We start from the raw sequence: 144,179 nt of genomic DNA on the forward strand, positions 1-144,179 counted from the left end.
TGGGTTAGGTTCGGTATTACTTGGCAAACTACCTTATGGTCGTTCGAAGATTAGTTTGGAAAGCTGGCCTATCTGAGTTTCGAGGCTTTGGATCGACGCTTGTTGACTTTTAAGTGCTGTCTCGGTGTTCTGAAAATGGGTTTCTGACACTAATATGAACTTTGAGAGCATCTCTTCAAGGTTTGGCTTCTTTTCCTATTAGTAGGGTGGTCATTGATAGCCCGGAGGATGTTGTGGTCTTTGATTTCCTTGACCACCCCACAAGAAATTGGGGTGGTTCCTCCAACTTGCATTATAAGTGTCACTATATGGATTGTTTCGAGGTCGAGGATTATTACCCATGTAGTTTAATTGCTCGTTATCCATGCTGTGGCCATAAGGTTGGTATTCCAAATGGTTTGTTCCACCGCTAATTGCTTCGCACTACATTACTGGGTGAACCTGTGAAGAACTAAGAAAACCATCAATTTTTTTATTCAAGAGTTCTACCTGATTTGACAGTATGGTGACCGAATTGACGTTATAAACACCGGCTATTTTTGTTGGCTTTGTCCTCATGGCTTGCCACTGATAGTTATTCAGTGACATCTCTTCAATAAACTCATAGGCATCTTTAGGTGTTTTATTATTGATGATTCGGCCAGCAGCTACGTCAACCATTTACCGAGTCGAAGGATTCAAACCATTGTGGAATGTTTGAAATTGGAGCGAAAGTGGTAACCCATGGTGGAGGCACCTTCTCAGTAAGTCCTTGTATCTCTCTCATGCATCGTAGAGGGTTTCTAAATCCATCTGCACAAAAGAAGAGATATCATTACGTAATTTAGACGTTTTAGCCGATGGAAAATATTTTAGTAAGAATTTTTCGGTCATTTGTTCCCAAGTAGTAATTAACCCTCGTGGTAGCGAGTTCAACCACTGTTCAGCTTTGTTCCTCAATGAAAAGGGAAACAACCGAAGACGTATAGCATCATCAGAAACACCATTAATTTTAAATGTATCGCATAGTTCTAAGAAGTTGGTTAAATGAGCGTTGGGATCTTCATCCTGCAAACCATCAAACTGAACAAATTATTGTTTCATTTGAATAGTGTTAGGTTTTATTTCTAAAGTATTTGCAGCTATAGCAGGTCTAACTATGCTTGATTCAGTTTCGGTTAAAGAAGGTTTAGTATAATCATACATAGTGCGTGGAGCAGGATTTTGATTAACTGTAATTGCAGGAGGTAGCTGATTGCCTTGGTTTTCAGCCATCTCTTCGGTTGGGGGTTGAGTATCGTTTTCTTGCTCGTTCTCCGTGTATGTTAAGCTTCGCCTTATTTCTCTTTGGTTTCTACGAACTGTAAGATCGATTTCTTCGTCAAAAAGTAATGGTCTTGACGGGTTTCTTCTAGTCATAAACTATAAAAACCTACTAAGAGAAAGAAAAAAATAAGTCAATAAATAATAAAAATTAAATTAAATTAAATTGCAAGAAAAATAAATGGCTAAAGTAATAAAAATTGAGCGTTCCTATATTTCAGTTCCCCGGCAACGACGCCAAAAACTTGATCGTGTGATTTCGTGATAGGTTTTAGATATTTATAATTACTCGTTCTTAAACTAACTATTATTACGATGTAGGCAAGTGTACCTATCGAACAGTAGTATAGTTTTAACAAGACGGGATTGTCGAACCCAAAGGAACTAAAAGTACTAGTAATGGCTGTCTTTTTATTATCTAGCCTAAGAATAAAGAGGTTTTGTTTTAATTAATTAATTATCTAAACTAAGAACGCACACGAATTGCTTTTGGGAAAAATCGATTGACTTAAGACAATACCTAAGGAAAAAATCCACCTAGAATTTACTTGTTATTCTGGCTCCGAATCTGATGATTTATTCATTCAACTTGTTCCGTAGTGATCCCTAAGTTATGTTATTATCCCTATTCAAGACTAATAACGTCTAATCCCTAGATTTAATAACCGAGACTTTTCTTTAATTAATGCTCTAGGGTTGCATTAACTCAATCTATGGATCCCCTTATTAGGTTTCACCCTAATTTGGCAAAATCTTGTCACCCTATGTCTAGGCGCGCAATCAACTCCGCTTAATTATGACAAATGTACTCTTAGACAGGGTCTATTCCTCCTCTGAATAAGAGCATGCCTTGAATCTGTATCCTGGGATATCAAAATAAGAATTAAGAACACATAATTAAGAACAAGTTAAATATTTATCATACGATTCAGAAAATAATAACAAGATTCGTCTTAGGTTTCATTCCCCTTAGGTATTTAAGGGTTTTAGTTCATAACTAAATAAGAAAACATCTCAGAAGAATAAAAAATACAAAACATAAAAAAAACTTAAAACTCTTGAAGGGAAATTGAGGAAAGATCTTCAGTCTTGATGATGAATCCAGTTGCTGAGATGGGTCAATCGGCTTCCTTGGAGTAATTCCTTACTCCCCCTTCTCCGCCCCTTTTTTTTCCTTCTCTAGAGTGTATTTATAGGCTTTGGAATGCCTAGAAGCCCTCAAAATTAGCCTTTTCCGAATTGGACTCAACTTGGGCTCGATAGGGACACGCCTATAGCACACGCCCTTGTTCGATTACTTCAGGCCGTGCTCGAGCCTGCCAAATTGACACGGCCATGTGGTCTGCCTGTGTGAGGAGGTCCAGGCCCTGTCGATTTCGTACTTTGGCCCATTTTCTCTGTTTTTGGCCCGTTTCTCGTTCCTTTCGCTCTCTTATGCTCTCCTAAGTATAAAACATGAAATTAAAGCATTGGGAGCATCAAATTCACCAATTCTAATGAGAAATCATCCATAAAATACATTAAACATGGGATAAAAATATGTATAATTTATGGTTTATCATGAGGCATCTTAAAGGAAGGGGCTGAAAGAGTAGGTACTATAAAGTTACTTTGTAGGCCCAAATTCTTCAAGGAGAAAGGGTATACTAGAAAATGATCATATTTTACAAAGACCGCAGTATCGATAATTATTTTGGAAAAACTCCAAGTGTCGCTAGCCAGAAGTAATGCATACAAGTGTCAAAGATGTGGAACAATGATAAATGGGATGGGACCTATAAGAGAACATGGGTATGACCAGACTAGGGTTTATGTCCACCAACAATGACTTAAAGAGCTTAAGGTGTAGGCCTTGCCAACCAAGTTCATGAATTCTCCTATGAAATTCAGGGAATTTAATTCTGAACCAAAAATCTCACTTTCTTAAAGATTTATGTGGTCGTTCATGAATTTTATGTATAGATCTCACTAAGTTATTTCGAACTTAACAAATTGCTGCTCGAATGCAAGATAGATAAAGACTTGAAGATCTCACTAAGCCAGACTCCATCGGAGTTATGTAGGGCGCGATAGCTATTCATGCATATAGAGGGACACCCTCCGAGGCCATGGCTCAAGGTTGAAGTTGACTAAGTCTACTCGAAGTCAGATTGTAAATTGTTAACAACAATTGAATTATTAAATTTGTCGGGTTGTAAGAAAGTAGAACTAATACGATAAGTGTATAAATGTTAGGAAAAAAAATTGAAGGTTTAAGTTATCTAAGTATATATATCTATTGAATTCGAAATAGGAAAGTGTTAAATTATTCAGATAGTTGTGGCATCCAGTACTCGGACTTGACAATTGGGTCATGTAAATGGTGTTACATCGCCAGGTAAGTTCATACAATATAAACATTATTTAACTTTATTTTCTTTATTCTTTATTTGTATAGTTAAAGGCTCGGTAAGTATGATTTGGTTTGTTGGATATAAAAGGGAAATATTGAACTATCACATCAAGGAAATGAGAATGAGAGTATAAAATAAAAGTGTCTCAATGAACTTAGTAAAAGATTCATACACATAATTACATGTTATTTCCTGATGTTTCCGAAATTCAGCATTTGTTGCAGACTCGAAGATACATATGACACAGATTTAGCCTGGACTGGTAACCTTACATGTATATACAACCGTAGCCAGACTTTCATTTTTTTCCATAAAGGTTTAGCTTGTGTAACAACACAAAGTTTATAGGTATCAGAAAAATTAAATTTTCGGGTCATTATTTCCGCAAAATGAATTCTTAAATATTTAATAGAAATATTTACGAAGTTAGTAATGTGGTTAATTAGAAATGATTAAGGGATTAAATCGTAAAGGAAGCTATAAGTTTTATATTTGAGGGGCTAAATTAAAAGAAATATGAGAGTAGGGTTTTTCTATGAACATTAATGGATGAGGTGAATGTGATAGGAAAATTTAGTAGGTATGGAGTATGAATTGAGTAGTAAAAATCAATGAATTAGTTTGAATCAAATTGAAATTGAGAATTGAATTGAATAGAAATTTAATTAATTATTGTAAATTGTTTATGTATTAATAGTATAAATTATTTAATTTCCGTAGCTAACGTAGTACTGGAGACATCGACAAAGAAAGGAAAAGAGAAGGTTGACGAAGAGTAATTCGAGAAAACTACGGTTTGTATTTCTATAAATTGAGTTTTTAAGTTAAATGTTGTATGTATTGCTTTATTATGTATGGTAAGTAAATTAAAGGTAAGTATTGTTAAATTTGAAATGTATTAACTTTTATACGAAAATTTGAAAGTGAAAACCCTATTAACAGTGTCGGGCTAGTCGGATATAGTTGGCATGCCATAGGATTGGAAGTGTTCAGGGATATTACGACTTTGTGTCGATGAGGCACTATAAGTGTCTACTACTATTACTATTTTAGATTCGTTCCAATGAGGTACTCTATGTACCGCCATATTATCATATCGTTATCATTATTATTACAAAGTGTATTCGGCTCGAATCGATGAAACACTGTATACTATCCCGGTGTGTAGGTTGGATTCGTGTATCCGTCCAGGTCTGAGTTATGTTAATATGGGTAATTTAATGTATTAAACTATTGAATGATTGTACCACTGTACTGAAAATCGACTGTTTCTGACTGATATAATTGAACTGAACATTTCATTGAAAAAGAACTTTAAATATAACTAGTGCCAATAGATTTGAATTAATTAACTTAAATGCATTTTGATGTTAATATTTGTTTAAGTGTTAGTTTATAGAAATACCACTAAGTGCATACTCAGCGTACGATTTATTGTCCGTGCGCAGGACTAGGTACGAAAGAAAGCTAAGGACTCAGCATCCAAGCCAATCCCGGACTCAAAGTGGTGAAATACTTTTCTTTTGGTAAAATGACATGTACCTAAGTTGTTAAGATGTTATTTTGTAAATGATAGTGAATGAACATGAAAGATGTTGAAGCATGGTATGAAATATACATATTTTGGAAGTTAAATTTATATGAATTTGATCAGTATGATAATATAGTATAATTTTGATATGAATTATGGTACCAATGAGGGTAAATTGGTTGGATGATTTAGTGTTTAATTGGACATGTATTAGGTGTATTTAATCGAGTTCTAGTTGAGTTAAGAGTTGAGGAAATTATTAGCTTGAAGCTTAAGTTATGCAGGGTTGGTAAACTTGAGACAAAAGGCTCATTTTGAGTCCACACGGCCTAGCACACTGGCGTGTGATCAGGCCGTGTGTGACACACTGTAAATTTACGGGCGTGTGATATGATCGTGTATCCTACATCCTTAAATGTGAAGTCAGGATAGTACACAGGCAAAAGACACGGTCGTGTGAAGGACACAGGTTTTAGGCATGGTAGTGTGTCAAAATCGTGTGAAAAATTCTTAAAAATGGTGAAAAAGCAGTTTAACACACGGCCTAGCCACATGGGCATGTGCCCAGGCCGTGTGCCCCTTTGATGCTTAAGAAATTGCAAGTCAGAATTGCCCACGAGCTGGCTACACGGCCATGGGAGCCACACAGGTTGGCCACATGGGCATGTGCCCCTAACTACTTTAAAATTTTTTTAAAAATTTTCCAAAGTTACCGGTTTAGTTTCAAATCACTTCTAAAGCATGTATTGGGCCCCGTAGGCCCTATTAGGTCTTTATCGTAAAATTTAAAAGTTTTGATTTGGAAAGCAAATTTATGACTCGGTTTTGTACAAATGCTAGTGTATAAGTCCAGTAATGCCTCGTAACCCTATTTCGGTGTCAGATATGGGTTAGGGGTGTTACAGCTTAGACAGGTAACCTTACACCTCTGTACGCGAGTAGCTCAGAAGAGCCTCTGATGTGAAGCTTACCTGTGTTTTGAGTTCTTTTACAATGTTTATTGGGTAATGTAAAACATGTAAAATATGAAATTTGCAAGTTAAGGAATGAAGAGAAATGAAAGAATTGACCGTTATAATTGGAGTTCGTACTAGTGAAAGGTATTAGAATGAATTTGGTATGATGAGTGTTATTGTATCATATTGTGTACTCAATATATTATATGTGATGAAGTATATACACTTACCTTGTTGGCGAATTGTGTTAGCTAATAGGTAAACTGAGTTTGTGTATTAAATTATCATATAATTATTATGTGAGGTAAGTTAACTATAGAATTTATTTGAGCTTACTAAGTATTCTTAATACTTATGCTTAGATTGCTTTTATCTTGTAGATTTTGAACGTTCAGAGCGTGACAATTGGCAACAAGAAGTTCAAACTATTTGCCGAAGTTGTGGTAGACTCTTGATTTTATTTAAGTTGATCTAAATGGCATGTATATAGTCATTTGGTCATTTGTTAATTTTAAAAGGTGATTACTATAGACTTTTGTGATTTATGTGAATAAATAAATGAATTCAGTTCTGTTATGTTCCACGTTTTAAGTTTTGCGAGACCTACCATAATGTGGGGTATTCGCGGACCAGTCTGCCATTTTAAGTATCTGCAGGAAATTTACCAATTTAGATGTCTGCTTTACTTTCCGCAATAATTATGTCCGCGAAATAATCCACAGTTTAGTCATATGAATTTCAAGGTGTAGATGAAAAATCCGCCACCTATTAGTCTGCGGCATGGTCCTCTATGTATGTTTAAAATATGTGTATGTTATGTGAGCTTCGTATAGTAGCCTTTTGTAGCTCAATTCCGACGACCGGACTGGGCAAGTGGTGTTACAACCCTTATCCTTTTTATAACGAGAATCACTTTTATCCTGGGAGTAAGATTTCTTACTTCTTTGAATGGTGTAAGATTACTTACTTCTTTGAATGGCCTCATTTTTTTTGCAAACTAAGTCTTTGGCAAGATTTACTTGACTTTCAACCCTAGTTGAAGTCTTTTTTTTTTGGGGGAGGGTTTGCTGAAATATTTAAGTCACTGTTCTTGGACCTCTTATCCTCTAATATACTTTTGCTAAGTCAAGTATATCCATGTTACTTTTTAAAGGGTTATCTTTTGATGGGTTGCCTAACAATCCTTTATTAGAAGAGCTTTTTACAAGAATGAAATAGAAACTTACTAGCTAGAAAACAAAGAATTAATGGATAACAAACTTCTAACATACACCGAAACTATTAGTATTAAAACCACAATGTCTTCTAAGTTCCCCAAAATCCAAAATAACTATTCAACAAATGTATTTCTAAAACATTCCCATTATTTGAAATAGTTAAATCTATCATAGAAATGTTTAAATTTTCTTCTATAATTTTGAAAGACCTCACCTTCAATAGCAGTGTGAACTCCAACGATGCATACATAATCAACAACATTAGTATCAATATTATTCTCATTTTTATTTTCATTAGAGCTCACTGAAGGATCTTCACAAGTATCAACATCATCAAGCACTAAATCTTATAACCTATCGCAAGTAGACACGCCACACCCTCATCAATTAAGAAAAATTCAAAAGTTATTCCCCTGTGCCAAAATAAAAAGCGCTACACATACGAGACATGTACACAAAACACAATGTTTCCCCTCCGCACATAATGCTCATGCGTATAAATTATGTAGGTGATCCCCATCTTAGTTGAAGAATGCAAATCGTCAAAATTACGCCTCAAGGAAGGTCACTTAATAACCTTCCCTTCGACTGGGACAATTATTATACATGCCTTGCTACTCGCGCCTAAACCTTCCTTGCCTAATGGCTACCTTACCAAATTATAGACTTTGTTGGTGCATAACATGTCCAACCGATGGAACCTTTCCCTTTAAATATCGTTAGGACAAGTGTCAAGCTCCTTTAAACATGGACAACACGTAGGGCTTTGCCAAGTCATTCAAGTCTAATGGTCGCTTGGTCACCAAACTCATCAATCTAATTGTTGCTTAACTAAGAGGCATACTAAGATTTTACCATGTAGGCATGTGTCATGGCACAAGGCTAAAGACCTTTTTACCTATAAATACCTTCTCTTACACCATAGAGGCAAAACTCTTCTTCTTAGGTTGATACTTTGTTGAAATCATCCAAAGATAGCTCCTTATCACCCTCTCCTCTTGAATAGAGGAATTGTTGTTTCAACAAGTGGCCATTTTATTAATGGTAAAAATGAGACACAGTTTTGTCCTCTATGAAACTTTTGTGTGTATGCCTTTTGACTTTTTGATGGAATGAATGATTTTATATTGAAAGAAATGGTAAATCAATAATAAAAGGGATAGAAATGTTCGTAGGAAATGGGATTAAAATCTCATTCTTTACTTAAAATGGTATTAAAAAATGGTGGACAAGAAAGTAATAAAGATAATTCTTAACCACAAAAACAGAAGTCAACGTGTTCATTAGTTTGGGCATATGAAGAAATGGCGTAAACTGAATAAGATGTTACATCTAACAAAAAGAAAAACATCTGCATAAGGGACCACCAACCCACTACTTAATTGGAATAAGATGTTGAGGTAAATGTGGTTCACAAACACATAATATCTATTAAAAAAGACAGAAAAGAAACATTGTGATGTGGATTTCAATGATATGATGACTGAGTTGATTACCTGTTGTTCATCCAAGGATATCAATTTCTCTCTATCTTAACATTCTTCAACGTAGGAGCGCTTCATCTTCTGTTTGAGTGAAAAAGCAGCATTTCCCATGAATGGTACCCCTACCTTTGCAATTTGTTTTTGTCTTAGCAGGACTTTTGATTTTAATCCAAACTTGCAACAACACTAATTAAAATTTGCATCTCTTTTGGGTCACTTTTTTCGTTTACAAAAATATCTTAAATAATAAATTTTAAAACCATATCCACAAATAAATCACATACATTAATGTGAATTGGGAAGGTTTGAAAATCGAAACAACTGTTTTCTTTCTCCTAAAAAATGAGGCTGTGTAAAGTTTCTAGAATAAAAGTGAAGAAATAAACAAATAGAGATTGGGCTTCAATCTGAATGAAGTTTCTAGAATAAAAGTCAACCCCCCCAAATTACAAATCTAATTGAGATATGCCAATCCATATATAAAATTTTGGGAGGGCCCAAACCTCTCTCCATTTTCTTGATGAGCATTCACAAAACCTAATCAAAAGTTGTTAATTAAAATTTTAGGCGGACGTTGATTATATTTTTAGAATGCAAAAAAAAAAAAAAAAAACTGTGTATGGGATCATCCAAGTCCAAGTAGGAAATTGACTAACTATATTCACCTTTCGTATTAAAAACAAATGAATTTCGGTCAAGGCCAATACATAGAACTCCATGGATTAAATTACAATTATCCCAACAACAAAGCTCCCTATGAAAGAAAGTCCTGGTCATCCACCATCCTCACTCCACGCCATTCTTCCTTCTTCCCAATGATGGAACAAATCACCAATGCTTTCATCAACGCAATCAATGGAAGGATCTTTCATAAGATTTACCTGCATATCTCATTCCTGCCAACCTAATGACCTCTATGTTCCCATCCAACAAAGCAGGAATACTCATCATGGCAGCCATTAGACGAGGCTTAAGATGCTAGGCATCTCTTACCACTTTCTAAGTTTTGCCATTGTGCAACAATAAGTGTCTTGTCCACAATCTGTATCCAAAGGGAATATTATATCACATCTTCTGAGCTACCCATGAAAACATAACTGATTCCTCGTCTCGTGCAACACGTTGTGCTTAGAAGAAGGGCCACCTATTTGCTTCCAACAATTGAAACAAAGCAAATCAAGGGTAAATGTTTCCTCATAATCGCAGTCCTTAAAGCAGCAACCACAATGAATACAACGTGCAATGCAGAGAATGCAAGCCCTACACAACTGAGCAGCATGATATGTTCTGCAACTCTCCGATGGGCAATCATAAACTAGTTTCAATTTCTGACATCTAGGACAAACTTCAATATCGATTGCCCTATCATCATCAGACATGAGATGTGATTGCCCCTGTCCGAAAAACTGTGGTTTTTGCTCTTGCAGTTGCATTGAATTATTTATCCCGAGTAATAACTTCAACTCTTTGAATTGCTCTTCTGTTACGCTAAAACTTCCACCTATTCTTAAATGTTTTATTCCTGGGAACCCAGCAGCCTTGAAAGCTCTTAAATTCAACAAAATGCCCTCGACATTAAGTCTCGTACATTCTGGCACACTTAACTGCATGAAAATTGATCAACTTGGTGACCTCATAGAGAACATAAATTGTGTCAAATCTAACTTCACTAAATTCCAGTACCAAACCTTCAAGTACATTAAAATATGACATTTTCTTAAAACAATCAATGTCAATAAAGGGCCACGGAGCAAGAACCGAAACTAATATAGAAAGTTTCATCACATCAAGAGTAGCAATAACTCAATTCTAAGTTTTAATGGCAATAAGAGACATCAATAAAATAACCGGACTACTATCATCGTTGAAATCCTAGAGCATCCAGAAGACCATTCCAAAAAATACTTATATCATCGATGTCATAAAAAACAAAGGCAACAATCCACGTGTTAGAATACATCAACTGCTTTACATGCTAACAATCTTAACTCGCTATCTAAACACACAACATACTATCCACATGTTAGAAATCATCAACTGCTTTACATGCTAACAACCTTAACGCACTATCTAAACCACAACATACAATCCACATGCTAGAATTCATCGACTGCTTTACATGCTAACAATCTTAACTAGCTATCTAAACCACAACATACAATCCACGTGTTAGAATTCATCAACTGCTTTACATGCTAACAATCTTAACTTGCTATCTAAACACACAACATGCAATCCACATGCTAGAATTCATCAACTTCTTTACATGCTAACAACCTTAACGCGCTATCTAAACACAAAACATAAAATCCACGTGCTAGAATCCATCAACTGCTTTACATGCTAACAATCTTAACTCGCTATCTAAACACATAACATATAATAGAGTAATTTTGCCAACAATTCTAACCAAAGTGAAAATAGACTTTATAACCTTAAATACAAACATCATTAGCGCATACCAAAAGAGTCAAAACAATACTAAATCAATTAAATTAAAAAAAAAAAGTGTCAGTGGCCTTCCTTAAGATGTATGTATACATACGAATTATATAACAAATTGACTAATGTATATAAAAAGTTAAACTATATTGACTTAATAACATCAACTTGCACTGCAATACTAACCTTACTGAGCTTGGAATTGCTTTCAAGCACGCGTTTCAAACCGTCATCAGTGATCATTTTGCACCCCACCAGACTCAAGCATTCAATAGTGCCTTGAGCCCTGCTAGTTAATTTTAAAAGAGCATCATCGGTAATTTTCTTACTCAACGAATCTTCAATATGAATGTTCCTCCAAAGGAGAGGATCATTTCTAACAGCATCCCTTAAAGATATACAGACCCTTTCCATTACAAGGAGATCCTTAACACCAAGATAACCAAGGGTGAAAAACAAAGCATTATTTGGAGCATCTCCTTCACTATCATCACAAGAAACTCCATTGCAGCCCTCCAACCTATTACCTTCATCATTGAATATAAAACCTCCATTGGGAAGTCCATTACCAATCCCAAATCCATCAATAAATTCATTTGGGATTGATATTTCATCAACTTGAAAGGTACCTTCCTCCTGTTGGAAACTCAGGGTTCCATTTCGAACTCGATGATTACCTTTAAAGAAAGATGATTGATCATCATCAATGTTTTTATCATCATCTTCTGAACCAAATCCAGAAAAACTTGAATTGCCTTCTTCCTGTTGGAAACTCATGGTCCCATTCCAAACCCAATTTAGACCCTTCAACAAACGGTGATGATCAGTAATCTTATTTTCATCACCATCTTGCATGCCAAACACACATAAATCTGACCCCAATTCATTCTCAACATCATGAATCCAACCTGTGATTGCTGCAGCAAAAGTAGACCTTATTTCCATCCCAAATGGATCTGCAGGCAGTCTATCAACAATATCATCATTAACAGCCTCAGAAAAGCCTTTTGATTCACTTCCACTAAAATGATCATTTTCCACATCCCAATTGCAACTCCAATAACTCAACGAGTTCCCAATATCATCCCACTTCAATGCCATTTTTTATTGTCTTCAATCACCAACACATCTAAGGAAAAAAAAAAAAAAGAACCCTGAACTCAGCCAACAATTGAAACAAATAACATGATTCTAAACCAAACTATATATATGTATATATATATAAGTTAAACAAGGAAAAACAAGATAACCCATTATTTCAGGTGTCAAACCAGACCTAAAAAAAGTAAAATACACCAGAAATTCTATAGAGTTTCTTGTAAAAAAAAAAAATGAAAGGAGCCAAATTAAGCTCAAAAAAGATTTTTTTTTTTTTACCTTGTTTTGTGAATTTGGAGGCAAAAGTTGAAACTTTGAAAGAATGGCAAAGAAGTAAAGAAGGACAAGGGACCTGAAAGGGAAAAAATATCTTAATGTGAAAGAATCTAACCGAGGAGATAAAAGAATCAAAAGGTTTTTGACCAAACTTTATTTTTTTGGTTCATGCAAAGAGCAATGCAGAAAGAAAGAGAATGGGGAAGAAAAGTTAAAAGGGCAAAGAACAGAGGAAAATAAACAGAGTTGGCCAAAAATAGGGGACAAAGGAGAGCAAGAAGGAATGGGAAACAAGATTCCAGGCCAATTGGAGGAGTTTATTTAGGTGGTGACTTTCAAATTCTTTTTTTTAAAAGTGTATATAATTTTTTTTAGTGAATTGGAGTTTTTTATAATTTTAACAATTCATTTTGCTTTTATTAATTAGTAACACAAACCTTTTTGCAATTAAAAAAAAATAATGATTTATGATTTATTTACGGCTTTGAGTTTGATCCTTAAAATAAAAAATAAAATTATATTTTAATCTCTTAAATAAGAAAAAAATTCTATTTAGTGTCTTAAAAACATTAGAATTATAAATTAATACATAATAAAATTATATTTTAATCTATTAAAATTTTATAATTTAATTTCGACCCTCAAAAAGAAAATTGGGTTTGCATTTGCCCAAAATGGATAAAAAGAGTTAACAGATGTTAACTTTGTTGACATAAATTGTCACATCAAGAATTAATTAATTTTAATATTTTTACAAAAAATAAATAATTTTAATGACTTTCTATATTATTTAAATTCTTTGAATTTTAAAAGGCCCAATTAATTGTTAGTGTGACAATTCACGCAGTATATTTACATCAACAAAGTTGATATTTTAATTTATTTTGGATGATTTGATAAAAAATAAAATTTAAGTTTTAAAAGAAGGAAGAAAATAAACGAATGATTAAAATAATTTTAAAAAAATTGAAGTGTTAAAAAAAGCGTGGTTGGTTTGAAAAGAAAAAAGGGATTGCGATAGTTTTAGTTTTATGAGAATTTATTATTTAAAAATTGTATGAATAGTTAGTGTAAATAAATAATGTTTAACTTTTTAATTATAATTAAAAATACTATTTCAATTATTTGAAAATTTTTAAAAACAAAGGTAAAGGAAAACGAGAAAGGTACACAAAGACATCGACATTTTATCTAATCCACTTTTGATTTTCTGTTCACGAAATTCAAAAATAAAAATAAAAATAAAATTTAAGATTGGTTGAATTTATTTTACAATCTCTAAAGCATTAATTAGTCTTATGTTAGAAACATGGTTTCTTTTTGGTTTTTAATTACTTTCATAATCCCGTTGGGATATAAAATCCATTTTGGTCATCAATCATGATTTATTGAAATGGTATTTTTGATGTTTACATGAGCAAAAAGAGGGGTTAGTGTATAAAGGTTGTTTTGGTATATTGGGTGGCACAAGTAAAGTGAAAAAGGTTCAATTTGAGGGAATTTGGGAGAGATGTGTGGCTAATAAAAGAAAACTTTCATCACACACACTTAAGGCTTCACATCTTGTTTACCTGCCTTTCTAGGTTTTCTTTGCCTTGCCCATCCTACCTTTCTCCCCTATATTTTTCCAAGGTGAAAAACTCTTTTAAGGATAAAAGTTGTTTGAATGTGGAGCTATTGATTTCTTGCAAACGGCAAAGGGTTGCTTAAGTAAACAGGTTTGGAACAGTTGTATATTTCTATGGTCAAGCCAACCTGATGCCATACCCTAAAATGAGACGCACATTACTTCCCCCCATCACAAGGAAACATCCTTCATAAAATGTTCCAAATTGGATTCAAAAAGGGATATAGAATCCTATTCTATACACAAAATATGTAAGGTACACACTTCAAATAGGCAAGGTAAAATGTTCCTAGGCTTGGCTGGGATAGGGTTACATGGCTGCGTTTTTATTGGATGTGTTACAAACCAATACCTCGCTTATAGCAAGTTTCTATGAGGTGGAAGGGCCCAAATGTATCCATGTGTTTGAACATAACCGGCTTTAGCCGAAAGCTCATCTGCTTCTGTAGGACCAGGCTGCCTCGCTGGTATGGAGTCAGCTTCATTTCACCATTGTCAATTCGGTGTAGAAGAGGTGTGAATATCTTCCATGCCGCCTGTCAAATTGAAGCAATATGAATATCGGTTTGAATTTCTGCAAGGAGTGTGCACAAGTTCTTACCTTTAATTCATCTCTGCGAACAAAATGCTGCTGATCGCCTCGGATCCTGTATAACCAAATTTAGATCCATTGTTCATTACATGGGAACCTTAAAACTGTATTCTTAATTCTCAAGTGTATTTAACTGGTTATCATGGTTTCTAATCCTAAACCTACTAGCCTTTAAAGCTCGAATGAAAATTGAAGCACTTAATTTGAAAGCAGAAAGATTAAAGGATCCCGAATAATAATATTTTGAGAATTAGGAGGGGCAAGGACCATACGTGTCAAGAACAAGACGTTCATAAGCCTCTCGGATCATAACACCTTGATAGCGTTGCTTGTATGACAGTGATATGGACACTTTAATTGCAGTAGGAGTCTTTAGTTTTATTTATTTATTATATATCAGGTTTTACTAAGAACTTTAGTTTTACTTATTTTATCTATTATATTAGGTTTTTATTTCCTTCATAAACTCTAAGTTAGGAATTCTACTTTATGTCAATTAGGACTCTTTCTTTTGTCATTAACAGTCTATAAAAGGCTGTTAATATGAAATAAAGAAGTAAGCAATTATTCTATCAAAAGAAATGTTATTTTGAGAGGGAGTTCAGTCAAGGACGAATCTGCCTTTTGAGTAACCATAGGTCGAAGCAAGAATTCTTTCTCGTCTAGACCTGTGACTAGATCCTACGCTAAGGCGCATAACAGACAGGTCTAGTTCACTTTGCACTGCTGACATCTCCAAACCGGGCTGCTTCACCTGCATTATAGACAAAATGCAAATCAGGGGCGCAAAGATGTTGCAACCGGTTTTCAAGCTTAAATTGAAAATAATCCGGAACTATACATGTTGAAGCATGAAGGAAAGTCTACAAACGTGAAAACAGCATTCATAGAAACAATAGCTTTGATCATAGCCTTTCAGATGGACACAATAAGATTAGCAAACTCATTGTTAGCTTCATGTACATCGCTTCAGAAGGTTGCAGCCGTATGACAAACTCATTTCTCCCTTGCTTTTCACCTAAATAAAGAAGTCAATTCCAGCAACAAGCTTGTTAAAATGTCAGGATACTTGAAAAGAGTTAATAAAGAAAAGGGTTGGAGGCCAATGATAAACAAGTAATCCATAAGTGGAATTATAAAGAATCTTATATGCCAATTATCATACATTTGAATATATCACCAGGAACATCCTTAAATTGAACATGTATATCTGCCTTTCTTCAATGCTTTCCCTGCCTTTAGTATAAATGGAATACCTGAAACACATCAATGAGTGAAATTAGCAACTCAATGAAGAAGCACGTAAAACAAACAACAGTAATGAAAAGATGTAATTATGCTACCTTCCCATCTTTCATTGTGTATACGGAGGATAACAGTAGCAAATGTTGGGGTATTTGAGTGGTCAGGGACTGTCACATCATCTCGGTAACCTTCATATTGTCCGAGTACAACCTCTTCATCTTTAATTGGGAGTACGGATTGAAGAACCTGGATTTTATATGATAATAAGCATCTATGATAAAGAAAGCACTGACTTAAGAGTACCTAAACTCGAAGTTTCGAGAATCTCAACCATATATTTTTTAATGGATTCTCAAAACTTCATCGGTCTGTTAAGTATATGCAATCCTAGAGTCCGGAGAGAGGGGAAAAAAAGTGCACCTTCACTTTCTCATCACGAATGTGTTCGGGTTTGAGAGAGACAGGCTTCTCCATAGCCACAAGACAAAACACCTGCAGTCATTATGAACTCGATTAATACGGGAAGTAGGCTAATGGTGCATAGCATGTTCTTGCCAACTTGTTAGGCTTATTTTAACCATATGATATCTAGTTGAGGTTAGCAATGACCTTACCTGCAACAGATGGTTTTGGATAATATCACGGATGATTCTGCACAAAGAGAGCAAAAGGAAAAAGAACTAAGAGTGCAGATACGCCTAGCTGAGGTTCATGGTTCTTCATATATTTTCTAATGCCATAAGGATCCGAAATAAGTGCTATGAAGCATACCCATATTCATCAAAATATCCACCACGACCTTCAGTTCCGAAATCCTCCCTGAACACAATCTGCCAAAAGAAACAAAGAACATAGGGATTAATATCAAAGCAATATTATAACTTGACAATTAGCAAAGCTCTTTCAGCTTAGCAATGGTTTTTAACATTTTTCCCTTTTCAAAGTGAAAATCAGCATATACTGATGAAACTTGTTGCCTAAGAAGCATATCCTAAACCAATCAAACCTTCGCCATAGCATCTTCAGATGTTTAAACATCCACAAAGGAGGATCCTCACCCGTACATTATCAATGTTGTCACAATTCCAAAGAGGCAAGAAAAAGCGATTAGCAAAACGACCAGAGCTGCTAAAGAAATCAAGAAATACAAGCACCTATTTACATGTTTATTACCAGATTCTGGACCAATTCCTTTCCCAAATAGTGATCGATATGGTAAATTTGAGGTTCATCAAACAACTCTCCGATCTGGGAACCCAGTAGCTCGGCAGAGTCCAAATCTTTTCCAAATGGTTTTTCAACAACCACCCGAGTCCATCCACTAAGATCAGCTGGAAAATATCTTATATCTTGTTATCAAATCCATTGAAATATGAAACAAATGTGAAGCAAGTGAGAACTATATTCATAATCCCAAGAAGTAATCTATAATGATACATTCAAGCACTGTTGGTCTTGGAACAGAAGTACGTACATTTGTTCATGCAGTATTTCCTGATCATCCTGTAAACGGGTGGATATACCGATGGTGGAAGTGCGAGATAAAAGAGTCTCCGAGATGACACTTCTTGACTACTTTTTGAGATTTCATGCATTGCAATTTCCTTGTCTAACAGTTGAAAGCCCTCAGCAGAATCATATGACCCACTTACATATTTAACCTACATATAATTGCAATTGCTTGATAAAATTAACATGCAAATATAGGATTGAAGTGTGGTAAACATATGGCTAGAGCGCTGTACTGACGAGCTTCAAGGACTCTGACACATCTTCCGAGGGTGAACTGCTTCTCTCACCGAGAAGATATCTGCGGGTTCAATTAAAATGTCAGTCAAACCTATCATTTGTGATTTTGCATCATTCATCATAAAGTAAAACAACAATGAGCGACATTTATGGGCCAAAGAGTGAGCGACATATAAACCACTACCCAACACACAGTTGAAATGAAATGAAACGACCAATCAAATGAAGTGCTTCAATTTTGATGTTTGAGTTAATGCTTGAAAAACTCACTACCCAACACACAGTTGAAATGAAATGAAACGACCAATCAAAAGAAACTCAATAAAAACACTCTCTTGAAAGCAAGAATCAAGACCCCGGATCATATAAACCAAGTGAAACAAACCTTACTGCACAATTCAGATAAAACTGAAACCTGGGGTTTGAAGATAGAGAGAGTTTGGCTTGATGTAGAGTTAATGTTTCAAATTGTGGGGAAGCAAATTTCTGGTTTTAAAGCAGTATTTGTTCTACCAACTGTCTTATCTGCCTCTGATCTTAGCCGCCGAAGTTTATAAGATATTTTAGGTTCTTTGTCACACTAAGCACATTTATTTCACCGTATTTTTGTTAATTCCAAGCCAATTTTGAGATCTCAGCTCTAAGTCTTATCTTGTGTATCAATTTAAGTTTATTCTATTTTAGGTCTGTTTGTATGTTGTAATGATTGATTTTGGATGTAGTTATAAGAATGTGTTATGCCTTGTATAGCGGACCTTACAGTGTAATATGTAAATCTCATAGACTATTTGCAGAGAGCTTAACACATATATTCCAATAGAATCAACAACACCGAGTGTAACACTCATAACCTGTATCCGTTGCCGGACTAGAGTTAAGAGGTATTAGTGGACATTTCAGAACATTTTACGATCAATTCACAAACATCAATCATATAACATCATTTCATAGCAAGTCATACACAAAGTACTTTTCTTAGGTCAATGAGACCTTAAACATGCTTTAGAAAGGAATCGGAACTAATCCAAATACATACAAAATCTCTCAAATCTATACAATTTTTTCCAAGTTACAAAGGTCGCACACCCGTGTGAACAGGCTGTGTGCGTCACACGGCATTAGACACGCCCGTGTGTTTAAGCCGTGTCAAAACAGGTCATACATACTGACTTATTCACACGACCGAGACATGCCCGTATGCGTTGGTCATGGCCGAAACTGACTTGGGTCACATGGCTAACCACACGCTCGTGTATATAGCTCGTGTACCCTTCGAAATGGCTACACATGCCCATATGCCAAGGCTGTGTGCTTCACACGGCCACCATACACGCCCGTGTGTCTAGGTCGTGCTCGAGACTGACTTTAAATTGTAGGACTACCCTAGGGGACACACGACTGTGTTACATGATCGTGTGCCACACACGGCTGAGACACACGCCTGTGTCTCAACTTGTGTGGACAAAATAGGCTACTTGAAAAGCCATTTTGCCACCCTATATACATAAGCTTTTAAGATCGCATTTCATCAGGAGTGTGCAAAATTCGGGTAAAATCGAAAAAATTCGGTTAACAGACCGAATTCGGTTAATCGGTCGGTTAACCGAATTAATTTGGTTGGGGTCGGTTAAAATTTTTTTGAGTTTTCGGTTAACGGTTAATTCGGTTCGAAACCGGTCAGTTAACCGAAAAAATTCAGTTAACAAAAAAATTAATAAAAAAATTATAATATATAAATAGGCCACTATTCACTCAAACCCAATCCAACATAAACTCAAATACCTAATCTAATATATATTAACTCAAGTACCCAACCCAACCTAATTACCCAACCCAACCATAAAATTACAAATAATTTAACAAATAAAAATAAAAATAAAAATCTAAAAATAAAAATAAAAATAAAAACATATAATTTTATACAAATAATTCGATTAATTCGGTTAATTAGGTTAATTTTATACTTATTTTAACCAAAAATTAAAAAAAAAATATAATTTTTGGTTAATTCGGTTAACTGATCAAATTAACCAAAAAATTTTCAGTTCGGTTAATTTTTTTGAAAAAATTTCGGTTCGATTAACGGTTAAAAATTTTGAAAGGTCGGTTAATTCGGTTAATGTTATTTCGGGTCAGTTAACCGGTCGGTTAACCGATTGAACACCCCTACATTTCATAACCCAATATGCAAACAAAACATTTCCAAAACAAGCATCATTTATACTTCAATATCATTAATCATTTCCATACATAATTCCAACTCAAACATACTAATTCCATGTAACTAATTCATACCATGAACACATGATTCATATCACATTATAACCATTTCAACCACAAACAAACTTACCAAAAAGACCATTTCACTAGGCCATATATATACACCAAAATTACCATTTTTGCATCACACATCATATACCAAAATCAAACCATAAGTTCAACTATAATCAAGCCATATATCATGGCATGATATATCCATCTCAAAACATACCACATTATTCCTAGCCTATACATGCCATACTTTGATATATACATTTTCAAAAGGTATCAAAATAATATTTGATAGTGTGGTGATGATCCTCAATGATCCCCGAGTTTCCAGTAGCTTCGGTAATCTATAAAACAATTGGAAAACACACAAAGTAAGCTTTCAAAAGCTTAATAAGCCATATACAAATAAACTTATCACATAACACAATTATAAGCCAAATTCATTCATATGAATCATGGCATAACACAATAGTAAGTTCATGTTTCTCATTTAGCTCAATCGTTCATAATCACTTACTTATAAGTACATCACATTTCCATGTAACTCATATATCAAAAGATCATATTCATACTCACCTTTCATTGCCAAATTCCAGATACAGTTCATACGTACTTGAATCAGATATACATTCACATAGTTATTCATTTCTCGAAATGTTTGTTGAATCGTACAAAATCAAATAGGAAATGCGGATAGCTCGAAAAGCTCGTACTGTAACACCCCTTACCCGTATCCGAGGCCGGGCTAAGGTACGAGGCGTTACCAGACAAACATACAAACATTAAACTAAAATACGAGCCATAAAATTTTATTCATATTTCAAAGCGTTCATTCTCTTACACATAGTCCCTTATTTGAGTCTACGGAGCCCAAAACATACTTTAGAAAGGGTTTGGGACTAAATCGAGAACTTACAAAAATCTTGGAAATTTCATACTTTAAGGCTCCACACGCCCGTGTCCCAAAGTCGTGTTCCATACACGGCTGAGACACATGGTCGTGTCTCTGCCTGTGTGGAATATACCTAGGCTATTTTCCAAGCTTTGGTCAACCTTGATCTCTTACACACTTAAACAAAATCAAAAGCATATAACATGGTATTCATTTAATGATTAAACATCCTCAATTAAACCACAAACATAGCATTTGTATGTCATCATACATGTGTCTCTCATACTCATTTTACCTTGTTTATTATAGTACCACTTATACATTTATACCAAGATTATCATCTTACCAAATATCTTCACTTAATCATCAAGCATTCATATTTAAAGCTAGATCATATTTTTATAAAATACCACGATTCAGATCATGCAGAATAACATGTTTGTCGAAACATTTCAATTCAATTCCATACCCAACAAGCATTACATTGAGACTAGTAATATATATATATATATATATATACAAGTCATGATACATAACATTCTCTTTTGTTTTCTTATAAACACATATCATTTATTTCATTATATCAATATTTCATATACCATAGTTTCCATGTATTCCACATATATTTATTTTTCTCCTCCTCCTCTCCATTCCACATCCTTAATGTACATAGCATTCTTGTAAGTACGATTTCACAATTTATTAATAAATGTTCACATCAAACTGTCCACACGAATCATAGTCACTTAATTATTTATAATTCGAGCTACAGAGCTCCAAATTAAGATCCGTAAATTTCCCCTGAAACTAGACTCACATATCGTTCCATCATAAAATTTTCATAATTTTTGGTTTAGCCAATTAGTACAGTTTATTCATTAAAATTTCCCCTATTTCACTTTCTGACAGTTCTGACCTCTCTTCACTAAAAAATAATTATCTCACAGTACATAACTCGTATAATGTTCTTGTTGATTTATCTTAAAAAAAGACTCATTATGGATTTTAAAAATATAATTTTGAGCCTCTAATTATTTTTCTCCAAATTTTTGTGATTTTCCAAAGTCAGAACAGGGGATCACGTAATCATTCTGAATCAGTCTCACGAAAACATAAATATCTCAAAATATAGAACTCCTTTGCTTTCTATGTTTCTTTTATATGAAAATAGACTTATTAAGCTTTAATTTTATATCTCATTCAGTCTCTGATTCAATTTATACTATTTTTGGTGATTTTTCAAAATCACGTCACTGCTACTGTCCAAAACAGTTTTATTGCTAATTCACTCTTTCACACTTTCTTTGTATTAATCTCATTTTAACATACATATCACAAATCATTTTCACCACATTTCATACATCACAAGTATAGGCCCATGATCACAAGGTCACCATAAAATCATCCTCATGTATAACTTACTTGTTTATAACCTTACCACATCCGGTCACTTAATGAACACATCATTCACATAACCAAGTTCTGCACATATTCATCACAAAACTCACAAAGCAATACATAGAGAGTCTCCCGTTGAACACTTCGGATCAATCCTCGATACTTGGTGGTTTCAGCACATAGCTCCACCCATCATATAGTTCGGCTCTCTTGTACACATGGTGAACACTTAATACCACCCATGTGACCTAGCCAGTTTATCTCGTAGCTCTCTTGTCTACATGGTGTCCTTCACTTGGAACCAAGCATGCGACCTAGCTACATATATCCCGTAGCTCTCTTGTCTACATGGTGTACACATAGTATCACCCATGCGACCTAGCTACATCATAATGTCTTGTAGCTCTCTTGTACACATGATGTGCACTCAAGACTATACATGTGACCTAGCTACATACCATCTCAGATCATCCAATCTTTCCGAAGGTTCAACCGAGATTTCTTTCTTTTTCCAACAATTTCACCAATCAAGTAATTATCCACAAACATATTTCCAATATTTTTATAAAATATCATAATACAAGTAATAGTGATGTATTACTTACATATAAACTTACATCTCATTTAATATCAACGCAATAACATTAAATTACACATTGTCTTATTAAAAATCATATGAACTTACAATTTCCCATAATATCCATAATCATAGAAATCACATTTATGTATGATAATTCAATGCACTTCATGTACCATAGACATATTTTTAAATTAATTCATAAACTTGGCACCATAATCATTTAATTTAACATAATTCAATTAATTCACTAAATTTAACTTTCAAATATAAATTACAAAGATTATTGTTGTATTATTATCATACCAACTTACATACTTTTAACACCTCGGAGATCACAGTAAATATATCAATTTTACATTGAAACATGCATAAATTAATGCTTATTATACATATGAACTTACCTTGATATTAAAACGGCCATTTTACCAACTTTCCCAATTGTCGATTTTTCTCTCATTCTAGGTTCAAATCTAGTTTTCGGGATCTAAAACATCATATTTTACTTATTTAATTAATGTACTATTCAAAACAGTCCTTAACTCAAACTTTGGAAAAATTACAATTTTGCCCTAAACTTTTGCATATTTACACTTTTGCCCCTAGGCTCAGGAATTAAACTTCATCCCTTATTATTATGTTTTATGACATGATGATCACTTTTCCCTTCTATGGCAACATCAAATTCTCACTCTAACATATACTTATGACTATTAGGTATTTTTACCCTTTTGCTCGTTTTCACTTAAAACCGAGTAGCACAAGTTGTCTAAAATAATTTAAAACCTCATGTTGTATTATAAAACACCAGAATACACAAATTTTACCTATGGGTATTTTTCCAAATATGAACCCTAGGTTGAATTATTGCTAGCATAAGCTAAATCAAGTTACCGGGACTCCAAAAACGTAAAGAACTTGAAAAACTGGGTTAGAACGGACTTACAATTGAGCTTGGGAAGCTTGAAAACCCTAGCCATGGAGTCTCCCTTGGTATACACGTCCATGGTGAAGAATATGAGCAAAATTGGCTTTTAATTTTGTATTTTAATTCATTTTACCCTAAATGACCAAAATACCCTTACTACTAAACTTTCCAAAATTCCATCCATGTCCAATTTTTGTCCATAACTTAGAAATTGGTCAAATTGCTATTTAAGACCTCCTAATTAATATTTCAACTCAATTTCATACTAAAAACTTCTAGAATGCAAGTTTTGCAACTTATTCAATTTAGTCCCTAACTTCGAATTAAGCACTTTATGCATAGAATTTCTTCACGAAATTTTCACACAATCATGCAATCATATCATAGACCTCAAAATAATCATAAAATAATTATTTATATCTCAGATTTTGTGGTCCCGAAACCTCTGTTCCAACTAGACCCAATTTTGGGCTATTACACGTACAATGCCAACGTCCTAGACGTGGTCTTACATGTAATCAAATATTGATGTCTTTGTCCCAGACAGGGTCTTACACGAAATCAAATATGATGCCGATGTCCCAGACATGGTCTTACACGTAAATCTCAAATCGATGCCAATGTTCCAGACGTGGTCTTACACGAAATCACATATCGGAATCCTATGTCATGACATATGTATCCTAACTATTCCTATGGTTCGTACGAGCTTTTGGACATCGTAACATTATTGAGACTTTCTCAATTTCACATATTCAGATTCTATAACCATTTATCACAATTCAATATCATATAAGCATGAATAATCAATTCAAACACATTTATTTGTATATAGACTTACCTCGTACAAGAATGAATTGAAACGAACGGTTATTCAACTACTTTTGACTTTCCTCGATCTAATTCTGTTTTCTTTGGTTCTTTATCTAAACACATTCAAATTTGACTTATTCAATCTCACATTCATTGAAATTAATCCATAATCACATATTTAGGGCATTTTACAAATTAACCTTCACATTTTTATATTTTAACACGTTAGTCCCTAATTCATAAAATCACAAAATACACATAATTTCATATTACACATGCTTGGGCGAATATTCCTTTAGCTCATATAAAGCCACATATTTCATTTATTTTCACATTTTAGTCCCTCAAAATCTCATTTTCACAATTTATCCCAAATTACTCAAATTCATCAAAAATTCAAATACAAAACATATTAATCTAACACATGTCTTTCATTTTTCATCAATTAACATCACAAAGCTCACAAAATCAACAATGGCATCTCATGAAATAATCAATAATTTTAGAAATTTAGGCATAACCTTAATAGAACATAAAATAACGATCACAAAAACGTAAAAATTATCTAAAACAGATAAAAGAACATACCTTAATCACAATCAAAAGGAGTCGAACCCTAAAAGCTTTTATTCATTTCTTATTTTTTTTGTATTTTTGGCAAAATGATGAAAATATGAAGCAAAAATCATGTTTTTTTAATTAATAAACATTAATTCATCATTTACCAAAATAACCTTATTATATACATTTAAAATCCACTAACTCTTGACATATATGTCCATTCATAAATTCAATGGTCTAATATCAACATAAGGACCTCAAAATTAATAAGCCATGTCAATTCGACACTTATTCATGTAGCACACAACTTTTGTATTTTCTGCTATTTAGTCATTTTATCAAATTGAGTACACAAATGATCAAATTTTCATACGAAACTTTCACACATGCTTAACAACATGCTTTAAACATGGAAAATAATATTAAAATACTATTCTAACTTAGATTTGTGGTCCCAAAACCACTATTCTGACTAGGGTTTAAACCGAGCTGTCACACCGCGAACCTATAGTTAGTTCGCAAACCTCAACCTGACAAACTATGCACCTTTACTAAGGTTATATGAAAATCAAGTAAAGGTTTAAGGTAATTGATTGTTAATCGCTCTAACATGTCTCATCATAGGACGTCACATTACCGTCATTTCCATCATGTAACTAAGTTTATTCCTACTATAAAAGGGTCATATAAATAACCCACACAGTCTCATATAGACACTCTATCCTAATTTCCTAATCTCCTAAACTGAAACCACTTCTCAATCTTCACTCCTTTCCCCGTTTAACCATCAATTTTTTTTCCTTTATTTACTTAATGTATTGATTGTAATTGTAATTTTATTTTACATTGTACTAGTTGATTTTAATTTATAATTATAATAAAAGATAAACATTTTGAAATGTTAATAAAAGATATTGACTTTTGTATGTTAGATAATTTTTGAAGTATGTCTATTATTTGGGTTTTATATTTTTAACGAAATAATTTTTTTCTGAGTGAACAAAATAATTATTTAAGAATGGAAGCATATAATTTTATATTTTCTAAATGAATCTATTTAGTTGGAATGTCCGTGGTTTGGAGAATCCATGGAATGTTCGGCATGTGCAGTATACGTTGTGTAAATATAATCCTCGGATGCTTTTTCTTATAGAGACAAAAATTGACGCTCAGGGGATGGATCAAGTGTGTCGCCAGTTTGGCTTCCTTTGTGGTATAGATATTTCAGCTTTTGGTAGTAGGGTGGCATTTTGTTGGGTTGGAAACTAGATATCAGGTTCATTTGCATCTGATTTATTTGGGTTACCATATCGATGTGGTTGTTGATGATGTTACTGGGATAAGTTGGAGATTCATAGGGTTTTATGGGTTTCTGGTAGAATAGGCAAGCACTGACTTATGGCGTTTGCTTTGAGATTTAGGGAGTAATTCTACTTTTTCGTGGATGGTGGTTGGTGATTTCAACGAGATAGCATATGCTTTTGAGAAGCTAGGGGGTCGTCTTCGCTCTGATCGATAGATGGAGGCCTTCCGTTTAGTTTTGGTCGATTGTGAGCTTCATGTTCTGGGTTTTGAGGGGCATTGGTTCACTTGGGAATGGGTTCAGTTTTTGGACACTAACATTCGAGAACGTTTGAATCGTTGTGTTGTTATTCTTTTGTTGGGGTTGCTTTGTCTACTTGGGGTCTAACACTTCATAGATATAGGCGCCGATTAGTTCAATAGGCTACGGCTCGATTAGAATGATTGCATCAGGCCAAACCTTCCGATGACATCTTGGCTGATATCACTGAGGTAAAATTAACTTTCAATCGGGAGGCTAATAAAGAGGAATTGTTTTGAGGCCAACGGGCACGAGTGAATTGGATGCGCTATGGTGGTCGCAACATATAGTTCTACCACAAGTTTACCACTTCTCAGAAACATATGAATATGACAACTTCCTTAGTGGATGCTAATGGTCGTAATTGTACAGACATAGATACTATGTTTGGGGTTGCCACTAAATATTTTAAAAGCTTGTTTACTTCTTTTAGGCTGGAGAATTTTGATAATTTGCTGGCAGGCATAAATGTGTGTGTTACTCCCTCAATAAATGGGGTTTTGTTCTCTGATTTTTTATCTCAAGAGATTCAATCAGCTATTGACAGTATGTCTCCTTTAAAGGCCTCGGGCAGGATGGGTTCTTAGCTTTGTTTTATCAGAAATACTGGCATATTATTGGCGCTAATGTCACGGATTACTGTTTACGGGTGCTTCAAAGGGAGCTCTCTCTTTCTGATATAAATGTCACGAATCTTATTCTCCTTTTTAAGGTACGTAACCCTAGGTAAATGTCACAATTCTGTTCAATTAGTCTCTATTCTATTTTCTACAAGATTATCTCTACAGTTCTGGTGAACATGTTTAAGAGGATTTTGCATGTCTATATTGACAAGGTGCAGAGTGCGTTTGTCCCTGGCCGTTTTATCACTGACAATTTCCTTGCCACTTATGAGGTGCTTTATTCCTTTAAACATAAGAGAAATGGGAGATTCGATTTTTTTGCTCTCACTTGACATAAGTAAGGCTTACGACCAGGTTGAGTGGGCTTTTCTGGAGGCTATCATATTCGTATGGGATTCTGTTTGGATTGGGTTTATTTGATTATGAATTGTATTAGTACGGTTTCTTATTCAATTATTCTTAATGGACATTGGGGAGAACTTTTTCAGCTGACTCGAGGACTCCATGATGGTCGCTAAACTAACTAAAAATTCGACTAAGGCAAGCGCACCTATCGAACAACAACTGACTCTAGGTTGATTAATTGAAATCTCTTTCTAATTAAAACCCCTATTGTCGCATTAATTTGATTTATGGATCCCCTTATTAGATTTGACTCTAATTTGGCAGATTATGCCGTCCTATCTCTAGGATTGCATGCAACTCCGCTTAATTATAGATGATCTACTCTTAAACAGGGACTTTTGCTCTATTGAATAAGCACATCAAAACCTGAATTAATATCCTGAAATATTAAAACAAGAATTAAAACTCACAATTAAGAATAAGAACAACTATTTATCATATAATTCAAATAGTACTAAGATCTGTCTTTGGTTTCATCTCCCTTAGGTATTTAGGGAGTTTAGTTCATAATAATGGAAAACATTTCAAAATTGGGAAAATAACAAAACATAAAGAAACCCAAAGAACTTCTAAGAAAATTGAATATAGATCTTCAGTCTTGAAGTAGATCCTGCTTCTGAGCTGATTCCGATGGTTGTCCTTGAGTATTTTCCCTTCTACTCTGCGTCCCCCTTTGGTCCTCTTTTAGGGTGTTCATATAGACTTTAGAATGCTTCAAAACCATCAAAATTAGCCTTTTCCGAGTAGAATTAGACTTGGGCTCGACAGGGACACGGCTGTGTGATTGTGCTCAATCCATGTGTAATTTTGAGTTGGTTTTTAGTAGACACGGCCATGACACACGGGCGTGTGGCCTGCCCGTATGTCCCACACAGGCGTATAGTTTGCCCGTGTGAAAGTGCCTAGGCCGTGTGAGATACTGAGATAAGCCCATTTTGTCCGTTTTTGGCCCGTTTCTTGCTCTTTTCACCTTCTTACGCTCAACTAAGTATAAAACATGAATTTAAAGAATTAGGAGCATCAAATTCACTAAATCTTGTGATAAATCATCCAAAAATATGCCAAGCATGGGATAAAAATATCTATATATTATGGTTTATCAAAATATCCCTACACTTAAACATTTGCTTGTCCTCAAGCAAAATCCCCAACTTACAATTAAAATAAATTCTTCTCAACTTATAATTCTCATCAATAATGTTTCAAAGTAATTCACAAGTAATCATATATTGAATGTTTAACTAAAAGAACATTAAAGTTTCACACAATCCAAGTTGAGCATTTTAATCATAAAATCATAGGTATCCTCTTTTATCAAAGTAATTATCTTTAATTCCAAATCGACAAGGGTCGACATCCTCAATAAAGATTCACTAAAATCACTCAAAGTGTTTAAGGTTCAATAATTAAGCACTCAATAGTCAAACATGAAAATTTATTATCATCGGCTTGTATGAAAATCAAATCTCCACCACTATAAATGAGATGATACACAAATCAAAAGGTCTTTAACAAGGTTGTAATGGGGCTTGGGTTAAATGTGTGGATAAAGGCTGAAAAAGAGGGTTAGAATCGAGATTAATTTAATAAATTATCAAACTTAAAAAAATAAAGTTAATTACTGGATTACAAACAAATGCCAAAATTAAAACCATCTGGAACTAGTCAAGTGAGCTTTTTCTTACTATAATAACTTTAACTTATCCAAGCTCTTTATAATATAAATATGAATATGAATATAAATATAGATTATTATTATTTTTTTAAGAATAAGAACAGTACAATAATGGAAAGTGCATAATAAGGACTAATTCAGCAACTGAAATGAATGAACATAGTTAGGTAACTAATCAAATCAAATCTTGATAAAAAGGGAGTAAAAAAGGGAGAAATTCTTAACGAATCAAAAAGGGTTAAGATGTGGGTTAACATTAAGGAGGAAATCAAGAAACAATGGTTAAGGCTCAAAGGGGTTCACTAAGGGTCAATTATGTGGGTAGGCTTTTTACAGGGTAAGTGGGTTAAAACCTAAGTGCCTTTATCATCTTAGTATATCAAATCAAAGGTGTGGTCTTGACATGCATAATCGAAGCAAGTTCTAGAATAACAATTCAATGTTGACACACTCATAACCAATAAAATCAGTGAGCAAGAAAGATATATGCTCTAAAAGGCTCAAAATCTCACGAAAATTATAGGTATTTGATGTCAATCCTGTAAATTCAAAACTTCAAGATAATACCTCAATTCAGGGAAACAACTTAGCAATTTTAATTCTCAAAAGTCAAATTATCACGTATGTGTGACAGCCCAAAATTGACCCTAGTCGGGAGGTGGTTTCGGGACCACAAAACCGAGGCATAAAAATAATTTATAATTTATTTTGATGCCTATAATATGTGTTAATTCATGTGTGACATTTTGATGTTTCGATTTAGAGTTATAAATGTGAATTTCATTAGAAAGGACCTAGTAGTAAACTTTGAAAGTATGATGGGGAAAGGTGTGATGACTAGTTGAACATGCATGCAAAAATAAGGGATTTGCATGTCAATTTCCCCCCCAACATGAAGTGGCCGGCCATGGCAAGAGTGGATGGGCAAAACATGTCATGAAACATGTTTTGTTGGTGCATTAGGGTGAAATAATAAAATAAAGAGCATGGGCAAAGAAAGAAAAAAATGGTCTCATCCATGCTTCCCCCCTTGGCCGTGAGTTGAGAGAAAGGAAAAGAAAAAATTTGGTTCATCCATTCTCATTTTCTTTGGGCTGAAAATTCTAAGAAGGAAGGAAATTTTGCTCCATTTTTAGTTTAGAAGAGATCTAGAAGGAGATTTGGCTATACTTGCATCAAGATTAAGGTATGTTGAGGTTGTGTCATGAGATTCATGCTTGTTTTGGTTGCTAACTTGATGTGCATGTTAGCCATGGTTCAAATCCTTGCTATGCCATGAAAAATGGTATTTGGCCAAGGTTGATATTGTGTTAAAGCCATTGCATGCTAAATGTGAAGCTTGTTGATGATGCATGTAATGATGGATTGACTACTCTTGAAATTTCTTTTTAGTATTCTTGAGTAGGACATTGAATTCTTTGTTTAACCATGACCGAAGTTGAAAGAGTATGGTTGTGATGTATTCGCCATGGTGCATTCATGAGCATGATTTATGCTTGTTACTTGATTGGTAAAATTTGTGTTTGGATGGGTATGAACCCCTTGAGATTGACCTTGCACCTATATGTGTATACATGTTTGCACATGATGTATTGGCATGACATATATACTATTTCAAGGTATATATTTGCTTGTGATGATGTTTCGGTTATGAAGTACATAAGAGATGTGTATTGAGCTACAATATGTAATGCGTTAGTTAGTAAAATGCACGCTGTTTTTGTGTGGTATTAGTGCATAATTGGCCTCAACATGGACATGCATATTCGCCACATGAGGGAAATTGGTGTGCATGCATTCGGTTAGAGGCAAGCATATTGATGGCTATTCTTGGCTTAGAAAATTCAGCTAAGAGGAATATTAACTAATGTGTTGAGTTCGATTCGTGATTTCGTACATATGCGACTTTGATGCCTAATGAGCATATATATTGGCTAGGTATCTTGAATTCCTCTTCGATGCTCAAATGATAAAACCAATTTATTTGTTAAATTAAGCTCAAGAGCAAAGGGAGCTAAATCCGATAAGGGAAGGAAAAGTCGTCGAATAGCCGTCGAAATCGTTCGACCACGTCCGAGGTAAGTTTTCGAGTATCGAAACTTAGATTTTGATTCGATTGAATGAAGTAATAAGCAATCGAAATTGTGCCTTTGTATGTGGCCATTGAGCCGAAATGATATTTTGCTAAGTGAATTGTGAATAAAAGTTGTGTTATGAAATTGAAACAAAGATGTGTATGAATGTTCGAGTGATATCGGGCTAAGCCAAGGCAATTGTGCGAGTTATGATATCCGGGCTAAGCCCAAGGCAATTGGGCGAAGTTATGATATCCGGCTAAGCCCAAGGCAATTGTGCAAATTGTGATATTCGGGTTAAGTCCCGAAGGCCTTTAAAGGGTTACCATAACCGGCTATGTCCCAAGGCGTTTGAACGAGTAGCTATATCCGGATAAACTCAAGGTATGTGATTCGAGAACTTTGAAATTGCTGGAAAATTTTCAGTTAATGCACTTGTGAAATTCCCAACAACAAGGTATGTTTGTGTGTGCTTCAGCACACTATGAGTAAGTGCGTATGAATATTCGCTCTAATGATAAATGAGCTATCGGCATTAACTAGGACGTTATTTGTGTATGAATATAAGAGTTGGGATTGTGAAGTAAGCATGTCTTTGAGAAATTGTGCATATGAATTATTGTTTAGCTACTTGAATGCTATGCTTTGGTTATGTGTATATTATGGCTCGAAACTTACTAAGCATAAATTGCTTACTCCGTTTCTTTGTTTCTCTGCTTATAGATTTTGCTCGTTAGCGATCGGATTCGGGATCATAGAAGTTGAAGTCAACCACACTATCAAAGCCCTTTTGGTACTCCTTTAGTTGAGTTTTGGATATGGCATGTATAGGACCACCATCGGTTGTTTTAAGTACTTTGTGATGTATATGTGTGTGGCCATGCGAAAATGGTTCGTAAAAGTGGAGTATGGAATTTGACCATATGTGGTTTGTAATTATATTTGGTTTCATGATGTGATTATGGTTTGAATGAGAGTGTTGGTCACATGATCAGCCATTGGAATGGCTAAATATGATCATATGTGGACCTAAGTATGACTAGACTATAGTTGGTCCATGGGAACTACAATATAGGTAAAGCCTACCTTAAAACAGAGGCTGCCAGCTGCAGTGACGTGGATGTGAAAAATCACCAAAATTTGTAGGAATGGTTTTAAATAGTGAATAAATTATGTGATCGAACCTTGACGAGTCTATTTTCATATGAAAGTAACGAAACGATCATATGAACAGTATACTGAGAGATATTAAAGTTCTCGTGAGACAGGGCCAGAACGGTTTCTGGGTCCCCTGTCGCGACTTTGAAAATTTACCATAAATTATCCAGAATGAATTAGAAGTCATGCCTTATATGTACAGATTCCTTTTTCAGTCTAGTTTCATTAGAAACAAACGGCATCAGTATTGAAACCCTGTACAGAGAGATATTTAAGTTGTAACGCGCGAAGGTCAGTGTAGTCGACCCCTGTAACATGGGTGACTTTAAATAATAAACTGTACCAATTGGCCCGACCAAAAATTCTATAAAAAAATACAGGGATGGATATATGAGTCTAAATTCAGAGAAAATTTACGGAATCAGTTTCCGAGTTCTGTAACTCGAGATATGCTTTTTAAGGCAACAGTGATGCAGTTTTCCAGCCCTGGGAATGTCAAGTTGGTCGGTGCTATAAATGGTTTTGGCTTGTTAACCCCTCGTGTCCGACACCGGTAACTGTCTCGGGTTCGGGGTGTTACAATTTTATTGGTATCAGAGCTACGGTTTAGTCGATCCTAGGACTACCGTGATATGTTTGGGGTCTAGCTATACATGCCATTAAGTGATAATTGATAGTGTGGTGATTTCTGACATTTTGAAATTTGTGTTTGTTTATAGCCATGGATCCCGATCCCAACCGAGCAATAGCTGATGATGTGGAGAGTGTGGCGCTGCTCGCGCAAGGGACAGCGCCGGCGGACTCTCAACCTATTGCTAGCAATCCGAATGATGAGGCTAAGCAAGCCTTCTATAGCGTGATGAATGATTGGTTCAACCAATACATTCGAACTAACACGGCTATTCCACAACCTCCATTCCCGACTAATGCAACCCCAAGACCTACAATACCTCCAGAATCGACCAAATAAGGTCAAGTAAGCCCCAAGAGATGTAATTCAAAACATGGGGCTACTGAATTTAAAGCTACGGATAGCGACGATGCCGAGCAAGCTGAATTTTGGTTGGACAACACTATCCGGTGCTCGATGAGCTATCATGTACACCGATGAATGCTTAAAGTGTACTATCTCCTTGCTACGCTATTCCGCCTACTATTGGTGGAGTACTCGACTTCTGTTGTGCCTAGGAGCACGTAACTTGGGAGTTCTTTCTAACCGAGTTCAAAGAAGTATATCGGTCGAGATTTATGGATCAAAACGGAAGAAATTTCTTGAACTTAAACAAGGTTCCATGTCGGTTACCGACTACGAACGAAAATTTGTGAGGCTTAGCCAGACGCTGCTGAATGCATTTCTTCGAAGTCGTGATGTAAACGCTCAAGATGGACCTGAATGATGATATAAAGTGTATGTTGGCATTTTGAAATCCAGAGTTTGTGGCTCTTGTCGAGCGAGCGTGCAAAGCCGAGGAGCTCAAGATGGAGAAAAGAAAAGTCAAGTGGGAGCAAAGGAGTTTCAGAAGAGGTCTTGGGAAGCCCTTCCCACATCATCAAAGAAATTTAGAGATGGCTTAGGCCGGTCTAGAGACACTTCGGGCTTTTCTAGACGAGACCGCGATCGACCCCTATGGGCACGCAGATCACTTCGATCGCCGGTGTTGGCAATGATCGTCGAGATGTAACGGAGTGCCAATATTGTGGCAAATGGCATTCGGGAGTTGTAGACTCGTGACCGCCTCTGTTATAAGTGCGGATCATCGATCATTTCATTAAAGATTGCCCGAGTTTATCTAAACAAAACGTAAATCAAAGTGGGAACCCGGTGCTACCACAACTCGAGGTAGGCCACCTAGAAATATGGGCAATGCTAGTGGTTTGTGAATACCAGATGTTTTCCTCAAGAATTGCCGGATTACCACCTGCTCGGAAATAGAGTTTGGCATCGAATTGGTACCGGTACCACCCCAATTTCGATAGCTCCGCATCGTATGGCACCAATGTAATTAAAGGAGTTGAAAGCTCGGTTGCAAGAATTGGTGGATAAAGGTTTTGCTCACCGAATTTTTCACCTTGGGATGCACCGGTGTTGTTTGTGAAAAGAAGGATGGAACCATGAGGTCGTGCATCGACTATCATCGACTTAATAAAGCGACGATAAAGAACAAATATCCGCTATCACAGACGACGATTTGTTCGATCAACTCAAGGAGCTTCGGTGTTCTCGAAAATAGATTTGAGATCGGGCTATTATCGATTCATGAATTCGAGATTCGACGCACTCCAAGATTGCCTTGAATCGAGATATGGTCACTACGAGTTCCTAGTGATGCCGTTTGGGCTTACTAATGCCCTCGCGGTATTTATGGATTTAATGAATCGGATCTTCGCACCATATTTGGATCGGTTCGTAGTCGTGTTCATTGATGACATCTTGGTCTATTCAAGAAATGAGACCGAACATCTTTGAACACCGAGGTTAGTGCTGCAAATTTTACGGAATAAGCAATTATATGCTAAGTTCAACAAGTGTGAGTTCTGGTTAAGAGAGGTTAGCTTCTTGGGGCATGTGATATCTGCATCGGGTATTCGAGTCGACCCGAACAAAATTTCAGCCATACTTAACTGGAAGCCTCCGAGAAATATTACCGAGGTTCGGAGCTTTTGGGGGCTTGCCGGTTATTACCGACGATTTGTAAGAGGTTTCTCGACGATAGCCACGCCAATGACGAAGCTACTCCAAAAGGATGTTAAGTTCGAATGGACGGAGAAATGTCAAAAAAAAGTTTCGATCAACTGAAAACTTATTTGATCAAGCGCCAATTCTAGTGCAACCTTAATCGGGCAAAGAGTTTGTTATTTATAGTGACGCATCCCTACTCGGGTTAGGTTGCGTATTGATGCAAGAAGGTCGAGTTGTGGCCTATGCGTCGAGGCAATTAAAGCCACACGAGAAAAATTATCCAACCCATGATCTCGAATTGGTCGCCATCGATTCGCTTTAAAGATATGGCGACATTACTTATTTGGTAAGAAGTGCCATGTGTATCCGGATCACAAAAGTCTCAAATATTTGATGACTCAAAGAGACTTAAATCTGCGACAAAGACGTTGGCTCGAAATGTTAAAGGATTATGAGCTGGTCATTGACTATCACCCGAAAGGCGAATGTGGTTGCGGATGCCTTAAGTCGTAAATCATTATTCGCTTTAGTGATGAATGTACACTTGTCCGTTTCTACCCGACAATGTGTTAGTAGCTGAATTGAAAGCCAAACCATTATTGATACGCCAAATTCGTGAAGCTCGTAAAGTCGACGATGAGTTGGTTGCAAAACGGGTGAGTGTGTTCAACAAGGACTAGGAATTTCAAATCGATGATGACGATTGTTTGAGGTTCAAAAGTCGTCTCTGTGTTCCAAAGAATTGAACTTATTTCGATAATTCGAACGAAGCCCATTGTAGCCGAATGGCAATCCACCCGGGGAGTACGAAGATGTACAACGATTTGAAACGTCGGTTTTGGTGACATGGTATGAAACGAGACATCTCCGACTTTGTTTTGAGATGTTTAATATGTCAACAAGTGAAAGCGGAACATCAAATGCCTTCAGATTACTTCACCGACCACGATACCCGAGTGGAAATGGGATCGAGTCACAATAGACTTTGTATCCGGACCGCCATTGTCGCAAGTAAGAAGGATGCGATTTGGGTCGTGGTAGATAGATTGACTAAGTTGGCTCACTTTATCCCCGTGACGCACGGATTTTTCAATGGACAAACTAGCCAATTGTACGTTTCTCGATTGTGAGATTACACGGGTGCCTATTTCCATCATATCGGATAGAGATCCGAGATTTACCTCGCGATTTTGGAAGAAGTTGTAAGAAGCTTTGGGTACCAAGTTACATTTCAAAGACCGCCTTTCACCCCAAACCGATGGTCAATCCGAGCGGATAATTCAGATACTTGAGGATATGTTAAGATGTTGCATCCTCGAGTTCGTGGTTCATGGAATGATATTTGCCTTTGATTGAATTCGCCACAACAATAGTTTTCAATCAAGTATTAAGATGGCACCTACGAGGCTTTGTACGGTCGTAAATGCCGTACACCATTGTTTTGGACCGAGCTCGGTGAAAGCAAAATTTTCGGTGGATTTAATTAGAGATGCTGAATGAAAGTGAAAGTAATCCGTGAAAGTCTGAAGATAGCCTCCGATCGTCAGAAGTCGTACGCGGGTCTGAAACGAAAAGACATCGAGTATCAGGTGGGAGATAAAGTGTTTCTCAAGGTTTCGCCTTGGAAAAAGATACTCAGATTCGGCCATAAGGGCAAGTTGAGCCCGAGGTTCATTGGGCCATATGAGATATCCGAGCGAGTCGGTCCAGTGGCATATCATTTGATTTTGCCCCCTGAACTCGAAAAGATTCACGATGTCTTTCATGTTTCGATGCTTCGACGCTATAGATCTGATCCATCATACGTGATTAGTCCATCAGAGGTTGAAATTCAAACCAATATGAGTTATGAGGAAGAACCGATTCGTATCCTATCACGTGAAGTGAAAGAGTTGCGAAACAAGCGGGTTCCGCTAGTGAAAGTGTTATGGCTCAAACACGGGATAGAAGAAGCTACTTGGGAAACCGAGAACTCTATGAAAGAGCGATACCCAACCCTATTTACCGGTAAGATTTTTGGGGACGAAAATTTCTTAAGTGGGGAGAGTTGTGATGACCTAAAATTGACCCTAGTCGGGAGGTGGTTTCGGGACCACAAAACCGAGGCATAAAAATAATTTATAATTTATTTTGATGCCTATAATATGTGTTAATTCATGTGTGACATTTTGATGTTTCGATTTAGAGTTATAAATGTGAATTTCATTAGAAAGGACCTAGTAGTAAACTTTGAAAGTATGATGGGGAAAGGTGTGATGACTAGTTGAACATGCATGCAAAATAAGGATTTGCATGTCAATTTCCCCCAACATGAAGTGGCCGCCATGGCAAGAGTGGATGGGCAAAACATGTCATGAAACATGTTTTGTTGGTGCATTAGGGTGAAATAATAAAATAAAGAGCATGGGCAAAGAAAGAAAAAAATGGTCTCATCCATGCTCCCCCTTGGCCGTGAGTTGAGAGAAAGGAAAAGAAAAAATTTGGTTCATCCATTCTCATTTTCTTTGGGCTGAAAATTCTAAGAAGGAAGGAAATTTTGCTCCATTTTTAGTTTAGAAGAGATCTAGAAGGAGATTTGGCTATACTTGCATCAAGATTAAGGTATGTTGAGGTTGTGTCATGAGATTCATGCTTGTTTTGGTTGCTAACTTGATGTGCATGTTAGCCATGGTTCAAATCCTTGCTATGCCATGAAAAATGGTATTTGGCCAAGGTTGATATTGTGTTAAAGCCATTGCATGCTAAATGTGAAGCTTGTTGATGATGCATGTAATGATGGATTGACTACTCTTGAAATTTCTTTTTAGTATTCTTGAGTAGGACATTGAATTCTTTGTTTAACCATGACCGAAGTTGAAAGAGTATGGTTGTGATGTATTCGCCATGGTGCATTCATGAGCATGATTTATGCTTGTTACTTGATTGGTAAAATTTGTGTTTGGATGGGTATGAACCCCATGAGATTGACCTTGCACCTATATGTGTATACATGTTTGCACATGATGTATTGGCATGACATATATACTATTTCAAGGTATATATTTGCTTGTGATGATGTTTTGGTTATGAAGTACATGAGAGATGTGTATTGAGCTACAATATGTAATGCGTTAGTTAGTAAAATGCACGCTGTTTTTGTGTGGTATTAAGTGCATAATTGGCCTCAACATGGACATGCATATTCGGCCACATGAGGGAAATTGGTGTGCATGCATTCGGTTAGAGGCAAGCATATTGATGCCTATTCTTGGCTTAGAAAATTCGCTAAGAGGAATATTAACTAATGTGTTGAGTTCGATTCGTGATTTCGTACATATGCGACTTTGATGCCTAATGAGCATATATATTGGCTAGGTATCTTGAATTCCTCTTTCGATGCTCAAATGATAAAACCAATTTATTTGTTAAATTAAGCTCAAGAGCAAAGGGGAGCTAAATCCGATAAGGGGAAGGAAAAAGTCGTCGAATAGCCGTCGAAATTGTTCGACCACGTCCGAGGTAAGTTTTCGAGTATCGAAACTTAGATTTTGATTCGATTGAATGAAGTAATAAGCAATCGAAATTGTGCCTTTGTATGTGGCCATTGAGCGAAATGATATTTTTGCTAAGTGAATTGTGCATAAAAGTTGTGTTATGAAATTGAAACAAAGATGTGTATGAATGTTCGAGTGATATCCGGGCTAAGCCCAAGGCAATTGTGCAAGTTATGACATCGGGCTAAGCCCAAGGCAATTGGGCGAAGTTATGATATCCGGCTAAGCCCAAGGCAATTGTGCAAATTGTGATATCCGGTTAAGTCCCAAGGCCTTTGTGCGGGTTACCATAACCGGCTATGTCCCAAGGCGTTTGAACGAGTAGCTATATCCGGATAAACTCCAAGGTATGTGATTCGAGAACTTTGAACTTGCTGGAAAATTTTCAGTTAATGCACTTGTGAAATTCCCAACAACAAGGTATGTTTTGTGTGTGCTTCGCACACTATGAGTAAGTGCGTATGAATATTCGCCTAATGATAAATGAGCTATCGGCATTAACTAGGCCGTTATTTGTGTATGAATATAAGAGTTGGGATTGTGAAGTAAGCATGTCTTTGAGAAATTGTGCATATGAATTATTGTTTAGCTACTTGAATGCTATGCTTTGGTTGTGTGTATATTATGGCTCAAACTTACTAAGCATAAATTGCTTACTCCGTTTCTTTGTTTCTCTTTATAGATTTTGCTCGTTAGCGATCGGATTCGGGATCATAGAAGTTGAAGTCAACCACACTATCAAAGCCCTTTTGGTACTCCTTTAGTTGAGTTTTGGATATGGCATGTATAGGACCACCATCGGTTGTTTTAAGTACTTTGTGATGTATATGTGTGCCATGCGAAAATGGTTCGTAAAAGTGGAGTATGGAATTTGACCATATGTGGTTTGTAATTATATTTGGTTTCATGTTGTGATTATGGTTTGGAATGAGAGTGTTGGTCACATGATCAGCCATTGGAATGGCTAAATATGATCATATGTGGACCTAAGTATGACTAGACTATAGTTGGTCCATGGGAACTACAATATAGGTAAAGCCTACCTTAAAAATAGAGGCTGCCAGCTGCAGTGACGTGGATGTGAAAAATCACCAAAATTTGTAGGAATGGTTTTAAATAGTGAATAAATTATGTGATCGAACCTTGACGAGTCTATTTTCATATGAAAGTAACGAAACGATCATATGAACAGTATACTGAGAGATATTAAAGTTCTCGTGAGACAGGGCCAGAACGGTTTCTGGGTCCCCTGTCGCGACTTTTAAAATTTACCATAAATTATCCAGAATGAATTAGAAGTCATGCCTTATATGTCCAGATTCCTTTTTCAGTCTAGTTTCATTAGAAACAAACGGCATCAGTATTGAAACCCTGTACAGAGAGATATTTAAGTTGTAACGCGCGAAGGTCAGTGTAGTCGACCCCTGTAACATGGGTGACTTTAAATAATAAACTGTACCAATTGGCCCGACCAAAAATTCTATAAAAAAATACAGGGATGGATATATGAGTCTAAATTCAGAGAAAATTTACAGAATCAGTTTCCGAGTTCTGTAACTCGAGTTATGCTTTTTAAGGCAACAGTGACGCATTTTTCCAGCTTGCCTGGGAATGTCAAGTTGGTCGGTGCTATAAGTGGTTTTGGCTTGTTAACCCCTCGTGTCCGACACCGGCAACGGTCTCGGGTTCGGGGTGTTACAGTATGATTCTCTAATGCCTTTAAAGTTTAAACAATCAATGCACAATTCCCTATGATTAAATTCAAAACATATCAATAAAAATCATAAATCAATCAGAATTCTCTCTAATAGTAATATGAGAACATTATTTGAGAACGAGATAAAAATTCAGGGATAATAAAAATAACCTCCCCACACTTAAGATGTACATTGTCCTCAATGCACAAAGATAGATAATAACAATAGAAGCATAATATCATAAGAAAGGGAGAGAAGCGAAACTGCCCTGAATTTTTGGTTGGAATCCTTGGAATAATGAAAGCGAAAATTGTAGATATGGCTAATGATATGCATGAGTCTGAGCTACTATGAAGAAAATAAACACAATTGTGTAGAGAATTAAAGGGTTACTCGATAATAGCCATAAAGATAAAAATAGTTTAAAAGTATAAATGACAAGTCTGCAAAATAAACATAAAACAAAAATAAAAGAGAAGATTAAAGAAAAGCGAAAAAGATAAAAAGAAAAATAAAAATAAAAGGACTCAAAAGTCCTCATCGATGGATGGATCTTGAGGTGGTGGTGGTGGAGGCGAGATGTTGAAGTGCTGGCAGATCTGCTACAGAGTCGCCTCGATGTTGTCGAACCTCGCAAAACACTATTGCTTGAAGCGAGTAAGTCGCTCGAATATATCGGTCACGGTGGCAGCAGAAGGTCGATGACTCGATGGTGGCAGTGGGTGTGGGTCCTCGTGAGGGGAAGGGACATCGTCGGTAATGTCCTCTGGCTCATCCTAGTTATTAGAGTGAACAGGTCTATACTGAGGGGGGTCGAATCCACGGCATCGTTCTATCATTCTCATGTGGATCATACTAGAAATTCCTTGAGAAGCTGTCTGGCCTACTAATGTGAGTGTCGATGACATCTTTGGAGTGTCGAAGAGGCCGAAGTGTCGAGCTAGGCGAGTCACGTAGGGACTAAGGCAGATGGGGCCCCTCCTATGGCGGTCTATCTAGTGGCGAAAAGCAAGGGCAATAAAGTATTCCAAATCGAATACATGACTAGTAGTCATGCTCTATAAAAAGTAAGCATCGATGGTGCTAACGGCTCTGGTGCTCTCTCTCCTCTCAGTCAAGGTGTGAGCCAAGATGACATGGATGTAGTGTAGTGCTGGAGGAAGAGAAGTCGCCTTTGAGCAGCTTATGTCATAGGGAACAGTACTCGTCGTAAGGTCAGTCTAACAGCAGGAAGGCGAGTGGTGTATGTGTCGGTAAAGATGTAGAAAAGCCTCAGAAGCCATAAACTCCCCCTGTAGAGGCCCAAAGCAGCTCCAAACTCTGGTACACTCATGTGTCTTACGAGTCCACCAAGTCTGAAAATGATAGTATCGGCCTCGTCGTGGGTATTCATCACGTGCTGAAGATGGAAAGTAGTGCAAAATTCCAAGGTAAGCTCCGAATAGGTGGGCTCGATAATCACAAAATATCAATCCCACGGGAAAGTGACGAGATGGAATCGAACAATGTGGGAAAGTTGGACCTGTTCCAAGGCGGTCCAATCTATGCAACGGCCTACTCCTAATGGTCGTACTCGAAGAAGCTGAAATAAGTCGTCCTGTGGGCCTGACGAGAATCGAAGAAGAGGGTGACGAGCTTCGGTTGAGGCGCTCGAGGAGGTTGCACCAGGACCCTTCCACTTTTTTGAAGCGGAGACGGTAGTTTTCTTGCTCGTGTGTTTGTCATAGTATTCCTGAAAATGACAGAACTCAGAAGCAGTACCAAATATTCAACCACAAGTCAAAGGAAAAAAATAAGAATCTAAATAGTAAAATAAAACTATAGTCCTAAAAAGAATATGCCCTAACAATAATCCTAGCAAAGACCAGAATAATAGAAAAACATATAGGAACATAACAATAGCACTAAGGAATAAAAATTAAGAAAAGATCACGGAGAAAACAATATAAAGTAAAATAAAGGATGATATAAATACTAAAAATAATAAAATAGGAGAAAACAAAGATAAAAAATGAAAGAATCGAAAACTAAAATAAAATAAAACAAAGTAATAAAAATAATAATCATAATAAATAACAAATATAATGAAGAATAACAAGAATAATAATGAAGACTAATAAAAATAAATAAATAAATAAAATTGACTAAAAGTAAAATGGAATAACAATTAAGAAATAAAGAAAAAATAAGTAAAACTGGAATAAAATAATTGTGAAGGTAAAAGAGGAAACCACGGGAAGTGATCGAAGGTGCGGACGGTGGCGACTGGTTAGGGTGGTGTGGGCCGAACGGAGGTTGGCGTTTTGTGTAGGATAAGAGGGGGTTGACGAGATGGTGGGTGGTTGGTTGAAGAGGAAGAATGGGGAAAAGGGAAAGGAAATGGGAAGAAAGAAAGAAGAAGGGAGAGAAAGGATGGGGTAGGGAGGAAAGGAAGAAAAATAAAAGGAAAGGGGAGTGAGGTGGCCGGCGGTTGGTCGGAGATGAAAGGGGAGGGACTTGCGGCGGCGGCTGGTTGGGAAAATTTGGAGAAAAAGACAAAAAAATAAAATTTTAGGGTTTTGGGGTGGTTAAATGGGACACGGTCGTGTAAGGCCCGTGTTGGGCCACACGGCCGTGTCACACGCCTGTGTGGCAGAGTTAGCCCGTATTTATCGTGAAAATTAAATGCTCATTCGTCACACCGCCTATGACACGCCCGTGTTGTCCTGTCGTATGGTTCACACGGCCGTGTTACATAGCCGTGTGCTATATCCTTCGCTTCTCCCACGCCCGTGTGGTATCCCACACGCCCGTGTGTCTGAACACACGGTTGTGTGCCTTACCTGTGTAACTCTCTGACTTGTTTAAAATTCGAAAATGTAAGCTCCAGGTTTCACACGGCCGTGTCGCATGCCCGTGTTGCTTTATTGCAAGCCGTGTGCATATTGATTTTTGGGAAATTTCAGCCCTATTTCCACACGGCCAAGGACACGCTCGTGTGTCCAGGCCATGTGGGTCATTGTACCTGTAAAAAAAACATAGAAAATAGATAAAATAAATAGGTTAGTGGTGTTAGTGCTCGGGTTGCCTTTCTAGAAGTGCTTTTTTATAGTCTAAGCTCGACTTAGCTCATATTTGTACGGTCATGGTGGTTCGAGGAGTTGAAACTCCTCATCCCTGCTATTAATCTTATCAAAATAAGGTTTTAGATGAGTACTATTTACCTTAAAAATGCCGAATTTAGGATGAGTTACCTCGACTGTACCGTATGGGACAACGTTGAGTACCGAAAAAGAGTTGCTCTATTGGGTTCAGAAGTGGCAACACGAGGGTCTGTTTGATCTAACAGTACTTTGTCTCCAACCTTAAGTTGATTTGATTCATCTTTAGGTTTGTCATGGCACTGCCTTGATTTATCGTGTATCCCCGATTTCTTCTTAACTGTTGTTCGCCATTCATCTAGTTCCTTGATTTGTAATCTTCATCCCTCAAGAGTTGTTCATGGCTCCATCACTTTATCCTTAGGGATTTCTTACACAACAATCTGAGCTAACATGTTGTTCTCATGGGAAGAACTCGTAATATCATCTTGATCACTAGATAGTCTAACAGAGTCACAAGCTTGAAGTTTAATCGTGTCACCACCTACACGAAACGTTAATTATCTTGTACCAATATCAATAATAGTTCTAGCAGTTGCTAAAAAGGGTCGTCCTAAGATCAAATGAGCGTCATCATCCTTTTCCATGTCTAATACAACAAAGTTTACTCGGAATATGAATTTATCAATCTTAACGAGTACGTCCTCAACAATACCCCTTGGAAATCTAATAGTTTTATCTGCCAGTTGTATATTCATCCTAGTTTGTTTAGGTTTCCCAATACCTATTTGTTTAAACATTTTATAGGGCATGACATTTATACTTGCCCCTAAATCGGCTAAAGCATTATCGACATTTAAACTACCGATTAAATAAGGAATAGTAAAACTCCCTGGATCCTTTAACTTATTGGGTAGTTTATTCTGTAGAATTGTTGAGCAAACTACATTTAATTCCACATGCGACGAATCATCTAAATTCGTTTGTTTGCTAGAAGCTCCTTTAAAAATTTTAATGAATTGGGCATCTACGAAGGAGCTTCAATAAACGGTAAGTTAATATGTAATTTTTTTAAGATGTTAAGAAATTTACTGAATTGTTCGTCTATGCGGTCTTTCTTTATCTCTTTAGGGTATGGCACACGAGGTGTGTATTCTCTGTTTACCAGTTTCTATTTATCATTTGTTACATCAACCTTACCTTTATCTACCTTATTGTCTTGTCTCAGTTTCGGCTCATCTTCAACTAACTCTTCATCATTGTGCACAGTAATGGCATGAAGTTGCTCCTTTGGGTTAGTTTCTGTGTTACTGGGCATGCTACCTTGTGGTCATTCCTATTTGAGTTTCAAGCCCTTGAATTGACACTTGCTGATTCTTAAGCACTGTTTCGGTATTCTGAAAACGAGTTTCTAACACCGAGATGAATTTTGTGAGCATCTCTTCTAGGTTCGATTTTTTCTTTTGTTGGTAAGGTGGTTGTTGGAAACTTAGAGGATGTTGTGGTTTTTGATTCCCTTGACCACCCCACGAGAAATTGGGATGGTTCCTCCAACCTGCAGTATAAGTGTTACTATACGGGTTTTTTTGAGGTCTAGAATTATTACCCATAAAGTGGACTTGTTCCTCCTCGGTGCTAAGGTTGAAGGACGGATAATCTATGTTGTGCACTCCTCCTCCATTTGAATCACACCTCATCACTAGATGTACCTAAGTAGAACCACACAAACCATCAATCTTTTTATTTAAAAGTTCTACCTGGTTAGATAGCATAGTGACCGCGTCGAGGCTGAAAATACCAGCTGCTTTTGTCGACTTCGTTCTAATGACTTGCCACTGATAATTATTCAGTGACATTTCTTCAATAAACTCGTAAGCCTCTTCAGGTGTTTTTTTATTTAAAGTTCCACCGGTGGCTGCATCGATCAGTTGCCTTGTTGAGGGGTTCACACTGTTTGTAAAAAGTCTAAACCTACAGCCATAGAGGTAACCCATGGTGAGGGCACCGTCTCAATAAGTCCTTGTATCTCTCCCATACGTCATAAAGAGTTTCTAAATCTATCTGTACAAAAGAAGAGATATCATTCCTCAATTTAGCCATTTTAGCAGGCGGAAAATATTTAAGTAAAATTTTTCGATCATTTGTTCCCAAGTGGTGATTGACCCTCGTGGTAACGAGTTCAACCACTGTTTAGCCTTATTCCTCAATGAAAAGGGAAACAACCGAAGGCGAATGGCATCGTTAGAAATGCCATTGATCTTAAAGGTGTCGCAGAATTCTAAAAAAATTGCTAAATGAGTGTTTGGATCCTCGTCTTGCAAACCATCAAACTGAACAAACTATTGTATCATTTGAATCGTGCTAGGTTTCAGTTTAAAATTATTTCCAGCAACAGCAACTCTAACTATACTTGATTCAGTTCCTGTTAAAGTAGGTTTAGCATAATCATACATAGTATGAGGAGCAGTATCCTGATTTACTGGATTTGCAGCAACCACAAGAGGTAGCGGATTATTTTGATTATCAGCCATCTTCTCGATTGTAGTATGGATATCGTCCTCTCGCTCTTCCTCTATGTATTGTAGACTTCACCTTATTTCTCTTCGGTTTTTGCGAGCCGTGCTCTCGATCTGACTATCAAAAAGCAAAGGTCCTGACGGGTTCCTCCTAGTCATAAACTAGAGACACTTGCTAGAAGCAATTAAAAAGAAAATTTTAGAAAAGAAAAATTAAACTTAAAAACAAAAAGTAAATTGTAATAAAAGTAAAAATGGCTAAAGTAATAAAAATCAAGCGTTCCTAATATCTTAGTCCCCGGCAACGGCGCCAAAAACTTGATGGTCACTAAACTAACTAAAAATTTGACTAAGGCAAGCGCACCTATTGAACAGTAGTATAGTTGAGGTGAGACCGAAAATATCGTATCCACGAGGACTAAAAGTACTACTAATTACTATCTTTTTATTATTTAGCCTAAGAATTGAAGGGATATTTTCTAAACTAAACTTAATTAACTAATTAACTAAGAACGCGACAGAGATAAAAGTTGGAAAAATATTCTTTGGAAAACCGATTGAGAAGACAATACCCAAGGAAGAATCCACCTAGACTTCACTTATCACTTCTGAATTAGACGATTTATTCACTTGACTTAATCCGTAGAAATCTCTGATTTATGTTAATATCTCTCTTGAGACTAAGAACAACTGACTCTAGGTTGATTAATTGAAATATCTTTCTAATTAAAACCCCTATTGTCGTATTAACTTGATCTATGAATTCCCTTATTAGATTTGACTCTAATCCGACAGATTTATGTCGTCCTATTTCTAGGATTGCATACAACTCCGCTTAATTATGGAGGATCTACTCTTAAACAGGGACTTTTGCTTCACTGAATAAGCACATCAAAACTTGAATTAATATCCTGAAATATTAAAACAAGAATTAAAACTCACAATTAAGAATAAGAACAACTATTTATCATATAAGTCAAATAGTATAAGATCTGTCTTAGATTTCATCTCCCTTAGGTATTTAGGGAGTTTAGTTCATAATAATGGAAAACATCTCAAAACTGAGAAAACAACAAAACATAAAGAAACCTAAAGAACTTCTAAGGAAATTGAATGGAGATCTTCAGTCTTGAAGTAGATTCTACTTCCAAGCTAATTCCGATGGCTGTCCTTGAGTATTTTCTGCCTTCTACTCTGCGTCCCCCCTTTAGTCCTCTTTTAGGGTGTTTATATAGACTTTAGAATGCTTCAAAACCCTCAAAATTAGCATTTTTTGAGTAGAATTAGACTTGGGCTCAACAAGGACACGACCATTTAGCACGCCCGTGTGATGGTGCTCAATCCGTGTGTAATTCTGAGTTGGTTTTTAGTCGACACGACCATGACACCCGGGGGTGTGGCCTGCCTGTGTGTCCCACACGGGCATGTGGTTTGCCCGTGTGAAAGTGCCTAGGCCGTGTGAGATACTGAGATAAGCCCGTTTTGTCCGTTTTTGGCCCGTTTCTTGCTCTTTTCACCTTCTTATGCTCACCTAAGTATAAAACATGAATTTAAAGGATTAGGAGCATCAAATTCACTAAATCTTGTGATAAATCATCCAAAAATATGCCAAGCATGGTATAAAAATATGTATATATTATGGTTTATCACTCCGCTAGGGGGACCTCGTAAGTCCTTTCCTCTTTCTTTTGTGCGGAGAAGGACTTTCTGCTTTGTTTCGATTGGCCATAAGGGAAGGCACTTTTAAGGGTATGCATGTTAGACGTACAAGCCCTCGTCTGACACATCTTCTTTTTTTAGGCGACTGTGTAACACCCTTCACCCGTATTCAGTGCCGGAATAGGGTTACAGAGCATCACCTAACTTATAAAAATAATTAAGTAATCATTTAGCAAACATTTTCTCAATTCAACCATTCATTATTCAATCTCAATCAATTTGTCCCTAATATAAGCCTACGAGGCCCTAAACATGCTTTGGGAGTGATTCGGGACTAAACCGCTAACTTATAAAACTTTTACGAAACTTATAAATGTTTTATCAAAACAGGGGACACACGCCCGTGTGGCCAGGCCGTGTGAGAAGACACATTCGTGTCACAGGCTGTGTAGACATTCAAAATGGGAGCACATGGCCGTGTCCCAGCCTGTGCCTAACCTCGTGTAACTTTCTGGCTTGAGTCACATGGCCAACTCACACGCCCTTGTGGCTAACCCATATGTTTAAAAAAAATGGCCACACACGACTGTGTGCTAGGCCATGTGCTAGGCCGTGCCAAACCTGTAGGGTATACTGACTTATGCCAAACCTGCTAGGCCATGTGCTAGGCCGTGACAAACCTGTAGGCCGTGCCAAACCAACATTCTTATAACCCCAAATCTTACTCAATTAAAGCATACCAAAACACATATACAAACCAACTAACTTAACATTTACCTAACATATACATTTTGCACCAATTCACAAATATAATTCATATGTAATATCAACCATTTAAAATATATAATATTAATAACCACAAGCCTCATAATATAATCCATTCCCATATCCATCCATGAACTCAAACATCAACATATATGCACAAATATGCACATAACCAAATTCACCAAATTAAGTTAACTCTCATGGCTATATTTACAAATCAAAACATAAACATTTACAAGCCAATTCAAATGGCCAATATCACTACCAAAACATAGCCAAAATGACTCAAAATCCCTATACATCCATATACTTAATATACCAAAGTTCAAAGGTACCAAGTGATAGGTAGATAGTGTGATGCGATCTCCGATGATCCCCGAATCCAACCTAGCTTGATAACACTGTAAAACACGGGAAAAATAAACAAAGTAAGGTATAAAGCTTAGTAAGCTCGTATGAAATAAACTTAATACAGTCTCACAAATATAATTCAATAGATTGAATAAAACAACATAAAGCTTACTAACGAACAAACCTTTCATATGCTCATTCACAAACTATATAATTTCATCATCATATCTTTGATTCAATGCTAAAATATTTTATACACATACCTGTACCATCCCTTACAAATCTCATACACATTCTCGTCTTACATTTACCTATTGAACCATTCAGAATAGAATTCGGATACTCAAGGATCTCGCATGATAAGTACCTATACCATGGCCCAAAGCCAAACCGGTATCTCGCATCCAAAGTGCTATATCATGGCCCGAAGCCAACTCAACATATCCCCTAATGACATGTCACTAGCATCATAAAATATTCCTAAGGTTCAACCGGGATTTTGAATGTCTAATCATCATCGAATTACTATCGTTCATATCCACTGTCTCATATTTGCAATTTATGCAATATTAAAGCATATTAAATACATTTGCATAGAAATTTATCACATACGAACTTACCTTGGATGTGTAAACGACGAAATGAGTTGATTAGTCGATAACTTTATCTTTTCCCCGATCCAAGTCTCTATTTCTCCTATCTTGATCTAAATATATTCAAAATTGACTTATTCAATCATCTATTCATTCAATTTAGTCCAAAACACACTTTAAAACACATTTACACTTTTGCCCCACTATTTCATATTTTTCACAATTTAGTCATTATTTCATAAAATCATAAATTAATGAAATTCACAATAAGCCCATGCTAGCTGAATTACCATAATGCCCCTAGAAGCCCATATTTTTTCATTTATTTCACATTTCAACCACAAAATTTCAACATATCTCGATTAAATCCCTATTTTGCATTTTCTTTAAAAATTACTTAACAAAACTTGTATATCTATCAACAAGCATTCATAATCTATCATCAACATCAAAACTCATACATATTCATCAATGGAAACTTTCAAAATCTTTAGCAGTTTTGCAAAATAGTCCCTAGCCTAGCTAAACTAAGCTGCAATGATCTCAAAAACATAAAAATCATTAAAAATCGAGCAAAAACGAACTTACAATTGAGCACAACAATGCCGAACCCTAATAACTTCCATGACTTCTTCTTAATTTGTATTTTTGGTGATAACAAGCTAAAATGGAAGCTTTTTCTTTTGTTTAACATATTTTATCTTAATTATTAACCAATTTACTATATTAACCTTTTAATTAATAAACAAAAATCACTTAAATATTGCCTATAGTTCTCCACCCACTATTTTAATGGTCTAATTACAACATAAGGACCTTAAATTTAAGGTTCTATAGCTATTTGAAACCTTTAACTAATAGAACAACACTTTTTCATTTTACGCGATTTAGTCCTTTTTATCGAATTAACCAACCAAACTATAAAATTTCTTAACGAAATTTTTACACAATCATATACTCATGCTGTAAACATTAAAATAATAATAAAATAAATATTTTTATCTCAAATTTGTGGTTCTGAAATCACAGTTTTGATTTTACTAAAAACAGGTTGTTACAGACTGTATGATTTTCGGTCCGACATCTACTGAGAGTGTTGCCACGATCCATTCTATTTTACAAGAAAATGGGTGATGCACTGGACAAGACATAAATTTGATAAATCAATTATTTCTTTTAGTTCAAATGTGGAGCATCCTACCGGATTTAGTATCAGGTTAGTCTTGGGTGTGCGCATTGTCCATCATATGGATAAGTATTTGATACTTCCCCCAAAGGTTGGAAGGAGTAAGCGAGAGACTTTCCAAAATTAAAATAATCACTTTCGTCACTGTGTTGATAGTTGGAACTTACGTTGCTTACCTCAAGGAGGTAAGGGTGTTTTTATATGTTATGTTTTGCAAGCAATCCCAACATTTGCAATGCAATGTTTTTTTATTTCCTTCTTCCCTTTACCGAGCACTTGAATGTATTATGAATTGGTTTTGGTTGTAGAAATCAGGGAGTCTTCACAGAATTATTGGTGTTCTTGGTATTCGTTATGCACATCTAAGTGTGTTGGGGGTGTGGGATTTCATGATTTGGCTCAGTTTAATGTTACATTACTAGCTAAGCAGGATTAACGTTTATTAATAGATCCGGATTGTCTTATGAGTCGGGTATTTAAAGCGCATTGCTTTATTACTGTTGATTTTTATTAAATCGGGTTTAAGATCTCGCCCTTCTTATACCTAGCGTAGTATCTGGTGCTCTTAGGGTTTGATGGAAATGGGCCTTGGTTGGTGGGTGGGCAATGGAAAATCCATCTCCATTTGGAATGACAATTGGCTCTTAGGCAATGTTCCCTATCGTATCGTACACATCTGTTGCTACTAATGTTACTTGGGTGAGCAATTTGTTACCACTAAATGTAACACCCCTTACCTATATTCGACACCAGAATAGGGTACGAGGCATTAGCAGGCTTAAACACATGCATTCATACAAGACCGAGACATGAATTTCTGTCCAAATTTAAAAATTTTCATTTATATTCATATCGTCTCTATTATGGGCCTACGAGGCCCAAAATATACATCGGACGTGATTCGGGACTAAACCGAGAACTTTCGAAACTTTTACCATACTTAGAAAACTTTCATGTTTTAGAGAGTCACACGCCCGTGTAACTCTCTATTTATGACGTCATCAGCAAAATGAGGTCACATGGCCACAGCACATGCTCGTGTGCTTAGGCCGTGTGGCGAATTAAATTCTCGAAATTAAATGTAGACTTCACACAGCTAGGGCGCACGCCCGTGTTCCAAGGCCATGTCCTCCACACGGCTGAGACATACAGCCATGTCTCTACCTGTGTGTTTACTACTCGACATTCTGTTTTTCATTAATTAGGGTGCAGGGGACACACGGACGGACCACACGCCCATAGGGCAAACCGTGTGTCACACACGGCCTAGACACATGCCCGTGTGTCTATTTGTGTGGATAATTTTTTAGGCTATTTGCCAAGCCAATTGCCACCCTTAATTGTACATACACAAATATGTCTTCAATGGCACCTCACATGACATAATTTCATGTACTTAAACTTTCATAAACATAGCTCATGCATGACAACTTCTCATCACATTGTACTTAATTAAGACTCCATATCATGGAGAAACCAATTTTACCAACACATATGTATACAAATAAACAATATCTCCTAGATTGCATGCATGCATTATCATATTAACGTATTCACACACCAAGCTACCATCATCATTCAAACATCAATAACTATGAGCCATATCATAATGGCATTGGCACATACATGCATGAATGAATTGGTTTACAACCCATTATTCATTATGAGCCACATCACATGGCTTTATACAAAATGAATCAAATATCATCATAAGCCAACACATTTGGCTAAATCAATATGACATATAACAAAAAGACCAAGTCCCTATACATGCCATACTCAAAATACTAAAATTCACTATACCCAAAAGGTTAGTTTGATAGTGTGAATTGAGCTCCAACGTCATTCGATCCCAGAGCTAGCTTGGTGATACTATAAGAAAAATGGAAAAAGAAAGGGGAGTAAGCATAAACCTCAGTAAGTTGCATGTAAATAATTAACAACATTAACCAAGCATTATTATACACATAAACATAATATAACTTATCACAATGTCATCAAGTATCATAAATACATTTTAAAACATGTCATTTACATAGTGTACAATAAAACCCATTATCATAATTCATTTATCCACTTCTTACCGAGGTCTCATCGTTTATTATAATCTCAATGTTTATGAGCTTGGTGTACATTCCTGTACCCTTTCAACATGATCATACCTTGTCATCTTGTTGGCTAAATCTTGGGATTACCCATTGAACCACTTGGAATACTAAAGGATACTCGGGAAATCACATTCACATAGTAGGATGCTAATGCCATATCCTAAATATGGTCTTACATTGGATCAAATGTCAATGCCAATGCTATGTCCCAGACATGGTCTTACATGAGATCATGCATACCGAAGCCGATAGCCCAGCTATGGTCTTACACGATGTCTCACATTGATGCCAATGCCATGTCCCAGACACGGTCTTACATGGGATCACATTTCGATACCAATGCCATGTCCCAGACATGGTCTTACATGGGATCACATTTCGATGCCAATGCAATGACCTGGACATGATCTTACATGGGATCACTCATATCCCTAATGTTATGACATTTGTATCCCAACTATTCCTAAAGTTTAACCGGGATATCATAGTACCAATTCTTCGTCGAATCGTCATCGAATCATCATTAATCAATCCACAAAAACAATCATAGAATTCATGCAATATTAAAGCATTTAAATACATAATAACATAATGTTGAATTATTTACACACAAACTTACCTCGGTACAAAATATGGACAATTAATTCGATTTAGTCCAAGATCTTACTCTTTCCCCGGTCTAGGCCCGAACTCTATTTTTCTTGATCTATAATAGCAAATTTAACTTATTTAATTTTTGCATTGTTCAAAATGGTCCATAAATCATACTTTGGAAAAATTATAATTTTACCCCTAAACTTTTACATAATTACAAATTAGTCCCTAGGCTCGTAAAATGAAATGTACTCATTTTCTTTGTTACCCAAGCCTAACCGAACCTAAAACATGCTCATAACAACCCATATTTTCCTTTAATTCTAATTTTTACTACTTATTTTTACAACTTTTACAAAAAGGTCCTTTTAGGGGTTTCCATGAAAAATCACTTAGTAAAAGATGTTTATCATGGATGAAACTTTCCTATTCCTCCATTAAACATAAAAACACGTGCATGTCACACATGGGTAAGTTTTTGAACTTGAACCCTAGCTCAAAATAATGGTAGAAATAGCCAAATCATGCTTCAAGGATCTCAAAAACATAAAGAACATAAAAATGGGGCTAGGATGTACTTACAATCAAGCTTGAAAGTTGAAGAAAAACCCTAGCTATGGTCCTTAGAAATTTTGGCACACCCTTGAAGAAGATGGACAAGATTTTCGCTTCATTTCCCCTTTTAATTCTTTTATTAACCAAATGACAAAAATGCCCGTAAAGCCTTTCTTTCAAATTTTATCCATGCATGCCCATTTTTTTCCATAAAAATAGAAATTAGGAAAATTTATATTTAAGGACCTCTAATTAATAATCCAAAGCTATTTCATACTTAAAGCTTCTTGAAATCACATTTTGCAATTTTTTGCAATTTAGTCCCAAGTGTCAAATTAGACACTTTATCCACAAAATTTCTCCATGAAATTTTCACATAAGCATGCAATCATGTCATAGACCTCATAATTATCATAAAATAATTATTTCTATTTCGGATTTGTGATCTTGATACTACTGTTCTAACTAGACCCTAATTCGGGATGTTACAACAGGATTCAGCCTAGTGGAATCATACATTGGTCGACAAGTTGTTTTTGGCCGCTGAGGCTGATCGCATTCTTAACATTCCTCTCTCTTGTTCAGCCGGTGACGATGTGGTTTTCTAGAAAGGTGACTCGATAGGTTGTTATTCTATTTGGAGTGGCTATAGATTATTTTATTGGCCTATGCAACAGTCCCCTATACCCTCTAATCCCTCCCACTCATTGAGTTTACATAAGTTGTTTACAAAGTTATGGAAATGTTGAGTCCCTCCTAAAGTTCACATTATAGTTTGGAGATTCCTTTGCAACTATGTACCCACATTACATAACCTCTTCAACTATTCCATCTCTTTTACTCAATTCTGCCTTAGATGTCTAAATTTACCTGAGACGTTTATTCGTACTTCGAGATTGTCCATTTGTCATTTCGGTTTGGAAGCAATTGCTCATCTCCTAGGCTGGTACCTACAATGATTTAGATCTGGTAAGTTGGTTGGGTTATCTATGTCAAGCACATACTTGGGACAATTTAACACTCATCCTTACCATAGTTTGGGCACTATGGTGGTCACATAATAGATTTTATCATGGAGGCCTTGGTTCAACATCTTATGAGTTGGTTTCTTTCATTCGTTCCTACCTGGGTGGACTATCGGTATTGGACTTGCTAAAAAAGGCCCTTGTGGACCTATGTATTGCATGGCAGCAACTTGCAACTAAACCTCTAGTTAAGGCCAACTTCGATGCTACATACAGAGGGAGAACACACTCTTTTTGCTCAGGGGTGGTGGTGCGGGACCCATGGTCAGGTCTTTTCAGCTTTTGCAGTAGAAATGTTGGCTTTCTTATCGGTAATAGATTTTGCTCAGGACTTGGGATTATCTTGGGTAGTGTTCGAAGGGTACTCTCTACATGCGATAAATAAACTCAATAGCACACAAGAAGATAGGTCAAAGATCCAGAAACTGATTACAGAGGGAAGAATGTAATTACTTACATTTTTTGAAGCAGTTACAGTCTACCATTGCTACAGATAGCAGAATCAGGTTTCCCAAAAGCTAGCAACATTGGGATTTCATTGGACATCGTATCATTTTTGGGTCGAGGATGTAACACCCCTAACCCTTATCCGTCATCGAAACAGGGTTACAGAGCATTACCAGACTTTACGAACTAAATATGAACATTTTTCCACCTTTATTATTCATATCAAGAATCAATTATATATTACTTATATTGTCCCTTAAATGGGCCCTCGAGACCCAAAATACACCTTAGAAGTGATTCGGGACTAAACTGGATACATAGGAAATTTTTCCCAAAATTTCAAAAATTTTCTTAGAAGTAGGGGACACACGCCCGTGTGGTCAGCGGTGTGGCTCACACGGCTAGGAGACATGCCTGTGTCTTAGGCCATGTGGGCATTTGATGTGAGGCACACGGTCGTGTCCCAGCTCGTGTCCGTACCCGTGTAACTCTTTGAATTGGGTCACACGATCATCCACACGCCAGTGTGCTAGGCCGTGTGCAAGGTACAGGGGTCACACGGCCAAGTCACACACCCGTGTGCTAGGCCGTCTGCAAAAACCTCTTTATTCTATTTTGAAATTTTAAGAGGCAGTAATGTGCCACACACAGCTGAGACACACGCCCGTGTCTCTACCCGTGTGGACGAAAATAGGTCATTTTAAGGCCACTTTTCTCACAAATTTTGACATCAATCTACACACAACATTCACATACACCAATATATCACAACCAAGCAATCAATACAAGCTAAAACATGCTCTCAACATTATATAACATCAAAAATATTTCAATTATTTATACTTACCTATTTAACTCATTTCACTGATTTATCAAATTCTAATATTAATTACATACATACAAACATTTAAGATTCACAACCACAATTCAAACTATTTCATTTCTAAACCAACCCTATACATGGCACATAAACCAAAATTTACATTGCAAAAACTACCAGATTAAACTAAATAGTGTAGCTTGATGTGTTGATCCGATCTCTGACTACACGTTAATCTACAAGAACATTAGACAGCATGAGTAAACTTAATGAAGCTTAGTAAGTTCAATAGGTTAAACATTGATCTTACCGAACTTAAAATAATAAATTAAATTGTAAATAAATCATACATTTTTCCCTGTCAAATACAATATAAATCAATAAACACACTTCCTTCAGATCAATATAAATAATAATCTATAAATCTTTCAATTCAATCACATAAGTCTTTTACCATTTCTTACTGAACCGAAGAATGACTTACGGATATGAGTACATCGTTCTCTTTGTGCCATAGTCCAACTATGGTCTTACACATGCATTGCCATGGCCCTGCCATTGTCTTACATTTGTAGTGTTACAACCCAATTATGGTCTTATCATCAAAATGCCATAGCCTAGCTATGGTCTTTTACATGTATATATACTACCATGGTCCAATCATGGTCTTACGTTCAAGGTGCCATAACCTAGTTACGGTCTTTTCATTAAAATGCCATAGCCCAGCTATGGTCTTCCATTTAAACCTGCCATAGTCCAACCATGGTCTTATCTGTCAATTCATTCTTTGCCACAGAACGATCGTACTAAATCCTGCGTTTTACTCATTTAAAACATTCAATTCAATTTTCATACCTTTATAATAATCTTATTTTCAACAACAAAGTATGAATAAATACATTATACCATTCCTAAATTAACAAATAATCATGAAAGTTTAACTATATGAACTTACCTAAGTTAAATTTGTAGAATTTGTAGTAGTTCAGATATTTTTCTGTTAATTTCTTTTTTTCTCATTGATCTACGGGCTCTTAATCTAAAATATATATAAAATTACTCATTCATTAGCACATATTTCAATTCTAATTCACTTCACACTTTATACCCTTAATTTTTAAAATTACACAATTACCCTAACTTTTACAATTTTTACAATTTAGTCCATCATCAATTAACCCATCAAATGAGCTAAATATTCTCAATTAACACTTTAGCTAAATATTCTAAGCTATTACACAACCTTTGATAAATAGAATTTAATACCAAACCCTAAGATTTAATCTTTTCTCAATTTAGTCCTAAAATCAATTTCTATTGAAATTACTTGATAAAATCATCATATAACAAAATTAAAGCTTCAAATAAATTTTAATTCATCATGAAAATTTAACACTCATCAATGCTAACTTTCAAAATTACCCATAAAATAAAAAATTAATGAAATAGACAATTGGACCTAGTTGTAAAAATATTAAAAACATAAAAATTTCAAGAAAAGAGCAAGAATTGCACTCACTTATAGAAAAATATGAAAACCAGCTTCTTAAGGGTCCTTAAATGGTGTTCTTGGCTGAGAATTATGAAGAAATTCTCTAGAATTCTATTTTTATTTCAATTTGTAAGCTAAATTTTTTTCAATCTTTCAATTTTTCCCTTATTTCACTTGATTCTTTGATTTTTCTCTGCCTATGTCACCCAAGCCATCATCTTTGGGCTAATTTGCCTTTTAAGTCCTCATTTATTTAAGACTTGAACTATTTAGTCATTTTAGCAAAGTTTACACCTTTTTCAATTCAGTCCTTTTTAATTAATTAACTATCAAAACGTTAAAATTTTATAACGAAACTTCAATACTAACTCAATGACACTCCGTAAATATTTATAAAAATATTTACGGCTCAGTTTATGAAATTGAGGTCTCGATTCCTCATTTTCAAAACCATTTTACATAATAAATTCTTCTAAATCACAAATTACTAATTCAAAAGTCTTCTAAAATCATACTTGACTCATAAATAATAATTAAATAATAAAAAATTTTAAACTCACTCGTCGGATTTAGTGATCTCGAATCACTATTTTCAACACCATTAAAATTAGGATGTTACAGAGGAGGTTCCATTTCAGGTGGAACAAGCGAAGGCCGAGGAGAATGGGTCGACTCCTCTTTCACCTTAAATTTGTCGTGTGCCATGGGCTGAAGCAGTTGCTTTTGTAACATCCCAATTTTAGACTTAGTCAGAACAGTGGTTTCGAAACAACCAACCCGAGATCAAAGAAATTATTTTTAATATTATTTTATGTGTTATAGTATATTTATATGAGTGCATGAAAATTTTGGTGAAATAATTTTAGCGATTGCATGCTTAATATTGAAAAATAAACTAAATCACACAAAGTGCGAAAGTTTTGTTCTACTAGTTGAAGGTGTCAAATAGCTATAGAACATTAAATTAGGGGTCTTTATTGAGTAAATAGACCATAAATATGTTAGTGGCTAATCAAGGAGACAAAAATATTGTAGGGTCAAAGTTAGGTAAAATGTTGGTGACTAGTTTGATTAGAAATAAAATAAAATAAGGAGAAAAAGATATCAACTCTCATCTTCCTCCTCTCCACCAAAAAATACCAGAAAAATAAGGGTTTTGGAAGCTTGAAATTACAACAACTCTTTACCATTGCAAGTAAGTGGTTTTGATGGTCTTTTTTGATAATTTTTGTATTTTTGGGACCCTTGTAGCATAATCTAGCTAATGAGGGGACTATTTTGTAAATTTTTTGAAATTCTAGGGTTTTCCATGAGAGTATTCATGTTGTTTGCTAAATTTTTATGGAAGAAAATGAATTTTTGTTGTTAAATAAACAACTTTTGTGAAGTAGTTTTCATGAAAACCCTAGCTAGGGACCATTTTGCATAAGTTATAAATTATGTGGTAAATGTATGAAATAATAGAAATTTTCAGATTCTATAGGCTTAAAATAGTTTTGGATAAGCTTGGTTAATGAGAAATTTGATAAAAATCGATTCACGAGCCTAGGGATAAAATCATAATTTTGTGAAAGTCTAGGGGCAAAATGGTCATTTTGCCAAAATATGAATTATGAAATGCATTGATTAATATGATGATTAAATTAGAAAATTTTTATCATTTTAGATTAAGAAATACAAAATCCGGGCCTAGACCGGAGGAAGGCCAAGCAAGTAGATTAAATCTAACTAGTCGCCCACTTTTTGTATACCGAGGTAAGTTGTACGTAAGTAAGACAACTTTATCACTATTATTTGTTGAATGATCGATTTTTCATAATATGGTTGAATATGATTATGAATAATTCGTGATGAAATTAATATAGTAAATTCCCGATTGAGCCTAGGAATAGATTGGATATCCAAGCCATAGCATTTGGGTGATATGTGTGCTAGTGTAAGACCATGTTTGGGACATGACATTGGCCACGATATGAGAGCCAGTGTAAGACCATGTTGGAACATGGCATTGGCAATATAATAAAAGCTAGTGTGAGACCATATTTGAGATATGGCATCGGTATTGATATGTGCGCTAGTGTAAGACCATGTCTGACACACAGCACCAGCTACATTATGAGAGCCAGTGTAAGACCATGTCTGGGACATGGCATCGGCATTGAAACTAGAGTTAGTGTAAAACCATGTTTGGGATATGGCATCGGACTCGACGTGTGAGCCAATATAAGACCATGTTTAGAATATGGCATTGGCAATTCACCCTCTTGTGTAAAGCTTGTCAGATATCCTTTAGTATTCCAAATGGTTTCACGGGTTATTTTAAAGCTTATGACAATGATATGGAATGATATAATTATGTTGTGAGTGGAAAAGTTCTTATTCGAAACTCATGAGATATGAGTCTAGTTATGATGTCTTAATGGTAAGAATAACATGAGTAAGTTCTATCTATGAAAATTATTTTGAAATCTTTGGCTTATATTTGTGATGTATAAGTACATGTTGATATCTACCTTTGTGCACTCAAGAATGTTGTGTTAATTTATTATATATGCTATGTGTTTTAAATATGCGTGGTTGACGTTGTTATTTATTTACATACAACTTACCAAGCTTTATGCTTACTCCCTCTCCTTTCCATTTTCTTATAGTGCCGCCAAGCTAGTATCAGGGATCAAGGGATGTCGGAGGCATCGACCACACTATCACCTAAAGCTTTGGTATAACTAGTTTAATATTTTGATTTTATCATGTATAGGGACTTGAATCTTTTGTTTAGTGTCCTGTTAGTTTACCCACAAGAGTTGGCTCATATGATGGATGTGATATTTATTTTATATAGGCCATTAATTTTGGCTAATATTGATTATTATTAAATGAATTTGATGTAAATTTCTCATGGTTGTGGTTGTTTTGGTTAGATGTGTTATGCTTGGATTGGTTTTGGTTGATTTTGTGTAGGTTGGTGTAAGTAAGGGGGCAAAAAGGCTTGGTAAATAGCCTTGTTTTTGTCTAGAGGAACAGACACACGAGTGCGTAGTCCGGTCATGTGTCCCCTGCACCTCAATTTTACAAATCAGTATGTATGGTAGTAAACACACGGGCAGAGACACGACCGTCTGTCTCAGCCGTGTGGAGGACATTGCATAAGTCACAGGCTTGTGCCTTGGCCGTGTACCTTTAATTGGTTGATGACGTCAGAAACAGAATGCCAAGGTTTTTGTACATGGGCTAAGACGCAGGTGTGTCATGGCCGTGTGAGGGACACGAGCCATGGACACGGGCGTGTCCCAGGCCGCGTGAAAACTCCTATAAGTTCAAATCAAAAAATAAATACACACGGATTAGGGACACGGGCTTGTCCAAATATGCGCAGGCCATGTGAGCTGCACGGGCTTTCAGCAGGATCATGTTAAGATGACACACGGGCGTGTGCCCTGTTTACCTTGAAATTTTTAAAAGTTTTCTAAAGTACTCAGTTAAGTCCTGAATCTTTTTCGAAGCATGTTTTGGGCCTCGTGGGCTCATATTAGGGACTTTATGTTCGGTTTTCAAAGAATTTTACTTTAGATGAAGATTTTTGGCACGAAAATATTTGTAAGCATGTGTTTTAGTACGGTAACACCTCGTATCCTGTTCCGGCATTGAACTCGGGTAAGGGGTGTTATATTTAGTGGTATCAGAGCTATGATTTAGTCAATTCTCAGACTAACCTAGCATGAGTACGAGTCTAGCTATACATGCCATAAATATATTGTGATAGTGTGACGACTTCTGAAAAATTTAAATTGTGTTTTCATATAGTAAATGGATCCTGACGGAGCTATAGTGGATGATGTAGAAAGTAATGTGGCGGCTCCCGCTGAAGGAACCGTGCCAGTCGAATATGGGCCTGTGACATTGAGTCAGGGTAGAGAGGCTAGAGGAGCTTACCTCTATATGATGGATGCTTGGTACTCGGAGTCCGTTCGTGCAAATCTGAACACTCCGCCTCCCCCACCTTTTCTGATTCCTCTGCCTGCCCATATGGCTCCCTAAGGATTAGAAATGGTTAGCAGAGAAAAACCTCCTGTAGATAGAATTAGTAAGCATGGGGCTGAGGAATTTTTGGCTAAAATTGATGATGACCCAGAGAGAGTAGAGTTCTAGTTGGAAAATACCATTAGGGTATTCGATAAATTGTCTTGCAACCTTGAGGAGTGCATGAAATGTGTTGTGTCGCTCCTGCGAGACTCGACCTACCAATGGTGGAACACCCTTGTGTCGGTTGTACCAAGGGAAAGGATTACATGGGAGTTTTTCCAAGAGGAATTCCGAAAGAAGTATATTAGTCAGAGGTTTATAAACCAGAAGAGGAAAGAATTTTTAGAATTGAAGCAAGGCCGAATAACGGTAATAGAGTATGAGCGTGAGTTCGTGAGACTTAGCAAATACACTAGGGAGTGCATATCTACCGAAACCACTATGTGTAAGAGGTTTGAAGATGGTTTGAACGAAGATATCAGATTGTTGGTTGGCATTTTGGAGTTAAGAAAACTTGTAGTACTTGTTTAGAGAACATGTAAAACCGACAGAATTGGCCAAAGAGAAGAAGAGAACTGACATTGAGCACGTGACTCAAAGAAAAGACAAATGGGAAGATCATTTCAGACCTCATCCAAGAAATCGAGGGTGTTTCCTACTCGAACAAATGTGTCAACAGGATTCTCGAGAAAAAATAAGAATAAGTAGTATGTGGCGTCTAAAGCTTAGACCACTTCCATTGCAAGCATTGGTAGTGCTGACCGAATAGACCGGAATGTTCGCAGCGTGGTAGACGACACTTCGGTGAGTGCTGAGGTAATGATAGAGGTTTCTTCACTTATGGTTCATTAGACCAATTTATTCGAAACTAACCTGAGATGAAGGAGAAAGACAAAAAGGAATATGTGAGAGCGAGTAATGCTCCCTCGAGGGGTATACCACAGAAGAACCCTGGGAGTGAGGCTGGCAGCAGAGGTACACCTAGAGATTCTACTGTGAGGTCCGAGGGTAGTGCACTTGCAAGGACATACGCCATTCGCGCCCGCAAAGATGTTGCGTCTCCCGATGTGATTATGGGTACCTTTTCTATCTATGATATATCTGTGGTTACTTTGATCGACCCGGGGTCTACCCACTCTTATATTTGCATGAAATTGGTACCTTGTACGAATATACTAGTGGACTCTATTGAATTTGTGGTAAAAGTATCCAACCTGTTAGGCAAACATGTATTAGTTAACAAAATGTGTAGAAACTGTCCTTTAATAATTAGAGGCCACTATTTTTCGGCTAACTCATGCTACTACCGTTTGATGAATTTAACCTAATTCTTGGCATGGATTGGCTGACTGTTCAAAACGTGTTAGTAAACTGTGTAGTAAGTTTATTGAATTAAGATGTGAAAATAGGGATATTATTCGGGTTGAATCAGGTGAATCGAACAACTTACCAGTACTGATTTCTTTTATGACTGCTAAGAAATACATGAGAAAAGGGTATGAGTCCTATCTTGCATTTGTGTTGAATACCCAAGAGTCGGGAGTAAAGATTGAGTTAGTGCCAGTGGTATGTGAGTACTCGGATGTGTTTCCGGAAGAATTTCCCCGATTACCTCCAACTAGGGAAGTTGAGTTTGGTATCGAGTTAGTCCCTAGTACGGTACATATCTCAATTGCTTTGTAGAAGATGGCTCCGATGGAGTTAAAAGGAGTTAAAAGTACAGTTACAAGAATTAATTGATAAGGGTTTTGCGAGACCAAGCTATTCCCTGTGGGGTGCTCCGGTACTTTTTGTGAAAAAGAAAGACGGGTCGATGTGGTTATGTATAGACTACAGATAACTCAACAAGGTGATAGTGGAGAACAAGTATCCCTTTCCAAGGATCGATGATTTGTTTGATCAATTAAAGTGATCCACGGTGTTTTCTAAGATAGACTTGAGATCTGGCTATTACCAGCTAAGAGTTAAGAAGCAAGATGTGTCGAAAATCGTGTTTCGGACGAGATACAGGCACTATGAGTTCTTTGTCATGCCCTTTGGCTTAACAAATGCTCCCATCGTGTTTATGGACTTAATGAATCGTATTTTCCGGCCATACTTGGATAAATTTGTTGTGGTTTTTATTGATGATATATTAATTTATTCTCGTGATGAGAGTGATCATGCGGAGCATTTGAGAACTGTTTTGCAGACTTTAAGAGATAAACAGTTGTATACCAAATTTAGTAAAAACGACTTTTGGCTCCAAGAGGTCAGATTCTTAGAACAGATTGTGTTGAGTGATGGGATTAGAGTTGACCCGAGTAAGATCTCGACTATTGTTGAGTGGAAATCGTCAAGGAATATATCAGAGATTAGAAGCTTCCTAGGCTTAGCGGGTTACTATAAAAGACTCGTTAAAGGATTTCCATGATTGCTACTCCGATGACAAGGTTACTACAGAAGGATGTCAAGTTCGAGTGGACAGAAAAATGCCAACAGAGCTTTGAAAAACTTAAGACGTTGTTGATTGAAGCCCTGATTTTAGTGCAACTAGAACCGGGAAAAGAATTCGTAGTGTATAGCGATGCATCCTTGATTGAATTAGGGTGCGTGCTCATGCAAGAAGGCAAAGTGATAGCATATACCTCGAGACAACTGAAACCGCATGAGAAAAATTATCCGACTCACGAATTAGAGTTAGCAGCCATAGTGTTCGCCCTGAAGATTTGGAGACACCACTTGTATGACAAGAAATGTCGGGTATTCACTGACCATAAAGGCCTAAAATACTTGATTACTCAAAAATATTTGAATTTACGACAAAGAAGGTGGCTGGAATTGATTAAAGATTATGAATTAGTAATTGACTATCACCCTGGAACGGCGAACGTGGTCGCTGATGCATTAAGTAAGAAGTCATTGTTTGCCTTGAGAGCTATTAATACTCAGTTGTCTGTAATCGAGGATGGTTGGATTCTAGCAGAGTTGAGAGATAGACCTATGTTTCTTCAAGAAATTTGTGAAGCTCAAAAGAGTGATAAAGATTTGCAAGCTAAGATGACTTAATGTGAGACAGTTGACGAATCAGATTTTTGGATTAGTACCGACAGTTATTTGATGTTCTGAGATAAGGTCTCTATACCTAGAGATGATGAGCTTATTAGGAAAATTCTTCACGAGGCACATAGTAATTGTATGTCAATCCATCCAGGTAGTACTAAGATGTATAATAACTTGAAGAGATTGTATTGATGGCCGGGCATGACAAAAGACATCTCAGAGTTTGTGTCGAAATGTTTAATTTGTCAGCAAGTGAAAACTGAGTACCAAGTACCTTCGGGTTTACTTCTGCCTATGATGGTTCCCGAATGGAAATGGGATCGAATTACTATGGACTTTGTGACGGGATTACCGTTCTCACCCAGAAAGAAAGATATTGTTTGGGTCATAGTTGATCAACTAATGAAATCAACTCACTTTGTTCCGGTACATACCGACTACTCACTCGATAAGCTAGCCAAGTTATATATTTTTGAGATTGTGAGACTTCATGGAATACTTTTTTTGATTATTTTAGATAGAGATCCGAGGTTTACTTCGAGGTTTTGGAAAAAGTTACAAGAAACTTTGGGGACAAAGTTGAATTTTAGCACAGTTTTCCATCCGCAAACTGATGGTCAGTCGTAGAGAGTAATTTAGATTCTTGAAGACATGTTACAGTGTTGCGTCCTAGAATTCATAGGCAGTTGGGAAAAATATACCACTGGTAGAGTTTGCCTACAACAATTGATATCAGTCGAGTTTGAAAATGGCACCTTATGAGGTTTTGTACTGGCGTAAGTGCCGAACGCCCTTGTATTGGACTGAACTCAGTAAGAATCAGATTCACGGGGTTGACTTGGTTAAAGAGACTGAAGAGAAAGTGAAGGTGATTCGTGACTGTTTAAAGGCTGCTTCAGATAGATAGAAATCCTACGCGGATTTGAAACGAAAAGAAATTAAGTTTCAAGTCGGTGATAAGGTGTTTTTGAAAGTATCTCTATGGAAAAAAGTCCTCAGATTCGGTAAGAAAGGAAAATTAAGTCCAAGTTTTATTGGACCTTATGAGGTGACTGAGAAAATCAGACCGGTAGCTTATCGAATAGCCTTGCCATCCGAATTAGAGAAGATCTACAACATTTTTCATGTGTTGATGTTGTGCCGTTACCGTTCTGACCCTTCGCATGTTCTTTCGCCAACAGAGATTGAGATTTAGTCTGACATGACTTATGGTGAAGAGCCGATTAAGATCTTAGCTCGGGAGTTTAAACAATTGAGAAATAAGAGTATACACTTGTGAAAGTATTATGGCATAAACACTGGGTAGAAGAGGCCACATGAGAGCCCGAGGAATTATAAGAGGCCAATACCCAAACATTTTTAACGGTAAGATTTTCGGGAACGAAAATCCCTAAGGGGGAGAATTGTAACAGCCCGATTTTGGGCCTAGTCAGAACAGTGGTTTCAAAATGACTAACCCGAGATTAGAGAATTTATTTTTAATATTATTTTATGTGTTATATTATATTTATATGAGTGCATGAAAATTTTGGTGAAATAATTTTAGCGATTGTATGCTTAATTTTGAAAAATGAACTAAATTGAATAAAGTGCGAAAGTTTTGTTCTACTAGTTAAAGGTTTCAAATAGCTATAGAACATTAAATTAGGGGTCTTTATTGAGAAAATAGACCATAAATATGTTAGTGGCTAATCAAGAAGACAAAAATATTATAGAGTCAAAGTTAGGTAAAATGTTGGTGACTAATTTGACTAGAAATAAAATAAAATAAGGAGAAAAATTTATCAACTCTCATCTTTCTCCTCTCCACCGAAAAATACCAGTAAAATAAGGGTTTTGGAAGCTTAAAATTACAGCAACTCTTTACCTTTGCAAGTAAGTGATTTTGATGGTCTTTCTTGATAATTTTTGTACTTTTGGGACCCTTGTAGCATAATCTAACTAATGAGGGGACTATTTTGCAAAATGGTTGAAATTATAAGGTTTTGCCATGAGAGTATTCATGTTGTTTGCTGAATTTTTATGGAAGAAAATGAATCTTGGTTGTTAAATAAACAACATTTGTGAAGTAGTTTTTATGAAAACTCTAACTAGGGACCATTTTGCATAAGTTATAATTATATGGTAAATGTGTGAAATAATTGAAATTGTAAGATGCTATAGGCTTAAATTAGTTTTGGCTAAGCTTGGTTAATGAGGAAATTCAATAAAAATTGATTTACGAGCTGAAGGGTAAAATCGTAATTTTGTGAAAGTCTAGGGGAAAAATGGTTATTTTTCCAAAATATGAATTACAAAATGCATTGATTAATATGACGATTAAATTAGCAAATTTTTATCATTTTAGATCAAGAAATACAAAATCCGGGCCTAGACTGGGGGAGGCTAAGCAAGTAGATTAAATCCAACTAGTCGCCTACTTTTTGTATACCGAGGTAAGTTGTATGTAAGTAAGACAACTTTATCGCTATTATATGTTGAATGACCGATTTTACATAATATGGTTGAATATGATTATGAATAATGAGTGATGAAATTAATGTGGTAAATTCCTGGTTGAGCATAGGAATAGATTAGATATCCATGCCATGACATTTGGGTCATATGTGTGCTAGTGTAAGACCATGTCTGGGACATGGCATCGGCCACGATATGAGAGCCAGTGTAAGACCATGTTTGGAACATGGTATCAGCAATGTAATGAGAGCTAGTGTAAGACCATGTCTGGGACATGGTATAGACATTGATATGTGCACTAGTGTAAGACCATGTCTGGGACATAGCATCAACCACATTATGATAGCCAGTGTAAGACCATGTCTGGGACATGGCATCGGCATTGAGACAAGAGTTAGTGTAAGACCATGTCTAGGACATGGCATCGGCCTCGACATGTGAGCCAGTATAAGACCATGTTTGGAACATGGCATCGACAATTCACCCTCTTGTGTAAAGCTTGTCAGATATCCTTTAGTATTCCAAATAGTTTCACAAGTTATTTTAAAGCTTATGACAATGATATGGAATGATATAATTATGTTGTGAGTGGTACAGGTTCTTATTTGAAACTCATGAGATATGAGTCTAGTTATGATGTCTTAATGGTAAGAATAACATGAGTAAGTTCTATCTATGAAAATGATTTTGAAATCTTTGGCTTATATTTGTGATGTATAAGTATGTGGTGATATCTACTTTTGTGCACTCAAGAATGTTATGTTGATTTATTATATACTATGTGTTTTAAATATATGTGGTTGACATTGTTATTTATTTACATGCAACTTACTAAGCTCTATGTTTACTCCCTCTCCTTTCCATTTTCTTATAGTGCTCCTAAGCTAGTATCGGGGATCAAGGGACGTCGGAGGCACCGATCACACTATCACTTGAAGCTTTGGTATAGCTAGTTTAATATTTTGATTTTGGCATGTATAGGGACTTGAATCTTTTGTTTAGTGTCTTGTTAGTTTAGCCACAAGAGTTGGCTCATATGATGGATGTGATATTCATTTTGTATAGGCCATTAATGTTGGCTAATATTGATTATTATTAAATGCATTTGATGCAAATTTCTCATGGTTGTGGTTGTTTTGGTTATATGTGTTATGCTTGGGTTGGTTTTGGTTGATGTTGTGTAGGTTGGTGCAAGTAAGGGTGGCAAAAAGGCTTGGTAAATAGCCTTATTTTTGTCCACACGAACAAACACACGGGCGTTTTCCTAGACCGTGTGTGACACACGGTCTACGCCACGGGCGTGTAGTTTGGTCGTGTGTCCCCAGCACCTCAATTTTACAAGTTAGTATGCATGGTAGTAAACACACGGGCAGAGACACGGCCATGTGTTTAGTCGTGTAGAGGACTCGGCCTAACACACAGGCGTGTGCCTTGGCCGTGTGCCCTTAATGGGTTGATGGCATCAGAAGCAGAATGCTAAAGTTTTTGTACACAGGCTGAGACACGGGCGTGTCATGGCCGTGTGAGGGACACGGGCCATAAACATGAGCGTGTGTCAGGCCGTGTAAAAACCCCTGTAGGTTTGAATTGAAAAATAAATATACACGGGTTAGGGTCATAGGCGTGTGCAGATATGCCCAGGCCTTGTGAGCTACACGGGCCTTCAGCACAATCATGTTAAGACGACACATGGGCGTGTGCCCTATTTACCTTGAAATTTTTCAAAGTTTTTTAAAGTACTCAGTTAAGTCCCGAATCTTTTTTGAAGTGTGTTTTGGGCCCCGTGGGCTCATATTAGGGACTTTATGTTCGATTTTCAAAAAAAAATTACTTTAGATGAAGATTTATGGCACAGAAATGTTTGTAAGCATGTGTTTTAGTACGGTAACACCTCGTATCCTGTTCTGGCGTTGAACTCGAGTAAGGAGTGTTACAGCTTTACTTTGTTTGACCTTGCTTTGTTTTCTTTTTTCACTACTGTCATGTTTGCAGGTTCAACAATTTTAGCTTTGGGGATTTTGGCTTCCTTCTACTGATTTTGAGGCAGCTTTTAGGGTTTTTTTTCTATATGTCTTTTGTTTTTCCCTTTTGTGTTTTTCGAGTTGCTTTGGGGCCCTGTTGTATTCTGTTGCCTTTATCTTTGAACTTGGGTCTTGCCCCTGTGGTTTTTTTTTTTTCTCTTTTTCAATGAAAGCCATTTAAAAAAAAAGGTTGTTACATTTTGAATTATGAAAATAGTTTGCTTCCTTTTCGTTTGATGGAGCTTTAGTTAGCCAAACTCATACTTAAAATGCAAGAATAAAAAAATATTGAAATTGTGTATAATTTTCATATGGCAATTAAAAACAAAAACTAAATAGCATGAGCTTGAAATCCAAAGAGAGTAGATAAGGATAAGCTTAAACATTAAAATAGAAGAGTCAAAGGGTGTATATTGCAAATACAATAATATACGAATGAGAGGACCGTAAAAAAACACAATGGCGCTAACAAATTTGCGAATCATGAAAACGATTCTCTCACTTTTTAACCTTCGCTGGGAATAAAATAAAAATGACATCAGGTGTTTCAAGATCCAAATAATATCAATTATAATCAACAGACGTGATGAAAAAGAGCAATGGACGGCTCTGATTAGGAGAGTCCAGTTAAGATTTCAAAACAATTATTTTTTTTTCAGTTTAAAATGTATAAAAAAACTTAAAAGAATCTTGTAACTTTAGATTTAGAATAAAAAATCCTGCAATTCTATACTTACCATTTATTTTTGACTTTTCAGTGTGTGCTTTTTTATGATTTTAAAAAAAATCATATAATTCAATTTAATCAAATTCCTTTAAAAATATTAAATCAAAATAATGAAAGTCACTAAAATCTAATGGTGTTCATAAATCGGGTCGAGACAGATTTAAGCATAATATTAATATATTTTATAATTTTCTAAGCCTGACCCAACCAAAAATCTAAACTTAAAAGATTTGTCTAAACCCGTCTATATTTGTAAAAAACAAACTCAAACTCATTTTAAGTCGTCCATATTATTTTTTAATTATTTTTTAAAAATTTATATTATATTATTTTAATATTTAATAATTTAATAGATTTTTTATATAATCATCTTTAACATTATTTTAATATTTACATTAAAGAAATATTATATATATAGAGTATAAGCTTATTTTTTTAATGTGTTCTAAATTACATAATATATAAAAATAACATAAACTTAAAACTGGTCAGGGAGTCAAGCTTGAGCCTTAAATGTTCAAGCCCAAGTCCAACTCATATTTTAAATGAGTCTAAGTTCTTTTCCAAACCTATTTTTCTGGCCTAATATTTTTACCCAAACCCTTTTAAATTTTGAGCAGACCTTTTAGCCTGAAAAAATAACCCAGCCCATGAATAGATCTACTAAAATCATTAAATATGAATAAAAATATTTTATTGTTGGTTTATGAGCATAAAAAAGAAGGGGATAATGCATGCGTTTTGAGAAAATAATTGCTATCAAACAAAACAAACTCTTGAACATTCAAAATTTCACTCTAAGGCCAACTGAGACTCCAAAAGCAAAATGATGAAGCAGCATCCTGTTGTTCAAGAAACTTACCAACACTTGGAAGTTGGAAGGAATAAGAATGAAACAGAGGGAAGGGATCAGATTATGAATGAAGTTGTAACAAGTATTCACATTTGATGTTCTTTTGCAAATTTTAACACCCTTGACTTGAAAAGAATCACCTGCTCAACACCATTTAACAACTTTCTCCTTTTCTTATATAGTCATCTGGCATTTTGATCGACTCAGTGTGGCCAAGAATCAGTATCACTATGGAGATATATGAAATTGTAATAATAAGCTTGATTCACATTTTAAACCATTTTGGCCTCCCAGGTTTTTTCTCTTGCTGGTTTGGGCAATAGGGAAGGGTACTGTACTGGCACCAACACCAGGTTCTGGGGCAGATTGAACTGCCTCTGCCTGCTCAGCACCAGCTATGACCTCCAAGCCTTTCAAAGACATGACTTCGTCTAGAAGGAAGGCTGCTGAATTGGCAGCTGTGGCATCGGCACCTAAACATTTCAAAGTGTCATTAACCGGAGTGAATCATATTTTGAGGAATCAGATAACTTCCAACCTAAGGAACTAAGAGGGGGATCATACGAAAAAGTCAGATAACTAACCTTTTGGGAGATCATATGAAAAATACACAATTGCACCCGGAATGAAACCAGTAGAGAAAATATCTTGCGTCATGTCCTTTATTTGCTTCTTGGGAGGAGTAGTATCTGAAACATGATTGGACGATAGGCATTTAATGCATTGGCTTCACAACCAACACCACAGTTAGTATTTTACAACTTAAATAAGCTTACATAAATAGAACGGTAGATCCGGTCGAGAAATCACTCTCATGATAAGGTCATACAAGCACTGAATTGTTTCTGATGGATGAAATGTGACCTCTAATGTGTGGTTATCAGGAAAGCGGACCCTTATCACAGCCTGCACATGAACATTGAAACTTATCAAAGGCAAGACAACTAAAAGACCCACAAAAAGTGTGGCAAGTAGCAATTAGCAAGTACCTTTGTTACTCTTGATCTGCGGGCTGCCTCCTCTGCTTCTCGAATTTTTCGTGTCTTTAAGTAGTTATCTGTTTCAAAATTTTATCCACTTAAAATAGTGTAAATATATCTCTAACAAAAAAGTGTGCCATAGCATGCCAGAGTCATTTTAACGTAAATGAATCCCAAAATCAGCTGGTAAAAATATCTAAATGAAGCTAGAGGATAAAATTGATAAATGAGTTGTGTTCATTGCCAAAAGTACCTTCCTTTTTAGTTGCCATTACTCGATGATAATCTTCTGCTGTGAACTCATAGACGTCATCCGACTCCTCTGCCCAAAAATAAATAAGTGCATTTTATCAGTTTACGAAATGAACTGTCACTTCTAGTCAATAGGCAAGTTAAAAGTCTGAAAATATGTTTTGCAGGGTCGCTCGCACCAGTGCTGGGCACTTCATTTTGTATTGGCGATGGTCCTTCAGTTTCGAAGACATGAATTTCTCGTCCAAATTTCTCTTTTGCAGCAGCAAGTTTAGCCTATAATCATAGAAATGAAATAATTAAAAAAAAGCATAAATAAATTGCGTAACAGCAACCTGCATACAACATATCATGCGAGTTAAGGAGTCGTGAATTAGAGGTCCTAATGTATAGTTCCATCAAATATAATTACATAAAGGAAAGCAAAATCTGTCTTGACACTTATGACAACCATATGAATAATGTAAAAAGCTGTCGGTGTTCCTTCGAGACGGTTATGTCCAAATCCAACCGGGTTTCAACAACTTCATATGCATGACATTCCTTATAGACGATTACTACAAAAAAGCTACTCAAAGAAGTAAACAAAGAGGGGAAAGAATTACCCCCGGAATTTACCTTTGTATAAACTTTTTAACAGCAATTTCACCTAAAAACCAAAAGAGAAGCTACTGACCAACTTTCATGAATGAACCACCATTCTTGATAAAGATAGCAAAAGGAAACCAAGATGAAGTTTAATTCCATCAAAGTTAAGCTAATTTCAGTTATCATCCATGTTAAAAGATTTGAGCTCAACTAGATATATAATGATTCACCGACTTAAATCTTTCTTTCACTATCTAAAAATAAAGAAACAGAAACAAACTCAGTTGCATAAACAAGAGGATGCAGACCCATCATAGGAATCGATAATCAAAGTAAAAACCCGGATCAACCCAATACTTAAAAACAACATATAGAACAGCAAGAACAAAAATTAAATCAAGGACCGACTTTAGCTGATGCAGCCTCCATGGAATCAATATTAGTTAATCTCCTCCTATTTAAAGGTAGTGGTGAAGAACCATCTACAATCATCAGCTGCAGATGAAATTTCCACCTTTTTTTCTGGGAAGGGTACGGGGTTGCCTTGCTTCTGTAAAAGCTCCTGCTTGCTTGATTTGCCTCTTTGGAATTTCTTGCTAGTATATTCCTTATTAGTTTATTCCTTTCTTCTTTTAGAAAACAAAGATAGTTTGGGCTCGACCAATTCAACTTTTGGGCTAACAATGTTCTAATTTAATCCACCTACTTACAAATAAAAACTTCATTTTATCATATATCTTACTTCAAATGGAAATTTTTTAATTAATTTTATTATAATTTTTTTGATTATATCTTTTACTTTTAGAATAATGCTTAGAACTATTCATATGATCTTCAACACACTTAAACTCACGCCTTCTTACATTAAAAATAATATATTATTCTATACTAATTGAATTAAAACTTAATCTATAAGTATTTTTTTTTACATTTAGAAAACCAAAAAATAATGTTGGAGGATGTTCATCAATTTGACTTAAGGCTTGTGGAATAAACAAATTGAATTCAATTCCTGATGATTATGACATTTACAACAAATTTTTTCATCTACTTATTAAACACATTCAATTTTAAAAAGTTGAATTTGATTATTAATCTTTTAAAAAATCGAATTTGATCATTAACCTTTTAAAAGAGTAGAATTATTTTTTAACGAAAATACTAACTAAAACATTATAATTTTAATTATGGTAGCCTGCTTAACAATTCACATGTACTCAATTTATTATTATTATTTTTGTAAAATTTAAATTATTTGTTGACGTAGCGTATAAGACAAATAGGGTCGTGTCAGCATGAAGTTTATGTGAATTGTCATGCTAATACTGTTAAAAAATAATGCTATAGTTAGTATTTTCGTTAAAAAACAATGTCTCTTTTTGAAAGGCTGAGGTCAAATTTAATGAAAAAAAATAATGGTAAAATTGATAGAAGATGTAAACATTGAAAATTAAATTTAATATTAATCCTTTAATTTATAATAAATGTTGATTAATTTTAAAAATAATTAAAAATAAAATACAATATTTAAAAATGAAAAAAAGCAACCAATAGTAAAATATTAAATACTAAATATTTTTAAAAAAATTATATTTGACATTAATAATCAAACCAGTAACATCTTACAAAAGAAAAAAATACTTCAAAATTTTGAGATACTTCAACTTATTAGACATAATATTTTGAAACACCGTGATAAAGAAAATCACAATGGTGCAACTGAGCATATTAAAATAGAATAATAATAAAAGTATCAAATATCAAATAATAAAAACAAAACAAAATAAATCTAATATTAAATAAAAATCATATATATATTTGAATAAAAGATCTGACTGGATTTATTAATAAAAAGAAATAATACATAGAACAGAACTGGACTGAAGTCCATTAACAAGATACTAATCAAAAGAATAACTAAAAAAAACAAAAGCCTACTAAATAAAATTGGGCCTAAAACTTACGGAACTAGCCCAACTCGTCCAATTTCAACTAAATCAAATCAGAAAATCAAATCTTATCCTATACCAGTCAAATCGACAGCTGGATACTAATAGACCCTGTCTTTTCACATCACCGACCCAACCATTAATGATAGCAGGTTTTCAATAATGACTTTTAATTTTTTCTACTACCTCTTCTCAAAAGCTTTCATTTTCCCTTTCATTCAATCCGGATACCTTGGCCGAAAATTCTCCAGTGCTTGACGAACACATTCTGGAATTCCTCCCACCAAGTAATAACTTTCTCTCTTCTTTAGGGCCTCATTTGCAATAACATGGGCGTATATATTCCCTATTTTTGAGACAAAATGAAACTCAATCTCCTGAAATCTGTCTTTTTTGCTTTGTATATCTTTGGTAATTGCTCCAATGGCCGATTTACCTATATCAGTACTTTGGCATTTCTTTATAACAGTTTTTGAATCTCCCACTACTTCCATTTTGTTAAAGCCCATAAAAATTCCTAATTTCATTGCCTGTAACCCTACATGTGCCTCTGCCGTGAACGGAGTTGCTATCTCGGAGTGAAAAACAGTCTTTGATGCTAGGATCTCCCCCACTTCATTTCGTACAAGCAGGCCTGTAGTTGATCTGGAAGATTGATGGTCAAAGGCTGCGTCAAAAAGAACTGTGACCCTTGTTCTTTGATAATCCTGTTGAATATTTCCATCAGACTGAAGGGTGAGTTTTTTTTCTCTTTTGTTGCATCCAACTCTATGATATAACTTTGAACTTGCTTCGATATTTCTCTTCTTTTCACATTTTTTCTTTCATATAACAAATGATTTCTGTTGGACCAGATTAACCAGAGTCCACAGCAGAATAATCGGATCTGTTCATTAGTCTCCTTACATAAGCCCCAGGTAAGCCATTCCCACATATTTTGAGTATTTTTATTTAGTACCCATGATAGATTGAAATGATTCCAAACCTCAACCATTGTAGGGCACTATTGAAAAATATGGCTATTGTCTTCCTCATTTTGACGACATTGAGGGCACTGATCTTCCACCACGACTCTTTTATGTCTGAGGTTAACAAGGGACAGAATAAAGTTCCAAGAGATTCTCCATACTGTAATTATAATTTTTGAGGGGATGTATAATTTCCACAGTTTCCTATAGAAATTTTTAGTTCGGCGTGTAAACTATAACTACTAGGATCGAAGTTAGTCTCTTGTAATAGTTTATAGGTGCTCCTGACTTAGAAATCCCTGGACAGTTCCCTTCTCCATACTTGAAAATCTTCATGTGTTGTCTCCGCCAGTGGAATCTGCAAGATTTTTTTTGCTACATCCAATCGAAAGGTATTCATAACTACCTTTATTTTTCAGCTCCTATTGGTGGCCTCTATTAAATCCGAAATAAACTTAATATTTTCATTGTTGTCTGGATTTTGTAATATGTCTGCTTTATTTCCTAAAATCCACAAATCATTCCAAACAGAAATTTGATCACCTCTCTCAACCCTCTAGCATAAACCTTTCTCCAGAAGCCCTCTTGCTGCCCAGACACTCTTCCAGGTAAGCGAAGGTAAATTTCCTAACCGAGCATTATAGAAATCCAAATTAGGATAAGGTAAATTTCCTAACCGAGCATTATAGAAATCCAAATTAGGATAATATTTTACCTTTAGAACACGGGCTAATAATGAATTTGGATAGTTTATAAGACGCCATCCCTACTTTGCTCATAACGCTATATTAAATTTTGCAAGATTTTAAAAACCAAGACTACCATCTTTTAATAAGCATAATTCCTTCCAAGCACACCAATGAATGCCCTTCCTATCGCGACTTCTTTGCCACAAAAAATAAGCTATTATACACTCCAAATCAGTACATAGAGACTTAGGAAGTAGAAAGCAAGCCATCGTATAAGTTGGGATGGATTGGAGTATAGCATTTACGAAAACTTCTTTACCTTATTGAGAGAGATGCCTTATGCTCCAGTTATTAATTCGTTGTTTATATCTGTCCTTCAAAGCTTGAAATGTTGATCTCTTCCTTCTTCCCACCATATTAGGGAGCCCTAGATATCGTTCTGGATTAGTTGATCTTCTTACTCTGAGTATACTTGAAACTCCTGCCATTTCTCCATCTTATATGTTTGTGCTGAAAAGTACTGTCGATTTATCATAATTAACACATTGGCTTGAACAAATCTCATATTCTTTCAAAATCTATTTTAATGAATGTGTTCTCCTTTCAATAGCTTCTGCAAATAAAATCCAAATGTCTGCAAAGAGTAAATGTGAGATAGCTGGGCCACTTCGACTTGTTTTTACTCCTTTAAGTATATCTCCTTCTATTGCAGGCTTCATAAAACTAGAGAGACCTTCCCCACAAAATAAGAACAAAAACAGACTTAAAGGATCTCATTGTCTAAAACCTCTAGTTGGATGAAAAGTTTCCCCTATGTTTCCATTGAAAACCACTGAATATGATACCGTAGACACACATTTCATTATCGAGTCAACCCATGCTGGATTAAATCCCATTTTCTTCATTATCCCTTCCACAAAATTCCATTCGACTCTATCGTATGCCTTACTTATATCTAGTTTCACCGTCATAAGCCCGTTTTTCCCCATCTTCTTATGTTTTAAAGTGTGTAAGATTTCATAAGCCAGTAACATATTATCAAAAATCAGCCTTCTTGGTACAAAAGCACTTTGTGCTACATCTATACATTTATTAATCACTACCCGAAGCTGAATATCTATGACCTTAGCTATCAATTTATAAAGCACATTGCATAAGCTAATTGGTCTAAATTGAGTAATATTAGAAGGATTAAGAATTTTTGGGATTAGCATGATATTTGTTTTGTTGATCGAGCGTATTTCTATACCTTCATTCAGTCCTTGAAGGCAAAAAGTTGAAACATCCTCTCCAATGATCGACCAACATTTTTGACAAAATAAAGTTGGAAAATCATCATTTCCTGGTGCTTTTGTGGGGCTTAGTTTTGATAAAGCTTCTCGTATCTCCTCTTAAGTGTAGCTTGCTTTTAATCTATAATTATCATCCTCAGAAATACAACAATCAACTCCTAACAATATTTGATCATAATTTCCTTGTCTTTCTGCTGAAAATAACTTCTAAAAATACGATCTTACGATTTCTTCCATCTCCTCGACCTCTTTCGTCTTCCTGCCATCTTCGAATTGCATTTTATGGATAAAATTCCTCTTCTTTCTTTGCGTTGCTTGCTTATGGAAAAACGCGGTATTTTTTTCTCCAAACTTTAGCCAATTTATTCGAGCCTTCTTTTCCTAATAACATTCGTCCTTCTCTATCTCAAAATTCAATTGGATCTTTGTATCTAAAAGCTCTGCCAAATTTTCTTCACTTCTATCATATTCCAGTAATGTTGTTAGTTTTGAAGTTAGTATCTCTTTTTTCATTTTTCTACTTCGTTGAATTTGGCTTGCCTATCTCTCTAAGCCCCTCTTCATATTTTCCAGCTTGCTCAAAAGATCTCCTATGGAATTTACCCAAATACACCTAAACTCCTCAATAAGCATTACCTTCAAAACCCACCAAGCTTCAAACTTAAAATTTTTATTAATCTGCTCTAGCTTTGCACTCTGTATTAATGAGTAATGGACAATGATCTGAGAAGGAGTGAGGTAGGTTGTAACAGCCTGATTTTGGGCCTAAAATAGTGGTTTTGAAACCACTAATCCAAGGCCAGAGAAATTATTTTTAATAGTATTTTATGTGTTATAGCACGTTTACATGGATGCATGAAAATTTTGATGAATTAATTTAAGCGATTGTGAGCTTAATTGCGAAAAAGGACTAAATCGCATAAAGGACAAAAGTTTTGTTTTTCTAACAAATGGTGTTAAATAACTAGAGAATCATAATTAGGGGTCTTTAAAGGGAAAATAGACCCATTTCAATAGTGGTGGCCGGCCATAGGGACAAAGAAGAATAGAAAATTCAAAATTAGGTGAAGTTGGTAACCTATTTTGACTAGAAATAAGATAAAATAAAATAAAAGGGCTTCATCTTTTTACCATTCATCCTCTCCACCAAAAATATCAGTAAGAAAGGGTTTTTTGAAGCTTGAAACTTTCAGCCATTAAGTTCTCTCATAAGTAAGTCATTTTGACGACTTTTTTTGATAATTTTTGTATTTTTGGGACCCTTATAGATTAATCTAGCTAATGGGGGGGATTATTTTGCAATATGGTTGAGAGTTTAGGGTTTTTCCATGAAAGAATTTATGTTATGAGCTGAAACTTTATGGAAGGAAATGAGTTATAGTTATGAAATAAATAACTCTTGTGAAGTGGTGTTCATGAAAAACATCTAAAGTGAACTTTTTTGTAAAGGTTATAAAATAGGTAGTAATTGTGTGAAATAATCGAAATTGGGAGATGCCATAAGTTTAATAAAGGTTCGGCTAGGCTTGGTTAAATAGGAAATTTGATAAAAAATAATTTACGAGCCTAAGGGTAAAATCATAATTTTGTGAAAGTCTAGGGGCAGAGTGGTTAATTTGCCAAAATATGAATTATGAAATGCATTGATTAATATGATGATTAAATCAGTGAATTTTTATCATTTTAGATCAAAAAATACAAAATCCGGGGCTAGACCGGGGGAAGGCTAAGCTAGTAGACTAAATCCAACTAGTCACCCACTTTTTGTATACTGAGGTAAGTTGCATGCAAATATTACAATTCTATTGTTATTATGCATTAAATTATCAATATTACATGAAATGCTCGATTTTGTTACGAATATACATGACGAAATTTGATGTGGTGAGACTCCCTGTTGAACCGTAAGAATAGATCGGATATCCATGCCATGATACTAGGGTTATGTGAGCCAGTGTAAGACCATGTTTGGAATATGACATCGGCATTGATATGAGAGCTAGTGTAAGACCATGTATGAGACATGGCATCAGCCTCGATATGTGAGCCAGTGTAAAACCATGTTTGGAACATGGCATCGACAATGATATGAGAGCTAGTGTAAGACCATGTCTGGGACATGGCATCGGCCTCAATATGTGAGCCAGTGTAAGATCATGTTTGGAACATGGCATCGACATTGATATGAGAGCTAGTGTAAGATAATGTCTGGGACATGGCATTGGCCTCGACATGTGGGTTAGTGTAAGACCATGTTTGGAACATGGCATGACATTGATATATGAGAGCCAGTGTAAGACCATGTCTGGGACATGACATCGACATCTTACCCTTTTGTATGAGGCTTATCGGGTATCTATTTACTATTCCAACCAGTTCAACGAGTAATTTAAAGATTATATCATGATTGAGAAAAGTTATGATTACGTTGCAAGTGATACAGATACTTATATGAAACTCATGAGAATGAGCTTGAGTTATGTATATGAATAGTAAGGATGAAATGAGTAATTTATGTCTATGGTCATTCAAGAAACTTGTGCAAGTGTATGATGTGTTATGAGTATGATGTTACTTGGTAAAGCAATGTTAATTATTTACTTGTAACTTACTAAGCGTTATGCTTATTCCCTCTCTTTTCTATTTTCTTATAGTGCCCCCAAGCTAGCATCGGGAATCAAGGGACGTCAGAGGCATTAGTCACATTATCACCTGAAGCTTTTGGTATAGTTAGTTTAAATGTTTTGAGTGTGGCAAGTAAAGGGACTTATTTTTTTTGTTTAGTGTCATTTAGTTTAGCCACAAGTGTTGGCTTATATGGATGTAATATTCATTTTGTATAGGCCATTGATATTGGCTAATATTGATTACTATTAAATCTATTTGATGAAAATTCTCATGGATGTGGATGTTTGGTTGTGGCTGTTTTGGTTATGTGTGTTTATGCTTGGATTGGAGATGTTTGATGTTTTGTAGGTTGGTGCAAGTAAGGGTGGCAAAAAGGCTAGGTAGATAGCCTTGTTTTTGTCCACGTGGGTAGACACTAAACTGTATGTAACACACGGTTTGCCCCATAGGCGTGTAGTCAGGCCGTTTGTCCCCTGCACCTAAATTTTGCAAAACAAAATGCCCAGTAATAACCACACGGGTAAAGACATGGCCATATGTCCCAATCGTGTGGAGGACATAGCCTAGTACATGGGCGTGTACCATGGCCGTGTGCCCCTAAATGGTTGCTGCCATCAGAAACAAAATGTCAAGGGTTTTGTACACGGGCTGAGACACGGGTGTGTCACGGTAGTGTGAGGGACACGGGCCATGGACACCGGTGTGTGCCAAGCTGTGTAAAAAGCCCTGTAGGTTTTTAATCGAGAAATAAATTCACACAGGCTAGGGACACGGGCACGTCTCGATATGTTTAGGCCGTGTGAGCCACACGGGCCTTCAACATGGCCATGTTAAGATGACACATGGGCGTGTCACCTTTCCACACGGGCGTATGCCCCTGTCTGCTTTGAAATTTTACAAAGTTTTCTAATGTGTTTAGTTTATTCCCGAACCATTTCCAAAGCGCGTTTTGGGCCCCGTATGTCTATATTAGGGTTGTTAAGAGGAAGTTTGAAAGTTTTAAAGTCGAGCCAAATTTTATGACTCGAAAATGTTTGTATGTATGTGTTCAAGTCTAGTAACACCTCGTATCCTATTCCGGCATCGAACTCGGGTAAGGGGTGTTACATAGGTGTTGAATTAAGAAATCTGGGAATAAAGATATCCATGTTTCTGTAGCTACTCCCTACTTAATCTTTCTTGTATATTTGTTTCTGGAAAATTTCCCCTCTCCCAAGTGAACCAATTCCTTGAATGGCCCATATCAACCAAATTACAATCTTCTAACACCTTTCAAAAAGCTTTCATCCTTCTCTCCTCTCGAGGTAAGGCTCCTTTCTTCTCAAAACCATATAAGATTTCATTAAAGTTCCCACAAACCAGCCATGGATACTCTCCATTATTACGTAAGCTCCGCAATAGATTCCATGATTCATCCCTATCATGTGTGTAAGGAGAACCATAGAAACTTGTAAATCTCCACTTCTTCCTATCTCCTGAGTCCTCAATAATCACATCGATATGACGGTTTGAGAAGTTTTGGAGCATTATATTAACATCCCCTCGCCATGCTAAACATAATCCTCCTCTAGAGCCAATCAAATCCACATCAATACCATAATGGAAACCACAACTCCGTCTTACTTTTTCCATCTGACTCCTATTGATTTTTGTTTCCATAAATAAGACCACTTGGGGATATTGTAACTTCAGCGAATGCTGAAGTCTTTGAACTATCCATGGATTCCCCAAACCATGAATGTTTCAGCTCAAGATTTTCATTGCGCCTGGTCGGGTTGCCTTTTGGCAGCCGCAGATGATAAATGAGTAATTTTCGACAACCTCCTATTTCTAATCACCACATTATTGCTTTCTTCAATCTCCCCTCTAGCTCTCTTTTTCCCCTCCTTACCTATTACTACCCCATCCTCCAGATCATGATCCATTGCAGTTTGGATTTGACTAAATAATAAAATTTCTTTCCCTTATTGCTAAGAAGACATTTTTCCTTCTAGGTTGAATCCTAAAATAGGATCAATATCCTTAGCGCATCTGATTCTTTTATTTATTCCCCACCCACTATTTCCTTGGGAATTACCATCTATGTTGATACCACCCAATACTCCTCCTTCCTCCCGTAACCAGACACTATTCATTGCTTGGGCTCTCCTTGATTGTGCTGCAAATATAAATCCTAACCCATCTCAACGATTTCTACCCTTAGCGCCATCTTAGCTTCACAAAAGGAATCATTATAACCTAAACGACCACAATAGAAGCAAAAAAGAGACAATATTTCATACTTGAATCTGACATAAGAGCATTTTCCACAAAACATGACTTTTTTCTTCCTTTTAAGAGGGCGTCATATATCAATTTGAACTCGTATTCGCATAAAATTTCTATTTTCTTTCCCTAAACTTGAGCCATCATATTCTAGAAAGTTTCCCATAAAATTTCCCAGTTGACATAGCCAGATTTTCGGAATAATAGCCTATGGGAACATCATGAGCTTGTACCTAAAAAGGCATTGAAATTAAAGGAATTTTTAGTGGATATTTCCCTATTGTAACTTATACAATATCAATAGATGATTATTAAATGTCCATGGTGACCCCTTTAAAACCCTTTCCATATCCATAATATGAAAAAATTGAAATAAATACTTTTCCCCCCTAGATCTCTAATTTGAACACCCCTAACAGGATGCCATAAATTAGCCATAGTGCTTTTTATTGCTGGAAAGTGAATAATACTGGCTGTTAAAAAACACCCCACCGATTTGAGAGCTACTTCTTCCCTTTCAGTATTCGGATCCACTTGAACTTGCAAAACTACTTCTTCTTCTTCATCGAAAGTTAATCCTGCACAATCTGTTTCCATGGGTGCAGAAAGATAACCAATAGCATGGAGAAACTATTCCTAATAATTTAAGAATATTGTAGAGATGATTGCTGCCAACAAAAAAGACACAATAAAACCCTAAAAAAAATGCCAGAGAGAGCATAAGTAACGCGCTAGGGTAGCAGACTACTATTAATTATTATTGTTTTCCTCTTTAACATTTTTAAAATAAAAAAAATCATATATTTTAGTGATAAAACAAAACTATAAAACAATACTAAAATGTGATATTTTAAAAAAATTTGATATGCTATTCGAATGAAAATGTTTTGCTAGTACATCTATTTATGGGCTAAACCTCAGTTTTAATTGATATATAATTCTTTATTAATCAGGTAATAATTAATCTAAAAATATGTAATTTAATATAAATTCAAAGTTTAAGTAAGTGATAATAACAATAATACTAAGAATAAAATATTATTAATAAAATAATTATAATTATTTTATATTTTATACTAATATCATATATATTATAAGGTCTCATATCCAAAATAAATAAATTTAAAATACAAAAAAACCCTTAAATAAGTGTATATCCAACTTAACATACACAAAATAAAATAAAACTTGACTTTGTTTAATAGGAATGTGCCGGGTTAACTTTTTTTAAATACACAAGATAAATAAAATTAAAATGTATGTAATAGATTTAAAATTTAAAATATATTTTAAGTTGGAGACAAATTTAAATTAACATTATTTGACGTAAAATTGGTAGGGTCTAGAAGAAACCTAGACGGGTCAACTTTGATCTGAGAAACATGTGACCTACTTTAAGCAGCTCAACTAATAATCAACTTGCGATCTGAGGAACCCTAAACTCTTAATTATTTTAATTAAAATATAAATTATTATCTAAGCTATTAATTTAAATTATTAATTATTTTAAATAAACTAAAACTCTATGATAATACTCTAAAATGACGTGTTTTATATATTAATCATGTGTTTATTTTGAGCTTGAGCCTACTAATTTGAGCTATTTATGTCTTTTTATCTTTTAGGGACTAAATTGGAGGCGAAAAGTAAATTCAAGGAAAAACGTCAATTCGAGATTAAATGGGCCAATATGCAACGTGGGACAAATATGGTGCCAAAAGTGCGAACATGGAAGGCACAAGGACTTAAAAGCAAATAGAAGAGATTTTATTTTGGAAGGCTCTATTTTATTTTATTCTATTAGGATAATTAATATTAAGATAATTATTAGGATTATTCAAATTTAGGATTTTATTTTAATTATCTTTGTTTATCTTTAATTAAATGTATTTATCTTTTTAAAATTTAAGTTCAATTAGACTATCTCCCTAGCACTATAAATAGGGGGTGAAGTGACTCTATTTGGGAGGATCTTTTTCTGTAAACACTCTCCCCCAAAAGTCTTTTGTTCTTTCATATTTCTTTTCAATAAATTTTTTTTTTCCATATTTTTATTTATTTTCTTTCCCACAATTATCATGAGCCACAAAAACCCTTCTAGCCAAAAGTTGTCAATATTTCCTCAAAAAGGGTTCTTGAGGCTTAGAATCCGTACTTAGCCTTCTCGCCAAGTATTCATCGTTTCTCTGCACTACGGGCTGACGCTTCCGTCCATGGCCCTTAAGAAGTAAGCTTTTTAGCATAATCAAAGGCGGCCGCTTTGTATGTTTTGGAAGGACTGCATAGTCGGTTCGTTAATCAGAGATTGGCGAGCCAAAAAGACAAAATGGCGTGGGATTTGCCATTGAGAAGCGTTGATCTAGCATAAATTACTGGCTAGAGTCAGGTTCCCTAAAAATCGTAAATCTAATCTTTGGAGCTGGTGGTCGTAGGCGTCCTCTTCCACTATAACTGGCTTACTTGAGTCGAGAAGGATCATCCAAAAGCCAAGGATTGAGCCCAAGGCGGAATGAGACAACCGGAGGCTGGAACTTTCCCATAAGAATTTCTTTTCTCTTAAAACTCTCTTTATTATTTTTATTATTTTCGTAATCATAATTTCAGTAAACTTTAAATTCTGTTTTTATTTTATTTTCGCTTTCAAAATCAATTCTTAAATTCTGTTTTTTATTTTTTTTTCAGGAACGCAGGTTTTCTTGGGCACGATTCTTCCCAAGATTTTGAGAGACAAGCATTCGTATAATCCGGTCCCTGAGGATTCGACCCTACTTCCCCTTTACTATTTCTTTTTCATTATTTTACAGGGAATAGGTTATTTTTGGTGCTCTCAACGACCGCATCACTCTAACTATCCTAATATAATTTAAAATTCTAATTATTTTAATTAAAATCTAAATTATTATCTAACCTATTAATTAAACTTTAATTATCTTATCTAAATTAAAACTCTAATTATCCTAATTTAAATTTAACTCCTAATTATCTTAATTAAAATCTAAAATTATTATCTAACCTATTAATTTAAATTATTAATGATCTTAAATAGATTAGAACTTTAATTATCCTAATTTAATTTAAACTTCTAATTATCTTAACTAAAATCTAAATTATTATCGGGAAGAAATAGTCTTCTTAAATTTTAATACCATTGGAAAAAAATGGAAGAATTCTCTCTGAGCTCTGGCAACAATTCTTCTCATCTGGTTATAGATGATGGTGATAGGTCTAGGGTGGATACGGATCGCACTACAAAGAAAGTTCGTTTCAAAGAAGGAAATGGTGAGGAAGATACTGTTATGATGGTTGAATCTGGATCGAGTCCAAAGATATCCTAGAAGGACAAACTTCTGGGGATCAATCCTGGAGCGATTGATAAAGAAGAGTTGGGTTCTCCTAGTGCCGATGATGATGTAGATCTTGAGTTTATGAAAGGAGACATCCACAGATCTATCGTCAATGGAATTCCTGCCATTGATTTATCAGAAATGATTCAAAAATCTTGTTCAAAGCAATGGAACTCACAGTTGTCTTAAAATTACTTGGAAGAAACATTGGGTATAGGGCCCTTAATAACTGAATTAGTAGCTTTTAGAATCCTATCAAGCCTTTCCATCTCATGGGCATTGAGAATGGATATTATCTGGTTAAATTTCAATCTTCTGATGATTATACTAAAGTATTGTCATAGGGACCTTGGTTGATTTATGGTCAGCCCTGGACAAAAGATTTTAGTCCCTCAAAACCTTACTCAAGCACAGTGTTGGCATGGATAAGGTTACTAGGTCTTTCAGGTTTTTTATACAAGAAGAAGATTATTGAAGAAATTGGAGGTATTATTGGGAAAGTAGTACGGTTGGATCTCAATACAGATAGTAGGATTAGATGCCGGTTCACCGGGATGACTATTTACATTAACTTGGACAAGCTTTTGATTGCTCAAGTCCTTGTGAATGGTAGAAACCAGAGAGTCGAATATGAAGCGTTGCCGACCATTTGCTTCTCCTGTGGAAAGTACCACCATACCAATAAATTATGTACTTCGATGCAATCAGTTTTTGGCTCGGAGAAGGATCAGGTGAATGTTACTCCGACGGAGATGGGGAAAAGAGAAGAAATCGTGGCTTACGGGTCCTTTGGTGTTGGTCGAAAGGAAAAATCGATGAAATTTTAGGAATAATATTCTAATCAGAACGGATATGACGGAAAACGGTAAATGGGGTTCCTGTTTTGGTGCTTTAGATAATACGGAAGGTTTGGTGAATTCAGAAAAAGAGCAAAATAAGGGAGTTGAGGGAACGTTGGCCTATTTTCAGGGGAGAGTGAAGGCTAGAGATTTTGTTGAAAAACAGAGACATAATCCTCAGGGTAGCCCTAATTTGAATAAGAGTATGCGGCTGGGGGGAGATAATTTGGCCGTTGGGTTTTTAAATTTAACTATGACTGACCCAGTAGTTAATGGGTCAGTGGGCTAGTCTTTTGACGCGGGGGTTTCGGATATTGGATCTGAAGATCCATCTTTTGGCAAGCGGACAATTGACCCTACCAGCACTAATTTGTTCCAGGCCATTACTGTGGTGAGCCCAAACTGAACAGATGCAAGCCTTATTCCAACCGATCTAGGGAGTTCTTCTAGGCCCACATTTGTTTCTATTCTTAAGATAACGGATGACAATGATTTAAATAAAATTCATTTTTCTAATTTTAATTCAACACCTGTTAATATTTCGCGTCTTAATTCTATTTTGGTTGACTAGGGGGTGAATATAAATGTGAATTATGCTTTGACATCCAAACCTGCTTCTTCAGTGTCAGAACCGATGGTGTCATTTTGGAAAGGCCCTCTTTGCAAAACTCAGGTGCTAGCAAGACTCAGAATGCGGGGAAAATAATGAGAGGTAAAGAAAGGGGTGTTTGGGCCACTAGGAAAATTAATAAAATCCCTCGTGGGAAAGGGAATACTATTAAAATTAAAAATTTATCTAAATTTCTTTTGAGTGATTCTATGTCCAGGTTGGATTAGTTTGTTTCCATCCTTCAAAATGCTGACCCAGGTACAGGTGATTCTAGTGATGGTAAAAGAATTTGATTTTGACTTGTAATGTTCTAGTTTGTTAGATTTTTTGAGGTTTTCTTATTTTTTTCTATTTTCTTGTCTATTTTTTTATGAATTCTAATCTTTCAATATTTTCTTAGAATTGCCAATGTGTGAGTAGTAAGTTTTTCCGTGCCTTTCGTGAGTATAATTTAGAGCATAAACCGGATATTGTGTGTCTTTTGGAGTCGAGAGTTAGTGGTAAAAAAGCTAATTCTATCATTCAAAATTTGGGTTTTGATTTTTCTCATCGCATTGAGTCTGTTGGTTTTTCAGATGGCATATGGGTTGGTTAGAAGAACTATATTTCCATTAATATTATTCATAATCATCCCTAGTTCATGCTTTTATGTATTCAGGGCAATATTTTTTATAATTCTTTTTTTATCTTTGTTGTGTATGGTAATCCTGACAGAGTTAAGAGGAAAACCCTCTGGTCTGATTTGTTGGATGTTTTGCCTGAAGACCCTTTGCCATGGTTGATTTTGGGTGATTTTAATGCCATTCTCTCTGATGAGGACAAAAAAAGTGATCGCTCCAGTGGAAAGAGATTTAAATTTTTTGGTAATTTTGTTGACTCATGTAATTTGCAGGATCTTGGATTTATAGGTCCATACTTTACCTGGTAAAGAGGTAATACACAAGAGTGATTAGATCGAGCCCTAGCTAATGATGCGTGGATTTCTGCTTTTCCATAGACTCTTATTTATCATTTTTCACGCATTAAATCAGATCATAGACCCATTCTTTTAAAAACTAATCCTAAGCTTAATGTCCCGAGAGGGAGACTGTTTCATTTTCTTACAGGATGGACGAAGCACGTGAATTTTAAAGAATTGATTGTTAAAAAGTAGAGATTTTTAGGTAATGTGGTTGATTCTTTATTTGAATTTACCTTACATGTCAAAGATTGGAACAGGTCCATCTATGGCTTTATAGGAACGAGAAAAAGACAGCTTTTGAGATCGTTTGGGTGTATCCAAAAGGCTATGGATCAGCCAACTTCTAGGAGATTAGTTAATTTGGAGATGGAGGTTCGTGATGAATTGGAAAGTGTACTTAATCATGAGGAGCTTTTATAGAGGCAGAAGGAGAGGTGTGATTGGCTCCAGTTTGGGGATCATAATACCAAGTTCTTCCGTAGTCGTACTTTGCAAAGGAGGAAATTTAATCTCATTATGGCCTTACGTATCAGTAATAGGGAGTGGTGTTCAGATCAGACCATTTTTAGTGATGAGGCCGCCAGGTTTTTTGAAAAGTTGTATAGTGAAATTCCTTCTCCCATGTCTGAACTCCTTTTGAATATCTTCCTACGCTTTAAAGACTTTCTTAAAAAGCTAGTTTTGAATGTTGAAATTAAGAAGGCCCTGTTCGACATGGCTCCACTAAAGCTTTGATAAGTGATTGTTTCCATGCGCATTTCTTCCAAAGTCAGTGGGATTTAGTGGGGGGTTTGTGAGTGGGTTCAGGGAATTTTTGCAGGTAATAGAATTGAGGAGGATCTTAATAACGCCCTTATCATGCTTATTTCAAAGAAGGGCCGCCCGGTGGATTTCATCCAATTTCGGCCTATTAGTCTCTGCTCAGTTATGTATAAGTTAGTGATGAAGGTGATCGATAATAGTTAAAAGTGGTGTTTCCGAACTTCATATCTCATGAGCAAGAGAAGTTTATTGATGGTCGGAACATCTCAGATAATGTCATCATTGCGCAGGAAGGCATTCATTTAATGCGTAGTAGGAAAGTAGGTAGGAACTGGATGGCCATTAAGTTGGACCTGGAGAAAGCTTATGATAAGATTAATTGGGAGTTCATCGATGCTTCCCTTGTTGCTGCTGGGATCCCAAAGTTACTCAGGAAAGTAATTATGGATGCTATTTCTTCCTCTACTATATAGATCCTTTGGAATGGAATTCCGTCTAAGTCTTTTAAGTTGATAAGAGGGATTAGACAGAGGTGTCCTTTATTGCCCTATTTGTTCGTTATTTGTATGTAATGGTTAGGACATCTTATTAGCTCAGAGATTACAACTGGAAGATGGCATCCTATTCGGTTATCCAGATCGAGTCCGTCTTTATCTCATCTCTTTTTGGCTGATGATCTTGTCATTTTTGGTAAGACGGAGATGAATCAAGCCCTTGTTCTAAAGGAAATCCTTAAATGTTTTTATGCTTTTTCTGGTTATAAGATTAGTGCAAGGAAGAGCAACATGTTTTTCTCTACAGGGGTGGATCCTAGTTTATTTGATCAAATTAGTCAGCTCTTTGGGTTTCAGAAAGTCACTAATTTAGGAAGTTACTTGGGGGTACCTCTTCTTCATGATCGGGTCATTAAGAGCACTCTAAATTTTGTGGTTGAGAAAGTTCGGAGCAAACTTCAAAATTGGGAAGCTAGAAAACTTTCTTTTACAGGACGGGTCACTTACGCTCAATCGGTTCTTCTTGCTATTCCTAACTATTTCATGCAGTCCTTGTTAGTTCCGAAAGGAGTCTGTGATGAGATTAAAAGGATTGGTAGACAGTTTATTTGGGGAGGTTCAGTTGGACATCCAAAAATAGCCTTGGTAGGATGGGACTCTGTAACACCCCTAACCCGAGACCGTCGCCGGAGTCGAACACGAGGTGTTAACAAACTTCAAACCACTTATTGATAATTTCCCAGACAAGCTGCCAATCTGTGTACTAGTCGCTTCAAAAATCATAACTTGAGTTCTACAACTCGAAAATCAGTTTCATAATTTTTTCCTGAAACTAGACTCATATGTACATCTACAGATTTTTTTCTAGAATTTTTGGTCGAGCCAATTAGTACAGTTTATTAGTTAAAGTCTCCCATGTTACAGGGGTCGACTATGCTGACCTTCGTGCGTTGCAACTCGAATAACTCCCTGTGCAGGGCTTCAATACTGATGCTGTTTATTTCTATAGAAACTAGACTCAAAAAGGAATCTATAAATATATGGCATGATTTCTAAATGTCTCGGGTTAATTTATAATGAATTTTCAAAGTAGGAACAGGGAATCCAGAAACCGTTCTGGCCCTGTTTCACGAAAACCCAAATATCTCTTAACATACAACTCATATGACCGTTTCGTTTCTTCCATAGAATATAGATTCATCAAGGTTCATTTACATAATTTATTCACTATTTAATTCCATTCCTACTATTTTTAGTGATTTTTCACATCCACATCACTGTTGCTGCCAGCATCTATTTCTAGGGTAGACTTTCTCTAACACATAGTTTCTATGATTCAACCACCCCTTTTTCATATATAGTCCAAAATATAATCATGATGACCCATTCTAATGGCTGGTCATTGCCAAACATTTCCGTGCCTCTTAATGAGCATATACATACCAAATGATTATAACATTATGCTCAAAACATTTATAAGCCATTTTCGCATGGCTATTCAAAATTTTACATACCAAGTTCAAACAAAACATAATAGCCTATACATGCCGAAATAATCTCTTAGACCATCTAAGAAGAAGATACCAAAAAGTCGCTAGTCGGTGTGATGACTTCGATGACGGTCCCGAATACGCAAAAAGTCGAGTCCAAGAAACCTAAAATAGGTGACAAGCAAACACCGAATGAGTATATAACTCAGTAAGTCATAAGCAATGCACTACCAACCATTAATAACATTATCGCAAAAGGAAACAAAATGGAACGAGGCTAATTACTCCATTCAAACCGAACTATACCATAGTTCCTTAGACCATTCGATTCAACCACATACCAAGTTACACATTCACATTCCATATACTAATCAATAGGATATTTGAAGCATTTCTATACACCATTTTGTTTTCGTCACAATCATACATCTACATGACCTTTCACTCATTCCACGATAATTCTTATGTACGTGACTTCAATTTACATTGTCACATAGGTTCAAACTTACCAAGCTCAACCCCAAATATAAACATAGCGCCTATTAGCCATGAACTCAAGGTACTTACCCGATCCGCTGTCCGTGATCAACTCAATAGTGTCGCACACTCAGTGTCAATAGTGATTCAAAAGCATATAGTGAGTCCGCACACTTAGTGCTATATAATCTTAGTGCTATATGATCAAACTCGCACACTTAGTGCTGTACAAGTTTTAAACCCGCACACTTAGTGCCATTCTCATGATCACAAATGTTTATACCCGCACACTTAGTGCCGAAATCAACAAGTCAATACATCTCACCTCTTCTCCTTTCATTCAATACTTCCATCACCACATACATACATGTATATAAATTCATCATTCCTTTCGGCATAATTATATAGACATTATGTCTATTCAAATCAATACAAAATATATGCTTAGTGACTTACCTTGTGTTGGGTAAAATAGTCCAAGTCGGCTACTCGATGACCTTCGTCTTTCCCTTGCTTGATTCTCCTTCTTTAACTCCTTGAGCTTAATCAATAAATCAACTAGTTTAACCATCTTGCTAAACATTCATAATTCAATTACACATGCATATGTATGTTTGTATATTATGTTTGTATATTCGGCAACCATCCTCACTTATTACCCATTTAGTCAATAATCTAAGCCAAGATAAGGCTTCAATATGGTTGCCTCTAACAGAATACATGCACACCAATCTACTTCATTTGGCCGAATATGCATGTCTATGTTGAGGCCAATTTTACACTTAATACTACACAAAAAAAAAAAAACAGCATACATTTTACTAACTAACGCAGTACATATTGTAGCTCAATACACATCTCTCGTTTACTTCATAACCGAAACAACATCACAAGCAAATATACACCTTAAAATAGTATATATGTCATACCAATACATCATGTGCAAACATATATTCATGTAGGTGCAAAGGCCGAATCTCAAGTTGTTTATATCCAAATATAAACACATATCCAAAGCTCAAATCTTACCTACCATGCAACATGCATGAATCATACTTATGGATATACCATGACCGAATACATCACAACACCATAATTTTGGTCATGATTAAGCAAAGAACTTAATGTCTTACTCAAAAATACTAAAAAGAAAGTCCAAGAGCCATCAATCCACCATCACATATACCATTAGCAAGCTTCATATTTAACATGCAATGGCATTAACACAAAATCCACCTTGGCCAAATACCATCCCCATGATATAACAAAGATTTGAACCATGGGCTAATAAGAACATCAAGCTAGCAACTAAAAACATGCATGAATCTCATGGCACAACCTCAAACATACCTTAATCTTGATGCAAGTATAGCCAAATCTCTTCCTAATCCCTTCCAAACCAAACATGAAGCAAAAATTCCTTCCTTCCTCTTTGGTATTTTCGGTCAAGAGAGAATGAAATGGATGAGCAAAATTTTTTCTTTTCTTTTCTTCAATGCACGGCAATGGGGGGTTCACTCACACACATTTTTTTTCTTTCTTTATTACCCATACTTATTTGTTTATTGTTTCTCCTAATGCACCAACAAAACATGTTTCATGACATGTTTAGCCCATACTCCCTTGTCATGGCCGCCACCTCCTATAAAAAGAGGGATATTTGACATGCAAGGCCATTGTTTTGCATGCATGCTTTAATTAGTCATCTCACATTTCCCCATCATACTTTCAAAGTTTTCTACTAGGTCCTTTCTAGTGAAATTCACATTTATAACTCTAAATCAAACATCAAAAATGTCACACACGAATTAACACATATCATAAGCATCAAAATGAGCATTAAATTATTTTTATGCCTCGGTTTTGCGGTTCCGAAACCACATTCCGACTAGGGTCAATTTTGGGCTGTCACAGACTCCATTTATCAGCCTAGGTCTTGTGGAGGAATCGGTTTTAGCCTTCTTCACAATCAAAATAACGCTTTCTTTAAGAAAATTGGGTTTAATCTTGTCTCTCGTAAGGATGCTTTATGGGTTCGTGTTCTTCGCTCAAAATATGGTTAGAAAAGTTAGCTTCCTGATTCTATCCATAAGAGTAATTACTCGCACCTTTGGTGATCTCTCTCTAAGGTGTGGCCTCTCTTTTGTGAGAATCTTATGTGGTCAGTTGGGGATGGCTCTACAATCCGTGGCTGGAAAGATATTTGGGTACCTGATGTTGGGCCTCTTTTCTCATATGTTTCTGCACATGATAGACTTAATTTGGATAGTACATTGAAAGATTGAGTGCTTTAAGACTGCTGTTGGAATGTTGTCATGCTTCGTATTTGGCTGCCTGAGAACATGATAAGACAAATTGTAAGTATTACTCCTCCCCATTCGGCTGGTGGTGAAGATAGAATCATTTGGGCTCGTTCTGGATCAGGATCCTTTTCTGTTCGAAGTGCTTATTGGGCCTTAAATGAAAATTTTTGGTGCCCTAAAGATGATATTTGGAAGCTCATTTGGAAATATCAAGGTCCTCAGAGGGTTCGTATTTTCCTTTGCATTGTGGCCAAATAGAGACTTTTTACTAATTCTGAACGAGCCAGGAGAGGTATTGGGCAAAGTAGCGCTTGTCCACAGTGTGGTCACAATACTGAAGACATCATGCACATAGTTCGAGATTGCTCGATGCCCAAGGAAGTTTGAAAGCTTGTAGTTCCTCTAGAGAAGCAAGCCAAGTTTTTTTTCTGTTCCATTTCAAATTTGGTTTTCAACTAATCTTTGTTGTCATCTTAAGTTGCAGGATAGGGGAATTACTTGGTCGAGCCTATTTGGACTAACCTCTTGGAGAATTTGGAAGAACATAAAATTTTCACTTTCCAAAACATTAATTGGACGGCTTATGATGTTCTTAAGTCCTCTCTCAGTTAGGCCCAACACTTTGAGAATTTCTTGCTTGGGACCAAGGCTAGATCAATTCCTTCGAAGATCCATCATCACCATTCAGATGATTTATGAATTTATTTATTGATGGAGTAGTGGTTAGAGTCTCCGGAAATGCTGCAGCCGGTGGAGTGGTTCGAGATTGGGATGGAAATTGGATCTTAGGATTCACTCATTATCTAGGCAAATGTTCACCTTTGGAAGTAGAACTTTGGGGTATTCTTTATAGCATTCTCATTTATTAGATAAAGGGTATAAGAGAATCAGGATCCAGACGGATAATCTAGAAGTGGTCAGGGCCCTGAATATGGAAGAAAATGTGGATTCTGGCATTACCTTGCTTAGAAGAGTCAAGCAAGTTTTGCATTTTGAATATCAGTGGGAAATCAAGTATATTTCTAGAGAGTGTAATTTAATTGCTGACCAATTGGCTAAGATCAGTCTTTCTTGGTAGTCTTCCCTCCAGATATTTGAAGTTCCTCCGGATGTGGTGGTTACGACTAGAGGTGTGCATGGTCGGGCAATGGCTTACCAAGGCCCGCTTAGAAAAATGGGAGGGTTTGGGTAAAATATAGGCCAAAAACGGGCTTGGATAAAAACGAGGCCCGTTTAGAAAACGGGCCGAGCCTCGGGTAAGATTTTTTTGGCTCGGGCTCGGCCCGATTTTAATATTAAATTATTTTAAAATTTTTTTATTTTTAATTTTAAATAACTTTAGTACTTTTACTTTACTTTTTTTGTTGTTTTGATGTTATTTTGATATTGTAAAACTTTTGTTATTAATATAATTTAATTCTTAATTTAGTTTTAATTTGTTTCAATTTTTCAATTTTAATATAATTACTTTTTATTATATTTTTAATTTATGTATTATTTTAATAATTATTTTAGTCCCATTATTTATTTATTTTTGTTTTAATATTTGTTTTATGTTTTAAATATATTTGATTTATTATATTTTAAAGTTTTTATTTAATAAAAAAGCAAAAAAATTTAATATGACTGGCCGGGCCAGGTAGACTCAGCCTACCATTTTTTCTCGGGCGGGCTTGGACAAATTTTCAGGCCCATATTTCGGGCAGGCCTTGAAAGCGGGCCAAAAATTTTTATGGGCTGCCCTACCATGCACACCTCTAATTACGACTATCCAAAGATGATAAAGCTTTTAATGTTTCTTAGAATCTTTTAAGTTGTATTTACATTCATGTTTTTCACCAAAAATCTAAATTATTATCTAATCTATTAATGAAATTCCTAATTATCTTATCTAAATTAAAATATAATTATCCTAATTTATTTAAACTCCTAATTATCTTAATTAAAATCTAAATTATTATCTAACTTATTAATTTAAAATCTTAATTATTTTAACTAAATTAAACCTCTAATTGTCATAATATAATATTCACTCCTAACTATCTTAATCTACACAAAATCCAATTCTTAGCCAATTCGTTCTCTAATAAATTTTTAAAAGAGTTAATTCCAAAATTATTCTTGCATTTCCTAGTGAACCTTTAATTTAATCTACATATTTAAACCAAAGTTTAATTTATTCTCAAGATTATACACATATTTAATAAAGGCTTTATTCATGTTTTAGCCCCAAATTATACATCTTTTCTCATATAGTAACATATATTTTTTGTCACATATAGGTACCTAACTTTAAAATTTTTAACTATTTGGTCTAATTGAATGATGTTTTTATTTTAAAAAAAAGAAGCCAATCTAAATTTGATTGATACATTCACAGATAGAATGAACTAAAGCTGCCAATTTTCAAGTTTGGAAAATCAGCCGACTTGTGACAACTTTTTGGATTAGATCTAGGCATTTTTGGTTAATATGTCTTTAGAGTGTTCGAAGAGCTATCTCTTAGCTTTGAAATGCTCTTTGAATCACTCGATTTTGAGTTCAGGAGCTCAAGTTATGATTGTTTTAGTGAAGATTACGCAAGTAGAATTTTTGGACGAGATTATTACGAAAATTATGAGTTTCAGAATTTTAATTCGAGTTAAATCATATTCAAGCTTTTTTTTTTCCAATTTTTCTTTCTTGAAAGGGAAACTAGAGCCGTTTGAAAGGGGTTGTGGATTCATTTAGTTTCTAATGCTCCTTAGGACTTATACACGCCACTTTCCACCTTTTCCATCTATTTTGTTTCATTTCTTTATTATTATGTTTTGTTCTTGTTTCATTGTTTTTTTTTCTAAGTTGGACATAATTGAAAAATTTTCTTTTCTAGCGGTCCTTTTTGTAATAAGCATTTTTGGCGGGCTAGTTGGGAAAAAGTTGAATTTCAAATTTAGTCTGGTTACTTAAAAACTAAATAGTTCTTAGTGGGGGACATAATGATTAGTATTATTCTATGTGGTTGTTGAATTGGTGTTGATGAAGGACATGTAATAGGATTATATATATAGCAGAGGTGTTATTTGTCCGGGATGGTTCTCTTATTTTTCTGTTCTTCTTCTTTCCTCTAGTTTGCCTTGGAAGAGAGAAAGATTAAGGAACATTTATGCATGAAGGGGAGAGACTGAGGTTTAAGTTTTAGAAATTGGAAATCTTGCTTGTTGGTAAGTTTTCTAATCCTTCTGCATTAGAGGATTTAAGAAAAAGAAAAAAGTTGAGGATTTCAATTGACTATAAATTTTGTTCTATTTTGGGTGAAGAGACGCACGATCATTTAAATGTTCTCTACATGCAAAAGAATAAGGTTTTTTTTTTTTACGATGATGAATGGTTTCAATTGGATTTTGAAATGGTTGTTGTGTTGTATTGATTAAGGAGTCTCGTGTAGTAAGGGGAAAAGGCTCAGAAGATGGATTTGGGGACAACTCCCAAGTGAGTTATTAGACTCAAATTTCAAATGGATGTATTTTGTGTCATTCATATACTAAATATGATGAACTAGTGCTTTACCATGTTGAATCAACTTGTGTCGAAGTGTTGGTGTCTTAGGTGTGCATGTAATGTTGACATGCAAATACTGCTGGTTATGAGTCTGATCATTGTGAAGAAGAAATATTGGTGTGGTATCTGTTGCGTGACGGGATGCAATTATATGGTTGTGAGTTATTTATGTTAAGTAAATGAAAGGCTTGGCATGATGTGTTATTACGTTTTGAATTGATAGGAATAACTAGTAGTAAATATGATTATGTTACATAGTGGTATGATTGATGTATTATATGTTGCGTGAGTGATGGTATATGTTGGCAGAATGTTTGTATTTGTATGCATTATATATATGTGGCTTTGACGAGGTTCGGATGGTCATACATGGGATTGCATATGCATTATATTTACGTGGCTTTAAGGGAGGTTCAGTTGGATTGAAATAGAAAAAAAAGATTAAATGATACAGTGACTCTGTGCGCACCTGTATATGAGAGCCCCTTATGTGGGACATATAAGATCCCTTTACGAAATGTTTGGGAGCCTTTTGGGGGACGTATGTGAGCCTTTTTCGGGATGAATGGAAGTCTATGGCCATGGCATTACCATAAATGTGGAAGTCCGTTAAGATAATCTTAAATGTGGAAAGTCCACAAGGACTATCTCATATGGGTAAATTCCGCCAGGACTATCGTTGTGAGGAAAATCCGCTAGAACTATCTTGTAAATATGAAACCACAATACGTCTGGTTGTCTAAGACCATAATAAGGTGATCTATTACTATGAGAGGGCCCTTGTTCCCGTGCTAGTAGATAAAGTGATATGGATACAAGTTATGATGATCAACCGACTTATCTTACAGCTTGCATTCATAGTGGATATGAAAACTCACTCTGGTGAGAGCTTACGAGCTTGTTTGAGGATTCATATATGACTTTATAATACAGCCAAGTATGGGTGCATTTCTTTGAAATCCATTACTATGTGTGAGCTATCTGTTTACGTGAGACTGTATGAAAAGATGTAATAATCCACAAAGACTGTTTTATGTACATGATTCTGTTGAAAGGAGATTCGCTGTTAAGAATCCGCCTACAAGTTATTTGTTTCAAAGAGATAACCACCAAGAAAAGATCCTCTAATCGTGGAACAGAGGAGGGATGAGATGTACCATTTGAACTATCTACTTGATTGAGATGAATATAAGTTCTATATTAAGCCATAATTGTGTTTTCCTTATGGATCCTGGGGGATCATAATACGAATCTAAGTTCGGAAGACAAACTATTAATGTAACACCCCTTACTCATGTCCTACGCCGAGACGAGGTACAAGGCATTACCGATCTTTAATATACACTTTAACGCAAATCAAACCATAAAAATTTCATCCGATCTTAAAAATATTCAAACATAAACACAATGTCCCTTCTACGGCCTACATGGCCTTTAACATGCTTCAAGGGTGGTTCAGGACTAAACTGAGAGCTTATAAAAATTTTACAACACTTAGGAAAAATTTTCCAAGTTGGGAGAGTCACATGCCCTTGTGGGTAGGCTGTGTGGATTTCACATGCCTGTGTGGCTAGGACACGCTAGTGTCCTCAACCCGTGTAACTCTCTGTTTATGACACCAGCATTAATTGAAGGTCACATGGCCAAGTCACACGCCCGTGTGCTAGGCTGTGTGGCGAATTAAATTTTCACATTTAAGGTGCAGACCTCACATGGCCTGGGTACACGCCCGTGTCCTGAGGCCGTGTCTTCCACACGGTTGAGACACACAGCCGTGTCTCTGCCCATGTGTTTACTACCATGCATACTGACTTGCAAAACTAGGGTGCAGGAGACACACGGTCGAACAACACGCCCATGGGGCTGATCGTGTGCCACACACGGCCTAGACACATGACCCTGTGTCTACCTATGTGGACAACTCCGAGGCTATTTTCCAAGCCCTTTCGTCACCCTCACTAACACATGCACACTCACATATGTCAATGGTGATTATCATGGCATAAATGGGTTACTTAAACATCCATAACTTTAACTCGTGCGTGGCAATTACATGCCAAAGTATACATATTTGGGACTGTATAACTTATTAAGTTCATTCAAAACATTACCTCACTATAAACCATGATATAACTCAACCGAGTGGCATCAATCATCCATCAAACATAGATTCCATATTTTATCATTCATTATCAACAACCAACTCATCATAAACATTAAGGGTAATACCACATCTTATGCATGCATAAGTATTTAGGGTTACAACCCAATAATCCATATGAGCCATACTTCATGGCCATATACAAAATGAATTAGTATACCAACATGAGCTATCACCTTGGCTAACCAATATGACACATATAACAAAATACTAAGTCCCCTATACATGCCATACTTAAATGTATTAAACCAAATATACCCCAAAATACTTGTTGATAGTGTGACCGATGTCCACGATCCCCGAGCTAGCTTGGCGATGCTAAGAAAAAAGGAAAAGAGAGAGGGGGTAAGCATAAAGCTTAGTAAGTTTTATGTAACTAATAAACAACATAAATCATAAAATTTCATGAATTAAACATACTACTAATTACCACCACATTAGTAATTTACACACAATGGACATGGTGAGTATTGACAATAAATGTCATTGAACTTCATAACTTATCTTACTCTTTCTTACTCATGCTAAATTTTTCCATCATGAGTCAAATTTCATACTCATGAGGTTTACGTACATACCTGTACTACTCATAGCTTATTCATATATATCCATATCTTAACCTTGATCTTGAATGGCCTGTTGAACCACTTGGAATACGGAAGGACATTCAGGATTATCATACACCAAAGAGGGTGCCAAAGCTATGTCTCAGACATGGTCTTACATGGAACTACACATCGATGCCATATCCCATATATGGTCTTATATGAAGTCTTGAATCGGTGCCGACACCATGTCCCGGACATGGTTTATACGGGACCTCATATCGATGCCATGTCCCAGACATGGTCTTACACGGGAGCTCATAAATCATGGTGCCATGATATCCAAATCCTAAGTATTCCTTAGGGTCACCCGGGATTTTCGAGATACAACGCTATCATCAAATTGTTGTTGAATCATCTCAAGTCAAATTCCATAAACACATATACACACATTTCATACAACATCAAGCATTAAATATGTGATAATGAAATTGTTGAATTACTTATACACAACTTACCTCGATCCCAAAATATTGCTAACTTTATGTTTTAGTCCAAAACCTTGCTTTTCCCTCGGTTTAGGTCCGAACTCCGTTTTTCTTGATCTATAATACCAAATTTAACTTGTTTAATAACCACATTTTTCAAATCGACCCATAATTCATAATTTAGTGAAATTACCTTTTTATCCCTAATTTTTCACTTATTTGCAATTTAGCCCTTAGGCAATAAAAAAAGATTTTTTTATCACTCAATTTACACATTTTTCAATTTAGTCCTTTTTAGGTGTTTTCATACAAAATTACTTAGTAAAAGATGTTAAACACACATCAAGTTCACACATTCCTTCATTAAACATCAAAGAACATGCATGTCACACATGGATAAATTTTTAAATATAAACCCTACTTCAAAATAAGGGTGGAAATAGGTAAATCAAGCTACGAGATCTTCAAAAGTGTAAAGAACATTAAAAACGGGCTAGGGAACACTTACTATTGAGCTTGAAAATGTCAAAAACCCTAGCTATGCAGAGCTTAGAAATTTCGGCAACCACATGAAGAAGATGAGCCAATTTTTGCTTTAATTTTCCCTTTTTATTCTTTTAATTACTAATTGACCAAAATGCCCTTAAGGCCTTTCTTTCAAATTTTTCCTATGCATGTCCATTTTTGTCCAAAATTTTAAAAATTGGTCAAATTGCTAATTAAGACCTTATGATTTATAATATAAAGCAATTTCATGCTTGAAGCTTCTAGAAAACAAGTTTTGCATCTTATTCAATTTGATCCTTAAGGTTCAATTGGACATTTTATGCATAGAATTTTTCCATGAAGTTTTCACACAAGCATGCATACCTATCATGGACCTCATAAAAATTATAAAACAATTATTTCTATCTCAGATTTGTGGTCTCAAAACCACTATTCCGTCTAGGCCATAATTTGGGATGTTACAGTTAATAATAGTACGCAATAGGGACTAATCGCCAAGAACGGTCTTATGTGAATATCTGTGGTCATTGATGCGAGATGTGTTATGGAAATTGTTTATGGATTATTTTTCAGTTTGCATGAATGAATAAGTGATGGTATCACTGAGGAAAAATGTGCCAAACTTGAGTAGATCCAGTCTATATAGTGTAACCACTATGACAAAGAGACTGGTGTACTGCCCTAATACGGGTGAGGCAATCGTGAAGTCCCAGCTAGGATGAGCATCTGTGTAGCGTTGTGATAGTAAGATTTGAAAACTCATTAAGTTTATTAGAACTTATTTGTGTTATTATGTATTTCAGGTAAGTAGGGGATTCTGAGAGTTCGAGAAGGGACCAGGTTAGAGTTCGCCATGTAGCGGCAAGTTTATTTCTTAGTAGTAACTTGCATACAGTGGGGCGACCCTGAGGCGGAGTCTCAGGGTCTTTGTAGTAAATGAAACTAGGCAGTCAAAATATTAACTGATCATTTAAATAAGTAAGATTTACTTAGTGAAATTGTTGTAAATTCATTTAAAGGTTTATTTACAACGTAGATTCATTTAAATCTTGAATTTACTTAGCAGCAACATCACTTGTGTTCTTGTCTTCACTTTGTTATTATTGCGGATAATAATATTGAAAGCATCCTATAGTCTAGACCTAGTGACCGGGCCGGGTATGGGGTGTTACAGTAAGTTTGTCAAAGTCGTAAATTTGGCCTAAGGCTTTAGACAGATTAAGGAGAATTTAAAGTTTAATACAACTTGAAACAAAAATAAAACCAAGTCAGATCTAAGAATTAAAAAATGCAACAATTAAAATAAGTAATAAAAGATAGAAAAAGAACAAGGAATCAAAATTAAATATTAGAAACAACTAAGCAAGAACATAACAAAACAACAAAGAAATGAAAAAATATAGATGGAAAAGATGGAAAGTGACATCTAGAAGTCCTAAGGAGCCTTAGAAACCAGATGAATCCACAATCCCCTTCAAGCGATACTAATTTTCCCTCCAAAAAAGGAAACTTGGCAAGAAAAAGCTTAGAGATGATCTCCATAATCTAAAAAGGTTATTAAAACTCTTCTAAAAGAAAACTCAAGAGAAATTCTTGAAAAGAAAACTCGAGAGAAATTCTTGAAAAGAAAAACTCAAAAAGACTTTTATTAACTCAGAGAGAGAAGTTGATGAATGAATTGATGAATTGTGTAAAATGAAGAGGCCTTTACATAGGTTAACTAAGTATATTCAAATAAGACTATCAAGAATGTTAAAATTATAATTAACCTAAGTAAGAAATAGTTTTCAACTAAACTTTCTTGTTGATATAAAACTCCTAAATAACTTAAATTACTTAAAAGAAATCCAAAATTAAGAATAAGTAAATAATGGAATAATAAGATCTAATAAATAAAATATTGGGCTCATATATAATAATAATTAAGCCTAAAAATTGAACCCAATATGATTTAAACTTGAATTAAAAGCCTGAAACTCGTAATTTTCGTAATAATCTCATCCAAAAAGTTTGCCCACACAGTCTTCTAATAAATAAAATATTGGGCTCATATATAATTAAGCCTAAAAATCGATCCTAATATGATTTAAACTTGAATTAAAAGCCCGAAACTTGTAATTTCCGTAATAATCCCGTCCAGAAATTCTATTCACACAATCTTCACTAAAATGATTATAACTAAAGTTCTCGAACTCGGAATCAAGTGATTCAAAGTGTGTTTCAAAACTAATAGATAAATCTTCGAACACTTTGAAGACAACAACCCAAAAATGCCTGGATCTTATCTAAAATCTCGTTGCAAGTCGATTGATTTTTCAAACTTCAAAATTGACAGCTTCAGTGAATGAAATTTAATAAATTTTACCACATCCGTGCATGTATCATCAATGCGTGAACCGTACACTTGGAATTAGAATATAAAAGTATTTTGTAAAACTAACAGAATTAAATGCGAATTAATAAAATATTAACAAAAAGTAAATAAATTTTAAACTAAATTTATATATTTAATATATTAAAAAAAAAGTTACCCATTGTAAAAAGTTCTTCTCCAAAAGGCTAGGGTTTACAAAGCCATTCCTTAAAGCTCTTCTCTTTTTAGTCTTCATCTTCTCAAGCTAGGTTAGGTTTCATCTTGTCCACAATTTGTTGCATCCATTTTTTCCTAGAGGGTAAACCCCCAATTTTTGTTTTGAAATCCACGTGCCCAAGCTCATAACAGTACATAAAGACTTATTTGCCCTTTTGTAGAAAGGGTTGACACATAATAATCTCTTGATAAAGAGCTTTCGCAAAAGCTACTCCCACTTGATTTTCATTGAAGACTGATCGATGAAGCAAAAGTATTCCCTCCCCATCCCTCGTCGCTTTGTTCTTATTGTTGGATCTTTTCTTGAGAATTTTCATTGATACTTTAAAGGAATAGTCTATCACAAAACCTAAAAAATCCTAGGAACAACTATATTTGAATACTTCAAGCTTTTTAGCTATTACTTTTTTTTTCCTACCATTTTTACTAATGTCCATTTTTATATTTGTTCTTTAAAATAATGATTTATCATGTGTCAAAATTTGATTAGGTTTCTTTTTATTTTATTTTATTTTATACAATACTTAAAATTATTCGTAACTCCTCCCTAACCCTTAAAGAGGAGGATAATGTGCTTTAGAGCACTAGATCCCACATCCTCCTACAGTGACAACAATGTCGATACCAATTGAACTAAAACTTAATCGGCATGTTTGTTTTTTTTAAAATGTTATATTTGGACAAAAATATTAACAAAAGTAATGGAACAAAACATTTTTATATATGTATGAGAAAACAAGTATAATTCTATTAATATAAATTCATTAAAAATACAATTAGTAAATTATTTATCCAATCATACATTTATAATATATTTTAATTTCTTTTATATATATATATATATATATATATATATATATATGATATCTTTCTATCTATTTAGACATCATTAATATTATAGATGTTACATCTTTTAATATATTGTGGTCAAAGATGAAATATGTAAAAATTAATGCCATAAATTTTGGAAAAACTAGTATGCTTCCTCGCGTGCATTGCACGTGGATACATATATTTACGGTTTTCAAATAGAAGACAACGAAGGAAAAAATATTATACCATTGTAAAGTGAGGCTTTCACATTAAACGATATAATGCTATGTTTTCATTAAAATTATTCTCAAGAATCTCCACGCTAAAAGAAAGAGATAAAGAGAGAAAACCTATGAACTGAAGAAGTTGTGATAAAGATGCTATGAAGGTTTCTGCATTAGGAAGTGGATTGTATATATAAATAAATATATAGATTATTTTTATATTCAAGATTAATAATAAACATATTTTTAATAAAATTATTTATAATTATTTTAGTTTTATATCATATTCATTGGTTTTATAGTTTTACAAAATAGAAACATACTAACATAAATACTAATTTTAATTGATCAATTTTCTTTATTTTAATTTTTCAAATAGATCTGAGCCAAATTATTTCCGAGCTTGGAATCTTATTGAATTAAACTGATTATTTAGTATTTATCAATAAAATATTAACTTTTGATTTAATTACAAAATAAATTTATTTTTTATAGATACTATCAAAATATTAATTATATCTACTTTTATTACGGTGTTATTCTTAGCATGATCATATTTAAAATAAAATAAAATAAAAATTTATTCTAACTAAAATATATTCTTAGTATTATCATATTTAAAATACAATAAAATAAAATAAATATTTATTTAATTAAAATGTATAATTTTTAAAAAGTCTAGATTGTATTATTTGAATTATATTAATAATATCTATTTATATGAGGTCAATTTTTTGATAAAACTTTTGAAAGATATAGATAAGTTAATTAATTTCACGTTAATATATTATCATGTTAATTAATAGTTAAATAATATGACTTTTATTATTATTGCATAATAATTACTAATAAATATTTTTAGGATGTGTTTAATTTGTTAAGTTTTTGATTACATTTCATAATAGAATTAAAAGAATGTAAGATTACATTATTTGATTCATTTAACTGTAATGTAAAATTCATGTATTTAATTTATAGAATGTAATATTACTTAAAATCAAATTTTATTAAATTGTCATTATTATAAAATTTTACATTATACAAGTTCATTTTCTTAAACTTTTTTCTATAACTTACTTAATTTTATCATAAGAATTTAATCAAACAATCATTGAACATTAAATTATGACAACTGGCAAGTCTCTTTGCTTGACATGTAATCCCAATTAATAAACACCTTACTATTTGATAAAAATAAATAAACATACTAGATAGTGTTGTAAAATTATCAAATAAAAGAACACTAAAAGTAAACAATAAATAAAATATCAACAGAGAATTTTCTTATATTTTATTTTCACTCACACAAGGGTTCTATTTGTAAGTCCTTATCATTCAATGCAATAGAAATAAATGAAGCTTACTTAAGTGCTTCATTAACATATACATTAGCCAACTTGCACATTTACTTTCATAATAAATATGAAGGAGTTAGAATATGGACAACGACATTTATATATTTGTAACACTCCTCATTGAATGTCCATTAGAGAAAAATGTGTCTCATAAAAACCTTTATTAAGAAAAATCCTGTGGGATAAAAACCTAATTAAGGAAAAAGAGTGCACAATTTCCTATTTTAAGTTGCCTCATTACTAGGAAGACCCAGTGTGACAAAACCTTAATTAAAGGAAAAGAGTACAACATGTCTGGGACTCCTCTTGATATCAATGTCACTTGACATTTTTAAGTCGACGTATTCCACTTTTGTATACCAAACTTTCAAATGTCGTAGCTGGTAATGGCTTGGTAAATAAATATGTTAAATTATCACTAGAATGAAAGTGTTGAACTTCAGTATCACATTTCTTCTCAAGATCATGAGTGAAGAATGATTTTGGTGAAATATGTTTCGTTCTGTCCTTTGATGTATCCCCCCTTTTAATTGAGCTATTCATATTGCATTATCTTCGTATAAGATAGTTGGCACCTTTTCTTATAGAGGCAAAATATATATCTTCATGATATGTTGGGTCATTAGTCTTAGTCAAACACGTTCACGACTAGTCTCATTCATTGCAATTATTTTTACATGATTTGAAGAGGCGGCAACTAATTTTTGTCTTGTCAAACGACATGATATTGTTGTACCTCCACCAATAAATAAATAATTTTTTGAGACCATCCTTTATGAGGATATGATAAGAACCCAACATTAGCATAGCCAACTAATTGAAGCTTTAAATGATTTGAATAAAATGATCCCAAATCAATTGATCCTTTAAGATATCTAAATAAATGCTTAATTCCATTCCAATATCTATGCATTAGATAATAACTAAATCTTGCTAACAAACTTACAACAAATGTTATATCAAGTTGTCTATTGTTTGCTAGATACAATAATGCTCCAATGGCATTAAGATATGGTATTTCAAGATCAAGTAGCTTTTCATCATCATCATAAGGACAAAAGGGATCTTTATTCACGCCCAATGATTTTTCAACCATTGGGGTACTTAATGGATGAGCTTTATCCATGAAAATTTTTCTAAAGATATATTTTTTTTATAATATTACTAAAGGACATGGATTTCATCATTTAAATGCTGGATTCGTAGGCCAAGATAAAGCTTTTTTTCCAAGATCTTTCATTTCAAATTTTCTTTAAATAATTGACTGCATTTTGAAGCTATGCAAGAGTTCCAATAATATTTAAATCATCAGCAAAAACATCAATTATCACAAATTTTGATCTAAATCTTTTTATAAAAACACATAGGCAAATTGAATCATTTTTATAACATTCTTTCAGTAAATATTTACTAAGACGATTGTACCACATTTGTCCAAATTGTTTTAATCTATATAAGGATTTTATTAATCTGATTGAGTAATATTCATGTAAAACTTTGTATCATTCTTGAATACTAATCCGCCAGAGATTTTTATATAAATTTCATGTAACAACCCAGTATTTAGTGGAGTCAGAAAATACAGTTTTGAAAACCCTATTTTCGTAAACTGAGTCTATAAATATAAAATAGGAATATTTACGAAGTTGATATAAAAATATATTAAAATTTGGTTTAGTGTCAGATCGGAAGGATTAACTTGAGATCGTCGATAGGGAGGTTGAATTGGCCTTTGAGAAATTGTGGTGGTCTCAATTGTGGTGGAAGAAATGAAAAATATGCAACAAAGAACACAAGGATTTATAATGATTTGACCCCAATTGTCTACTCCACTACCTTAGCATACCACAACTAAGCATTTACCCAAATTCACTAATTTGGCAAATTTTGAGGCCAAGGTTTAACCTTACAATCTCTTTTAAGATTTATGTCCCAAACTCTTAAGATACAACTCCTTTAAGGTTTCTACCCAAACCTTAAGGATTAACCCTCTTTCAAAGAGAAACAAATAAGCAAGCAAAAAAATAATCCTTACAAGATTAGGATGTTTGCCAATGAAGCACAAATACAAAGAAGAACACTTGTGCTAAATGAATACAATGAAAGCTCACAAGTGTTTACAAGAAAAGGTATGATAGAATTAATCTCTAGGTTGTTTTGATTGATCTTTAAGCTTTTCACATTACTATTGTTCTTGCTAAACCTTCAGAAGATGGTATTTATACCTTCTAATTGATTTCCAACCATTGTGGTTGTTGTAGAAGTGAATGTAGTAGTTGAGGATGAAATACAATGTCATTAACTTCACCTGCAACAATGAGTGTCGATACCTACTAAAAGGGTATCGATATTGTTTGTAATTAATGTTGATTTCAGTGATCATTGGAGGAGGAATACCGATAGCTTAGGAAATATATCGATACCTTAAGAAAAGTATTGATACTGGATCAATACCTACCAGGGTTTGAAAATGGTAGAATGTTAATTTGGTATCGATTATCAAAGGGGTACCGATATCTCATAAAATATCGATACTTAGACAAAAAGTATTGATAGTTTTAATCCTGGAGCAATTCTAACTAGTTAGAAAATAGTTAAAACATATTTGAAAATGTTTAACTCAATTGAAACCATTTCAACTTGATTTTATGAAATTGCTCAACTTTACTTTTATTCAAAAACACTTTAATTTGTTATATCAAAACATATTAACCAATAAGGCTTAGTTTAACATTAAGTAATTTAGTTGAAAAAATAGTTAATTAAATCTTAATGGCTAAAATGTAAAAATCCAATTGGTATTAAGTTTTAGTTAAGAAAAGGCTTGGGGATCCATATAGTATCAAAGGGCCTAAGTGGTTAATAAACCATTGTTTTTAATGTTAGTGGATGATAATGATTATGTCCACCTAGTTTGAATTAATAATTAAAATAATATAGTAAAACCTTAATTAATCTAATTAATTAAGATTAACTAAAGGATTAATTAAAATAAATAGTATTATAGTGGAAAGAAAGATGATTTTTCATCATCTTTTTCCACTGTTTAAGAGAAAATGAGAAGAGAAAATGCCATTGATAGCTTGTATTTGACCAACCAAAATATATAAGGTGATTTAAGCATTTTCATGTAATTTTTATAGTTTTATTATCATGAAAGTTTTATTTAGCTAGCCCATATATCAATTTGTTCAATTGCTAAATTTTTAACAAGTTGTCATTATTGAGAAATTGATGAAATAGGCTTGAATTTAATAGAAATTAAGTTTAGATTATGATAAGGACTAAATCGTAAAGCTGAATAAACTTGGTTATTAAATTTGTAACATTAGGGACCAAATTTAATAAAGTGAAAACCTATCGTAAATCATGCTACGATTAGAAAGTATAGAATCACAAATGAGTGTGAAATTAGATTTTGATCTGATGCTAAATATCGAAAGATATGTTTATCATGAGTTTAGGGATTAAATTGAATAAAATGTAAAATATGCTTGATCTTATGTTTGAATATGAATTGGATGAATTATGATAGTTTTCCTTTAGTAGTTACTGATCGTAGCTAAAGAAGATGTCGAGTTGTCGAGAGGGAAAGGAAAAGTGAGTGTTGTCGACTAGTGACGCGAGATTTCGGTTTGTACTTTTATGATTTGAAATAAATCTATTTATTTGCATATTCATGTCATATTGCATGATAGAGCATTGAGGTGAGTTAATGATGGTCATATGAATTGATTTGCTATGATTGATGTTGACTATCAAGATAGTGGATTGAATTGAATAGAATGAAAAATAGTATGATTTATGATGTGTATGATGAGAAAGGATTGAAACATGCTATATGATATGAGATATTTGTGTTTTTATGATGAATTGAAATGAGATTATGAAATTGAATGTGAAATTGCATATGAATTGAATTGAATTGAATTGAATTGAATTGAGATTTATGATTGATATGTGATAATACTGAGTATGAATATGAAAATATGAATGATTACAGGTATGGATATAAAAGTATGAATGATTACAAGATATGAATATGACAGTATGAATGATTACAGGGCATGACTATAAAGGTATGAATGATTACAAGGTATGAATATGTAAATATGAATGGTTGATGCTCATGTGAACTTAGTAAAATGTTAGGATACAATTTGCATGACAATAAGGTTATACATACACTTATGTATAAGATAGTTGTTGATATAAAGATTATGATAGATAATTTTAGGATCCATCATATATTGCAGATCATCGAGTATTCTTTGTCTTTATGGAGACTTTGGTGTGGTGGAGGGATGTAATTGAAAATATTCAAACATTGATGCCAATGGGCTTTGCACTTAGGTACCTTGGTGTGGTATAGTTTAATGTCATTCGAGCTATATTGGTGTGGTGTAATTCACTCATGTATCTAAGTTTGTTTTAATAGGGTACTATTGAGCAAAACATTGAAATTAAATCTTGAAATCGAAAAGTGGAATAAATCAAGTTTTGGTAAGTTATTATAATGTATGATTTGAATTGAATTGGTATGAACTTGTGAATTTATAATAGCATGTAAAATGATTTGACAATATGGAACTATATGTATGCAAATATGTAATTCACAATAGAGAAAATATATAAAAGATTATATGAACTGGTTAGAATCAAGCCTTAGATGTTGATTTGAATATGAACGAGCCACTAAGCTCGAAAGTGACTGAAATGGTATAATGAAATTGAGCATTCAATATGATGAATCATGATATTGAACATGTATATATAATTCTAATTTCATGTAAGTCTTGGGATGATGCATATTTTTGGTAAATGGCAGGTTGAAACTAGAAAGGATTGAAATTATTGAATTTTGCCTACAAAGTTGCGACACCAGCTTACATCATCATGACGTCTCCCATTTGATGTCTCAATGCCAACTTGGTGAAGTTTATAAACTTTACATTTTATTCCTCAAGTTGTGAAGCTAACATTCTGTTTTGGAGGTCGCGACATCACACCCCTTGCAATTTAGTCCTCCAATGGTCTCGGGTTATCGAAAGAACTTTCGTAAGCTTGAATAAGCCTTAAACCAAATTATATATTAAAATATGATGATGAAATGATCATGTTAGTGACTATAGAAATCGTGTCTATTGCTGTTCTGATAATGAATGTGGCATCTTGTAGCTCGAACCTAATAATGGGGTCAGGTATGGGGTGTTACATTTCACTATCTAGGGAACCATATAGATAGGCTGTAACAACATCTATTAGACACATATAAAGTTTTTCATGTATTGTCATACCTATAATATATTTAAACATGATTACATCCACCACAAGATAATATGTCTCTTTATAATCAATACCGGACCTTTGTGAAAATCCTTGTGCCACAAATCACACTTTATATCTAACTACTTCATTTTTATCATTTACTTTTCATACAAATACTCATTTGTACCCCACTGAGTTTACATTTTTAGGTCTTTGGACTGTAGGTTCAAAAACTTTAAAATAACAGCTCGTATGCAGTGGTACTAGAAATGGTGGTTTCGAAACCCTATTCTCTAATGATGGAGTCCATAGATATTAATATTAATATTAATAATAATTGGTTTAATATAGTGTTATATGAAATTTTAGTTCTGAAAATTTGATTGATTAGAAAATTTATCATAGTATAAGGATGGAATCGTAAATGTGGTTAAAGTTGACTATTACGGATTTCTATTTACTAATTATAATACATTAATCGATTAGGGCCTAAAATGACAATTTGGCCATTTTTTTATAAAGTGGCTGGATAAGTGTTAGTATTATCTACAATAAGGTTAATTTTAATTAATAATTATATTATATATATACCGTAACATAATGGATGGAAAGACAGAGTTCATGTCTTTCTTTTATCCTATCCATCATCGTCTTTCTTCTTTGCTGAGCTAGGAAAGTTTGGCCGAGTTTTTTCTCTTGATTGGTAAGCTAATTCGAGCCCGTTTTGCATGGATTTTGTGTTTTTGAGATTGTTGTGCTTCAATCTAGATAACCGTGGTGTTCGTTTCTAAAGCTGTTAAAGATTTCATGAGATTTCCATTGTTGAATGCTTGAATTTGAGTGATTGAATTGAATTGAATTATATGCTTCATAAGCTGATGATTGATATTGGTTGATAAAAATTGAATTAAATTATGTTATAGATCAAGATTTAAATCCAACGAGAGAAGATTGGGGGAAAAGGAAAGTTGTTGAATAGATTCTACCGTGGTGTGTTATCATTTTGATAGGTAAGTTCAGACAATATACACATTGTTTAACTTTTCTTTCTTTTGTTCTTTAATTGTATAATAAAAATTTAGGAAGTCAGATTTAGTTTGATGAGTATAGAAGGGATATATTGAATTATGATACAAAGGAATGTAAATGAGTTTATCAAATGAAAGTGTCCCAATGAACTTAGTAAATGACTCATACACACGGTTACATGATATTTCATGATGATTTTGAGATCTAACATTTGTTGCGGACTCGAAGATACATGTGACACATATTTTGCATGAATTGGTAACCTGATGTCATTTTAAAGGTTTAGCCTAGACTAGTAACATTACATGAATATATAGCCCTAGCCAGACTTTTCTTATGTCAATAAAATTTTAGCCTGAATGGGTAACCTGACACCTCTGTACATGACTAGTTCGGACGAGCCTCTGATGTGAAGCGTACATGTGTTTTGAGTTTGTAACGGCCCGATTTTGGGCTTAGTCAGAACAGTGGTTTTGGAACCATAAATCTGAGGGCGAGAAATTATTTTTGTTATTATTTTGTTGTCATAGTATGATTATGTGAGTGTATGAAAATTTTGGTGGATTAATTTTAGAGTTTGTGAGCCTAATTGCGAAAAAGGACTAAATCTCATAAAGGGCAAAAGTTTTTTTTACTAGCCAAAGGTGTTAAATAGCTAGAGAACAAAAATTGGGGGTCTTTAAAGTGCAATTAAGCCGTTTAGAAGGTGACGATCGGCCATAGGGGACAAGAAAATCAAATGGTCAAAGGGTAGGTGACTTAATGTGTAATAAAATATTCCCTAGTGACTAGCCATCATCTTTTTCATTTTTCCTTTCTCCTCCACCAAAGTTTTTAGCAAGAATGGGGTTTTTGGCAGCTTGAAACTTTCAGCCACTTATACCTCTCTAAAGTAAGTGATTTAGATGGTTATTTTTTTATGATTTTGGTACCTTTGGAACCCTTGTAGCATGAGCTATCTATTGAGGGGACTATTTTGTAAAATGGTTGATAGTTTAGGGATTTTCCATGAAACAATTTATGATGTTTGTTGAGTTTTTATGGAAGAAAATGAACCTTGGTTGTTAAATAAACAATTTTTGTGAAAGGACTTATCATGAAAACCCTATTAGGATTATTTTGTAAAGTTTGTAAAATAGATGGTACTTTTGTGAAATAATGGAAATTTTGGGTTGCTATAAGAGTAAAAAGGGTTCGGCTAGGCTTAAGACATGAAGAAATTCGATAAAAATCGATTTTCAAACCTAGGGGTAAAATGGTCATTTTGTGAAAGTCTAGGGCAAAATGGTTATTTTGCCCCAAAATGTGAATTTTTGATTGTCTAAATTTATTTAATGATTAAATAAGTGAATTTTTATTATGTTATATCAAGAAATACGAAAACCAGACTTGGACCGGGGAAAGGCCAAGCTTGTGGATTAGGTCGGTTAGTTGCTCACCTTTTGTAAGCCAAGGTAAGTTGTACGTAAATAATGCTAATTCAATATTATCATGTATTGTATGATTAGTATGGTATGAATTGTTGATTTATGTTGTGAATGAGAATTTGTATAATGAAGACTTCCGGTTGAACATTAGGAATAGATTTGTATATTCACGCCATGACATTGGGTGATATGTGTGCTAGTGTAAGACATGTCTGGGACATGCATCGGCCTCGAGATATACCAGCCAGTGTAAGACATGTTTGGGACATGCATCAGCATTAAGATGAGAGCTAGTGTAAGATATGTCTAGGATATGCATCGGCCTCGAGATATACAAGCTAGTGTATGACCTGTCTGGGACATGGCGTCAACTTGTTGCGTGTTAGTGTAAGACTTGTCTAGGACATGGCATCGACACCGATAGATGAGAGCTAGTGTAAGACTTATTTGGGACACGGCATCGGCCTCTATATATGAAAGTCAATGTAAAACCTGTCTGGGACATGGCATTGACTTTGATGTGCTAGCCAGTGTAAAGCCATGTCTGGGACATGGCGTCGGCATCTCATCCCATGTTTGGGGATAATTAATATCCTGTATTATTCTAAATGGTTCAATGGAAGATTTATGATTTATATCGAAAGGAGAGAACTTATGACCATGTGGTGAGTGGTACAGGTACCTAAATAAGAATTTTGAAATAAGAGCTTCATTTAAGTTGTATGTTTAGTAAGGAAGGAAAGTGAGTAAGTTATGCTTATGACTATCTATGTATTTTACATGAAGTATGAAATGTGAATTCAATCAACATTGTATGCTTGGTGAGAGATGATTATGAACAATTAATATTTATGAATCCTCACTTTCGTGCGCAAATTGAGTTATGTTAGGAGTATGATCCTTTATGGTAACTTGTAGCTATTTCATTATTTACATGCTACTTACTAAGCTTTATGCTTACCCATTTTACTTTCCATTTCCTTATAGTGCCGCCAAATTAGCCCGTGGATCAGATACCATCAGAGGCCTCGTTCACACTATCATTTGAAGCACTTGGTATAGTTAGTTCTTTTATTTTGATTATGGAATGTATAGGACTTTGTCTTTTGAGTTTTCTATCTTTATGATTTGGCCAAACGGGTTGGCTCGGGGTGAAACCCTTTATTTTGTATAAGGCCACAAATAATGGCTAACATTTATCAATGATATGCAATTGATGGTGTTTCATGGATGCGTAAATTGCATGAATGAACAAGTACTTGTTGGATTGGTAAAGTGTAATAGGGTTGTCTCTAGATATCTTGTTGTGGTTGAATTGGCTTTGTATTGCTCTATGGATTGGTGGTATGGGTTACTTTGTAGGTTGGTATAAGTAAGGGTGGCAACAAGGCTTGGTAGATAGCCTTATTTTTGTCCACACAGGTAGACACACGGGCATGTGTCTAGGCTGTGTGCAACACACGATCTGCCCCATGGGCGTGTTGTCCGGTCGTGTGTCCCTTGCACCTTGAATTTGCAAGTCAGTATGCATGGTAGTAAAAACACGAGCGAAGACACGACCCCTGGCTGCGAGCGTGTGTCTTAGCCGGTGCCCCTAATTGGTTGCTGACGTAAAAAACAGAATGTCAAGGTTTTTACACATGGGCTGCAGTACGGGCGTGTCATGGCTGTATGAGAGACACGGACTATAGACACGGGCATGTATCTGGCCGTGTGAAAAACCCTGTAGGTTCGAATTAGAAAATAATTCCACACGGCTAAGGGACACGGACCTGTACCTATTTTACTTAGGCCGTGTGAGTCACACGGGCCTTTAGCACGGTCATGTCGAACTGACCACATGGGCGTGTGCTGCTGTTTCAAGTGGTTTTTTTTCAAAGTTCTAAAAAATGTTCAGACTATCCTCGTAGGCCCATATCATGGTCTTTTAGACAATTATTGAAAAGTTTTAAGTTTGATCTAGTTTTTATAACTCAAAAATGATTGTATGCTTGCATTTAAGTCAGGTAATGCCTCGTGCCCGGTCCCAGCCTCGGACTTGAGTAAGGAGTGTTATGTTTAGTGGTATCAGAGCTATAGTTTAGTCGATTTTAGGACTAACCTAGCGTAGGAGTCTAGCTATACATACCGTAGTTGAATATTGATAGTGTGATGACTCCTGACGAAATGAATTGTCTTTTTATATATAGTAAATGGATCCTGATGTGGCTATGGCGGATGATGTGGAAAGTGATACGCTGGTTCCCACTGAAGGGACCGCACCAGTAGATAGTGGGCCTGTGACAATGAGTCAGGATAGAGTAGCTAGAGAAGCCTACCTCCACATGATGGATACATGGTACTCGGAGCTCGATCGTACGAATCCCAACACTCCACCTCCCCCACCTCCTTCTATCCCTTAGCCTGCCCCTATAGCTCCCCATGGAGCAGACATGATTAGGAGAGGAAAGCCTCCAGTAGACAGAATTCGTAAGCATGGGGCTGAGGAATTCCGGGCGAACATTGATGATGACCCAGAGAGAGCAGAGTTTTGGTTGAAAAATACCATTAGGGTATTTGATGAGCTATCATGCACACCCGAGGAGTGCATGAAGTGTGTCGTTCACTCTTGCGAGATTCAGCCTATCAGTGGTGGAATACTCTCGTGTCCGTTGTGCCGAGAGACAGGGTAACTTGGGGATTCTTCCCGGAAGAATTCTAGAAGGAGTACATTAGCCAACAATTTATTGATCAAAAGAAGAGGGAATTTCTCGAATTGAAGCAAGGCTATATGACTGCGAAGGAGTATGAGCACGAATTTGTGAGGCTCAGCAAATTGTGCAGGAGTGCATATCCACCGAAGCCACGATGTGTAAGAGGTTCGAAGATGGATTGAACGAAGACATCCAACTATTGGTTGGCATCTTAGAGTTAAGAGAATTCGTGGTACGTGTTAGAGGGCTTGCAAGGCTGAAGAATTGGCCAAGGAAAAGAGAAGAGCGGACATTGAGTCGCGTAACTCAAAGAAGAGGTAGATGAGGAAGTCACATTAGAACTCATCCAAGAGATTGAGAGAGTTTCCTACTTAATGAAATGTGTCAGTGGGGTTCTCGAGCAAAAGTAAGAATAAGCAGTATGCATTGACAAAAGCCCAAACCACTTCAATCACGAGTGTTGTAGTGGTTGCCCGGATCGACTAGAGTGTCCTTAGTGCTATAGACGCCATGTTGGTGAATGCCGAGGAAATGAAAGGGGCTATTTCAAATGTGGGTCACTTAACCATTTTATCCGTATTTGTTCCCAGATGGACGAGAACAATAGAGAACGAGCTGTGAGATCGGGTAATGCTCCTTCGAGGGGTAGACCGCAGAAGAACCCGAGAAGTAGGGCTGGCAATCGAAGTACACCTAAAGATTCCATTGTGAGGTCTGAAGGCAGAGCGCCTGTAAGGACTTATGCTATACGTGCCCGTGAAGAGGCAGAGTCTCCTGATGTGATTACGGGCACCTTTTCTGTCCATAATATATCTATCGTTGCTTTGATTGACCTGGGGTCTACCGATTCTTATATTTTTATGGAATTGATACCCCGTATGAACATGCTAGTCGAGTCCACTGAGTTTGTGGTAAAAGTCTCCAACCTTTTAAGCAAACATGTGTTAGTTGACCAAGTGTGTAGAAATTATCCTTTAACAATTAGAGGTCATTATTTTCTGACGAACTTGATGTTATTTTCGTTTAATGAATTTGATGTAATCCTTGGGATGGATTGATTAACTTCTCATGGTGTTATAGTGGATTGTGGATGAAAAGTTATCGAGTTGAAATGTGGGAGCGAGGATGTTTTTCAGGTTGAAACTGGTGAATTAGAGAATTCGCCCGTACTGATATCGTCCATGTTGGCAGTGAGATGTTTGAGAAAAGGGTATGAAGCTTACATGAATGCTCAAGCATCTGAATTGAAGATCAAGTCAGTACCAGTGGTATGTGAGTTCACAGATGTGTTTCTGGAAGAATTACTCGGATCGCCTCTAGTGAGGGAAGTTGAATTTGGAATTAAGTTAGTCCCTGGTACGGCACCCATCTCGATTGCTCTATATCAGATGGCTTCGACAGAGTTAAAGGAGTTGAAAGTTCAGCTACAAAATTTAACGGATAAAGGTTTTGTAAGACCGAACTAATCTCCGTGGGGTGCTCTGGTACTTTTTGTGAAAAAGAAAGACGGGTCGATGAGGCTATGTATAGACTACAGACAGTTTAATAAGATGACTGTAAAGAACAAGTACCCCTTGCCGAGGATAGACAATTTGTTTGACCAATTGAAATGAGCCACCGTGTTTTCCAAGATAGACTTAAGGTCCGGTTATTACCAGCTCAGAGTTAAGGAGCAAGATGTAACGAAAACATCATTTAGGACAAGGTATGGGCACTATGAGTTCCTTGTTATGCCCTTTGGTTTAATGAATGCCCCTGCAGTGTTTATGAACTTGATGAACCGTATTTTTCAGCCGTATTTGGATAAGTTCGTAGTGGTCTTTATCGATGATATATTAATTTATTCTCGAGATGCGAGTGATCATGCGGAGCATTTCAGAACTGTTTTGCGGACCTTGAGGGATAAGTAAATGTATGCCAAGTTTAGTAAAAGTGAGTTTTCGCTCCAAGAGGTCGGATTCTTAGGACATATAGTGTTGGGTGACAGAATTAGAGTTGACCCGAGTTATATCTCCGCTATTACTAAGTAGAAATCATCGAGGAATGTGTTGGAGATTAGAAGCTTTCTAGGCTTGGTAGGGTACTATAGACGGTTTGTTAAAGGGTTCTCGATGATAGCTACTCTGATGACTAGACTGCTACAAAAAGAGGTCAAGTTCGAGTGGAATGATAAGTGCCAATAGAGTTTTAAGACATTAAAGGCTTTATTGACCGAAGCCCCAGTTTTAGTGCAATCGGAACTGAGAAAAGAGTTTTTTGTATATAGAGACGCCTCCTTGAATGGATTGGGGTGCGTACTCATGCAAGAAGGTAAGGCCATAGCCTATGCATCGAGACAGTTAAAGTCGCACGAGAAAAACTACCCGACGCATGATTTAGAGTTGGCCGCCATTTGAAGCACTTGGTATAGTTAGTTCTTTTATTTTGATTATGACATGTATAGGACTTTGTCTTATTGAGTTTTGTGTCTTTATGGTTTGGCCAAATGGGTTGGCTTGGGGTGAAACCCTTTATTTTGTATAAGGCCACAAATAATGGATAACATTTATCTATGATATGCAATTGATGATGTTTTATGGATGCGCAAATTGCATGAATGAACAAGTACTTGTTTGATTGTTAAAGTGTAATGAGGTTCTTTCTAGATATCTTGTTGTGGTTGAATTGGCTTTGTATTGCTCTGTGGATTGGTGGTATGAGTTACTTTGTAGGTTGGTATGAGTAAGGGTGGCAAAAAGGCTTGGTAGATAGCCTTATTTTTGTCCACATGGGCAGACATACGAGTGTATGTCTAGGCCGTGTGCAACACACGGGCCGCCCCATGGGCGTGTTGTCCAGCCATGTGTCCCTTGCACCTTGAATTTGCAAGTCAGTATGCATTGTAGTAAAATCAAGGGTAGAGACACGACCGTGTGGAGAACACAGCCCCTGGCTATGGGCGTGTACCTTAGCCGTGTGCCCTTAATTGGTTGCTGACGTCAGAAACAAAATGTGAAGGTTTTTACACACGGATTGCGGCACGGGCGTGTCATGGCTATGTGAGGGACACGAACTATAGACACGGGCGTGTGTCTGGCCGTATGAAACCCTTGTAGGTTCAAATTAAAAAATAATTCCACACGGGTAAGGGACACGGGCGTGTCCCTATTTTTCTTAGGCCGTGTGAGTCACACGGGCCTTTAACAAGGCCATGTCGAACTAACCGCACGGGCGTGTGCACCTGTTTCAAGTGGTAGTTTTTTCAAAGTTTCCAAAAATGTTCGGACTATCCCCGTACTATTTTTAAAGCGTGTTTTGGCCTCATAGGCCCATATCAAGTTCTTTTAGAAAATTATTGAAAAGTTTTAAAATTTGATCTAGTTTTTATAACTCAGAAATGATTATATGCATGCATTTAAGTCAGGTAATACCTCGTGCCCAGTCCCGGCCTCGGACTTGGTTAAGGGATGTTATAGAGTTTTTTTACGATGTTTTATCAGGTATCATAAAACATTTGAGATTTGAAATTGATGAGTTGTGGAATAAGAGGTAATGAAAGATTTTGATTGTTAAATTTTGGGTCTGCACCAGTGAGAGGAAAAGGTATGCAAGTGTTACCATACCATTTGGCATACTGGATATTTTGTATGATTGATAGTGTCCACACTTATTATGTTGAAAATGAATGGGAATGAATTGAGTATAAAAGTGTTACTGTATGTTGATAAAGTACATATACTTACTTTGTTGAAAATTTATGTTGGTTTATAGGTAAACTATGTTCACATATTAAAATATCACATAATTATTATGTGAGGTATGTTAATTATTGAATTTGTATGAGCTTACTAAGTATTCTTAATACTTATGCCTAGGTTGCTTTTATCTTGTAGATTTTGAACATTCAAAACGTGTTAATTGGATCAATAAGAAGTTCACACTATTCGTCCAAGAATTGTGGTAGACTTTTTATTTTGATTTGATTTGTCTAAGCGGCATGTATATAAATAGTTGGTTATTTTGCAAACATATATGTTAATTTTTTATGGTGGTTACTTTGGAATCTCTCTTGATGTGTATAAATAAAATGGACTTAGGTTTTGTTATGTTCTGCATTATAAGTTTCGTGGGACCTATCACAGTGTAAGGTATCCGTGAAACATTCCGCCATTTAGATGTCCAAAAGAATTAGATGTTTGCCTTACTTTCCATAATATTTGTGTCAACGAGATAGTCCGCAGTTTAGCCATCTACAGTTCAATACACTGTTGGACGACCTGCAGGATCAGTCTGCCACATTTTAATCCACAATACGGTTCACCACGTATGCTATGAGAGCTTGGTGTGGTAACATCTCGTAGCTTAGGTTTTCAATCAGGGCAGGTAATGGATGTTACATTTAGTGGTCTCAGAGTTACAATTTCGTTCATTCTAGGACTGAAATGTAGCGCGTACGAGTTTAGAAATACATGCCATTTATAATCGGTGATAGTCTGATATCTTTTGATCTAATCTGATTTTGGTTTTCATTTAGATAAAAGATGTTAGTTGAGTTTAATCATGCTGCTCCCGATGAACTAGTTAGTGATGTTCCAGCTGCTAAGTAATGAGCTAGTCTTAGTGCACCCGCAGCTTAAGGGCTCGAAGGTGAGGCGCGTGACTCTTTCTTCCAGACGATGAATGAATTTATTCAGAGTTCTTGCGAACTCACCTAGTGGCTTCGAAACATCCACCCTTTACTGTGCCTTCACCAACACCTTCGTGTCCTCAAAATTTTAACTTGATAAATGCTCATAGAACCTCAATTGATAAAGTTTGGAAGTGTGGGGCTAAGGAATTTCGAGGGAAATGAGGTGATGATCCAATTAAAGTTGAATACTGGCTAGAAAATACACAGCTGGGTCTTGATGAGTTGATGTGTTTGCTAGAAGACTGTTTGAGGTGTGTTGTACCTTACTAAAAGAAGAAATGTGATTATAGTGGACTATATTAATTGCAGTGGTTCCATAAGAAAGAGTAGATCGAGAATTTTTCCAAACTTAATTTAGGAAGAGATATATTAGCTCGCAGTATTTGGAAAAAAAGAAGAGAGAGTTTCTCGAGTTAAAACAAATAAACATGTCAGTGACAGAGTATGATTGAGAGTCAGACTCAATAAATAAGCTCAAGAAATAGTTCCACAGAAACTAAAATGTGCACTTGCTTTGAGTGGGGTTTGAATGAAAAAAAATATGATAAACCGTAATTTATACATATTTTTATCCAATGCTTAGTGCATTTATGTATGATTTCTCCTTAGATTTGGTGAATTTGATGCTCCTAATCCTTTAATTTCATGTTTTATACTTAGGTGAGCATAGGAGAGTAAAAAGAGCGAGAAACGGGCCGAAAACAGACAAAATGGACCCACATGGGAAAACAACACGGCCTGGACTTCCTTACACGGGCGTGTCACATGGCCGTGTCAATTTGGCAGGATCGAAGCACGATTTACACGGGTAGACCACATGCCCGTGCCTATTTAACAGCCTTGACAATGGGCTGGAGTAATCGCACACGGGTGTGTCCCTGCCAAGCCCAAGTTTAGTCCTATTCAGAAAAGGCCAATTTTTAGGGCTCTTAGGCATTCAAAAGCCTATTTAAACACTTGAGGAGGCACTTAGGATGAGAGACGCAGAGTAGGAAGCAAGGAATTACTCAAGGAAAGCCGATTGATCCATCTCAAAAGTCAGATTCATCATCAAGACTAGAGATCTCCCTTCAAGTTCCTTCAGGAGTTTTGAGTTTTCTTATGTTTTGTTATATTTATGCTTTTGAGATGTTTTCTTTCATAAATATGAACTAAACCCCTTAAATACCTAAGGGGAATGAAACCTAAGACAGATATTGTTATTATTATCTGAATTGCATGATAAATATTTGACTTGTTCTTAATTATGTCTTCTTAATTCTTGTTTTAATATTCCAGGATATTGATTCAAGTTAACGCTCTTATTCAGAGGAGGAATAGACCCTGTCTAAGAGTAAAATTGTCATAATTAAGCGGAGTTGATTGCGCGCCTAGAGATAGGGTGACAAGATTTTTCCAGATTAGGGTGAAACCTAATAAGGGAATCCATAGATCGAGTTAATGCAATTCTAGGGTGTTAATTAGAAAGAGATTCCAATTTTTCAACCTAGGATTAGACGTTAGTAGTCTCGAGAGAGATAATAATATAACTTAGGGATTTCTACGGATCAAGTCAAATGAATAAATTGTCTGATTCAGAGTCAAATAACAAGTGAAGTCTAGGTGGATTTTTCCTTAGGTATTGTCTCAATCAATCGAATTTTCCTAAAAGTATTTTCCCGAGTTTTCTTTCTATGCATTCTTAGTTAGTAATTAGTTTAGATAACCAAACCTCTTAATTTTTTGTGACAGCCCAAAATAGACCCTAGCCGGAATGTGGTTTCGGGACCACAAAACCGAGGCATAACAATAATTTAAAATTTATTTCGATGCCTATAATATGTGAGTATTCATGTGTGACATTTTTTGATGATTGATTTAGTGTTATAAAGGTGAATTTCACTAGAAAGGACTTGTGTGAGAAAATTTAGAATTGAGATAGGCAAATGTGGAAGTGGCCTATTGATGCACACTAGGAAATGTTGTCCTTGCATGTCAAATTCCCCAAATTTGACTATAGTGGCCGGCCATGGTGATGAATATGGGCAAAAGAAAACATGTCTTAAACATGTTTTGCTAGTGGTGCATGTTAGAAATAATAAAATAAGAGTATGGAAAAAAAAGGAAAAAAAAGTGTTCATCTTTCACCATAGCTCTTGGCGAATGTCCTAAGGAAAGAAAAGAAAATTTTGCTCATCCATTTTCACTTCTTGGCGAAAATACTAAGGAAAAGGGGAGGATTTTTGCTCCATGCTTGGTTTGGAAGAGATCTAGAAGGAGATTTGGCTAAGTTTGCATCAAGATTAAGGTATGTATGAGGTTGTGTTAGGAGTTTCATGCATGTCTTGGTTGCTAACTTGATGTGCATGTTAGCCATGGCTCAAATCTTTGTTATGCCATGGAAATGGTATTTGGCCAAAGTTGTTATGGTGATAAAGCCATTGCATGCTAAGTGTGAAGCTTGATGATGATGCATGCAATGATGGATTTTCTACTCATGAGTAAGATTTTGAGTTTCTCTTTGTTTTATCATGATTGAAGTTGAAAAGGAGCATGATTGTCATATTCGCCATGATGCATTCTTGAGCATGATTCATGCTTCTTGCATGTTAGTTAAAATTTGTGTTTTGGATGGCTATGGACACCTTGGAAATTGCCATGCTCATATATGCATATATATGATTGCACATTATGTTTTGGTTATGAACTAAGTGATGAATATATTGGTTTAAAGAAGAAGATGTGGAAGAATGCTTGTGAAATTGCAAGCACAATTTGCCTAGCACACATGTAGGTGCTTGATGCTATATTATAAGTTTTGGGCCACAATGTGCAAAGCATTAATTAGTAAATTGCATGCTGTTTTTGTGAGGTATTAAGTGCAAAATTGACCTCAACATGTACATGAATATTCGCCTTGGGTAGCCTATTGAAGGCCTTAGCATTTCCTTGATGCTCGAATAAATTGTATTGAATTGCTTGATGTAGTATAAAATGTGCATGACCATTGTGTATTCAAGCTAAAGGGTGGCCATATGACCATTTAAACTCCTTGTCATATTCGCCAAAAGCTAGCACAATGAGGTTTTAATAAATTGAATTTGTTTGAATTAGCTCAAGAGCTTAGAGGGCCACAATTGGACAAGGGAAGGAGAAAGTGATCGAATAGCCGAAAAAGCCGTTCGACAACATCCGAGGTAAGTCCTCAAGAAGTGACCCTACTTGAATTGTGTGAAATAAAGTATGGATGTGTATTGATTATTGATTATGTATGCATGAGTATTTGAATTCTACCGGGCTAAGTCCCGAAGGCGAATATGCTTGCGACTATAATTGCGTTTGAGCCTTAGTATGTGAAAATGAATTATGTATGTCCAATGATAATTGATGTATGTGTTCATGGGAAATTGAATGATATCCGGGCTAAATCAAGACAATTATGCTGGAAATTATATCCGGGTTAAGATCCAAGGCAATTGTGCTAGTGGCTACATCCGGCTAAGACCAAGGCATTCGTGCGAGACATTCTATCCGGGCTAAGACCGAAGGCATTTGTGCGTGATTATATCCGGTTATATTCGAAGAATCTTGGGCTGGAGGTGAGTGTTGGTTGCTGTAATGAATTCAATTAGTACACTCGAAAAGCCCAAAGGATAAGGTACGTTATATGTGCATTGGAAAGTCGACATGTTTGAGCAACATTCGCTCAATCGACTAATGAATTTCAGTTATTGAATTGATTGATATTTTGTGAAATCATATAATGATGAAGTGTGAAGTAAGAATGTGTATTAATGAAATGATGCATTTGGCTATGTGAATGTATTGCTGTAATTAGAGTTGATTATATTCCTTGAGACTTACTAAGCATAAAAATGCTTACCCGTTGCTTTGGCTCTCGCTTTTTTTAGATTTCGTCAAGCAATTGGATTTGGGATCGTTGAAGTCGAAGTCATTCACACTATCAAGCCTCCATTTTGGTATAAATTTTGATTGAACTTGAGATGGCATGTATAGGACTACCTCTTGTTTATTAAATATGTTGTAATGTAAGTATGTACGGCCATGCGAAAATGGCTCGAAAAGGGAAGCATGAACTTAGACTAATTGTGGGTTGTATGTATATATTTGGTGTCATGATGTGGCTATGGCTTGGAAATGGGGATGTTGGTCATATGATCAGCCATTTGCATGGTTAAAATGATCATATATGAACCTATGTATGGCAAGACTAGTTGATTCATGGAGACTACCAAATAGGTAAGTCCTACCTTAAAAATAGATGCTGCCAGCTGCAGTGGCATGAATGTGAAAAATCACCAAAATTCATAGGAATGGAATTAAATAGTGAATAAGCTATGTAAATGAACCTTGATGAGTCTATTTTCATATGGAAGAAACGAAATGGTCATAGGAGTTACAGGTTAAGAGATATTAAAGCTATTGTGAGACAGGGCCAGAATGGTTTCTGGGTTCCCTGTCGCAACTTTAAAAATTCACTATAAATTATCCAAAAATAATTAGGAGACATACCTTATATGTACAGATTCCATTTTGAGTCTAGTTTCATTAGAAGCAAACTACAAAAGCATTAAAGCCCTGTACAGAGAGATATTCAAGTTATACCGCACGAAGGTCAGAGCAGTCGATCCCTGTAACATGGGTAACTTTAACTAATAAACTGTACCAATTGGCCCGACCAAAAATCCTAGAAATAAATCCATGGATGGATATATGAGTCTAAATTCAGGGAAAATTTACGAAACCAGTTTCCGAGTTTTGAAACTCGAGATATGAATTTTAAGGCGACAGTGACGCAGTTTTCCAGCCTGACTGGAAATGTCAAATTGGTGGGCAAAACATGTGAACTTGGCTTGTTAACCCCTCGGGTCCGACACCGGCGATGGTCTCGGGTTTGGGGTGTTACAATTTTAGGCTAGATAATAAAAAGTAAGTAAATATTAGTACTCGTAGTTCCTTTGGGTTCGACAATCCGATCTTGCTGAACTATACTACTGTTCGATAGGTACACTTGCCTTAATCGTGATAATAAGTTAGTCTCAAGAATGTTTCATTTATAAATCTTTAAAACCTGTTACGAATATCACGCATCAAGTTTTTTGCGCCGTTTCCGGGAACTAGGATATTAGGAACACTTGATTTTTATTACTTTAGCCATTTTACTTTTATTGCAATTTAAAATTTTCTTTTCTTTTCTAATTCTCCATTTATTGTCTGTCACTAGAAGAAACCTGTCAGGACCACTACTTTTTGACGGTTAGATTGACCGCACAGTTCACAGAAATTGAAGAGAAATAAGGTGAAGTCTAAGATACACAAAGGACGAGCAAGAGGATGATACTTCAACCACAACCGAGGAGATGGCTAAAAACCAAGAAAATTCGCTACCTTCTGCGATTGCTGCTGATCCAGTAAATCAGAATCCTACTCCACGCACTATATATGATTATGCTAAACCTAATTTAACTGGAACTGAGTCAAGTATAGTTAGACCTGCTATTGCTACAAATAATTTTGAACTGATACCTAACACAATTCAAATGATACAAAAGTTTGTTCAGTTTGATGGTTTGAAGGACGAGGATCCCAACACTCATTTGGCAAATTTCCTAGAATTTTACAATACCTTTAAAATTAATGGCATTTCTGATGACGCCATTTGCCTTCGGTTGTTTCCCTTTTCGTTAATGAATAAGGCTAAACAATGGTTGAACTCGTTACCACGAGGGTCAATCACTACTTGGAAACAAATGACTGAAAAGTTTTTATTAAAATATTTTTCGCCAGCTAAAACAACAAATTACGTAATGATATCTCTTCTTTTGTGCAGATGGATTTAGAAACACTCTACGGTGCATGGGAGAGATACAAGGACCTTTTGAGAAGGTGCCCTCACCATGGGTTACCGCTTTGGCTACAGGTTCAAATGTTTCATAATGGCCTGAATCATTCAACTTGGCAGACGATTGATGCAGCCATTGGAGGAACTATCAATAATAAGACACCTGAGGCGGCTTCAAATTTATTGAGGAGATATCATTGAATAACTATCAGTGGCAAGTTATGAGAACAAAGCTGACGAAAACAGCCGGTGTTTTCAACCTCAACGCGGTTACTATGCTATCTAACCAAGTAGAACTCTTAAATAAAAAGATTGATGATTTGTGTGGTTCTACTCAGGTACAACCAATGATGAGGTGCGATTCGAATGGAGGAGGAGCATGCACAGAATATCAACCCTTCAACCCTAGCATCGAGGAGGAATAAGTCCAATATATGGGTAACAATAACTCTAGACCCCAAAATAACCTGTATAGTAACACTTATAATGCAGGTTGGATGAACCATCCCAATTTCTTGTGGAACGGTCAAGGAAATCAAAGGCCACAACATCTTCCGGGTTTTCAACAACCATCTTACCAACAAGAAAAGAAGCCGAACCTTGAGGAGATGTTAACAAAATTCATTTCAGTGTCAGAAAGTTGTTTCCAGAATTCCGAGACAGTTCTTAAGAATCAACAAGCATCAATCCAAGGGCACAAAACTCAGATAGGCCAACTCGCCGAACTGATTTCTGAATGACCACGAGGAAGTATACCTAGTAACACTGAACCCAACCCAAAAGAGTACGTGAAAGCAGTTACACTAAGGAGTGGGAAAGTGTTAGCTGAATCTGAAAAGAAGCTACCACAAGAAGCTGATAGAAAGGACGTCGAACCCGAAAACAATGACAACCTAATGCCAAAAGAATATAAACCACTAATCCCATACCCAAAAAAGTTGAAGAAATACCGCATGGATGCACCATTCGGTAAATTTCTTAAACTTTTTAAACAACTGCATATTAACTTACCTTTTGTTGAAGCTATATCGCAGATGACTACATATGAAAATTTCTTGAAAAAGCTTCTAACAAAAAAAAAAAAGGAAGTTTGAAGACTTATCTACAGTGAAACTTAATGAGAAGTGCTCAGCCATACTCCAAAATAAATTGCCAACCAAACTGAAAGATCCAGGAAGTTTTACTATTCCCTGCTTAATTGGTAGTTTGAATGTTGATAAAGCACTAGCTGATTTAGGCGCCAGCATTAATTTGATGCCATATAAAATGTTTAAACAACTTGGTCTTGGGGAACCTAAACCTACTAGGATGAGTATTCAATTAGCTGATAGATTTGTTAAATATGCTAGGGGAATTATAGAGGACGTACTTGTAAAAGTAGATAAATTTATATTCCCTGTTGATTTCTTTGTGCTTGACATGGATGAAGATGTTGAGGTGCCTTTAATTTTAGGTCGGCCGTTTTTAGCCACTGCTAGAGCTGTAATTGATCTGGGTGTTGGTAAATTGGTACTTAGAGTAGGTGACGAAGAGATTATTTTTAAAATTTATGATGTCATGAGATTTTTTAGAGAACAGGATGACTTATGTTATTTTATCGACTCTATTGATCATGCTACTCAAGATTCTTTTCAGGAAATCGTACACAAGGACACGATGGAACTGTTTCACACCCAAGGAGAGGGGATGGATGATGATTCTGAAACAGGAACCAAACTAAACTCCAATGAAACCTCCCAAAAACTATCAGAATATGAGGGAATTAAGGTAAAAGATGAACTTAAGCAAAAACCCTCTATTGACGAACCTCCCAAACTGGAACTTAAACAATTGCCGAATCACTTGGAATATGCATTCCTTGGAAATAATTCCATATTACTGGTAATTATTGCATCCAACTTGCAACCCAAGGAGAAAGAGGAATTACTCCAAGTGTTAAGAGAGCATAAAAGGGTTATAGCTTGGAAAATTTCTGACATTAAAGGGATCAGCCCTTCTTTTTGCACCCACAAAATTTTCATGGAAGATGAATATAAACCATGTATGCAAACCCAAAGACGATTGAACCCCAACATGAAGGAAGTTGTTAAGATGAGGTAATTAAACTTCTAGATGCTGGAATTATTTATCCTATTTTTGACAGTTCTTGGGTGAGTCCAGTGCAGGTTGTTCCTAAGAAAGGAGGCATGACTGTTGTAGCCAATGAGAAGAATGAATTAATCCCAACAAGGACAGTCACAGGTTGGAGAGTGTGCATTGGTTATAGGAAGCTAAATGATGCCCCGAGAAAAGAACACTTTCCCCTTCCATTCATTGGCCAAATGTTGGAAAGATTGTCAGGACACATGTATTACTACTTTTTAGACGGACTCTCTGGCTATTTCCAAATCCCAATAACTCCTGAAGATCAAGAGAAGACAACATTTACATGTTCATACGGTACGTTTGCTTATCGTAGAATGCCTTTTGGATTATGTTATGCTCATGCTACTTTTCACCGCTGCATGATGACCATTTTTGACGAACTCGTAGAAGACGTCATGGAGGTATTTATGGATGATTTTTTGGTTTTCGATAATTCTTTCCATATTTACCTAAAAAATTTAAAACGAGTGTTAATATGATGTGAGGAAACAAACCTTGTGCTTAACTGGGAAAACTGTCGCTTTATGGTTCAAGAAGGTATTGTGTTAGGACATAAATTTCTAGTAGAGGGATTGAGGTTGATAAATCTAAAATTGAAACCATTGAAAAACTACCTCCCCCTAATTCGGTTAAGGCTATTAGAAGCTTCTTAGGACACGTTGGGTTTTATAGAAGATTTATTAAAAACTTTTCTAAAATAGCTAAGCCTTTGACTAAATTACTAGAAAAAGATGTGCCTTTTAATTTTGATCAGGAGTGTTTAGAAGCATTTAATACTTTAAAGGATAAACTGACTAAAGCTCCGATTATAATTGCACTTGATTGGAATTCACCTTTTGAACTAATGTGTGATGCGATTGATTTTGCAGTAGGTGCAGTTTTGGGACAGCGAAGAGATAAACATTTTCAACCTATCTATTATGCTAGCAGGACTCAACAGCCGCACAAGAAAACTACAAAGAGCTACTAGCTGTGGTTTTTGCATTCAATAAATTTAGGCCATATTTAATATTGTCTAAAGTTGTTGTTTATACTGACCATTACACTCTTCGCCACCTTTTGACTAAAACTGATGTGAAACCTCGACTCATTCGATGGATCTTATTATTACAGGAATTTGACTTGGAGATTAAGGATAAGAAAGGAGCTGAAAATCTTGTGGCTGACCATCTCTCCAAGCTTGAAAACTCAAGTACCAAAGAACGAAATGACATTGAAATAAATGATTCATTCCCTAAAGAGATTTTTTTTGCTATATCTGATTTTGAGGTACCTTGGTTTGTAGATATTGCAATTTTTTTAGCCACTAACATTATCCCAAAAGGTTTGACACATTAGCAAAAGAAGCGATTCTTCACTGATGTGAAAAAATACTTCTGGGAAGACCATTTTCTTTTTTGTAAATGTGCAGATCAAATCATTAGGAGATGCGTTACAAGGACAGAAGCATTGAAAATCTTGGAACATTGCCACTCAGGACCGACTGGAGGACATTACGGTGGAAATAAGACCGCACATAAAGTCTTCGATTTAGGTTTTTATTGGCCCACTCTATTCAAAGATGCCAACAGGTATGTTACTTCTTGTGACAAATGTCAAAGGACAGGTAATATATCCAAACGTGATGAAATGCCTCAGACATATATGCTCTTATATGAAATATCTGACGTTTGGGGTATCGACTTCATGGGTCCATTCCCTAGTTCATTCAGGAATAAATACATCTTAGTAGTTGTTGATTATATGTCCAAATGGGTTGAAGCCCAAGCTTTACATACTAATGATGCTGGAGTAGTAGTACGATTCCTTAAGAAACTTTTCTCTCGATTTGGTACACCTAGAGCAATTATCAGTGATAGGGGTACTCATTTTTGTAATGCCCAATTTGACAAGACCCTCAAGAAATACGGAGTTCATCACAGAACAGCTACCCCTTATCACCCTCAAACTAGTGGCCAAGTCGAAGTAGTGAACTGAGAGCTTAAACGTATCCTAGAAAGGACAGTAGAATTAAACAGGAAAGATTGGGCGATAAAAGTAGATGATGCTTTATGGGCTTATAGAACTGCCTTTAAGACTCCAATAGGAACATCACCTTACAGACTTGTTTATGGGAAAAGTTGTCACCTACCGTTTGAGTTGGAACACAAGGCATTCTAGGCTATAAAATTTCTAAACCTTGACCCCAAACTTACAGGTGAAAATAGGTTGATGCAATTGAACGAGTTAGATGAGTGGCAAGCCAATTCATATGAAAATTCGCGCCTATATAAGGAAGCGATGAAGCGCCGCCACGACTCCCGTTTGAAACAACGAAGGCAATTTGAATTTGGAGATCTTGTCCTGTTATATAACTCAAGGCTCAAATTGTTTCCTGGAAAGCTTAAATCACGATGGTCAGGTCCTTTCATAGTTCAAACTGTGTTTCCATATGGTACAGTAGAGGTAAGTCATCCATCACAAGGCACTTTTAAGGTAAATGGACAACGTCTCAAAATGTATAATGGTGAGAATTTCAAAGATGATAAAGAGGAGCTACGACTCCATGAAGTTACCTAAATACACCCACAACATAGAGTCGAACTTAGACTATAAACAAGCGCTTCTTGGGAGGCAGCCCAAGCATTAACAGTGCTAACTTCTTTAAATTTTAGTCATTAACATTTAATTCACTAACTGAGTCACTGAACACAGGATTTTCAGAACCACATGGCCAGACACAAGGGCGTGCCGTAGGTCGTGCACATACCACGGGATGCAACACGGCCGTGCGATACGGCCGTGTGAAAACAGGGCAAAAATTTCTTCCCCAACACAAGATGCGATAAGTTTCCACGGTCGTGCGACATGGCCGTGGTCGAAACTACCAAAATAACACGGACATGCGACACGCCCGTATTTTGAAACCATGGGAAAACCTATCAATTTAACACGGGCGTGTGCCTGCATACACGGACGTGGGAGAAGCGAACGAAGATTGGCACGGTCGTGCAACATGGCCGAGTACACCGATGCGCCCAATTTCAAAAAGCACGAAATGCAAGGGCTGAAACGAAGCACGGCCGTGTGCCCCAATTTCTCTATAAACACCTATTATCTATCTTAGCTTTATATTTATTACTTTTTATTTATTGTTAATACTTTTTTATCTTGAGTTTTTACAATTTTTATTTTCGGCTATTTCATTACGAGTAATTATGCTTCATTATATTTCTTAAAGAGTTCCTGATTTAATTACAGTCATAAAGAGCTCTAAAGCTCATCATCAAACAGGAACTAAAAACTCCAATAGCGTAGGACTTATGGACTAATGAACCTCTACCACCACCTGAGTATCCTCCTCCACCCTCATCATTGCTTTGGCCAATTATTCTCCAAAACTCCAGTTCAAGGAATTCATTCATCATTCAGGAAGTTTCACTTCTCTCCCTATCTTATGATTATAAATCTATCTTTTTCAATATATCTATCTTTGTACATTGAGGACAATGTACATCTTAAGTGTGGGGAGGTCTTTTATATCATCATTAGAAATCTTTGAATTGTGTCTTATTCTCACGTGAATCACTCATATCACTATTAGAATGAATTTTAATTAATTTATGATTTTTATTGATATGTCTTGAATTAAAACATAGGCATTTATGCATTGAGTGTTTAAACTTTAAGACATTAGGGAATCAAGCAAGATAAGTTGATTTTTGAAGAATTAAAAACTTTTAGGTTATTTTTCCCAAGTTTAGGTATTATCTTGAGTTGAAATTAACAGGTTTAAACATCAAAAAGCATAATTTTTATGAGATTTTGAGCCTTTAGAGCATCTATTATTTCTTTCATGCTCACTTTTATTGTTGCTTTGAGTGCGTCAGTATTGAATTGTTATTCTAGAACTTGCTTGATCATGCATGTCAAGACCACACCATTTGATTTGATATGTCAAGATGATAAAGACATTTAGGTTTAACCCACTCACTCCACAAAAGTCTACCTTCATAATTAACCCTTAGTGAACCCCTTTGAGCCTGACAAACCATTAATTGATTTACCCTCAATATTAATCCATAACCCATTATTGTTGAAATCCCCTAATTTGATCCCTATTTTTGTCGAGATTTGATTTGAACTAATTGCTTAGCTATGTTTTGTTCTTCTATGTATTTGACTTGTTCTTGAAAAAAAAAATAACAACAATAATACTTACATACATATTAGTAGTAATTAGCCATTTTTTGAGCTTGAGTGTTAATTCCATATTCTAAGAAGAAGCTCACTTGCATTCAATTGATGACTAGTCATTTTTCTAGCTAGGTAATTTTTCAATTCAATCTCGATTCTAACCTTTTCTTTCAGCTTGTGATCACACCCCCTAACCAAAGCCACGTTACAACCTTCTAAAGACCTTTTTGATTGAGGTATCATCTTAATATATAGTGGTGGAGATTTGATTTTCAAGCAAGCCTATGGTAATAAATTCTCTTATTGAATAATGAGTGCTTTAATTGATGTCCTTAAACACCTTGAGTGATTTGAGTGAATCTTTAGTGAGGATGTTAAACTCTGTGATATTTTGATCAAGGTAATCACTTAGATGAGGGGAGACACCTATGTTTTTATGATAAAATGCTCAACTTAGAATGTCTGAACCTTTGATGTACTTTTAGTTGAATTTTTAATGTATAAATACTTATGGATTATTTTGAGATATTATTGATAGGGATTATAAATTGAGAAGAATTTATTTTGATCGTGAGTTGAGGATTTTGCTTGAGGACGAGCAAATGCTTAAGTGTAGGGGTATTTGATAAACCATAATTTATACATATTTTTATCCTATGCTTAGTGCATTTACAGATGATTTCTCATTATATTTGGTGAATTCGATGCTCCTAATCCTTTAATTTCATGTTTTATACTTAGGTGAGCATAAGAGAGTAAAAAGAGCGAGAAATAGGCCGAAAATGGAGAAAATGGACCCATATGGGAAAATAACACGGCCTGGACTTCCTCACATGGGTATGTCACACAATCGTGTCAATTTGGCAGGATCGAAGCAAGACTTACACGGGTAGACCACACGCCCGTGCCTATTTAACAGCCTTGACCATGGACTGGAGTAATCGCATACAGGCGTGTTACACGGGCGTGTCCCTGCCGAGCCCAAGTTTAGTCCTATTCGAAAAAGGCCAATTTTTAGGGCTCTTAGGCATTCAAAAGCCTATTTAAACACTTGAAGTGGCACTTAGGATGAGAGACGCATAGTAGGAAATAAGGAATTACTCAAGGAAAGCTGATTGATCCATCTCAAGAGCCGGATTCATCATCAAGACTGGAGATCTCCCTTCATGTTCCTTCAGGAGTTTTGGGTTTTCTTATGTTTTGTTATCTTTATGCTTTTGAGATGTTTTCTTTCATAAATATGAGCTAAACCCCCTAAATACCTAAAAGGAATGAAACCTAAGACAGATCTTGTTATTATTATCTGAATTGTATGATAAATATTTGACTTATTCTTAATTATATGTTCTTAATTCTTGTTTTAATATTCCAGGATATTGATTCAAGTTAATGATCTTATTCAGATGAGGAATAGACCCTGTCTAAGAGTAAAATTTGTCATAATTAAGCAGAGTTGATTGCGCACCTAGAAATAGGGTGATAAGATTTTTCCAGATTAGGGTGAAACTTAATAAGGGAATTCATAGATCGAGTTAATGCAATTCTAGGGTGTTAATTAGAAAGATATTTAAATTATTCAACCTAGGGTTAGACGTTATTAGTCTCGAGAGAGATAATAATATAACTTAGGGATTTCTACGCATCAAGTCAAATGAATAAATCGTCTGATTTAGAGTCAAATAACAAGTGAAGTATAGGTGGATTTTTCCTTAGGTATTGCCTCAATCAATCGAATTTTCATAAAAGTATTTTCCCGAGTTTTCTTTCTGTGCATTCTTAGTTAGTAATTAGTTTAGATAACCAAACCTCTTAATTTTTAGGCTAGATAATAAAAAGGAAGTAAATACTAGTACTTGTAGTTCCTTTGGGTTCAATAATCTGGTCTTGCTGAACTATACTATTGTTCGATAGGTACACTTGCCTTAATCATGATAATAAGTTAGTCTTAAGAACTTTTCATTTATAAATCTTTAAAACCTGTTACGAATATCACACATCAATTTAGATGTTGCTTAAAGCTCTTGAAATTAAGGAATTTGTTACTCTAGCGGATAGATCACAAAAAATGGAAGATATATGTAATGCAAAGAAGCGAGTTAAAATGAAATATCGGGATTCAGGCAAGCGGAGTACATCTAGATATTTTTCTATTCCTCTACCTAAAAGGTCCAGAGAGGTTCCAAATAGGTTCATGCCTCCTTTTGGATATGTGGGGAGAGATTGATCATGACATGATAATTTGAGACCTCAGGCCACATTAGTAGCCAATGTAGCTAGTGTCCACAATTTGAATAAACTAGTATATGAGTATTGCTGTAAAAACCATTTTGGTGAATGTTGATTGAAGAGCGTATTCTATTTTCGGTGAGGATCGGTGGAGCATTTTCTGAAGGATTGTCTATATAAGATGAAACTTAGCTTAGAGTAGATTGCTAAACCATCAATCACCCCGTAGAGAGGTAAAAAATAGGGATCTGGAAATAATGCGGGAATTAGCCGTAGCACCATACACGAGGTGATTGCGAAGAGTAAGGGTCAAGCACCGGTCAGAGTATATGCGATTCAGGCCAGAGAAGAACCTGCTACTCCTGATGTGATTGCTGTTGGTTTTTCCCTTTTTGATGTTACTATTTATGCTTTAATAAATCTTGGATAAACACATTCTTATATATGCACTGCACTAGAAATTGAGAAAAATATGCAAGTAGAGTTGATTGAGTTTATTGTTAGAGTATCAAACCCTTTAGGTTAGTACATAGTAGTTAATAAGATATGTAGGAAGTGTCCACTGAGAATGCGAGGTCATGAGTTCCTTTTGGACTTGATGTTACTACCATTTGACGAGTTTGATGTCATCCTTAGTATGGATTGGTTGATCGCACATGATCGCACACGAGCTAATTAATGTTGAAACTGAGTGAGCGGATTATGTTAGTAATATTATCACAAATTTAACAACTCAAAAGTTGGTCAAAGAAGGATGTGAAGCATACTTAGCTTATATACTAGAAACAAGAGTAACAGGAACAAAAATTAAGCAAGTCTAGACTTTGCGAGAATTTACAAATGTATTTCTAGAAGAATTAATGGGGTTACCACCAGAAAGAGAAATGGAATTTGGAAATTGTGCTAAGAATGGTATGTGCTAGAAATCAAGCCCCAACAACCCATCTTAGGCCTTTCTAAAATAAGAGGTGCTAGAGATGGTGAACATACCATTCTTTGAGCCGACCCATCATATACCATTACGATCTCAAGCATGAGTTATGATGGAGATACTTAAGAAACAATTAAGTTTGCTCATGAGAAGCTTCATGGAAAAAGTTTCATCCCGTCCCACTCTTCCCTAACTTGTTGGAAAGTTTTTTCATCTTCGCCTAGTAATAATGATATCATGACAAATTGCCTAGGTGCTTCAAGCCTCAACTAGTTTTTGGTCCAAAATCAAACTGATTTTCGATCCCTAACAACCCATCTTAGGCCTTTCTAAAATAAGAGATTTATCTGTTTGAGGCCACTCTAATTGGGAGAGACGCTCCTAATACAAAGGGTGTTGTTTGAACCCAAAACGTACTCAATTTTGAGTGTTCGTGCCCATAGTTGATCATTTTCATAGAGGAGTGTTCACCCAAGCTTAAGCATGAGTGCTTGGTTCGATATTTTAGCTCCTTTTAGACATTTCGTGAAGGAAAATATAATGGTTACCATGAGATAAAATAAGATCATATTGAGTGAGAATTTATCCCAAAGAAATTAATGATATCTTATAAGGATAACACACTTATGTAAGGTCATTGGACGAGTGGTGATCGTATAACTTTTGTAATGATATCTAATGTAGGAGAGCTCAGTCATGATACTATAGTGAAATGACTTTGTGACTAAATGAGTTTTATAATTAATAGGTGAAAGTTAAAACTTAATTATAAATCATTTGAGCCCTAAATACATATGTCCAATTGGTCCCTCCGCTAACTCGTTGAAACCAGAAATAAATTGCATGTTGAATCAAATAAGTAGAAATGGATAGAAATGATAAAGTAAGATAAATGTGTTACATTCGAAAACGAATATGATTTCTCATTGAGTATGGAAATGACCTGAGAATTAATTTAAGTTTTTCAAATTATTATTTAATTAAATAATTGAAGTTTGAAAATAGAATTAAATCAAGTTGCCATGAGTTTAATGAAATTAAAATTGGGTTGAGAAAATTATTTAATTTAAAATTTAATTTATTTAAATTAATAAATAATATTTATATTGGAAAAAAAACATGTATCGGGTTGGGTTAAATTATAAAATGTAGGGTTAAAAGTCTATGAGGCACATATAATTAGACCCGATATAGGAGAAGCCTAAAACCCTTCATATTATGTATGAGGGGTGGTAATCCTAGTATTATTAATTAAGGTTAGCCGCCCCTCTCTCCTAGTTCAACTAGATGATTGGATTTTCTATTAAATAAATATTTTTTGTGTTCTACTAATTCAACTAGGATTTCTCTATCTCTCCCTATAAATAGGTGATGCTGGTAGGGCTAGATATATAACTTTGAGATATTGTTATTATGTTTGAAAATAAGTCAAAATTTATTTCTAAGTATAAATTCTATTTTTCTGATGCGAGTCTCAAGGCTCAATTTCAAACCATGGATGTGATGGGCTTATACTACCTTAAGGCCCAACAATAAGATCAAATGCCAAGCATATTAAACCAAGATTCAATCAGAGACAATATGTGAAGATGAATCTTTTGGAGGAAACGAGGAATGATACATGCACGAAATGGGTGAAATTTATTAAATTCCATTCACCTAAGCTTTTAGTTTTTAAGTTTGGAGAATCAATAGAATTTCGACGACTTTTTGGATGGGATCCAAAACTTTCTTGGTTAAGATGTCTTCATGGCATTCGAAAATCTATCTCTTAGCTTCGAAACACACTTTGAATCACTTGATTTTGAATTTAGGAGTTCATGTTATGATTGTTTTAGTGATGACTGCGCGAGCAGAATTACTGGATAGGATTATGACGGGAATTACAAGTTTCGGGCTTTTAATTCAAGTTTAAATCATATTGGGTTTGTGTTTTAGGCTTAATTTTATATACAAGCCCAATATTGTATTTATCAACTCTTATTATTTTATTTTTTATTTCAAATTTTTATAATTATTAAATTTTAAGTTATTTAGGAGTTTTATGTCAACAAGAAAGTTTAGTTTAAAACTACTTATTTTTAGGTTAATTAGAGTTCTAATATATTTAAGAGTTTTATTTAGATTTATTTAACTAGCCTATATAAAGACCTTTACATGTTCCACAAATAAAATTTGATTATTATTTAACTTATCTTTGAATTAATAAATTATCTTTGAATTAATAAATTCTTTTTGAGTTTTTCTTTTCAATAATTTTTCTTAAGTTTTATTTTAGAAGAGTTTTAATAATATTTTCAGATTTTAGGGATCATCTTCAAAATTTTCTTGCCAAGTTTTATTTTTTGGAGGGGAAATTAGAGTCGCTTGAAGGGGTTTGTGGATTCTTCTTGTTTCCAAGTCTTCTTAAGACTTCTACACACCACGTTCCATCTTTTCTTTTTATCTTCTTTATTTCTTCTTGATTGTTCTAATATTTGATTTATTGTTCTATTTTATTTATCTTAGTTATTTATTTAATTGTTTTATCTAACTTGGATTCGATTTCATTTCAGGTTGTGTCAAAATCAAAGTTTCTTTCCAAACATCTAAAGCCTTAGGTCAAATCCGCGACTTGTACAAACTTTACAATCGTGTTCCGCACACACCCGTATCATTTCCAATCCTATCAGTTTCCATGTGAGAGAGATTTATTGTCATACTAAAAGTAAGAAAATTAGTTTTGATTAAGAAAATTAGTTTTGATTCTATGTTTGATTCAAAATTGTTTGAGCCCACACTCGAGGTAGTTCATGGTACGAGCATAGCGGAGAAGAGTGTTCGGTTGAAAGCTGGGAATATCTAGGATCCATCACATTCAAAGCACAAGTGCTATTTTGGGAAAAATTATATTGCTTTAAATATCACAATCTGACTCAGTTTTCAAATTTTTTTCGCCGTGCAATAAAACCGTTTTCGAACTGCTATTTTTCCAAAAATGTACACGTCTAGATATTTATTTCACATTAGGGTTGGTGAGTTGATATCAGGTGAATCTCATTCCAAGACACTAGCAAAAAATTAAGCATACGTATTTCGAAGGAGATTTTACTCTTATCAATTATGCTGATTCTGACTTCCAAACATGTTGAGATTTGAGAAAATTGAAATAGGGTTATGTCTTTACCCTAAGCGATGGGTCCATAGTGTGGAGAAGTGTCAAGCAAAGCAACAAAAGAAGTAGTATGGCTTTGAAAATTTCTTACGGATTTTGAATTTGCTCCTTGTATGGAAAAAAAACTCACATTCTATTGTGATAACAGTTTGACTGTAGTTAATACCAAAGAAACTAGAAACCACAAAAGGATGAAGCAAATGAATAGAAAGTATCACATCATAAGAGAGGCAGTAGCAGGCGGAATAATAGATATGGTCAAAGTCACATTAGAGAACAACCTTACAGACTCTAATAGCTAGGAGTTTTGATAAACATGTAAAGATTATGAGAATGCAAAATATAACTCATCTACTTCACTAGGTTAAGTAAGAGACTGTTGGATCTGATGCTTTATGTAACAGCCCAATTTTGGGCCTAGTTGAAACATTAGTTTTGGGACCACCAATCCGAAGTCAGAGAAAATATTTTATTAATATTTTAGACTTATAATAAGTTTATATTAGTGCATGGAAAATTTGGTGAAATAATTTTAGCGTTTGCTTGCTTAATTTCAAAAAAGGACTAAATCGCATAAAGTGTAAAAGTCTTAAATTGATAGCTAAATTTGTTAAATTGTTATGAACCTTAATTTGGGGGTCTTTAAAGGGAAAAAGGACCCTTCAATCTTAGCTGGCCGGCCATGGGAGATAAAAATGTTGAAAAGTCAACATTAGGTAATTTGATGGCATAATGTATGATATAATAATGCCTAAGCCTAGCTATCATCTTTTTCTTTCATTCTTTCTTCATTTCCACCAATTTTTTAGCCATTGTTAGGGGTTTTGAGCTTCAAAAATTTTAGCAACTCATTCCTCTTGCAAGTAAGTGATTTTAATGGCTTTTCTTGAATATTATTGTACTTTTGAGACCCTTAAAGCGCGAGCTTTCAAATGAGGGTACTATTTTGCAAAATGATTAAGAGTTTAGGGTTTTTCCATGAAAAGAATTTGTAATTTTTGCTTAGTTTTTATGAAAGAAAATGAGTCTTGGGTGTATTATAAACAACTTTTGTAAAAGGTGTTAGCATTAAAATACGTAAAATGACTATTTTGCATAAGTTGTAAAGTAGATGATATGTGTGAAATATGAGAATTTGGAGTTACTGTAAGATAAAAAGGAGTTTGGTTAGGCTTAAGATGTGAAGAAATTTGATAAAAATTGATTTTTGGGTTTAGGGGTAAAATGGTCATTTTACCGAAGATGTGAATTTTCGATTGAAAAATTTCATTTAGTGACTACATAAATATATTTTGCTATTATAGATCAATAAATACCGAATTCCAACCTAGATCGGGCGAAAGCCAAGCAAATCGACTAAATCGACTAGTCGCCATATTTTGTAATCCGATGTAAGTTGTATGTAAATAATGCAACTACATTGCTAATGTGTGTGTTGATTTGTGTTTGAATTAATATAGCATGAATTGATTGATTGTGAAATTGAGAAAGTATGATGATAATAGAGATAGTAGAGTTCCCGTTTGAACCTAGGAAATAAATCAGATATCCATGCCATGACATATGGGTTATTGTGAGCTAGTGTAAGACATGTCTGGGACATGCATCAGCCATATTATGAGAGCCTATGTAAGACCATGTCTGGGACATGGCATTGGCATCGAGACGAGTGCTAGTATAAGACATGTTCGGGACATGCATCGGCCTCGAGACGTAAGCCAGTGTAAGACATGGCTAGGACATGCATCGGCTACGAGATGATAGTCAGTGTAAGACCATGTCTGGGATATGACATCGGCACCCTACCCCATGTTTGAGGCTTATCGAATATCTGGTAAAGTTCTGAACGGTTCAACGGTGAGAAATGCAGTTTAAGCTAACGAGTAAGGTATAACAATGTTGTGAGTGGTACAGGTACATATTTGACATGCATGAGATATGAGCTCGATATATGCTATGAGATTTATATGGATAGTGATGAGTAAGTTGTGCTTATGCCCATTTTCATGTGATGAGAATGTTGATGAATGGTAAAATTGTTGTCGTATATTTATTTATGTGCAACTTACTAAGCTTTATGCTTACTCCCTCTCTTTTCCCATTTTCTTATAGTGATGCTTAAATAGCTCGAGGATTCAATGGACGTTGGAGGCTATGATTACACTATCATTCGAAGCACTTGGTATAGTTAGACTTCTTATTTTTTATTATGGCATGTATATGGCTTAGACTTTATTGTTTTGTGTCCTTGAGAAATTAGCCAAATGTGTGGCTTGGGTTAAATCATTTCATTTTGTATAGGCCAAGGGTAATGGTCAATATTCATTTTGATATTGCATAGTAGATGTTACTTTTTATGGATGAGTAAATTTGCGCAATTGAAATGTTGTCTACTGTGGTTGATTTGACCATATGATGTGCCCTTGTATTGGTATAGAGTGATCTTATGCAGGTTATGTAAGTAAGGGTGGCAAAGAGGCTTGGAAAATAGTCTTATTTTGTCTACACGGGTAGGCACATGGGTATGCGTCTAGGTCGTGTGTGACACACGCCCAGCCCCATAGGTGTGTTGTCCGACTGTGTGTTCCCTGCACGTAAAGTTTGCAAGTTAGTATGCATGATAGTAAACATACGGGCAAAGACATGATCGTGTGTCTCAGCCATGTGAAGGGCACGGCCTAGGACATGGGCGTGTGCTTTGGCCGTGTGACCCTTAAGAATTACTGAAAATAGAAACAGAATGTCCAGGTTTTTGTACACGGGCTGGGACACAGGTGTGTCATGGCTGTGTGAAGGACACGGGCCAGGGACACAGGCATGTGCCAGGCCGTGTGAAAACCTCTGTAGGTGTGAATTTAGAATTAATTCCACATGGGTGAAGGACACGGGTGTGTCCCTGTATTGCTTAGGCCGTGTGAGTCATACGAGCCAACAACACGACCATGTTGATTTGGTCACACGGGCGTATTGCCTTTCCCACACGGACGTGTGCCCCTGTGTCAAGTGTCATTTTCTAAAGTTGACTAAAGAACCCGAATTGGTTCTGAATGATTTTTGATGTGTGTTTTGCGCCTCATAGGCCCATATTAAGGACGTGTTGATAAGCTTGAGAAAGTTTTAAAATTGTCCAAGTCTTGGAGACTCGGAATTGGTTGTAAGCATGAGTTTAAGTTAAGTAACGCCTCGTATTCCGTCTCGGCGTAGGATACGGGTATGGTGTGTTACACTTTAAGTGTAGTATATTCATTTTGTATACTTGTATTTTTTAAACTAATTGGTTCAATAATACCACCCTTAATTACATTAATACTCTATTTATATTGTCCTTGATGTTTTTGCATGCAAAGCAAAATGAAAGCAAATATTGGTTTATTGGTTATATAATGTTTAACTAATACTAAGTGGTATTACATGGTCAAATTGTAATATGGAAATATTATTACATGGTCGAATTGTAATATGGAAATATAACTTGTATTTGTGGAAGAACTTAAAAATGTCCTTAGTCTAATTAGAAATGAGAAAACAGATTGAAAAACTAATATGTCATCTATCAAGTCCAATTGGGAAGATATTTTTTCTTTAGCATCAGAGAAAATGACTCCTAGAAGATAGAGATATAGATGTGACTGACTGGACTGACATTACATCATATAGGACCCAAGTAGAATACATTTGTTTATGGATTTATTCACTTGTGACGTTCATAGTGTTGCATAATTTAATTTTGAGTGGATGATGAACTATGTATTTATGACCCGTACATTGATGTAAGTAAATTTTTTAGTTCAAATAGATAAGGAACCGAAAACTAATGCGTTGAGTATACACTTCTGTAATATGTAACATCATTCACAATAGTGAAATTCATATCTCAACTAATGGGTAAATGATATCTTCTCATCGACATTACATGATAGATAAAAAGTAAATGTAGCCATTGGTCATTTGTCTTTGTGATAAGTGACTTAATTTCCTTTTTATAGCAATTGACTTTTCATAGAGAAAAATGTAATGATTGCCATGAGATAAAATAAGATCATATTAGGAGAACGAATTTATCCCAAAGATATTCAGGATATCCTATGAGGGTAACACACTTATGACAAGGTCATTGAATAAGTACTTATTAAGTAGCCTTCGTAATAGTATGTAATTAGGGAGAACTCAGTCACAATAATATTATGGAATGACTTTGTTACTAAATGAGCTTATAAGTAATAGGTGAAAAGCCATAACTTAATTATATATCATTTGAGCCCTAATTACATATGTATAATCAGTCCTCACGCTAGCTTAATGAAACCAAAAATGAATTGTGTGTTTGAATCAAAATGAACAGAATTGATTGGAAATGATAAAGTTAGAGAAATTGGTCGCATTCACAAAT

At 35.4% G+C, this 144,179-nt stretch overlaps 3 protein-coding genes, 2 long non-coding RNA genes and 3 other non-coding genes across 10 annotated transcripts; 3 read left to right on the plus strand and 5 right to left on the minus strand.

Moving 5' to 3' along the window:
- The first annotated feature begins 718 nt into the window (after window positions 1-718).
- Window positions 719-825, plus strand: LOC128292315 (small nucleolar RNA R71). The gene has a single exon (XR_008282300.1). It is a non-coding gene; the product is annotated as a small nucleolar RNA R71 (small nucleolar RNA).
- Window positions 826-9,530: 8,705 nt separating this feature from the next.
- LOC108459330 (F-box protein SKIP14-like) lies at window positions 9,531-13,055 on the minus strand. Its single transcript, XM_017758684.2, has 3 exons — window positions 12,703-13,055; window positions 11,512-12,454; window positions 9,531-10,487 (listed from the first exon to the last, which is right to left on the minus strand). Exons 2-3 carry the CDS (start codon window positions 12,424-12,426, stop codon window positions 9,963-9,965), a joined length of 1,440 nt encoding a protein of 479 aa, XP_017614173.1. The 5' UTR covers window positions 12,427-12,454; window positions 12,703-13,055; the 3' UTR covers window positions 9,531-9,962.
- Window positions 13,056-14,513: 1,458 nt separating this feature from the next.
- Window positions 14,514-16,176, minus strand: LOC128291823 (uncharacterized). The gene is made up of 4 exons (XR_008281754.1): window positions 16,084-16,176; window positions 15,760-15,936; window positions 14,928-15,672; window positions 14,514-14,862 (listed from the first exon to the last, which is right to left on the minus strand). It is a non-coding gene; the product is annotated as an uncharacterized LOC128291823 (long non-coding RNA).
- A 29-nt stretch (window positions 16,177-16,205) lies between these two features.
- Window positions 16,206-45,199, minus strand: LOC108459252 (uncharacterized). Its single transcript, XM_017758598.2, has 14 exons — window positions 45,082-45,199; window positions 44,317-44,425; window positions 44,046-44,259; window positions 42,324-42,533; window positions 42,027-42,200; window positions 18,298-18,398; window positions 17,913-17,973; window positions 17,638-17,824; window positions 17,326-17,494; window positions 17,222-17,288; window positions 16,935-16,993; window positions 16,778-16,814; window positions 16,584-16,655; window positions 16,206-16,409 (listed from the first exon to the last, which is right to left on the minus strand). Exons 1-14 carry the CDS (start codon window positions 45,197-45,199, stop codon window positions 16,206-16,208), a joined length of 1,782 nt encoding a protein of 593 aa, XP_017614087.2.
- Window positions 45,200-45,868: 669 nt separating this feature from the next.
- Window positions 45,869-45,975, plus strand: LOC128292219 (small nucleolar RNA R71). The gene has a single exon (XR_008282204.1). It is a non-coding gene; the product is annotated as a small nucleolar RNA R71 (small nucleolar RNA).
- Window positions 45,976-71,052: 25,077 nt separating this feature from the next.
- LOC108458368 (plant UBX domain-containing protein 1-like) lies at window positions 71,053-73,600 on the minus strand. Its single transcript, XM_017757730.2, has 7 exons — window positions 73,344-73,600; window positions 72,527-72,623; window positions 72,349-72,417; window positions 72,105-72,172; window positions 71,892-72,021; window positions 71,700-71,804; window positions 71,053-71,588 (listed from the first exon to the last, which is right to left on the minus strand). Exons 1-7 carry the CDS (start codon window positions 73,425-73,427, stop codon window positions 71,344-71,346), a joined length of 798 nt encoding a protein of 265 aa, XP_017613219.1. The 5' UTR covers window positions 73,428-73,600; the 3' UTR covers window positions 71,053-71,343.
- A 1,394-nt stretch (window positions 73,601-74,994) lies between these two features.
- LOC108460701 (uncharacterized) lies at window positions 74,995-80,736 on the plus strand. Of its 3 annotated transcripts, XR_008281675.1 has the most exons (7): window positions 74,995-75,171; window positions 75,450-75,619; window positions 75,739-75,801; window positions 75,884-76,244; window positions 76,384-76,470; window positions 79,521-79,609; window positions 80,488-80,736. It is a non-coding gene; the product is annotated as an uncharacterized LOC108460701 (long non-coding RNA). The 3 variants fall into 3 exon arrangements; XR_008281674.1 differs by having other exon boundaries at window positions 74,996-75,619; window positions 76,384-76,460; XR_001867630.2 differs by having other exon boundaries at window positions 74,997-75,619.
- A 46,376-nt stretch (window positions 80,737-127,112) lies between these two features.
- On the minus strand, window positions 127,113-127,219 carry LOC128292468 (small nucleolar RNA R71). Its single transcript, XR_008282453.1, has one exon. It is a non-coding gene; the product is annotated as a small nucleolar RNA R71 (small nucleolar RNA).
- Window positions 127,220-144,179: the final 16,960 nt, after the last annotated feature.

The sequence above is a fragment of the Gossypium arboreum genome, chromosome 4 (genome assembly GCF_025698485.1).
Source record: "Gossypium arboreum isolate Shixiya-1 chromosome 4, ASM2569848v2, whole genome shotgun sequence".
NCBI lineage: Eukaryota > Viridiplantae > Streptophyta > Magnoliopsida > Malvales > Malvaceae > Gossypium > Gossypium arboreum.

Coding starts and splice junctions, on each gene's coding strand:
- LOC108459252 (XM_017758598.2), bottom strand. CDS start 45,199: ATGCCCAGTAACACAGAAACTAACCCAAAGGAGCAACTTCATGCCATT. Junction 42,201..42,323: donor ATTGGACCGCCTTGGAACAG/GTCCAACTTTCC, acceptor TTCCATCTTCAG/CACGTGATGAATACCCACGA. Junction 17,289..17,325: donor CAGAATCTGGTAATAAACAT/GTAAATAGGTGC, acceptor TTTCTTTAGCAG/CTCTGGTCGTTTTGCTAATC.
- LOC108458368 (XM_017757730.2), bottom strand. CDS start 73,427: ATGATTGTAGATGGTTCTTCACCACTACCTTTAAATAGGAGGAGATTA. Junction 72,624..73,343: donor TGGAGGCTGCATCAGCTAAA/GTCGGTCCTTGA, acceptor CTATGATTATAG/GCTAAACTTGCTGCTGCAAA. Junction 71,805..71,891: donor GGATCTACCGTTCTATTTAT/GTAAGCTTATTT, acceptor ATCATGTTTCAG/ATACTACTCCTCCCAAGAAG.
- LOC108459330 (XM_017758684.2), bottom strand. CDS start 12,426: ATGGCATTGAAGTGGGATGATATTGGGAACTCGTTGAGTTATTGGAGT. Junction 10,488..11,511: donor GCAATTCCAAGCTCAGTAAG/GTTAGTATTGCA, acceptor ATTTTCATGCAG/TTAAGTGTGCCAGAATGTAC.